This window comes from Coloeus monedula, assembly GCF_965178545.1.
Source record: "Coloeus monedula genome assembly, chromosome: 10".
Taxonomy (NCBI): domain Eukaryota; kingdom Metazoa; phylum Chordata; class Aves; order Passeriformes; family Corvidae; genus Coloeus; species Coloeus monedula.
In genome coordinates this window covers 15,675,465-15,817,767 of record NC_138790.1, presented here as the reverse complement: position 1 = coordinate 15,817,767, position 142,303 = coordinate 15,675,465, and the positions used below count along the sequence as shown (strand labels likewise).

Sequence of the window (142,303 nt, the reverse complement as noted above, 5' to 3'; positions counted from 1 at the left end):
TCATTTGGTCTCCCACTGCAATGACAGTAGGAGCTTTCACATGCAGAAACCCAGGAGAGAATTAGGGAACTTGTGTTTAAGCTTTCCATACCATCTGCCAGCCCTGACCAGTGAACTATAATGTGTGTACTTTATTATAATGGACATTTAAGCATTTATAGGGAAGGGAATTACTTCCAAGAGGAGAACTCCAGGAGCTCAGAGGTCTGCTAAAGGCTAAGGATTGGAGTAACCCAAGCGCTGCCTCTGTCTGTACCCATTTATGGCTCGGAATAAGTCTGAAAACAGGACACGTTGTGGTGCTTGCAACCAGGTGCTTTCCCAGACCATCCTGATACTTTCATGACACTTAATAGCTGCAGATTCCATGAATGTGTTTGGTCACCTCTTCCACTCGTTTAAGCCTTTAGTGACCTAACTGCCCTTTCCTTGAGCTGATGACCCCGGTCCTCAGTGTCCAACGCTGCACATCTCACTGCCGCTGTGTGGCAGAACCTTGATTGTTTTTTTCCTTATGTTCTGCCTCCTGGATGTGATCCTGGAATATGGCTCTTACCTGGCAGACCACGGCCTTTCCCATCCCAACAGCTGTCAGAACATTGCTCAGGTTGAGGTATATCAGGTCAGGACCTGGCAGAGGAAAAGGGAGTCCTCAAATAAAAAATTGACTCTTACAAAATGTCTCCTTTTGTCTCCAAAATCCAGTGCAACCATCACTTCTCACCTCAACAGTCAAAATTTATTACTGAATTTTGTCCTGCAGTCTGGGCTCATGTTGTGCAAACAGACAGATTTACAAATTTGTTTGTGTGGAATTGTTCACCCCATGTTTGCTGGCTGTGTATCCACCCTGCTGGTTATTCAGATGTTCTTCAGTGCAGGGATTGTTCTGACTGTGCACCAGTCAGCAGCTGCTCCCAGGGGTGTCTCATCAGTCACCTGCCTCACGAGCACAGCTCTCACTCCCCAGTGAGCTGAAGCCCACAACACTTTCACGATGCCTGCACAAGCACTTTCGGGGTAAATGTGCCTCGGTGAAGTGTTTGTGAACCTTCCTTGCCTTTCTCCAAGGACGTTGCCAAAGGAAAAGACCCTACTATGTTTTTTTTTTTTAAGGAAAAAATGCTCTCCATTGTACATGAAGTGAATGCACTTGGAGCAAAATTGTTCCATGAAATCTAGTATTTATTCAAAATCACAGATGCAGGTATTTAAGCACCTAAGGCTTCACAGAAGCACCCAGAGGCACCAACTTTCAAACATTCCTTGTTCTGCAATGCCAGGTCTTCTTCAGACACTCTCAGGAGAGGTATGATGGAGTTTGGAAGACTGCCCAATCCTGAGACACTGCTTAGTCCATATTGTTCTCTGTAGGGAGAGTATCTTACAAGCAAAAAGCTAAGAATTTGGGAGTTTAATGACTCTGGGGAATTGCAACTCAACTTCTATTTTGCTTTATGCATCTGGTTTTCTTGCCTATGATTTGCAGGATTGCATTTCTTTGATCAAAATCATGAAGGATTGGCTCAGGTGAGATTAAGAAGGACCTGTGATGCTGGCTCCTGTTGTTGAGTTTTAGGCACACAACTCCTTGATGGAGTTGCAGAGACAGAGGTGCCTTACTCAAAAAGAATCTCAATACACAAGCAGTTGACAGGAGATCCCTCTTTGATTGTTGTCCAGATTTTCAGGACTTTTCCTTCCCTATCTTTTTTTGCCCAAATTAATCCTGTTTTACAAGCCACACCATTTTACAGAGTTTTCATTCAAGAGGTTGAGTTCTGCCTACTGTGTCAAATGCAGCTCCCTAGAAAAGGACACAGGCACTGTTCCCTTTACAGCAGCTCAACAATACCCATTGTCATATGGTAACAGTGCACACACACAGACACCTACATTGCACCAAATTACATTTAACGTGAGGAAAGAGAGCCAAGCTTCATTTGCTGCAGGCAAAGCCCAGGACATAATCTCTTGCACCATGTCAGAGGATGTGCAATAGCTCATTAGGCAATAGCAACTTCATCACACACCAGATCCTCGCATCCTGACCAGTGTGGGAGGAAGATGTGAAGCAGCCCATCCAATTTCCTGACATCCTTGTGTGGTTGTGTCATCACAGTAGCTGCAAATCTATCTTGAAGGTACTTTTCCTCAGAATTTCACTCCAGCCCAAAACCAGTGTACACGCTCTGGTTTGAAAAGAAGCATGTCTCCAAGCAGGCAGCTGAGCTGCCAGAATGGCAATAAATGCTCTCCAAGGAGAAGGACCCCTTTTCAGAAAGACAAATACTGTTGAAGGGTCCTTGGCATCATCAGCCTTGACTTTGGTTTCCACTTAGCATCCTCCTGAGGCAAGATCTCCCTCCACCTGTGCTCTTGTGTGCCCTTTGTGCTGAGATCACAGCATGGGATATTTTTGTAGATTATCTAATGGCCAAACTGAAAAGATAGTCTTTCTAAGGTTACCACTGAAGGCAGGACATGGCTCCAGAGCACAGTATGCAAGCATCTTTGCTTACTCTGGAAGGGTGGTTGGCTGCAGTGTCTGCCCCATGCACCCAATGAGAAGGGCTGCAGGGCTCAGGTTAGCAGTATCTCTGTGACATGAGCCCCCATAGGGTTTATGTCATACCTATATTTCAGAAGTTACAGAATGTGGAAGATATTATTACCAAAGAAGCATGTTGCAGAGCCAGCTCCTCTGGCCTAACGACACCTTCTTTTTAAAGGTGTCTGTGTAATGCAAATTTAAAATAAGGGCTGTGAAGTGGATCTTTATTAGAAGTAATATGAATTTCTCTTGTGCCATTATACAGAGAATGGAATGGTTGTGCAGCAGTAAATGGACCTCGGGAGGAGCCCAATGTATAAAGCTGAGATCTGGTTTGGGAGAGCACAATATTAGCAAGGGCAGGTCCTGTGTTCACAGTGACACTCACAGTGTCTCTTCTATAACCGATGTGAAACTGAAATTATTCCAGGACATGAATACTGTCATGTTGATCCTACTGACACATCTGTTAGTTAAACATAAGGTTCAAATACTGCAGTGTTGGAATTCAGATTTTTTTTTTAATGGTTGTGAGGTCAGGCAAAATGTTTGTCCCTGTTTTTAATGGAAAATTATACGTTCTTTGGTTTGTGATTTTCAAACCTACTGAATTATTTTGTTTACTTGTAATCCTGTGACATTGATAAGCTTAAAGTAGATCTAAAAAAGGGAGTCTAAAGTTGGCGGGGTTGGTTAAAAGGACTCTTTATCTAACAAATTTCTTCTCACTTTAGTTTATGCTGTAGTGTTTGAACTTTTATATTCTTTTAAGCAATCTCTCCTGGTTAGACAAAACATTTCAATCAGAAGCAAAGACTTCACTTCCCACATGTGCTGTGCAATGAAGTCACCATGCTTCTGTCTGCATTCCAGGACAGCAGAATTCTCTCATTCTGATTATCAAAACTGCCTGTGATAGGAAAGCAGTGATTTTAGTAGTTCTGGGCCTTTGGTTGAGTGAGGACTCCTGCCCTCTCCTGGAAGGAATGCCAGATCTCTGGTCATGCCTAAGAGCATCCATTCCTAAATTTGGGACCAAGCCCTTGATCATGGCTGGAGCATTTTTAGGACTAGGGCATGTAGCAGGACAAAGGTGGTCCCAGAAGCGACTTTTCAACCAGTAAATTGCAACCAAGTATGGTTCTGTGTACCAAAAACCAACAGAAGGAAATTCTGTGGCCAGCTCTAATGGAACAGCAACTTTATTCCTATTTTTTCTATTACTAAATATGCCCAAGTGTCTGTATCCTCTCTTTTGGGGAGTGGACAACTCTGGAGGTGTATCTCATCCCCCAAATGCAATGCCAAGAAATTGTTGTAGAATGATTCAGAAAGCCTATTATTGCCTGTGCATGGGTAGTCCCCATTGTTCCCCCGGAACTGGGAAGTCTTAGAATGATTAACTGTACCACCTCTTTATACAAACTGGGCTGCTGTAAAGGAGGAACCCCCAAAAAAGTACAGCAGAGAATGAAATTAGGGCAAAGTTCTCAGTCATGGCTCTGAATTAGCAGAAATTTTCACTGCGTAAAGGAACCAAGGCACACAAGCCTAAAGGCTCATAGGCATGTGTGAACACTTGCCCCTAAAGCAACAATGAATTGTTCTGCTTTAAAGGTAGGATACCAGGGAGATCAGGTTATAAGTTAAGAGACAAAGCTGGGGCATTATGAAGGGCTCTCCTGGAGTTCATCTGGAAAACTGCTCTGCTTTTTGAGATAGAGGGTCATACACAGGTGTCTGTCCTTTGCAGGGATAGGGCTGTCCTCCTGCAGGAGATATAAAACCTCTCTGGATGCTTGAGGTCTTCACCTGGCTTTGGAAAAGGAAAGCTGCTAAAACTTTTTTCAAAGGACATAAAATGGGGCAATATTGGACTTAGTCCATTTCCAGTCCTACTTCTCTCTGCAGGTTTTTGCCTTTCGACATTTTTCCTAGCCCTTTTCCTTTCCCCTCACCATCTGTAAAATTGGTTGGACAGTATCTCATCTCTGTGTCTGACTTTCTGTGCCTGACAGGCAGTTCTACTTCCCCATCCTCCCAGGAGTCATCAGGCCCAAGGGGATGGCGGGCAGGAGTGACTGTTTGCAGGATGGCATCAACTGGAAGATCCTGAAAGGGTCACCAGATGTGATCTAAGGCTTGTGAAGTTTTGTAGGTTTTGAGGAACGAAACAGTGGAAGCCCAAAGTGTGTTTTTTGCTTTCTCTCTCCCAGCTTCATTTACTTGCTCATTAAACTCAGAAGCATGTAGCTACACCCAGAGAAAATTACTGCATTTCGTAACCTTTAATTGATTTGCCTATTTATGGGGAAACTGGTATTTCGGGACTATCCAACTGTGCCATCACTATCACCCTTTCATGGGTCTCTGTCTGTTTGGTTGCTGCAGAGAAGCCCTGATGTGTGTCTGCCTGGCACAGACCTGGCAGATCTGTAGGCTGAATTCCTCACTGCAGGTTACTGAAATCGGGAGAGCTCCTCTTTGTAGATGGGGCAGATATTCGTTGCAGCATGCTCAGCACTGTTTGTTTGCCTGGGTGTTGGTATTCCAGCAAAGATTTTGAAACACATCAGTGTGCTGTTTGCTGCTAGTTATATTCCTTTTCTGTACTCTTAGAAAAGGTAAGGACATGGCTGGCATGGAAGGTACTTCAGCCCACAGTTACTGACAGGGGTGTAATTGCTCCCCACATTACCTCTCTCAGTCTCCTAGGATTTTCAGCCATTCTAAATTCAGGGATGCAGTAGGATGTTCATGGGAGCTGGGAAGGGGGTAAGGGTCCTTCCAACTCCTCTTCTGTCTCAAGAGCACATTTGCTGAAAATCCAGTTCAGTGGCCCCAGCTTTTGTTTTGATGGTCACAACTGTAAGGGGACAGTGCAGGACAAGAAAATGCTGCTTAAACCATTTTGTTGACCTCAGTTTTAACTTCTGCTTCTGCCTTCTGAGTCTGGAAAGCCTTGCAGATAATACGCTGGCCACGAAGATTGGTCACTGGGTGTCATTTCTGTAGCTAATGCTGGGTTTGGAGCTGGTTATATTGCTAACCCTGCTCGTGTGAAAGGTACTGCTTCAGTCTTGGATGTTACAAGAGTCTTGCTGAGCATAAATAATGATTGAGCTGCCCAAAATAGCCCAGGACAAGACCATCCAACCCACAGCTGATGTGTAAGTCAGAACTCAGGGTCAGCTCCAGCCTCAGCTGAGGGGTTTGCAGCTGCTTAAAGGTAGTGCTGGGTACTTGTCCAGTAAATCCCTCCTCAACAAACCCGGTGGCCTCTGGGAGAGCACAGTCCCAGTGTGCTCTGCTCTGCCTCCAGCACGTATTTGGAATATATGAGCAGAGTGGGGCCTTGCTGTTGGGATGTCCAGACCTTCTTGGTGAAGCTGCAGCCAGCTTGAGCAAGCCCAGGGTGTGCTGGGGGACAGCAGTGCAGCGGTGGCAGTGACACCCCAGCTGCTGCTGCCAGCTTTAGGAACTGATGTCCAGCCAAGCTGCAGCATTGGCAGGAGGACAACCAGGGCAGGCAGGAGGCTCTGCAGGGAGCTGAGACTGCACAACACAGCAGTGAGGAGAAGCACCTGCAGCCCAGAGGCACCTGAGGTCACTCTGTGGCGGCTGAGATTCACTGAGGCTTTCAAGCCCGGCTGGCTCACGGCAAGCTGAGGGCACTGCATGACCGTAACGTGACCTGCCCTTCTTTGTAACCCAAGAGCATGAACACTTATTAAATTTTCTGTGCCTGGTGGGAAACACCACTCTTCAGGAGCTAGAGCTGATGCAAGGATGCTTTGTGGAAGGCAAAAAGAACATTCATCTGTAAAACACCCTGCCCATGCAGTGGGACCTTGCAAAACTGTTAGCCCAGGGTTGCTTTGCAGCAGAAACTGGAGCTGTCAGACAGGGCTGTATACACAAATGCAAACCCAACAAAAGAAACCAGAGAGGAGCAAGAGTCTGCATTTTCTTGAAAGCATTTCCAACACTCCAGTCTTCATGGGTTTTCTCTTTCTTTTTTTCCCCCTCATTGTGCCTCTTATCTGTCCTCTCTTCCATTTTCTCATCTTTTTCTCTGCTTTTTAGATGCAGAGTTATGCCCATTTGTCCAAGCATCTCTGCAAACCCCAGTCTGAAACCAGGCACATTGTGTAAGAGCCTCATTTCACTCCATCCAAACTGTGGTCCTCAGAGGGGTCAAACTGACTGAGGCCAGAGGAGCTGGAGGCTCCTTTGCTGCACCTGGCCCAATGTCTGGAGCTTATTGCTACACCAGAAGCCATCACACACCTTCTCCCTCGAGAAAAATCCCTCAGGCCATGCCACCATCTCCAGGTTATCGCCTGCTAATTGCAGGACATCCTGGGGAAGATGGTGGCGTTTACACCTTTGATCCCAGTGCTGCAAGCTTGGGTTCTCTCTTCTGCAGGCTCGGAGAGTGTAGGTGTTTGCTTTAGGCTACGATGACATGAGAAATACCTTAGTGAGGCGAGGCGTGGGTGTATTGGGGCGTGACTCAGAGGAAGTCAATGTACAGGGATTTGTTTTGTGTGCAAGAGATCTATTCACTTTAGTTACCAGCATGGGTGTAATTACCTTTTTTTTTTTCATTTTATTATTTTGATTATTAATCATGGCTTAAGAATGGCTGAGCCAATGAAGATTATGTATGCAATTTCAAAAAATCCAAGATCTATATTACCAAGTACTGTCTTGAGAGACCTAGGGAATTTGATGACAGTTCTCTAGATTCTGATGAGGGACCAGTGCAAATTAAAGAGGCTGGTAGCCTGGGGCAGGGTATCTTTGTTTAGAAAGAGAATAGTGAAGGATATACTTTAAATTTGCCTTGGAGAAGTCTTGTCAAGACAACTGTGGAGAGGATCAGTATGGAAACAGCAAGAGTCAAAGAAAAGGAAGCTGCTTGTTTAATTACTCCAGATTTCCTTGGGTTTGGAGTTGGACCTCTTTTTCTCTTATTTGTTTTAATTGACAATAGACAAGATTAACTACAGTTCTTACACAGAAAAAGGATCACTTTTAAAGTTATTCAAGTTTGCGGAGCCTTTAGTCTTGTCTTAATACATGCAGAGTCGATCTTTCTGCAGCAGACAAGGCTCTACAGGTCAAAAGCTTGCCACAGTTTGGGGCCCTATTCTTATTCTGGACCCCTCAATTCAGGAAGGACATCGAGGTGCTGGAGCAACTCCAGAGAAGGGAAATGAAGCTGGGGAAGGGTTTGGAGCACAAGTCTTATAAGGAGTGGCTGAGGGAGCTCAGCCTGGAAAAGAGGAGGCTCGGGAGAGACCTTATCCCTCTCTACAACTCCCTGAAAACTGTGACCTGATTCTGTGATTCCGTGACTCTGTGATGTGCCAGAAGAGTTGCTGTGGTGTGTATAAAAGAAATCTGAGACAGATGCACAAGGACCACACGGCCCTGCTGCAGGAAAGCTCCTCTTGACATCACCCTGCTGCCTTCAGCAGCGAGATCACCATAGTAATACAACAATTTATGCCAAACCAAGTCAGCAAGCAGGTTGCAAATCCTATAAAAGTTAACTTGAGAGAAATATTACTTCAAAGCAAATAGTTATTCATTTTCCAAGAAGAAGAGGGTAGATTGAAGTGAGAGGCACATGAATCATGCTGCCTGTAATTTGACTTCTGCCCCAGTTTGAGACTAAAATCACCATGTTAGGAGGTGAGTCAAGAGAAGCAGCTGGTGCGTCTTGTGCTGATCAAAACCAAAAAATGTTCCTACAAACCGTGCAAGCCTGGAATGTTCTAATAGGCAGGTTCAGAGGATGTGATAATATATTTCTGTCCCTTGGGAAACTCTGTTTGCATTCATCCTAAGAGGGAGAAACAGTGTCAAGATATTCAGGAAATAATGAGGGGATTTTTTACAATTAAGTACAGTATGTTGACCTGGATATCTTTTATAGAACCTCTGTAATATTTTTGATTAAAATGAAACTTTTATTGAATCTGCAAGTATTAAGGATTCTGAAGCAGTTCTCAAAAGTTAGTTTAAAATGAAGGGTTTTGGTTTGCTTAGGAATTTCAATTCAAATTATACTTGAGCCAAGACAGGCAAGAGGAAGAGTGAGGACCAGATGGTTTTGTCATGGGAGGAACTGGGTGGTTTTTCCATGGTAGAGCGTAAAATGGTCAACCGGACACATGAGATAGCATGTGCAGACTGGAAAAGTGCCATTTCAGCATGTTAATCCTGTTCAGAAACAAAGTGACTGAGTTTGCACAGCAGTGCCTGGAACTGTGACCAGGCCATCTCCAGACTAAAGCTGGTAGTGTGCCATCAGAACAGGAGTAAGTGCACTGCCTTCACGGGTCATGTCAACCCAAGGCTGCCACGTGCAGAGCCTGCTTTGGCATCTCTGCACCTACTGCACCGACACATCTGTGTCCATCGTGTTTTGGGAGGAGTGACAGTCGCACTGCACCCTGGATGGTTGTGGGTCTCCTAGAGAATCAACCTATCTTCTTCCTTTTTTCATTTCCAATGCTTTCTCAAATGAGTGCCAGAATCTTCCTCTTTTTATTGCTGGATGAGTTCGTGTCACTGCTGATGTTGAAGTGCTCTCAGCCTGTAGTACAGACTGGATGAAATGACAAAACTCTCTTATCACGGGCAGAAAAGGGAAAGAGGCAGAAAGAGGCCGGTGCTGCTGAGTGTCAAGCACAGTGAGGACTAGAAAAAGTTCCAAGGTCTTTCTTGCAGTTTGTCAAATCCCTGGTTGACTTTTCCACAACTCATTCCTTGTACCTTATAAATAATAGTTAAGTGAATGCAGACAATTGTGGCTACTGGTAAAAAGCACAGAGAGCAGCTAAACACAATGGAAATGATTTATTCCACCATTTGGTTTTACTTTGGAGCAAGCAAAAAACTTATGAAAAGAAATGAGTCATTTTTTTTTTCATCCATCTTGGCTTTTGTCTGCTCAACAACGTCCTTTTTTGCTTGTTGTTGTGGTCTTAATGTTTTTTGTTGTTTTTTATTTATTTACTTTTTTCCTGCTTTGCTTTCTTGGTTTATGATTGTCTCCCAGTGACAACTGCTAGCACCACAGGACTAGAACATGGTAAAAGACAAAGCAAAACCACCATGCCTTTGGGGAAATGACTCTGCTACCTTGCCAAGAAACATGTTTGGCAGGTTTATAAGCCAAGGTGGAGTTGGAGTTCTCTGAGCCCTTCTGCCTTCCTTGAAAGATGTCAGGTGGGAACCTCAGCAGAGCTAGTATCTTGAGTAGCATCTCCAGGGCTGGGCAAACTGGTTCAGGAAGAAGAAACTGCAGCTCAGACTGAACCTTTGCCCATTTCTTGATGGGCTGAGCCTAAATTTTGTCTTCCTCCAACTCAGAAACCTAAGCTTAGAATACGTCTATCCTCAGAGCTGAACCTTCATAGACATTGAGAAATGTATGGCTGGTACCTTAAAACCTTTCTCCTGCATGTCTGCCCCTCTGCCCTACCTTGAGGTTGATTATTTGAACATCAGCCAGCGTTTATTCCATGCACACCTATCCCAGACTGGTGTGAGCTTCAGGCTTCTGGTAGAGATTTACTCCCCACAGGACCACAAACCAATGTGTCCCTTTGGCTTTGCCAAGAGGGTGTTAGAAAGTAGGGGCTGTGGGGATGCATGTGGTTAGCCCAAGCAGCCATTTGTCATTGTTGGAGAGTCTATGTGGTTTTCATGAGGAAAGGGATTGAATAGTCTTCCTCTGAGTTGACTCAGAAAAAATAGAGCAAGGGGGTCTATGGAGAGGTTTCTTCCTGCCCTTAGGGCAATCCTGGAGATTACACCTCCATAAAGAATTGGTCTCTGCACAACAAAGTTATTTTTCAGTTGTATTAGCCCTAACTCATTGCTGAAAGGGTTACAAGCTGCTCACCCAGCCCTTGTCCCAACTGCTCTAGGAGGAAGAACAATTAGCCTGATTTTGTAAAAGGACACTTGCCCATTTAGGGAAAGATCTTCTGCCAGTTACTTCCACAGAAGTAACCTGTTAAAGAATTGGTCCCTCCCAGATCATGTAGAATGTGAATAGGATGGCCCAGTGATAAAGAGATGCCTAAGGAAAGGACCTGAAAGAGGACATCTAGTATACAGGTGGAAAGAAGGACTACAGGACACGGAGCAATGGGAGAAGGCACAGAAAAGGGAACAGGTTCTGACAGGGTAATCAGAAGCATTTGCTGGCTAAACATCTTCTGACATTTACCAGCCATGGGAGAAAATGGTGAGTGATGAAGAGCAGGGCTACGTACTGTATCCCTGAAATCTGGGATGGGCTCTAGATTGAGGATGTCTGTGTCCATTTTGCCAGTAAGCCATAATGAGCAGGACAACACCAAGATTGGTTTAAAATTAAATTAGGAATTTTGGTTTAAAATGGCTCAAAATCCAGACTGCTCCAGTTCTGTTGTATTATTCTGCAACTGCAGCTGAATCTGTAAACTCCTGATGCCTCTGCCAAAGGGATGGAGGCACTGCTTCCCAGTTGCTCAAGCCTATAACATCAGCAGCTCTTCTGAGCAGAAATCAAGTCCTTGAGTTAGCAAAATAATGCTCCTCTGGCCTAAAACTCAGCTCAGAAGATGCTTCCTCAGCTCCTTATGTAGCTGCTGCCCTGTTGCAAATCTTCATAAAGCAGAGAGCCTTCTGTTTATATTTTTGCTTGCAATTGGCAGGGGTTGGCAGGTTATCTGAATACTCTATCTCTGTCTATATTTGCCTACTTCTGATCTGTTGACAGTATAAGAGTGTCAATATTTTTTTCCTTGTAAGGTGATATAAGCAACTGCCTAACTGTTGACTCAACTGAGGATTACTAATTTCAATAGCTAGTTAACAAATCAGCCTACACTCCAGGGAGAAGGTAAGTGACTGCCACTTCTGAAAGAGCCCTGGGAAGCTAACAGTGATCAGTTGCTTTGAGCCCAGGGCTAAGCCAGGGTGGAGAACAATGATGCTCCCTTTGGGAGGTGGCTCGCCTGGCCAGGAGATAACCTGGGTGGGGCGGGGGCGGGAATGGTGCTCCATGGGATGCATTATTTCTTCTTCCAGCTCTTTGGATGGTAGTTTCCAGTTACTTTGCATTTAAATTGTGGCAGGTAACTGCTGGATTTCCTTTCCTTCTCTTAGCATGATTTTGTAAAACTTATCCATCTAACTTGGACCTCTCTTCAGAGAGAGAATGGAGGAGCAGGCTGTAGTGAAGGTTTGTGAAAATGTTTGCAGGGAGATTGCCAGCCCAAATCCCACCTGGCTGGGTCATAGTGAGGTTTCCTTGCCATGTGGCAGCTGTGGAGTGCTTTTAAGAAATAGACTGGTTCCACCTTGTGCTGAGCTATGTCTTCCTCCAAGCATATAGGCATTGACTCTAAACATGCACAGTGTGCGCAACACCTGTGCCTACTCAGTAGTGCTTCTACTCTAATTTTTATTTTTAGTAATGTTTGAGATACCAGAAGATGTGTCAGTGGAAAAATTCCTGTTCCATTTCTCTTTGTCTTAAAATGCTGTTGAGATGGCCATGAGAACATGGCACGGGCTGGCTGTGTTTATCTGGCTCTGCTTTCTATTTGATCTGCAATTATCTTGTGAAACACTGTGTATGCTTTTAGGCATGGGGTTTTTTTCCCAGCTCTGCTCATCCCTTTCTTTTGCACATGTGCACTTACAGTTAATCTTTTCTAATGGAAATAATGTCCTGTAAAGGACTCTGGTTGAGGGAAAGGGAGCTGTGTCAGAGCTCTTTTCATTGCATTAGAAATGAGTGTTGATCAAGTTCCACTGGAGTATTTTCATGTAACAATAGCCTAGAAAAGACTTTTTTTTGTCTTTTTTTACAGTTCTGCCATGTGTATGAGCAAAATGAGCTCAAAATCTAAGTAAAAAATGTGGTGGTGGGAGATGTCTCTCTTGGCAGTTTGGGCACATGTCCACATTGCTCTGTTAATATTCAGTCTGGGAAATGGTGTCCCTAGTTTTGACGAATGTTTTTGTCAGCTTCTGTGGAAAATATCCCAAAATTATCAAATCTATTCTTATTTTCTGTCAATGCTGAGGGACATCCATTGTGCCTACAAAGCTTTCATTTCAGCATCCAATTACCCACCTGAATGCACAGTGGCACATGAAAAGCAGCTGGCAGCTCTGTAGGACCAAAGCCACAGTTCAGTTACAGGTACTTGTTCATTGCACAAATTCTGGCTGTTTTGCTGTTTCACAGCACCTTTTACATGTAAAAGGACTTATCACATAGATGGACAAGACAAAGAGTGGGAGAAAGGGAGTATTGTCCCTGTTTCTCTGGGGAGGGAAACTTGCCTGGACAATTTCATCAGTGCATCTGAGGTTGTGTGAGGAGTCTGTAGTGAGCTCTGAACTGCAGTGGAGTGAGTGTGAGAACATCACCCCTCTCCTTTCTCCACGACTGTCCCAGCTGTGGTGTTGATGTGACAGGGAGAGCTGTGCAGCAACTCTGTGGTCAGTCCTTGAACAGAGAAGCTTCTCAAGGCCCTCTAGGTCTGTGCAGAGACATCAACCTGCACCTCCTGGTGACTCAGCCTGTGGCTATTTTGAGCACTGGAGACCTTAAGTTTACAGACTCAGTTGCAGTTTCAAAATAATCCGATAGAACTGGATTTTGAGCCACTTTAAATCAAATCCCTAATTTGGATTAAAATAAATCTTGATAGTTTGGATCCATTATTTTTCCTTCAGTGATTAAAAAGTTCCTATCTAGACTGGTTGGGAAAACTGTTTGCTCCTTACCTTCTTGACAAGAGCAAGTATTTCCCTGCTTATCTCACTCAAAATCATCTATTTCACATTCATCATCTGAATTCAATTAAAAATAACCTCCAGCTGTAATTGTTAAGCGCTGTTTTTAACTGAACTCCCTTCATCCCAGAGCATGTGGGATTTCCCCCTACAGTTTCAAGAGCAGGTGGTCAGTGGGAAATTCCTACAAGCTCCTCAGTGTAGGGTTGCTCTTGGGGGCTGTTCTCAGCATATCAGATGTGATTTAGCATTCATCCCTCCAAAGCAGAAGGCTGAATACTTCCCCCCTCTCCTTTCTATCAATACTTGACACAAGCTATGTGAAAAGTGGGGCTATGGGGTACAGAGCCATCCTTGAGTTTTCTGGAGCATGTGTAGGCTGTTTGCAATAGCCAGCCAGAGCACCCTCCTGCAAATCATTTTGTGCAGCCTGCAGTACAGTGCCGGGGCAAGATGTGCCACAGAACCATTCTGGTTCACTTTGAGCATGCAGAATAGAAGTTGTCTGAAAAACTTGTGTGACTAGCATGGTTTATATCATAAAACAATTAGAAGTGAAGGGGTTTGGAGAGTATGTCAGCGTTCATTCGTCATCCATCTCTTATTGTTAATGGGAAGCTTCCTGTTAAGAACTGGGTGAGGCACTGCCTTGCAGAAATGTGCACAAGCAGCATGAGAGACTTTGGCTTTTGTTTCTACTTTGTGGGAACTCTATGGAGTCTGCAGCTCAGACCAAACTTCTGCAAAATCCACACCTCAGCTGTGGAGACAGAACTTATTGTGGGAGAAGAGAAGACCCTGATTTGGCTTGAGTGGTCTTAGCTTTTCTATCCCCTGTTCCTTTTCCAGGAATCTTGGTAAAATGTCCTATGCACTTTTTCTGTTTAATTAGAGATTTTTTTTTTTTTGTGGAAACTCAAGGCTCAGCGGTTTAACTCTTCTCTCTGACTAATAGCAGAGAAAAATGTTAAAACTTGTTACTCTTTTTTTTTAATTCAACTTGGCACATGAGGAGAAATAGTTTACTCAGAGAAAATTTGGCAAGGGAATTATCTTGATTTCATTCAAAGTCTTTGAGTGTTGTAGGGAAAATGGGTTTTGATTAGACAAAGTCAAAAGCCCTTGAAATTCTAATATGTACAATGTAAGAAGTGGAATCCTTCTCTTGCAACTTATCATCGCTGTGTAAATTTGAGTTCTTGGTACCTTTTTCACTGGCTTTGAAAAGGCTTTGAATCCAAGAGCTGCTCTTAGGGAAAAAAGCTTCTGCTGTCTGCTGGTTTACTTGGCAACATGGTCTTTCACTCGTGGTCCAAGACAGAAATACACTGTGCATCTCCCACCCCACTCAAATAGGAACATTCAGAGTGGAGCAGTGCTCCCCCCAGCCTGCTCTGAATTTGGGATCTGCTTGCACACTCTGTCATTTTTCAGCTTGAGAAGCTCTATTTCTGCTCCAGCCAGGAAACTTGGTCTCCCCCTTCACCTGCTTCCTCTTCCCTTAATGCAACACTAAAAATGACACTTAACTTAGAAACACACCCATACTGGAGCTTGTCCAAATATACATCTCCAAAGCAACTGGTCCCATGCCCACTGATGACCTTTTGGAGTGACAGGGTGGGTGTCGCTCAGGTGCAGGGATACATCTTTGTGGCCATTCCCTGGAGCACAGTGCAATGTTTTGCTCCAATTCCCACGTGTGTCCCTCCCAAAGCCCAGATCAGGTAGGTAGTTTCATTGCAGTGATGCACAAGTGGTTGCAATCAGAGCTGCAATCACAAAACCCTTGTGTCTCTCGTGTTTTGCAGGGCTTTCCTTGCTTGTGCACATCTGCTTTGTGCATCCCCAGGCCAGCTCTGTCCCTGCAGCGCTGGCTCTGGGACACGAGCCCAGAGCTGCCTCCTTCTGCAGCAAAACCACCACCAGTTTCCTCCCATGCAAATGGGAAAGCAAAACTTGGAAAATGAGTGCTTTTCCAGGCTCTCTTCCTTCCATGCTGAGACTGACCATGATATTTTTCAATTTTAACAACGGGCAAGTGGGTTCTGTGATGGGCAGACAATGAAGTCAGATTTATTAGGTCTTTGTCTGGTGGATAATGAAGGGCTTGTTCATTGGGTTTGTTTGGTTTTGTTTGGCTTTTTTTCCAGAACTTTCTTTCTCCTATTTCATTATACTGAGACTGCAATGAAATAATAAGCATTATATATGCACAGCAGAGAGATCCCCTGATGGACAAAGGGATTCTCTGCTATTTAATAAAATAGCCTCCCCCACGGCTACTTCTCCTACATCCTTATAGATCCTACATCCTTTATAGATGTTCTCATTAAGATTAATTTAAATCTGATCAAGGCTGAACCACTTCTTGCATGCTTCCCTTTAAGGAACACAGGGCATTCATGTTTTCTACCTACCTGATCACCAGGCAGCATAAAATTTGTAAGAATTGAGAATTTTCCTGAGCATCTGTCAGCAGCAGTGGGAACTAGCCAGTTCCAAAAAGAAAGTAGGGAAGTTGTAAAGGCAGAGGGAGAAAAAACATGTTGTTACAATCTTCTTAAAAGCTTTCTTGTAAAGACAGTACCACCTTCTGCTGAAACCTTTGTAAGGAGAAATTGGAACAAAGCATTCAGACACAGTCACAGTGCACCAGACCCTGAAGAAAGACGCCTTAACTGTTCTCTGGAGGTTTCTGTAGGGATACAAATGGGAACACATACTTCTTTTTACTTTAGCTTGTGAAAATGGCTCAGTTCCTGCAGGTCTGTCTCTCTAGCGGCTTATATTTCCTGTCCCATTCCCCAGCACCACCACATATCTCTCCTACACAGAATGGGTTTCATTCACTGATTCCTAGAAGGTCTTATCAGGTAAGAAGAGCAGCAGCATCCGGATGTGGTTGGCACACAGACCTTATCTGACTCGTGGCCCCACTACAACTATTCTTTGCCCCTTTCCATCTCTGTTTGATACCTCTTAAGGGATGTATGCACATCTCCTAGTGCTGCTTGAATCCCAGGCCACGAGGCTTTACAGAACCATCCAAAGCAGTCCAGTAATGTCCCTTTACTCTGTGCTGATCACATGGCAATTTCAAATGACTTGAGCATTTCACATTTTTGTGTAATCTCCTTAATGTGGGGGCACTTTGGGAGCTCTCGGATTGCAGGGAGTTCAGGGTAATTTGAACATGTTGGAACACTACAAGTTTCCACTGATCTGAGCATGGATGTTTGGTGGGGTTAGGAGCTGCAATACTTGCCTGGAAAATGAGAAGGGGAATCAGCAGGTCCATTTGCCTTTCTGCTGGAGCAGGCATTTACTGAATGAGTAAGGACACTGGCTGATACCTAATAGGCACCTTGGAGTGATATCTCCACAAGGAGATCTGCATGTGGTCTTTTGCAGAGGTGACATTTCAGAGTGAAGTGGATAGTGATGCTGCCTGAGAAAGTTAATGTAGTTTTTTGCTGAAGAGTTGGACTTCATTTTACAAGGTTACTATTCAGTCATGTTTTATTGACAGCTCACTGACACACAGATTATTATGCAAATTCTCAGAAATGCTTATCTGCGGTTTGTCACTGTTGAGCTATTCACAGTTATAATCTTCTTGCCTTTATAAATTTTCCTGCTCTTGGGAGATGTAAAATGTTACAGGATTAAAAGCTATTTTGGTGTGGGAGTTACCCTGAGTTCCTTGCTCACTATATTTCCCAGTGATTTTTTGGGAAGCATTTAGGTTTCTGGAAATTTAGTCAATATTCAAAAGAACCAATTGATGAGTAAAGAAGTGAAGCAGTTTCCACAGAAGAGACAGCTAAGGAAGTGATAACTCCAGCCTCAAAAAAGCGAGGAAAAGGGGAGGAGGAGTCAACTAACTAGTGAGTGACATATAGAAGGTTATCTATATGCTTCCTGCTCAGTTATTCTCAGGAGCTGGAGCATAAAAGTAGATGGATGGCTGTGAAGTGCAGAACAATCCAAAGGAGAGTTCCTGCAACTCACAGTCATGCATTTCTTTCCTCTGATCAGAGTTGCTCCTGTCATACTGAGACATTACGTGGTGTAACTTCTTACTAGAGGAAGCTGTGAGTAAAAAAGCTCCTTACAGTTTAAAATTAGGTAACTAATGAAAGACATATGACTGGGTTACTAAATGCAACATTAACATCTCTGACTTGGGGTCTCTCAAAGCTGGAAAACATTAAAGAATGATGAAGTGCTGCAGGTAGGGAACTGGTGAGTCTGATGTGCTGTAACCCACCCCCTTAACTCAAGCGTGGGCATGGTCCCTCTCCCTTAAGCTCCTCTTCAGGGTCCGACACAACAGCAGAAAATGTGGGAGGTGAATTGGCCCATATCAGCTGCAGGATAATGAGACTTGCAAGGCAGCAGCTCAGCAAGAAAGATATTGCTGTGCTGAGATCCCACCATCCTTGAGTGGTGCAGAAGGAAGCCTGTGTTGAACTCTGGGCTCAGCACTCACAAGGCAGATTTTCTGTGTCAGCATCAGTGGTGATATGGTGATGTAATAAACTTCAGCCCCCTCTTCTTTTTTGAAGAAGCTGTATCTCCTCCTTGTCCTTCATCCTCTAGCTGAAGCCCAGGGCATGAGTCTTTGCCTTGTGTTTGTTCTTGGGAAATCGTGAAGAGAACAAATGTTGAGCCAGGCTGAGTCTCCTCCAGCAGTCAGAGAGAGTTTGCAGGGGTATGTGGAACATCTGGGGCTGAACACAGCAGTGACAAAAAGCAGAACATGCTGAAATACAATGCTGAATGCGTGTTGTCTGGCTGCAGAGGAGTTGGTTCTCCCTGAGGCATTAGTTCTTGAAAGAGAAGACCTGAAGTCCAAGAGGTTTCCTTTGTGCCGAGGCCCGTGGGCATCCTGGTCATGCTCCATGCTTGGTGGCAGGGTCGGGGTTGCAGGACGCTGCCAGCATCCCTGCCCTTGCTGACACCTGGGAGAGATGCAAGGAAAAGGGGCTTGCTACCTTCAATAGCTAGACTGCAGCTGATTGTCAAAGGCAGCCTAATTTAATTAGAGTTGAACTGGATCTTTAGTTAATGAGATCTGAGACTAATTAATTTTTGGAGTCACAGTACGAAAGACGCTTTGTTCCTTTTGAATAGGTAATTAAGTGAGGCATATGCAGACAGTCAATGCTCTGCTGCATTTGCAAAGGGTTTGTTCTCTTTCTTATCTTCATCTTCTTTATATAAGCACTTTGGAATTAGGAATTAATTGTTTTGTTGCTAATGATGTTGGGTATAATTATCTTGCTTTAGAATGGCAGACTTTGTCCAAGTCGTGGGTCATGGGTACAGAGCAGAAGAGAAGCTGCCCAGGATGATGAGTTGTCTTTGAACTGCCCAGAGCTAAAGCTACTTTTGCTCAGGAACAGAGTGGCCAACTGGGATCCACTGCAGAGTGGCAGGTGACAGCATTTCACAACATCAGCTCCAGCTGGCTTTCCCATGTGGACAAGCTGTCTTTCATGTGGTTTATCCTCACCTGGTTCTACCAGAGTAGCAGGGTCATACCACAATATTTAGCTGCCTGGTTCTGGGTGAACGAGATTTTTTTTGTCCTTTTTTGTTCATTTGTAGTGGTCCTGTGTGTACCACTGCACTGGATCAGAACAGCTTGGCTGTTTTGATCCTCACACCCATAAAAGCCTCAGGGGCTCCGATGTTCGCAAACACAAGGCAGTATCTCATTAATTGAAGTGACATTCATTTGCAAGCCAAGAATTAATATTTTGAGTTCTGATGTTTATGAAGTAGTCTTGTGTGACTCGTTCCGCATTGGCACCAGCAAATAACCCACAATGTTCAATATCTAGCAGGTTGTTTCCATTAGAAAGCAAACCTGGTGTTTGAGCTCAGCTTTTCTTAGGATGTCCTTGATGAATCTTTTTCATTTGTGATGCTCAAGACAGAGCTTTATGGTTGCTGGCAGCTGAGTTAGCACATAGATGAGAACAACTTTGATTCTTCTGAGGACCATCCTTGTCCTGACTGTTTTGTGGGCTCTCTTTTCTACCTCACTGCACATTTATGTACATTATCTATACCTGGAGTGTGCATCTGTATGAGTCTGCACGTAAACCAGGCGACATTCACAAGACTTTTCATCCGTGTGCATGTGCTCTCTGTTGCAAAAGTTCAGCCTTTGAAGGCTGTGGGTTGGTACAAGTTCTTGGCTGTGTGATCAGTTCAAGCCATTGACATAGTGTATGTACTAAAATTTCCGACCCAGCTTGGCCCATTAACCCAAAAAAATGAAAACAGTGGTGTGACCCAGCCTCATAGGAAAGAAAAGGAATAGTTCATACTGGCAATAGATAGAAGCTGGGGCAATAAGAGTATGTCCCTGTCAGGATACCCCCCTCCCACATCCCTAGATTGATTTCTTATTTTTTCCTCCCATGCATATCTTTGGAGATCCATTCTCATGTTCCAATGCCTTTCCAGGATCATAGCAAAACCTCTCCCAGCAGGCTGCTCCAGAATGGCACATATTTGGGACCTTTAGCACAAACAGGGCATGCACTGGTGATCCATTTCTGCCAAGCCCAGTTGCAGACATATTCACATATTCATATTCAACTACATATTCAACTATGGAGGAGACTTGTGCTGAAACACATCTTCAGAGAATCTCTACAGCCTTAATTTTGGGACCCCAGCCTATCCTCTCTGCTGGGGTCTGTCTGTGCTGAATGCAATCTGCTATAATCGTGATTTCTTATCTTTCATTGCTTAAGGGCTGCTTTTCTGTTCCCTGACAAAGTCATTAATTTTTTCCTACTCTTATGAATCTCTTTCTACACTTTCAGATGGTCCAAACCTCTTGGATTTTCTTCAGAAATTCCCCACAAGAGGCATCTGGTGCTCTTGCCTGTAGGGCGCTCTGTAACCACAGGCAGTTGCCCGTGTTAGCTGGCTGCCAAAATGGCAAGGCAGTCCTGGCAAGGTCTGCTCTCCATTTCATTGAGACTGGAGCCCGAGAAAGCCATGCTGGTGGCCACACCAGCTGTGTGCCTGCTGCAGGAAACCTTGGCCCATATGGCTCTTGCTGGGCAGGGGAAGCTTTCAGAAAGGGGCTGCTGTTCTTTGATCCTTTCCATCTGGCAAACAAGCAGGGACCGCAGGGCTCTTCGCCCTTTCTCTTACCATTTCCAGCTCCCTACCCCAGCTCTGTCCCTCTCCCTGCTCCTGTTCCTGCACTTCTAGGAACTCCTGAGCTGCCTCAGGCACGGAGATGTGCACTGGGTTTGCACTGATGTGGCAGTGCGGGAAGGCGAGGTGAGGGTGCCGAGGGCTGGAGCAGGAGAGCCTCAGAGCAGGTGCACTGCGGTGAGGGCATATGACTCTATCCACTTAATCACCTCTGAGCAGGTCTCCACCTATTCCTCCCTCTCCTTTTCTGGAAAGTTACTGTAACTTGTATATTTGTGATGTTTGCTGCTGCTGCAGGCAGGATGACTTCTTTACTACTGTCCAGTCACCTGTGAATAACTTGCTTTTGGTCAGCTGCATCACCTAAGGACAGCCTGAATCTGCTGAATGGCTTCCCCAGCCTGGCTTGCACAGCTCTTGACCATTGTGAAATGCAGGAGTTTCTCCGACCCCTTAACAGTTGGTCTGACCTGAGATGATGGGGAGTGCATCGTGAGGCACAAGGCACACTCTGAGCACAGAGCAGGATCAGACCTGGCTGGATGGAGAGGATGGCAGTGCAGTGTTTGCAGACAGATGTGACCCCTGTCTGGCCTGGACAAAAGCCAGCACTGGACGGAGCCATGGCTATGTTGGTGCTGGGTATATTGGTCTGGGGTCTCAGCCAGACTCAAATAACTGCACAGCTTTGGGTCCTGAGCTGAATCTTACCTGGTTGGAGCTGAGCTTACTATGGATCTGCTCAGAGACCTGCAGGACAACTCAACATACATATCCCACAGATACGGCAAATTTGCCTACAGAATCTAGTAGTTGATCCATTCAGATTCCTCACCATTAATCTTCATCTGGCATCACACATCTTGAGGTCAACAGTGTTGAGATCAGCCAAAATCAATATAATTCTACATTGTGAGCCTATCCTCAGTGCAGTGCAGCTGTCCTTGCTATGCAGGCAGCATAACTTAATCTCCCAGAGCGACGTGTTGAATTTATTGCTTGGGATGTTCAGTGAATATAGGGTGGTGGGTGGGGAAAATCCTGGGGTTTGATTCAGAATTTGTGCTATATCTTGTAAGTAAGAACATACATCTGACTCAAAGCACACAGCTCCTCTTTGGGCTGCAGTCTTTCACTGTGCTGCTTTCCTCCTTTCTCAGGGCTTAACAGTACAGAATTGGCTGGCTCAGGGATGCAAAAACAGGAAGATCAGGAACAGAAATCATACTGAATAAAATTGATTGTGTGTGGGAAGAAGAGTAAGCAGGTCTTTATCCTTTTATGTAAGGGGGAGGGGGGATCATTCAAATGAAGGGATGGTTTCCCTTTTAACTTAGTTCTTGAAAAATGCCACAGTGAATTATTTAATCTCCTTAAGCAGATCCCCTAATCTGGCTTCCCTGCAGGCATTTGCTCAGTGTCTGTGTCAGCCTCAGCACAGGCAAAGTTGCTCGCAGTTCTGATTCCTGTGCTAAGAGTGATTTCTGCATAGCTGTTCCCTAGGCTGCTTGCTTCGTGAGCACTCCCCAGGGCATGAAAACTGGGAAAATACCAAAAAGGGAAAGAGACAGCTGGAGCCTGTTAATTAAACTGAAAACAATATCCCAGTGGAAAAAACCTTGCTTAAGTCAGTGAGAATTCTTTTGTGACGTGAATAAGGACAGTTTCAGCCCAGACCTGGATCCATGTGTCCCATTTATATTGCTTTTAGGCCATTTAAACCTCTGCTGCTTTTATTTAGGTTTTGAACTTCACGTTGAACTCTCATCCATGGCCTGCTCTTGGCTCTGGTCACTTCTCAAATGATTCCTGAATGCAACATCAAAGCCCAACCCAAACACTCCTCTGTGGCAGAAAGGGAAGACACCAGTTTTCAGGACCTTTGCAGAGGTAAATAAAACTGCTTTGCTTGAGGGCATAACTCCACATATGGCTCTGGAAAGCTTTAGGAGGTCTTTGGAGAATGCTAGACTTTGTTCTGCTTCTTCCTTGAGGCTGAAGCAACTGATATTGTTCTGCTCTTGCTTTCCTTATGGCCTGAAGTTGAACTAGAATGACAGAGCAGGATTTTCTGGCTCTGGGACCAACTTCAAGGAAATCATCATGGAGAGTGGCTTCTTTTCATGCACAGTGTCTCCTGCAGGGTTATTCTCAGTGTGCATGTTATCACCTTGTGTGATATATAATCACCCAGAGGCTAGGACATGCAAGCACATGGTTATGAATACCCACAGAAACACTGTGATCCCTTGCCCTGATGCAAGAGATAAATACTTTGACTCTGGACTCTATTATATTCTCAGAACCAAACCACTCAGCAAACCTGCCTCGTGATTCCACTCAGCCCTGTCATAATGATTTTAGAAGGAAACCACAAGAAACGTGGTGGTTTTGGGTCCTTGTCAAAGCACAGCAGAAGAGTGTTGGTTGATTACTTTTCAAAAATTCATTTTAACATTACATTTGGAATGAAAGTCTGGGCGTATACCTAAATGTTAGAAATGTAAAGAGGGCCTTACATATGATTGTGGTGAAAAACCACTGGATATCATTTGAAAACTTACTGTGGATGGAGGAGATGAGATAATTTAAATATAACTGTGTGAAATCCCACCATGGAAACTGTGCTTCTGGATTACTCTACCCTTTCTTAGCTTTCTCTTTTGTCTAAAAAGCTCTATTTTTTTCTGGTACACTAACAAATATAAACATTCACACTTCAGCTCTGTGAATTTAACATTTTGTTCTCCTATTCCCTTTGTCTGTGCTTTCCCCAGATGCTCACACAAACAAAAAGTAGCCCATGGCTTGTACCTGGAGAGGACATGCCCTTCTCTCCACAACCGGGCATGGACGCAGTCACAGGCAGCTGCTGTGAAACCAAATCTTTTTGTAATGAATAACAGCTCTGGAGCTCACCAGGCATCTGACTATGACTGGTGAAGGGATTGCTGAGGTCAGTGGCGGCGTGTGCAATTACAAAACACTGGGCAGTTGTCCAGGTGGTTGGTGGAGGCACAAGCACAACCCCACAGCTACGAGTGCACTTGAGGCTCTGGACAGAGAAGGGTTGAGGACAGGGGAGTGTGGTGGTGGCAGCTCAGGCAACTGCAGCTGTGTCTCATGACAGTGAGCAGAGCTGTTGGGACGGTGACTGAGAGGCTCCAGAGTCTGCAGCAAATTTCTCCTCCTGGGCTATCCAACATCCTATGGGCAAGGACAGCCAGCCCCAGCCGTGCAGGGACAGTTGGTAACAATGCCCCCAGCTAAGCCAGAAGTGCTGCTGTGGATGGTTGGGGCACTGTCACGCCTTCATCCAACCCTTTTCTCTGCTGAGATAATTATTGTTGGTGAAGGCATGGAACACAGTGGGGTCTTTGCCTTCAGAGGCTGCTGACCCCACAGTATGATGTCTAAAGTCCCATCTTCCTTCATGTTGGTGAGAAACTGGCCCATGAAGTGGTAAAGCTGAAACAGTCGCAGGGACCTACCCTAGTAGGATGTGTGCAGTGTGATAACAAACACAGCAAGAGGAGCCAGGTGGGCAGCTGGGGTTGAAACACCTTTAGCATCCACACCAAAAAAGTCCAGAATTAATCTGTCAGAGTCCTTTCCCAGTGCTGTAACTGCTGATGCATCAGGTGTTCTGAACTGCTCATCCTTCTCTCAAGTTCTTGTGGGACAGGAACATCTGGGTTAGAGGCCACGAGCAGGTAGCACTGCTGTGGCCCTCTGTGCCCTGGCACAGGGAAGTTTACAGTCCCTCCAAGAGGTGTGAAAGCTGACACAGCAAAGGCCTCCTGAAATTAATAACAGGATCTGCTTCATGTGCAGAGGATCCTTTCCTCTTCCCCCGTGCTTTAAAAAGGAGTACAAAGGGCCCCAGCGAAGACAGCCTTGCACACCATAGATGGAGCTTCCTTAGATCTCTTTAACGGTTGGAATTGTGAAATATTTGTTGCATCTGTAATTAGGGAGTAGAACAGATGGCTAAAGCTTAGTTATAATTAAAGTCTAATGCACAGGAAAAAAACCCAATGCAGCCGGTGATTCAGCAGCAATCAAAGAATGTTAATTCTTTCTTTGCTGGGCTTAAGCTTCAATTGTAGGAATTGGGACTTCAGGGAAAGTCTGTTGCATCACTTATTACATGGGGACATGGCTCTGTATTAAAGGATGGTGTGGAAATTTTTGATTGCTATGTATTAAGTTATATTGTGTGGTCTTGCTTACCTCAGTAACTTGAAATCATGTGTGAAAAAGGCATGTTAATTGTTTTAACAATACAGAATCTGCATGTTACAATCCGTTTTAGAAGAGACTTTCTTAAAACCTGTCTGCCTAGTAATTGATTGCTAATGCTTCAGGTTAAGGTATTTGGAAAGAGGCATTAATTAGGTGCTCTTAGACAGGAACATATTTTATTTATAAATATGTTTTAAAAGGAGTTTTCAGAAATATAATTTAAATCACATTTAACACCACTTTCAAGTAGAGACCTCATGACATGAGAACTGGAAGCAATTGAATAAGCTTCTCATTTCCTGAGAGGCAGGAGTTAGCATCAGGCAAAGAAACATGGAGTGGTGTTACTGTGAGCTTTGCAGACTCTGGAAATGGTTTTTATATTTTATGGGTTTTTTCACCCTACTCTTACTAGAGTGGGGGGGTGGGGGGGTCTATGATACATCCTACCAAAGGTATGTGAAGCCAGCTATCCCAGAAAGAGAACATGAACAGTTCTGGATCATTCCTGGAGACTGAGAAAACATCAGAGGAAAACTTATGAGCATTTCCCTTCCTCACCTTCTGAGATGATTTACTGGAAAGGTTCACCTGTATCTACTTGGGATATTGGGACATCTGTTATTACACTAATGATGCACTTGCTGGGGCTACAGCTGCCTGAGAGGTTTTAGAGGTGTCCCCTCCTTGCTTTGCAGCAGGCTGGCAAGAGCTGTGTTAAGTGACAGGTTTTTCTCAAAGCTTTTCAGGACCTGTCCCTGGAGGACTTAGGTAGCATCTCTTTTGTAGTGAGCATGAAGGGAACAGGGAATGCCAGTTACTTGGTATTTATTGTGGATTATAGGCACGCAGACAGCCCATAACTGCTCAGTGGCTAATCATCATCCCTTGCATTTTGGTTTTCCCTCAGTGCTGCTTAAGCTGCAGCAGATTTTGGTACAGGAGCTGGGTGTATCCTCTGTGGGCTCCACAGGACTTGTACAAGATGCTACATTTAGTGCAGTTAATGCTGGGAATCCTTGAGCAGGAGGCAGGTGGTGGTAAGGTTTCTGAACTGATGTTGTTTGGGCAACTTGTGCCATGCTTTGGAGCCCTACTCTTAAGAAGGGTGACTTGGGAAAAAAACCAAACAAAAAAGCAGGAATATTTCCCATCTCTGCACTTGTCTCAAATGTGGACCTAGGGGCTAAAATACCCTTGCTGTTCAGGGCTAGTGCACTCCTGCAAGACAGAGCTGACCTCTGCTTTCACACCCACACAGACCATGGTCTCTAAGTGAATCTGGAACAGCCCCCGGGAAAAAGTTATGGAAAGTTAGTGGCCACCAAGCAGGGCAGGATTTGGTTCACAGCCTTTTGATGGATGGCAATAGGATGGGGAATAGAGTGACCTAGCTCAGTTTTGCCAAAACTCATGCCTGCAGGACTTTTCAGGAAAGCTAGTATGCAGTGAGAAAGAAAAGCACCCTCCGCCACCCTTATCCCTGCTCGGAAATTGCGTATTTCTGACCTGTCTCCCCGTGAGACAACAGCAGTGAGACTTGGCAGTAAAGGGTCCGCAGAGCACCCCGGAGCCACTACCACTGGTACCAGGAGGTTTGGGTGGCTGCTGCCACTGCCCAGCTGCCAGTAATGCCGCGGCAGGGATCAGCAGAGGGCAGGGATCAGCAGAGGGCAGGGATTAGCAGAGGGCAGGGATCCCTGGTGACAGGGATCAGCAGAGGGCAGGGATCAGCAGAGGGCAGGGATCCCGGGTGACAGGGATCAGCAGAGGGCAGGGATCAGCAGAGGGCAGGGATCCCTGGTAACAGGGATCAGCAGAGGGCAGGGATCCCGGGTGACAGGGATCAGCAGAGGGCAGGGATCAGCAGAGGGCAGGGATCAGCAGAGGGCAGGGATCCCTGGTGACAGGGATCAGCAGAGGACAGGGATCAGCAGAGGGCAGGGATCCCGGGTGACAGGGATCAGCAGAGGGCAGGGATCAGCAGAGGGCAGGGATCCCGTGTGACAGGGATCACCAGATGGCACTGTTACGCGCACTCGCAGTAACTCACTTTCCTGCACGGCGCTGCCTCGGAACAGGCAGCGTTGCCGAGGTTTTTAAGAGGCTTATTGTTAAAAATCAACTATTGGTTCTCAGTCTGCCCGCTGTGTTGCTGGCTGGGGGAGGTTTGATCCCCTCAGAACGAGGGACTGGGCTTCTAAAAATGCAGGGTCACCTGTGTGTTCGGTACCTCTTGTTTTAGCTGTGTTACCCGATGGTGTCACTTCTGGCAGCTTCACTTCCCCAGGATGAGCAATACTGGCTTCTGCCATCCCGTGGCCGTGGGAAAATTACCCTGGTTTGAAAAGCTGAAGGCTGAGTTGGGAGTTTGGGACAGGGAGTTATCTTTTGCCTTCCTCAAGGGTGCAGGGTACGGCGTGCTTAGGCTGAGTCACAGCAGAAATTGTTTCACTTTGGAAAAAGTGAGGTGCGAAGATTTGATCATATCGCATGTGAGGCTTTGTTTTTTTTTCAGGGATGCATGTATGGTTATTAACATCAAAGCACAAGGATGGGGGCAATGCAAGAGACTCTCTTTTAGTCGTTATCATCTCCACAAAGACATGAAACACTGGCTCTTCAGCTTTCCTCAGCTTCGCCCTGAGATGGGAAAGAAGGTTTTATTAAATTAAGTGACACTAAACTCTTATTTTATGCCCATGTACTGTACTGTCAGTGATTAAGTGGATTCTGTGCTCCATCCTGAGGAGGATGGACCAATTAGCAGAGTTAAGCATGTCCCATCCCTACTGTTTTTCACACCGTATGCCTGGAAAAGGACCTGTGCCCCTAAATGCAGGCATTCTTGGGCTCTATCTCCAGCACAGACTGGAGGGAAATTACTACCTATGTGAACACACCCACCTTAATGGTGAGCTGGGTACTGCCGGCTGGGGAGGTGTGGAAGTGCAGGCTTTAGCAGAGGATGTGCAGGTTTGCAAACAGGGCTTCCATCGCTAGTGGTTAATGCTTTAGGGATTTCTGTTTTAATTGCTACTGTTCTTGAACTGGCTTTAATCCCATTAGTTCAGGTATGCCTGCAGGAGCTGTGCTTGCACCTTGGATTGTAGAAGAGGCATAGCCTTAATGCTGGGAACTAGAGCTCTCCCAGCCAAGCAGTGAGTTTTTGTTGTATCCTGTTTGGAAATGAGAAATTCTTTTGAGACCGATGCTTTTGCATTGAGGATTTATTTTCTGAAGCTGCCAAAAGGCCAGACAGGCTTCTACTTTTGCAGAGCATGCAGGAGATGGGAAAGTGCAGGAACAGCAGGGTTGATAGCAGCAACATGACGTTGCTACAATTCAGCTCAGCTCTGAGTCACAAGGAAGAGTTAAAGGCTGTGAAAGATGAGTGATGCAGCAATAAACTCAGTTTACTGCATTTGTGTGTCTTCCATCGAGGCTGACAGTAAATGCTCTCCTTGTTAGGAACTTTCTCTCTGAGTCAATCTCTCCACACAGACAACTTGATTCAGCAAATCTTTTGCTTTGCTTCATGTAGAGGAAACCTCTTCTTTCATTTGCTGCTGGGCTGGTGCTGCTGCCTGTCACCAGCACTTCAGAAGCTGATATCCTGGAATTCCACGAACCAGCCTCTGCAGCTTCTGATGTGAACACCTGGAAGATACGAGCAGAGTGTGAGAAAACTCTGGGATGGGTCTGTGGTGAGAGGATGAGTGTGAGCCTGTGCTAGAAAACCGATGGGAAATTGCAGGGAGCTCCTGGTCCTGCCCCCCTCCGCCACCCACCCCATTGCACAGCAGGGCTGGGGCAGACCTTCACCCACAAGGGATGTGGTCACCGAGGTTCCTGTCCCCAACCTGGGCTTGACCCTACAGGGTGTGATGGCACTGTGTGTATTTGTGGCACGGTTCTTGCCAGAATGCCAGACATGTTGTGTGGCAGCTGAATGGGGAGACCAAGCCTTCCACCTACACAGCTCCTGCCACCCCTTTGATATGCAATCCTGACCCCACAGCAGGGTGCTGCCACCTGTCCTGGGGTCCTCTGGCCTCCAGACCCACTTTAGCCCAGGCTGTGGCCCCGCTATGTCTCGGGAACGTCTGGAGATGTGGCGCAGCTGCACTGACGTCAGGGAGGGAAATTCCCTCCCTCCCCGCTTCGGGTGGCAGGAGTTTCCTGTGGGAGTTGTGCAGTGTCCTGCCAGCTCTTGAGGACAGGGCAGGCTCTCCTGGGGCCAGAGCTGGGAGACAGCTTGTTTCTGATTTATGACTATAGTCGCTGCTCTGTGTTTTACCTTCTTCACATGTGCTTGAATAACCATAAGTCTTGGCAAGGGAGATGGAGCAATATTCCAAATTCAGTCTCTCTGACCTGGTTCCAAATTTTGCTCCCTCTTAATAGAGAGAAGAGGCCTGTTTTTTAGTAACAGTGGAAAGAAACTTCTCCAGTGCTCATATCTGCTCTTTGCTGATGGTATTACCCTTATAGTTAGTTTTGTTTGATGACTCCTCAAGGTGAGGAAATGGAGACTGCAGCTTCCAAAACACATGTTCAGCTTCAAGTCTGGTCCTATGACATCTCCTTCCAGCTACTTGAAAACAAGGGTCAAAACTTCTTTCTGCCCCCATTTCTGGAGAAAAAAGACACAGTGTGGTCCTCAGTGGTGGGAATATCTCCAGGAGAGGGGATATTCACAGCTGTACTGAGACTTAACCAACAGACTGTGACACAGGAAACTACGACTCTGATGGGGGGGTCAGTGAGATAAAGAAGTTGATGGATTAGAAGGGAGGATTAGAAGTGAGGCCGGCCTCAGGCAAGCTTTTTGGCGTGGTGTGATCCCACAGAAACTCAAGGAGCTGGTGCTTGCAGGAGGCCCAGAGCACAACTCAATTAACCTGCTGAGATGGGTGCTCTGGGCTTTCTCCTAGAACCAGTCTCTGCCCTGGGATCTGGAAGATGGGAAAGCCTAGAGCAAACAAAGGATGCCACTAAGTGTCCCGTGGGAGCTGGAAGTCTCCATAAGCATGTGGGAGAACAGGAAAACAGTAAAAAGTGCTTTGCTGGAAGCTGTGGGGTTGAAATAGGAAGGGAGACAGTGAGAAACTCCTGTTGTAGCTGTTCTGTGTGACTTGAAAGTATTAATAGTTTCAGGGTTGCTCAAGCAGAGAACTACGGCATGTCCTGAAGAAACTACAAAGTAGGTGATGGTGAGGGATGAGAACATGGGGACTTCAGCTTTTCTCTTGTGAGGCAGTCAGTCTTCCAGTCCCTCTCATGTGAGTTCCTGCTGAGACAAGATCCTGGGGACAAACACTCAAGAAGTGGTTTGTGCCTCATGAAAACATCTGTTATCCCTGCAAAGGAAAACACCACACTATACTGACCTTTGCTGTGAGTGGATGATGCTCTGACACTACAGATGTGACAGAGGAGACACCAAAGGCAACCAGACATCTCTGAAAGCAGTTCCCATTGTCCTGTTGAGCAGGGCTGGAACAGTGCCCTGTTCTTTGTTTCCTCTTAACTCTGCCTAAATAGTTGATAGCCAACATGAGGATTGTGCAGAGCTCCAGGCGTGTGGTATTCACACGCAGATGGCAGCTTGAAGCTGGTGTGTATTTTAAAATCCACAGCTGTTGGGCACTGAGATGTTCAGGTTTAGCTGGAGGAGAAGGATGTGGGGAGAGGTACATTAAGACACCTTTGTCATCTCTCTAGATGTGCCTGTTGTGCTGGACTGCTTGCTCACTGGATTGTCACCAGCCCTGGGCCCACACTTGGCCGTCGGTGACTAAGCATGACCTGCACAGATGTTGGGAGCTGCTGCCTGGGCTCAGTCCCTCAGGCCCCACCAGCAGCTCTGTGCTCCCCAGGCAGGGCAGTGCCAGCATGGGGTGCCTGAGGTATGAGTGCTCATCTTTGCTGCTTTGTATTGGTACTAGGGACAAAAGGTGCTGGGGGGACCTTGTCTCTCAATATGGAAGGTGTGTGGGGGCGAAGGCTTGTATGAGACAAAAGCCAGAAATTTGACACTTCTGGAGCAGTGGGATCAGAGATTGGCTGGAGGCAAAAATCTGAATTCTTGAGGAAGCTTTTACCCCCATCGCAGCATTGGGGTAGATCCTGCAAATCCTGTGAGGGTCATACTTCTGTTTCCTCTTTCCCTTCACTGGAGTTACTAAAGAGTTGTCTTTGCTTACTTCTGTTCATAAAGCTCCTAAAACCTTCATTCCCTTGAAAACTTCAGGCATCTCTAATATTTAGCTAAAATTGAAAAATGTGCTCGAAAGGCACACTGACATGGGTTTCTGTTCCCTTGGATAGCCAAGTTAAAATATTTTATTGCTGGTAGGAGGGAATTATTTCCCTCTCTTCAACCTTTTCTAACAAAAATCCCCAAATATCCCACAGACTTCTTGCTCTTAAATTAATGTTAACTGTAAAAAAAAAGAAAACAACAAACGACCACAACCACTCCCCTGGAAACCCCAGGCTGTGAATGAAACGTTTCATCCCCTGCTGTAAAGGGCGGGTCTGATTTCAGGCAAATCCTGAAGCCAGCAGTTGCAAAGGTGGCTCAGAGCAAAGCTGGCATCTTCCCATCTTCTTCAGCTCCAAGTGGTTCAGAGGTCCCTGGAGCCACAGAACAGGACAGGAGGCAGAGAGGTGTCAGGAAACTGCCTCTCCCTTGTGCCCTTTTCAGGATGGGGCTGCACACAGGCATCCTGGCCCTGACCTTGGGTGGCGGTGGGGAGACCATCATAAATCCCCAGCAGTCTCCTCCCGGGGATATAAATGTTTGCCTCTGCTAGAAGATAATCTCCTGGTCATTTCAGTGACAGCTCAAGCCGAGAGAGGGTGCACGGAGGGGTAACGGGAGAGTATTCCACAGCTGTTTCCTGGCTGTTTGTCTCTCCCAGACGTGGAAGCAGCAGCGGCGGCGGAGCGAAGCGAAGCACCGCATTCCTGCCCACCTACACACATGCCTCCTGTGCTGCCTGCCCGCCGCGAGCACTGCGGGCTCGGCCGTAAATCCGCTGTCCAGACAGATCCCTGACACCCCGGCTTCCGCCCCGCTCCTGCGGGACACGTGCCTGGAGCCGGGAGATCAGCCTCACGCCCACCAGCAGCAGGGAAGCCTCCTAGGAGGGACAGTGAACACTGAGGATGCCACAAGTTCCTTTTCCTCTTGAGGTTTGCCACTGCAAGAAGCTCCTCCTTGCCTGTGCTCCCAGGATCATAGAATCACGGACTGGTTTGGGTTGGAAGGGACCTTAAAGATCATCCAGTTCCAAGCCCCTTACTCTGGGGCAGGGACACCTTCCACTAGAAGAGATTGCTCAGAGCTCCATCCAGCCTGTCCTTGAACACTTGCAGGGATGGTCTGTCCACAACTTCTCTGGGCAACCTGTTCCACTGCCTCACCACCCTCACAGAAAAGAATCTCTTCTTAAAGCGAAGAATTTCTCCCTAAATAACGACTTTCTTCCTAAATGAAGTTTACTAGTCCTCATGTACCCACTCAGGCCCCCCTCTGAAATCCCCAACTCTAAAACGTCTCGGGCTCCATCTCCCAGCAGATTTCCTTTAAGGCAGTGCAAATGAACTTGGCCAAATACCACTGAGCCCCGGGAGCCTCCCAGCTATGCACGGGGCACTGGCAATTCACACAGGCACACACCCTGTGCTTGTGTTTCCACTGCCGACTGTGCTATGCAAAGTGCCTTGCAGCTGAGAGGAGCTGGATGCAACCTCACTGCACTGGTGAAGATCTCTACCCAAATTCATGGCCGATCAACCCACGGCTAAGTGTTGCCCGTGAGCAGGAGGGAGGAAGGGAGTTTGAGTTGCAGGAGAGAAATCAGGACACTTGCTGGCTTTTGCAGGGGGCTTTTGTATACTACTGCCAGTGGGTTTCCATGGTGCTGTTTTGCAGGTGGGAAAAGCAAAAGATAAACCTTCTGAGCTACCCCAGAACATGTCCAGATCTCTGTGGGAGGCTGAAAATGTCCATTTCTCTGGGAAAAGCAGGCAGGTGCTGTGTGCACTGCCACAGCAAACCAAACCATGAGCAATTTGCATTTGCCCAGCCTCAGGTACGAGGGTTGGTACAGGTCTTGGGCAGTTTTGAAGTTTTTGAAGTTTTGTAGAAATATCCTTGCTGGAAACTCCTCTCATCAGTGCCTTGTGAGTGAGAAGACAGCCCTGCCACTATTTCTCATCAGAATTATGTACTGCTGCTTTTTTAATTTTTTTTTTTTTCAGAAGAAATTATTCTTTTGGTGTGGATTGCTAGCTGGAGACTACCACGTCTCGACTGTGGCACTGTGAGACATGTTCAGCATTGCAAACAGGAATCACAGGACTGGGGATTTGGGCTGTAACAGACTTGTATTTACTGTGCCTGGCGTACCAAGGCTGTGCAGAGCTAAGGCAGTGTAAAACCAGAGGCCACGTTCACCCTCAGAGACGGGGGCCAGCCCAGCAGCATCAGTGTCAGGAGCTGCCAGTTTTACTTCACAAAACCCTTGGGATGTGTGATCCAGGCACATGCACTGGTAGCAGGGAATAATTCCCACCAGGAGACAGACCCAAAACCAAGCTGGCAGTGTGGACCACAAGTTTGTCTGGTCCTCCTTGCCCATTCCCTGGAGGTATTTGCCCACAGCCCCAATTTCAGCAGCAGAAGGGGATTGCAGCCACTCTGAAGCTCACCCTGGGCTGCTTTGTGTGTGTGCAAGCCCTGGTGTGATTCTTCCTCTCTCCTCCCCAGCAGATTTGGAGATTCCCATACTTCCTCCCCAATGACACAAGCTAGAAGGTTTGATCTTTACTCCAGGGTTCAGCCTGAGAGAAAAGGTGTTTGATATTACTGTTCTTCCACAGGCCAGGCAGGGGAAGCAGTGTCCAGCAGGAGGGAGCCCTTAACTCCAGTTAATAAACACATCCTTCACTTCCAGCCTCTTTTCCTTGGTGAGTGCCACTTAGTGAAAGCTGTTTGGACTTGGCCGAGGATCAGCCCTGCGAGTTTACAGGATTCACAATTCACAGATGTTAGGAACTATCAGGCTGAGTGTGGGTGGAGAATGTCAAGTCTGAAATAGCTCTCTTGCCACCCTGGCACAGGCAGCAAAGAAAATGTTTCCACGTGACATTCTTCGAACAAACATTTCCTACAAGGAAAACACAGAGGGGAGAAATAAGAGGCAATTGCTGCTGTCTTAGAGGGTTCCTGGCTTTTGGTCAGGGGTGGCTGGAATTTGTGCTGACATCAGCACAAAATATGCCCTATAGGTGAGCTATACATATATATAGGTCCCTTACACTCCTTGTCTGCACAGACATATAGGTCTGCTTGAAGATGCAATCCCTCTGGTCCACAGATATGTGGGTGCTATTTTTTTCCTGCTGGAATCCATTTTAATTTAGCTCCTGATTCATATTTCATTCATTCTCCAAACCCACAAAACCAGGATAGGTTTACAGCCTGTACTATTTGGATAAATCATGGAGGGGGAAAACACAGGGCAACAAAACAGGTTGCTTTCCTGAATGATTTTCTGTGTGACTCAAAAGAGAGAAAAAAGAAAAGGAGGTGGTGGGGAGAGAATTAAAGCTGTTCTTTCTTGCTTTCATGTTCCTTTCAGAAAATCAGGTCTGCTTTTCATCTCTGGACATTTTTGTTTTGGTGGACTTCACTCTTGTTTCTCTAGGCTTTAGTGTCTGACAAAGATGTGATCTCTATTTTCTTACTCTTATTTTCTCCTCAAGATAATTGAAAATATTGGGGGTTTTCTAATGTGGAAAATGGATATGTTATTTACAGAACACTAGAACAATGCAAGATTTCTGTGTCATCTCAATTGTTTTGGAAAAAATGGTGAAAAGCTATAAAGGGAAACATTAACAAACATATCTGATAGTTTTCTTGCAGGGAGAAGGGCAGGAAGGGGAGGCAGACGAGCAAAAGTTCAGAGTTAATTTTAATTGAGGAATTTCCCATATTTTGTCATTCAGCTTTTGAAACTGTGACCACAACAGACTGTTTGAACTGTGGTGTGAGAAAGACTGAAAAATTCCCCAGGCAACTAGAAGCAGGTATTAACCCCAGAGTTGACAAGAAAACCTTTTTAAGTACGTTGAAATTCAGCACGGGCGCTGCACCCAGCAGAGGAAACTCCGGCCATCTGGAGACGAGGATGACCAGCGGCCACAGCAGTTTGTAAAATTGCAAGAGCTGCCAAAATTAAACTGTGAAGTCAGGCGGGAAGGCAACCAATGGCTGGCGAGATCAGAAGTTCAGAGAAGCCCCAGATGAGCTCCCAACAAGTGTGGCCAGCGTACACCAAAGTTTATTAAGGATGTTGAGAGGAGGGGAAAATATCTGTGCAGAAGATGCCCAGCTGGTGAGGAGGGAGTGGTGGTGATGCTCGGGTAACTGGATGAATCCCATTGGCCAAGTCCCCGGGAGATCCCACCCATCCACAAGTGTAAAATAAATCTCTAAAGTTGTACCTCGTGTACCACTTGACCTTATTGCTTTTAGCCTGCTGGCTTTATATCTATTTATTTATTTTATTTCGGTTTGTCCCCAAGGAGGGGCTGGAAGGAAATGAATTTTGAAGCAGCACCTTTCACCACCCTGCCGTACTACCCTGATCCCTGCATCCAGCGGTGAGTCTGAGCGTGACGTAACTCTGCTAATCGCAGATTTGATCGGAGTCTCTTGTGTAATTTTTAACTTTCCTGCTATCAGCCGGTGGCAGCTGGGCTGCACGAGGAAAAAATGTGCCGCTCTCTTCATGCTCAGTGGAGCTTATTATTATTTTTGGCTTTCTAACAGGTTACTGTTTAATTATAGGCATCCGTTTAAGATATCCCCTTTTCCTCTTTGGCATTAGAGGAGAAAAATATATGATAAATAACATGAAAGCTGATACTATCTTTCCCTTTTGTTTTGGAGCAGAAGGTTGCACTGTGCTTTGGGTAGGACAGCTATGTCCAATGGCTTTAGCTGTCTGTGGTGTGTTTGTTTGTTTAAATGAAAAAAAACTCCCGGGAATAATATGAGCTGAACTATTAAGCCCTGAGATTTTTGAATTTAAAGGAAAAATAACTAATTTAAAAGATTCAGAGAAGAAAAAACTGCACTTCTAAGAGAGAGCAATTTTCCAGGAATATTTTTTCCTTCTGTCTAACAGCCAGCGTCAGAGCCTGACAACCACTCTTATTTTAGCTTTGTTGTTACGCTGAGTTTTATAACTTTCCAGCAGATAAAAGAGCATGTCCACACGAGGTGTCACAGTATCACATTGTCTGTTTGTTTGTTTCTCCCAATAGAAGATACTATATTTAAGCATGCAAATGACATGTAGATGGTATTTTTCCAGTCGTAAAGTTTGGAGAGGTGAAATTCTCTGGGCACAGCCACTTGTTGAGCTCCTTTAAGACTGGTTTCTGTCTGTGCTTTGTAAAAACCCTGGCTGGTGTCTCACGGAGGCATTTGATTCCTAGAAGAGTTAACAGTTAACTCTGCATCCTCCGCAGGGTGTTGGAGAAAGGGCTTGGCCACCATCACCCAGCCCGTGGCATTGCAGGCAGCTTTGTGATCTCTGCGTTTTTTCCCTACTGTTGTGATTTGTTACAACGTTTGTGGGGGCTTTTATCCCCCCTTTAATCCCGGGTGTTTGGTGCCACTGCTGTGTGAAGGTCCTGGGGAGGAGAGTGGAGACCTGGCAGCAAGGAAGGGCCGCATTTGGGGCCAGCAGAGGGTAAGGAGAGAGGCTGGGAAATAGCGCACGGTCCTTGGCCGTGCTGCCGGGGCAGAGGAAGATGGAATGGAGCCGGGGGTATTGGATTCCCCAGTGAGACCTTCCACAGCACGAGCCCCAGGGCTGGCCAGGCACATGCAGCCACACTCTGATCTCTCGCAGATCCACCCAGCCCCGCTGACCCTGGCGGGGATGTGTGGCCAGGAGAAGAGCAGTGCAAGAACAGTGCCCATGCAGCAAGATGGATTTGGGCTGGCAGCAGTGGAGTCTTCAGCAGATTAATGTTTCCATGGCTGGAAGCCCCAGCCAGGCAAATTCCAAAACTGAAAATGAAGAAAAAGGAAAAAAGGGAAAAAACCTGACATTGGAAAGTGTGAAGATGCACTGGGAAGTGTACCTGAGTTCTGGGACAGCTTCCCAGCCTGTGAACTCCAGCCAGTTTGTATCCCATCTCATGTCAAAGAACAGGTTCAGAAAATTGGTGCTGGGGCTCAGGCAAAAGTTCAGCTGGAGCATGAATTAAAGAGAAAAAGAATCCATTGGCTGTATTTGGTAGAACTTTTTAAATAAGCCTTTCACCCCTTCAAATCTGCCTCATCCAGCAAGTCAGGCCTTTCAGTAGAAATGCTGCTCCTCACCACATGCCTTAGCAGCATGATGAGTTTTTAAGTGACCATTGCAGTGTGGGAAGCCTCAGGACAGATAGAATTTGTGACACCCCTCAGTCATAAAACCTGTTTGAGATGTAGCTTAGAGTAACAACATGTCTCAGCTGTTATGCACGTCTGTTTACATGAGCCAAGAGTGGCATTTGTTCAATTATTAGTGACTGCTCTGCCACAGGTCAAAATCAGCTCAAACCTAGTCCCAAAAATACTTTTCTCAGCTTGAGACATAGATGGTCTTCATCTTTAAGCTCCATTGATTGCATACTCAGGATGTGTTATGTGACATTTCTCTGACTGCTTTAACAAAATTCAATAGTTTCAGAATTGCATTTATTTTACACAGTTTGAAACACTTCTGCTTTGATGTGGTCAAAATACTTTATTTAGCTAATACCAGTGGGCTTCTTTGCAACCTTAAAATTACATCTAGTAATTATCTAACCAGCAAACTGATAACGTTGAGCTGATGTATGCTGGCAAAAAACCGGTAGTAAAAGCTGCTTTAAACACTGTTAGACTGGTGGGAGGGTATGTGTGTCACACAGCTTTCCCTGTAGTTCAGTGTGGAGGGGGAAGCAGTTATAAATCCCAGTTAACTCTAAGATTTGTGGCTTTGATTTACCCTCTGCTGTTGCTTCATGTATTTTTATCTCTTCAGTTTGGGGGTGTCCAGTAGGCAGGACATGTGGGAGGCAGCTAAAACATTTCCTCTGCCAAGAGGTGAACACAGATCACACCGAGGAGCATTAGCTAATGTGCCGTTATGATGCTCATATGCTTCATGCCTGTCATTTTACAGGCCACTGTGAAATGATATGTCCAAACAACACAGTATTCAGTGCCACAGATGAGGAAAAATAGCTGAGTGCCCAGACTCTGTGCCATGTGTGATTGTTTAGGCCGCTCCAGCCTCTGTTTCAACAGCCCAGCTCCCTCATTTAGGCTATTAAATTCTTTGTAAATGTGGGTATCAAAGCAAAGCAGCACAAAAAGTCCTAGAGAACTCAGCTGGGGCACATGGCAGCAGCCTCCTCCTTCACAACCCCACTTGTTGCTGTGTGCTGGAGTGCATTGCTGGAGCTGCAGCCCAGCTGAGAGAGGGGCACTGGGTGCTGATGGGGATGTACATCCTTATGCAGAAGTGAAGGATGCAAATGTAGCTTGTGACTGAAGTGGGGTTGTTTGGACAGGTGTATCCTGAGTCTGCTCATCTTTCTTCTTAAACAGAAAGCACTAAGAGATGCTAAAGTTCAGCAGACCTCAAAATCTTTCTCCTTCTACTTCCCTTGTAAAGGGAAATCCTCAAAATTCGGAATACAGACACTCAGCGCTCTGGCTCCTGGTGCTCGGGAAGTGCGGCTGTAACGAAAGAAGCACCTGCACTGAAGTGCCAGGCCACTGACCCCCGTGAATTACTGGCTGGGATGATACCGTGGGAGCTCATCCTGTGCTGCAGAAAACCCAGGTCAGCTCTGAGTCATAAAAAGAGCTGATTATCTGAAACAGGCGGGATTTCCACCTTCCAAGAAGTGCCCACCTAGCTGCAGCTGAAAGCCACTAATGTAAGATGAAGAAGGCACTGTAATTATGATCAAAGTCCAGCTGTTGAGAGCTATGTAATTAGTATCTCTCCCCAAAGCTGCTTTTTTTTCAGCTAATGCCTGGTTGGGGGAGTGATGTTTACAGATAAGTTACTTGTGTTCTTGGAAATAATGGTCATTAGGCTGTGTTTTACCCAGGAGCTCTCTTCTTTGGGGGCTGTTGGGAATGCACCTGCTGGTGCACTGGACTGTAGTCCTGCCTGCCCTGCTCCTCCCTCTCCCCATGCCCAGGCTAATTGGTGGCCTCAGGATTTCACATCGTTGCTGTGTTGAAGGTGTTCACTGTGGCTCACTCCTCCCTTTTGAATGAAAGGGCTCTCACACAAGCTGCTCTTTCTCCTTTCATTTCTTGCTTTGTATTCTCAGCACAATGTGATACAGTCCAGCCTCCCAATTCTCACTAATAACAGAGGAACAACCCTGAAATCCTCTGGTCTCTGCAGCATCTGTGCTGGAAACCTGGTTTTTCAGACGTGGTCCTGGATTTTGAGGAGGTTGCCAAAACCAAAAAATCAAACAAAATCCCCCATCCAGGTATGTAGAAAAAAAATTTAGTTTTAGAAAACAATGAGGAAAACTGTCAGAAATTAGTTGAGGAGGGTATTAGAAATCAGTTGGAAAGGGTGGGAGTGTATGAGCCATGGAAGCATCATCTATTGGGTACTGTATCTGGATGGATTTTGGTGAGCAGGGCCTGGCTCCAGCCAGCCAGAGCTCCTGGGTTCAAAGAGATCTTTCATCAGGAGCATTGCATGCGTCACTTCACCTTCCCTCATTGGTTCCCACATGTATCAAACAGGGCTGGTGAATGGACTGCAATTATCAGAGAGGAGTCTGGCCAAGGTTAGAGCTGCAATGCAGCACAAAGGTGGAAACTCACTGTACCCTGTGCTCATCACTGCCAGTAGGCACTAATGAGACTGCAGGCTTCTCTCCCTTGGTTTGGAAGGGGGCACAACCAGATAAAATGGGCTGGCTACAGGCAGCAGAGTGCTGCGTCCCCTCATGGTCATGAATCAATGCTGGGGTCATCGGCTCTCCTTTCACTTGCGTAGCAGCTGGGTGACATTGTGACAGAGATTTGCTTAAGTTGTCATAGGGTTATGTCCCACAGGACCATCTCATCCCATGTGCAGGCTCTTCAGAATCCTTGCATTTAGACAAATGCACATTTTTTCTCTTTCCTCATACTATGCTTTGCTGAGGAATAACTGAACTCCTGCTATGACAGCATGGACAAATTTCAGTTGCCTTCACCTATGCAATGGGAGCCTAAATTTGCTGTGTTGGCAGAAAGACCTGAACTCAAGTAAAGAAAGACACATGACTTGGTATAGATCTATTTGCAGAAACAGCCAGTGATAGTGCAGGTACTTTCCAGAGACACACAGAGGGCCCAGAAATTGTTCTGAGCAGCTTGTGGTGTGCTCAGAGCAGCTGGTGACTTCTGAAGGAGCAGAATTGGCTCCATGCAGGAAGGAAAAGTGGAGGGGAGGTGCTCTTGCTTCTGGCCTTTGTGAGCTCTCCCGTGGGGCGGTGGTCACCTTCACGGCTGTGCTGCTGCCCCTGGTAAAAAATCCATGGGAGAAGGACAATAGCTGGAGCCAGATGCACATGAAGGGACAGCATTCCATGAGCCAAAACAACTCCTGCAGAGTGGCCTCCTTGGCAGGAGGGCTTTGCAGTGCAGATGCTGCCAGCATGGGACCTCTTAGCTGCCTCCAGCACCTTGCCAGGGATGCGTGCTGCTGGTGGTGAGGAGGGGAGGGTATGTATCTCGTCCTTGAGGTCTGTTCTTTGGTCACTGTCCTGTTCTTGTACTGCAATCTCCCCAGAGATGGGTTTAGAAGATAGAATTTTTGCAAAACAGTGCTCAAGAGCTGCACATTAAACCCTCTTTCCTCCTGGCAGAGCCCCTGCACTCTGCTTATCCCTGTTGCCCCCCTCTGTTCTGTCCCTGCTGGACCTCTTTGCTCCACAGTCACTGACAAGGACAGCACCTTTTCCTCTTCAAAACAGTATAGGCTTCTCAAGAAAATATTTGTCTGCTTGGAGGTCCTTTTAGTGCTGCTTAAAGGATTAAAGTGGAACCAAACCAACTGTTTTCTGTTTTTTCTCAGATCCCAAAGGACTGTAAAGAGAATATGTGAAATCATTCATGGGGTCCCTTGTACTGTGAGGAGAGGAGAGCTAATTCATAGTGCCTTTCTCAACTTTCAAAAACCCTGAAGAAATTAAAGAAGCAAGTTCTTAACAGTTCATCTGTTCAGAGGTGTTTAGGGTGTTCATGGTACATGTTACAAGTTACAGTTCCATGCTGGTTTACATTGTACCTTCTGCTACCAGCTAATTTGCAACAGCTCCTTTCAATTATCACAAGGATTTCTGGCCTGATACAAAGCAAAAGGGCTCAGCTTTTATTTGGAGAAAGATAAAACCCTCTGCTGTTCAATATGTGTCCAAAGAATATTGAACCCTTATAAAATAATTTTAATAGGGGTCATAAAGTATGGGGGAGGAAGGAGGAACTTGCATGGGGAAGAAATCAAGGAAACTTGGCTTTCAATTTGGTGCCTGGCTCTAAGCTAGTTTTGCACTTATGTGAAAACTTCCTGGGAACATGGACATTGTGGTGGGAGCCAGTGGTTATTCTGCCACACAAATTTTCACTTCTGTTTACCTTAAAATTTTGTAGTCCATGATCAACACTGAAATAATCAGAAGGAAAATGTTTTGTTGTAATAGATTTCTGAGGTTTGTTTGACTAGCTCTGCTGATAATAGATAACATCTGCTTAGATAGCTTCATGAAAACGTCTGTATCTGTTCTTAAGCTTACTTGGGAGTTTTTGGTGCCTGTTTACAATCACTCCTGTGTAGCAGATCATCTCCCCACAGGATTTTGCTGCTGAGTCATTTCCAATCAGGTGTTTAAATGCTGGTGGTCTGATGTGATAAATACCAATACACATAAGCAAGGGGAATTCAGTTAGTGCATGGAGCTATAAAGAGAACAGCTACCTCCCCGAGTGAGAAGGGGGAAACCCTGAAGTAAGTGATCAGGGCTTCTGTAGGTTCTTTGCAACACAAAAATAAGCCTGCTTACAAAAACTTGCCCTGGGAGGTTCAGTGCCTGTGTGGTTTAGTAATGTTGATAGGCACAAAAGTCACTGCAGACTGGAGAAATGCATGGAAAGGAGCTTGAATTGTGCTGGTGAGCTGGATGCTGTGAACAGCAGTGGGTCAGCTGTGTATTGCCAGCAGTGTCTGGGGGGCAGGAGCTGGGGGGGCACAACAGTGGGATGGCTGGAACTGTTCTCAGTGGGGTATATGAGGTGGCTGTGACAGGTGTGAAACTAGTTCAGCTGGCTCTGAGAGTTAATATGGGCATTAGGTGGTCAAATATTACAGGGTTAAAAATCTCCATGTTAAAAAAAAAAAATTACTTTACACAATTTTCCAAGTTTGGTTGCTCATATTTGTGAATATTCCTCTTAAAATATACAGGTTGGGAATGTCATTCCTGTTTTTGATGGAAAGGGAGATGCTATGTATTCGTAGCACTATAGTAGCTACAGCTTTAAAATAATCACAAGCAAAAATCATAAATCACATTAGGTGTGGCAATGTATTGATAAAATTATAGGGAGCCAACCCTGTAATTTCTTAGCACCCAGCATAGTTACAAAAGCAAAGATCCTGTGAGAGCTCCAGGTAGCATTCCCTTACACACCAGCAGTGCTCCTGACAAACAGTTCATTTGTTCCTGTCTTCCAGGACTATAATCTGCTCTTAATTCTTTGTCCTTCACCTGCCCTGTCTTGGAGCTATTTTGTGACACACAGAAAGGTTTTTGCAAGTGCTCTTATTTTTGAGAGAAGGATTCTCTGCCCTTGGGCTTAGGAATAGCCTGCCACAGAGTTGCTACACGCTGAAAAATGCAGCCCGCATGGTATTTAGAAGAAGACCTCCTTTTTCTGTTGGAGTATCACTGGTGGCAAGGATGAGGAATGGGAGTTAATGTTCAGTATCCAAACCACACCAGATTTCACAGGTTGACTGGGGTGGGTAACAAGTTTGGAGAGCTTCAACCAAATTCATATTACAGGAATCTGCACCTAACATCTGCTTCGCTGGTGCTTCTGTTTTGCATTTTAATTATTTACTGAAACTCCGGATGTTGCTGTTTACAGTTTCCTGCTTCTAAAGAGTTCTGGGGACTTTCTGTATTATCATGATGATTTATTTGATATTTTTTTAGAATTCAACCTTTGAGAGAAAGCTTGAGAGAGGGACTTTATAAGTCCCCTGAGCAGTTCATAAGGAGTTTGTGTAACTAAAGACAGAAGCAGCTTTTGTAAGAGTAGGTACCTTAGGGAGCCAAGTGTCTTACCTGGCTCAACACAAAATGTCACAAGCCTTTTGCAGCAGGCAGAGAACCCTCCTGTTATAAAAAAGAACCATGTATTTCATGCTCCCTGTCTGTCCCCCTCTTCTCTCACTATATTTATGTGACTAAATGCCCTGCTATGCATAGTTTCCCAGGGCTGGAAACCAGTGTGGGCTGCATGATTTCTCTTGCTTTGCTTCCTCTTGGTGTGAGGGGCCATGCTGAGATGACCCATGTGGGATGTCCTCTCACCAGTTTCTCCCCGCCACCTCCTCAGGGTGGCCAAATTTGGGAAATGCCTGTCCTGTATGGGCTGGGACAACAGCAGCTCAGCACCTGCCCTCGCTGGAGGTTAGAGCTGCAGCACACCAAGCACTTGGGCAAAAAAATTTTTATTGAGTAAATGCTGTGATAGCAGGAAAAATACTGATGACAAAATCTCAAAAGAGGGGAATTTGGTTTAGCAAGCCTGAGGAAGGTCAGATTTCTGGCCAGTGCTTCTCCAGAACTTTTCCATTTTCCTTATTAAATATCTAAAATCACTAGAGAAGAGTAGTGATGAAGACCTGTAATAGCTGTATTTTTCTCATGACTGACACCTCTTGAAAATGACCTTGCCCACTTTTATTTCTGGGGCTGATGCTTTATTTCTTTTAATATTCCCTGATGCTGCAGAGATTTGCATATCTGGAAAAGGATATGGTTAACCAGTCTAGGCTGCTTCGGGCATTTAACACAGCTCCTCCAGGAAAGATGAGGGGCCTCCCCATACTGTGCAGCAGAATGCAAGAGCAGAGGTGTCTGAATTCCTACTTCCCCACGTGCCCTCAGGCACCTGCTGCAGATTATTGATGGTGGACGAGTGGGCCATGGAGTGATTTTGAGTTAGGCACTGAGCCAAAAGATGGTCTCTGTTGCTCTGCTGTCTTCAGTTGAAGCTGAAGAGTTTGGATGTGGCAGAAGAGCTGGAGGCAGCACTGACCCAGCAGGAGATGGCTCAGCAGAGAGCTGTGCTTGTCCTCTCCTCCCCTGAGAGGAGGCAGCATCACTCATTTTGTCCTGCTGTGAAACTATCAGGGCTGTCTGGCTACAGAAACTCTTGCATAAACTTCGAAAGTTAGACCCAAATACATGTTTTCAGATGGGTATTTGAAATAGAGCAAATGATATCTATTACTTAGACCAAAGAGATTAATTGTTTTTTAAAGGGACTTGCAAATGTTTTGTGGCTTCTGAACAGTTTGCCTGTAAAGTTTTTCTTACAACACTTATTTTTGGACTTGGACCAAAAATACCTCAGAATTTTGAGGGTTGGGCCTGAATTTTCCACTTGTGCTGCTTTTGAGAAGACTTTCTCACCTACTGCAGTAAAAGATCTCATCTCTGTCCAGCAGCTCTGACTCTTCCCTCTCCAGATGGGCACTGCTTTTCACCACTACTACAATAGGTTTGGGAAAGGGATTGACTGGAAAAGTGAGTTACAAAATAATGCAACTGCTTTTAAATTTGTTTTGGGTTCAAGGCTTTGTTAAAATTGATTATTTACATTTTCTTTTATTATCTAAATTTGTAAAGTCTTGAGACCATGTTTCCCTAGAGATGCACCGATTATTAACAGGTCTTGGTGGATTTTGCAAATTTGGGGATACTGTTATACCTTAGGAATGGAAGAACAAAGCTGGACAGGTCACCCAGGGGCTGGGGATTGAGCTGGGTGTCCTGAGCTCCAGGTTTGCATTCTAACTCTGGGCTTCTCGACACAGGTTGCTCAGGTCCCTGTGTGGTCTTCTGTGGGTTATGAGGAGTTTGTACCCCAGAGTAGAAAGCACCTATTGCAGTGGGCAGGTGGAGGAATTGCTGAGGCAGTGCTTCACCTTGGTCAGGGCTGAGAAAGGGAGTGGGTGTCAGGGCTGAGCCGAAGGGGAGGGAATGTCCATGGCTGAGCTTCTGAGGATGGCTAAGAAGGGAGTGTCAAAAGCTGAGTGGGAGATAAGAGACATCTGAGAAAGTTCACAAGATGCTGAAGGAAACCTTGAAGGCAAAAAAAAAAAAATCAGGGGTTACAATTAGGGGAGAGTCTCTCTAGTGGTGGTGGAGTGCTGAGCTGCCTGAAACCCTGAGGATGAAGACATACTTCTGTGATGTAAAAGTGGTCACTGTTGTCAGGCTGACAATGATGATATGTAGATGGCTGATTAGATGAGATGTTGATATGAGATGCAGTGGGTTCCAGGGCTGTGGAGGTACTGAAATGGTTCAGCTTCAAGAAGCCATTCCCAGCAGTTTGCAGGGAGCAGGCCATGCAGGGCTCATGCTCGTGCCCAGTGAGAATACAGAGGGAGTCTTTTTCTCCCAGAGGAGCTCTGCAGCCAGCACTGGGGCAGGGCACTGATGTGGGGCACAGGGCTGCAGTGATATAACGTGCTTTGAGGGCCGCCACAAAGCTGCAAATGTTGCATTCACTGCAGGCATAGTCTTACTCAAGATGACTCTAACTGAAAGGAGATGATGAAAGGAGAAAAATCCCCCATGTGTTTTGCAGCATGGTGAATTAGGAGGATTACTCTGTACAGCCAGTTTCACTTTCTTTGATATAGGTCAGTGTTGCCTGTGCACTGAAGATTTGAGTAAAGAGCAACCAGGAAGCTGAACCATCCCTTCCTACCCCTTTCCATTCATCTCACACACATACGCTTCCAAAAGACAAATCTAAGTTACAGGGAGATCAGAATGCACGGTTAAAGTAGACCCTAGCAGAACGCTCAGCATTCCTGTGAGACAGAATTGCTTTATTTCCTCTAAATACCATATAGCTCACAGTGAAACAGGGTGTGTGCAGTACAAGCACCCTTTGCCTAACGAACAGGAGAAGCTAACAGCCCTCCCTGGTCTGTCCTTGACAGATGCTGTAGGACACCAGCAGTGTCACAGAGCCCTTTGCTGCTACCACTCCCTGTTCCTTCATGTGTTCCCTCATCTCCTTGGCTGTTGGCCACTTCTGAGATCAGGGTTCACCCTTCTGCAGTCAGCTTCTTTCATTTCCTAATGCATATCCCTTGTGCCACTCGACCACTTTTGTCACAGCTGCCCCTCCCCATAACCCGTGCTGCTGTCTTCGTTTTTTTGTGAGACACCAGATCTGTGAAACATTTGACAAATGTGGGAACTGGGAAAAAAACCTGAACCATAGGTGGAAGTTATAGTCTATCTCAAAAGAATGCTCTGTTGGTGTTTGTTACTCCTTACATTATTGTCCTTTCTAACCCATGCATCTGTCAGCGTTCTTTCGGAGTTATTTTCTAGGACTGACACATAGGAGCAGCGTTATGTGCAAAGACAATCTGAAGGGTTTAAAGAAGTTGCTGGAAAACTAAATTTTAAAATGCTAAACCTGAAAGTTCGGCTCAAAATCGAAAGGAGAATAAACACTCGTGAGCTCAGTTCAGCACAACCTGCCTTGGTCAGGATGGGAGTCAGTCTCTTTTGGGCTCATGTGAGCTAAGGCTTTGGAATATGGCATCAGGCAGAGAAAGAAGCAGGAAAATGCATTCTACAGTGTAATTCATGCTGGGAAGAGAGGCTGCTTGTTGATCAAGTAGACATAAAAAGAGGCGCAGTAGAGGTTGATGAAATTCAACTGCAATCTTCTCTGAGGGGGTGGAGAGCCTGCCTGTCTCCCATCTGGCTTTCATTTTGGCCCCCCTGTTTAGGGGGTAGCAATGAACCTGCCTGATTTCCAAAGGTCTCTAACCTTTGGAAAAGGGTTACAATGAGGTGCTTCCAGGGTGTGCTCTGCTGGCTGAGGGTGGCTGCTCCAGGCATGGGGGACAAGAGTGCTCTGCACGTTGGGGAATTCCAGATGACATTGCCTGCCAGGCGCACGCTTGTCCCGTACTGCCAGACCCCGCATCCTTCTCCTCTTGCACAGCTGTGAGCTTCATTAGGTACCGATGTCTACAAATCACTGCAGTGTTACAATGCAGAGCAGGGGGAATTCCAGCAGGATGAGGGCTGCCAAGTTCCTCCAGTTTTAACGGTGTGATCTGAAAAGGAGCCCCCTCCCCACTCAAAAACTAAAAATACAACTGACACCGAGATTCAGGCATTTAGGCGTAATGCTCATGAACTTTAAATCATTTGTTTACCATTGCTTTTGATGCGCTTCAAGGTGTAACTGGAGAAGGCAGGGACGAGCATGTGGATTGGGATTGCTGGAGCTGAAGCTGCCGACTTCTCTGTGACTTAAATCTCTACCCAGCTCACAGCCTGTGATGGTTGAGAGCTAATATATTAATCTGCACATGATTTTAAGGGGTTAAATGCTGTGTCAATCAGGAATAAAGATTGTCTTTTAGTCTGGGTTAGAATTCTACTTCCATCCTGAACTCTGTGTGCGTCTAAAAGCTGGTCACGGCATTTCTGCAGCTCCTTGATTTTCATTCCTGGGCATCAGCATTTTGGTGCCTGAAGATAAATGAAGTTTGGGAGTTTCTTAGTGCAGGAGGTACAGTGTATATTCTACCTGAAGAAATTAAGGCCTTTCTGATTTCTCTATCTAAACAGCCAAAATCACTAGTTCCTTTTAGAGCAAGCACCAGACTGGGACTCGGGTGACCAAGGTTGTATTTATGGCTTGCTGACTAATGGTGAGTAATTCGATGACCTCCTGGTGTCTTAGTTTTCTCCCAGGTAATATGGGAGTAATCACACTATCTTCCTTTGTAGAGCACTTTGAGAACTATGAATAAAATGAGCCACATTAGATATCATTATTAGACGTTATTAATCATTTGTTGGGTACATTTGTATAATGTGGAAGTGCTTTCTTCATAAGAACAGATGTTCTTCTCTCTGCATCAAGGTTTCCTGAGTACTTCACTAGCTTATTCTTTAGGGGACTACATCTTGTGAAAAAAGAGCAAAATTTTTAGCTTACAGAGAAAGACTTCTCTGGCCCATCTGCATGTCCACTGACTGAGAATACAGGCTCAGTGATAGAAAATTGTACACCATTGATAGACATCTCGTGGGGAGAAGCAGAAACCAACATCCTGTAGTTTTGGCAACAAGCAGAAAAAAAGCTCCAAATCATTTCGCTCATCCCTGCTGTGAAAGATTTCATGTTACAAAATTTTACAGTCTGGCTTTACACCAACATCAAGCCATGAAGTTCTGCACCTATAAACCATACTGATAGTTTCTGAGAACTTGCACACTGTGCAGGAGAAACACAAACCAACCCAGAGCTCCAGCTTTCGAGGGAAGCTAAGGAGAGCAGGAGGTGCTTGGACCTCTTCAAACCCAACACAGCAGCTTCACTGAAATACCTTAATCATTTCTGGTTTCCTCATAAGCCATGCTATTAACCCAGGAGTAGTTCAGAACGTTGAAGAACCAAGCCTGTTTTGGATAAAAAAACAAAGGAAACCAGCAACTTCTTGGTTGCGACAGTCTTTATTTTTGGAAGGAGGTTGCTGGACTCACACATGCGCCCCAGTGGTGCTTGGGCTGCACCCTGTGTCAGATTTGACCCTCTATCAGCACAAGCAGGTGGCATCTGCCTTTAAGGTTCAAAGCTACAGAGGAGGGGCTGGGCTGTGCATGCTCAGTGTCAAGCCTGGCTCTTGCTGTCCTCGGGAGCTCGTGGCTTTTCCCCAGTGGTAAGTCAAACCTGGGTGTTTGGGGTTTAGCCCTTTCTAAGAAAGACTGTTGGCAGTGAGAGGTGGCATTTTGGGTGAGAAGTGTTGCTGTATTGCAGTAGTTGAGTTTAACAGTTTTCTGTCATTGTTTCCTGGGGTGGAGAGTGGTTTGTTTGCTTTATCTTTAATCTCTTTGATATGAAGGTAGGAAAGGGGGAAGTGTGGTGAAGAATGGAAGGATGGGCTCAGAGTGAGCAGTGGGAGCAGAAATGGTCTTGTTGTCTCTCCCCTTCACCACCGCGTTTATGTCACGCTGGGCCCAGCAGTCAGGGCTTCATCTCCTCCTGTGGTGGGATCCTCAGCTCCAGGGAGAGGCAACAGCAGTGTGGCTACAACATATGAGAAGCAAATGCTGTGCTTTGCTTGTTGGTTTTTGGAAGGGTGAGTTGGTTTTTGGTTTGGTTGGTTGGTTTTTTGTTGGCTTTGGGGTTTTTTTGTAAAGTTTAACATTCCCAGCCTTCCAGAAGACTCTGAAATGGAGGAGTGCTGTGTGGGCACAGCTGCAGGGACATGTTGCTATCACCGCTGTGTTTTGCAGAGATGTCACTCATCAGTGGGATGGCAAAGGGGATCAGCTGGGACACAGACACAGCCCCACTCAGGGGGGCTGCAACACAGCTCTGCTGGGGGAGTGCTCAGGAGACCGCACAACAATCAGCGTGCCTGAGGCTCCAGCCCACCTAGTGAATTTGGAGAAGTGCTTTCACCTGGACTCGGGGCTGCTCTTGTTTCAGCCAGATAAATAGGATAAAGCTGACCCAGACCTCAGTGGAAGGGTATTGCTGTTTGAAACCTGTCTTGGGATTCAGTGGCTCAGGAGCAGTGTCTCATCACTGCACAAAGGAACACTGCTCTTGGTAAGGTGCCGCTTCTCTAAGACTTAACTTGCTATGAATAATCCCCTGGTGGTTTTTAAAGGAGGGGCTTGTGGATGCAATGTCCTATTCAACTTGCAGTTTGAAGGGGGCTGTAAATCCCCCTGTAGTTCCTGGTGTAGTTAGTGCTCTCTGTGAAAAGCATCTTGCCAGATAGTTCAGCAGTCAATGCAGGGACTTACCTCGTAGACTTAAAACAGAGGTAACCCAGACAAGACTTACTGCTGTGCCTTGTTCTATTGTAGCCAGTTTTTTGGTGTAAGAGGCTGCGTTCAGTAGTGCTGTGTCCTGTGATGGCCTTTGGGATGAGCAGTTGTTGGTAGAAGGATATTGTTTAAGTGTCTGTTAATAAAAAAAGCATCTGGTTTGTAGAAGCAATTGAAGCAATGCAATCTTGTAATTAACTTTAGGCACTCAGAGATTATTTTACTGCAAGTAGAACATTTGCTGATGTGGGAGAAGACCATTAACTAAAACAGTGAAATTTACACACAGATTTGCTTAGGCTTTAGCTGTTACTTTCCAGTGAAAATTCAGACACTGAAGTATGTGTTTAGTAGTCAAAGGCTTCTCCTCTATGTTGAAGGCTGTTAGTTAAGGAAAATAGCACTAAGTTTAGATTCTGTTAAGACCACAGGGAAGGAGACAGTTTATCTTGTGTGCAGCTTTGTGCTGAGCTGAAGTTGGTTTTCTTGCATTTTGACAGCCCTTTCCCACCTGAGAGCAGGGTGCACCAAACTGAGTAAAAAGCAATGTTTACTACCTCTGTAATGCTATGGCCCTCTCACTTGTCTTGCCAAGGCTGACTGCCTAATCTTGCTGCCTCCTTTGGAAACAGAGCTGTACAGGTAGTAAAGGTGTTGCAGAGAGTGTTGAAGGAGTCTCTGAGAAAACATTAACCAGGAGACTCCTTGTGCTTGGTATAGGGAAATGTGCCTTTCTGGCCATCAGGTAAAATTTGGTAATGCTTTACCTAGAAACAGTAAGCTAGGAACTTGGCTGGCTACAGGGATAAAGGTGATGCACCTGGAAAACATCCTTCTTTGGAGAAATTTAGAGTTGTGTTTAGTAGAGTGATATGCACCAGCTGTGTCCTTAACTGGTCCAGTGCTTTCCACCAGCCCTGTTAGCTGCAAAGGTGTAGTGTCAAACCTGGCTTTATCAGTCTGAGCAGCTGATATCTCCTGCACTGCTTGATTGGGGTGGGTTTATGGAATTCCTGCTGAACAGGACCACCAGGACCAGAGCAGACAGGGTAAACTGGGTCACTTTGCCTTTTCAAGACTGAGAACTTTGTCCAGAAGTGAACCAAAGCTGGGGCATGCCATGGCATGCAGGAACCTTGTTGCACCGAGACTTTTTGAAGCAAGGGTCTCCAGGGAAGGTCTGTTCTGTTATAAAAAACCAGACCTTCCCCAGAGAAGGAAAGTGAAAAATTAAAACTTCTTTTTTCATTGAAGTTAGTTCCTACTTATGTAGTAATGAAAAGTGATTTTTAGTGTACAAGTCAAGAAGAGTTGTGATAAAATTCAAGAGCAGTTGTGGTAAGTGGCAAACAATTGTTAACAATGAGCACTTTGGTGGCTTGGGAGAACCCACTGTGGGATTTCTCTGCCCATTCCTGGCGGTCAGGACTGGGTGGAGGGTATTGAGCAATGCCTGTGGTCTGTCTGGGTTTAGCAGCAGAGCAGGTTGCAGAGCTTCCCACTGTGCTGCTCCAAGGCTTGTGGTGGCATTGACCCGCAGTTTATATGACAGGCTTTAGGCCAGAGCTGTTCTTCTGTGTTTCAATGTGGCATTCTTGAAAGTGTCTTAACAGACTGAAAGCCTGAAAGGAGTAGTTTTGGGTACTTTGTGGGATAACTGCTGTTCTCAGAGGATTTGTGATTATTTTTTCACATGTAGTATGGGCACGTGCTCACATCTGTGAGGCAGAGCAATTAGCTGTGCACGTCTGCATTTCATTTGTGTCTCTGGCTGTTCACAAACTTTTACATTAAGCTGGAGGTTTTTTTTCTTAATTACAAAAAAGGATGAGAAACTGAAGTGATACTTTCACCTCTTTCAAGGCATGCCCTGCTTTGGCTCCAGGGGGCTTAAGCCACTTTGATTTCCCTTAGCTTAGGGTAACAGTCTGCTCTTTTTTTAAGAGCATGCAGTTCTGTGGACAGCAGAGGTGAGGAAAGCCGTGCTTTTTGCAGACCAGAGTCGTCCTCAAAACTTAAGAGGCTTTAAAAATCCAGTAAAGAGGTCTAGATACCTTGCTAACAGCAGCCAGAAGTAAATACTTCAGGAAAAGTGGAGTAAAAGCACTATAGTGTGATCCTCCCTCTGAAGCACTCTTAATTTTGGCAGTTTAATAAATTAGGGTCTTCCATGCAATTTGTTTAGACCATTGTGTTAAACAGGACCAATATGTGCCAAACCAAATATTAGTCCAATTCTCTCTGGAATCCATTTATAACCTTGGCTCCTGCCACAGCCGTTCCCCTGGCAGGGAATGTGGTCATTCACTTGCATTGTGCTGGAATAACTCTTTTATATGGGAATTTTGCAGGATGGCCCCAACCCTGCAGCAGGAGAGGTGGTCACCTGCCTCATACTCTGAAGCTAAACTGAGAGGTTTTGTCAACTGCAAATATACTGGAGAAATTCCTCCCGCCCCCTTTACATCCCTACAGCCGTCAAGTATTTTGACATGGGTGTAAAAGCTGCTGTGTTTGAATTTAGAAATTGGCCAGTGGGATGAGAATGTGCAGCTGTGGAAGGCACGAGTGCTCCAGCTCTGTCACTGCTCCTCTTGGGCCCACCTATTTCTGTGAGGCTTGTGGAAGCTTAAAGGGATAAAAATGGCCAGGCTAATTAGCAGATCTGGTAGAAATCAGTTGGTCTGGCTCAGAAATTGCTGGAGGTGAGAAGGCAGTTGACAAGCAGATAAAATCTCATGTGATTGAACCTATTTCTGTAGAAAATAAAATAAATTATTTTTTGATTATTATTATTATTCAAATTTTAAAAAGAAAACAAAACAAAAAAAAAAAACCAAACCCAAAAACAAACAAACAAAAAACCAACTTAATACTTAGTTCAAAACCTCAGCTGCAGTGGCTGGGTGTAGGAGAATCATCCAAGGGCATGCCATTTAGACAGGCAAACAGCCTGGGACATTGGAATCACACACTGCTTAGCTGCTTCACCTGCTGCAAAGGCTACCTGCTTCATATGGGAAATTGATTATTTGGGGGTAAAATGGAAATGGGATTCCCCCCCACCCCCTCCCGGGATTCTTATGACACAGCATCCCAGTGGACTCTGAGGAGTATTTAACTTACTGGGAAGGGTGGCCAAATTCTCTCCCATCTAAATACAGCATCTGCAGCAGTGTGGAATGTGTGTTGTACAGCTGTGAATGTCTCAGGCATTCAGCGTGTCTCCTTTTTCACACAATAGCTTCTATTTATGGGTTTTCATTGAGCTGGACTCATGCATTCAACATGTCTTTGTGTGTGTTTTTCTTTTGTTTTTTTGTTCTTTCCTTTTTTTTTTTTTTTTTTTTTTTGCTTTTGTTTTTTAAGATTTGTAGAAACTCCGAGCCCCTTCTCCTGGAAGGAGAGTTGCTACCGATCAGCCATGTCCCAGAGCTCTCAGCCCAGGGAATTCCTCAGCCCAGAGGTAATCCAGCATATCTGGGACTTCCTGGAACAGTAAGTAGCCCTTATGTGGAACATATGGAAGATGTTTTAGGGCAGGCTGCCTCTATAATCAGGCTGCTCAGGGGATTGATGCTGGGGAGCTTGGAGTCTTCTGTACTTGTTAATTAGATATGGATGTGATGATTGGATGTGTCAGTCTGTGGTGACTGACAGCTCTTGAGCTGTCCAGAGGTTCTACACACAGGCTGTGGGGACCAAATGCAGCGGTCAGCAGTGACACTGACTCTGCCAGGCCTCTGGTGGCTGAGCTGGCTGCTTCCTAAGGCACATGGTTGGCATTTTCCCTCAGGAAATGGGCCCATCACTCTGTGTCCAGGCTGCATGTTTTCCCCTTGCTGATACCAGGGAGGGAGGGGAGGTGAAGATGGTGCAGAGTTCACCCTGTCAAGTCCATTGAATGAAAGAAAACTGACTCTGTTCCCATTCCTGGCTTGCCATGACTGATGCTGAAACAGTTACTGCCACAAATCCTCCATGAGTTCTGTCTTTCAGTGATTTGACTCCTGTGCTCTTGCCTCAGAGCAAGTGAAATGTCCCTCCAGGCCCTGTCCTGTTCAGGGGCTGCTGTAGTACAGTGGTGAGGAGGTAGTTGTTCCGTAGTAATTCCTTACTTTGCCATGAGACTGGCTCATGGCAATGCCGAAGTCCTGGGCACGGGGGAAGGGAAGGAGAGCGGGGCGGTGGGAAATAGAACTTGGCCAATTTTAACTTCATCACTGTGTTCTTTCCAGGCCAATATGCTCAGTTCAGCCAATCGATTTAAACTTCATCGATGGCCCATCTGAAGATGGCTCCACAAACAAAATTGAGATCAGCATGGATTGTGTCCGGGTGCAGGACACGGAGCTGAATGACCCAATGTGGGTGAGTAAAGAGACACTTCCTTCACCTTTGGGGCAGATGGGGAGTTTTTGCAGGAGCTATTCCAGCTGCGTTGCCCCAGGGCCATCTTCCTACCTTGGCTGGCTCCTCAGCTGCTCCTCCTTTCCTGCAGCAGCAGTGGCAGGAGAAGGGGATGAGGCAGCTGAACTGGCAGGAGAGCTGAGGAGTCTGTTGCACTGGGTACTCAACCATCCCTGCACTCTCCCTGCTTAGAGATAGTTTGTGTGACCTCAGGGTTAAAATAGTTTGGATTCTGGGCACAGTTGCAATTTTGCTGACCAAGGCCAGAGGTTCTTCACTGGTTTTTCTTCTCTTGAGGGTCACACACGAATGAAAACTTGTTTTCAGACCATGGTTGGGTTCTTTTCCCCTCCTATTTCTTCAGACTAGAGAGTGTTTGTAATGACTGTTGGCCATGGGGGTCTCAGGGATATGGCTCAAGACTGGAATGTAGATGAGGCACTGGTGGTTGCTGGTTCATTGCCTTTTGCACAGACTGGCCCTTTCTTAGCAATAGCTCTTCTGAAGAAGTGCTGTTCTTGCAGGCTGGAGCAGGAGGTATTTCAGGAGTCTGAGTTGTTCATGTCCTGTTTCTGTTCTTCTTGGGTTTTGTTTACTTTGGGGTACAAATAAAGTATAGTTTGAAATTTGTGTTGGTATCTGTAAATATTCTTGTTGCACTGTTTCCATCCTGAGAAACTGTTGTCGTTTAACTCCCTGGCTAATCAACCACAGCTTTTAACGTGCCCAGTGATGGTGTGTTGGCAACCTGTATCCTGATAGTGTTTGTGATCTGGAGGATTGTGTCTGCAAAGAAAGAGCTCCTGGTCATTCTGGTTGCAGTCTCTGGTGACAGGAGGTTTGACCTGTTAGTGCTGCTCTGGTGTGGCTGTTGGGGAGGCTGTAGTCCTCTTTCCAGGAAGGTTGCAAAGGGTTAAAAGGCCAATTTGAGGTTGGGTATGTGCCTGGCTAATGTGGTGAAGCTAATCCAAGTGCACAAGGAGAGGTGACTGATGTCAAGTCTGGTTATCTTTTGATTCACTATTTGACGGGGCACAGAGGGGTGAGGTACAAGCCTTCCATCTGGATCTTGGCTTTTTCCACCATTACAGCACAGCTCTAGTAAAATGGTGTCTCTTCAATAGTCCAAAAGATTCTACACGTTTATAGGAGCTTCTGATTTTCGAAATGGATAGTAATGGTCTATTTGAACTATGTCCTCGTAAAAAATGATCCCCAATGGTTTAAAGATCATCAGCAGTAACTTTTCTCCTTCCATGCTCAACTCTGGATTTGTGGCATCGAGCACGAGCTCACCTCCCCATCTCCCGTTCCTCCAAGCTGTCTGCAGAGCACTGTGGTGGCTCTCGGGCTCACTGCAGGCCTGTTCAGAGTCTCCCTCTCCCGTCAGTGGTGCAGTGAAGCATGAAAATCCTTTTCCCTTGTTCTCTCTGAGCACAAGGTGAGGTGAGTGCTGTTGCCTGGGAAGGGGACAAGAAGCTTTCTCTATGCAGTTACTTCTTGCTGATGATGGGGTTGATCCTAGCCTTGCAGGAGGCATTTCTGGAGAGGCCAGGCTGCAGGGTGACTTCTTCTTAAGAAGTCTTTTTCACTGATGTGACAAGCTGAAGGGGGAGTGGGGAAATTCCATCCCATCCTCACCCTTACTGTAAAGGCAGCAGCTTGGAGTACATTAATGTATGTACATTAATAAATGTTCCATTTTGTCTTCAGTGGAAGACAGCACCTTCTCTCAGTTGAATGCTGGACAAAAGCCTTCACAAAGCAAAATATGCATTGCAAACCTGTGCAAACAGCCCGTCTTTTAAAATGAGGAAAGCTCTTTTTACTCCCCTTACCACCACCACCACCTCCCTATAAATTTGCAAACATCCCTGACAGGTGACAACTCCCCTTGCAGAGAAGTCTGTGTTTGCTTTGCTGTTTCTGGGGCTCACCGGCGGCTGCAGCTTTCATTGGCAGAGAATGTGTAGCCTGGGGCAAGGTGTTTGCTTTAATCTGAAATACCTTACAACTCTCTTCCCCTCCAGCTTCTCTTTTCCTTTGGATAGCTTCGGGGCACGAGCTTCCCTTGCACCTGTCTCTCCTGTAACCTCAGCCATGTCACTTCTAGACAAGAGGTGCTGCACGCAGCTGATTGCAGCAAAGGGTTGAAGAGGGCAGATAAACACAAAGGAATGCAGCAGAAACAGAGGGGCCCTGGGAGATGAGCACTGAGATCAAGGCAGAGTGCTTTATGGTATCACATTTGTCTTAGGAAAAGACCAAGGCCGGTTTTTCTCCAAAATGCATCACCATGTGAGATTTAAATGGGTGCAGAGCAATTAGGAGTGGTTTATTTGAAACAATTGTCCTTGTGTGGACTTTAAAGCAATTCCCGTCAGCTTTTAAAATAAGCTTTGCACCTTCTTGCAATTTATGGCTGAAAAATGAAACTAGCGGTTTTAAAAGACGTCATTCCTTGATCCTGAGAGTTGTATTGGTGAGACCTGTGATTTTTTTTTATTTTTTTTTTTAATTTTTATTTGACTTTTGGGGGTACAGGTGCTTGTTCACAACAGAGATAGCAGTAGAGAAGGAGCTGCAGTGCCTGAAGAAACTGTCCCATCAGTGGGCTGGAAAATGAGCATGAGTCCTGCCCTGCTGAACACCCATCAGTTGTGTTCATTGCCTTGAAAGTGCAACTGTTTGGGGAGAGACCTTGGGAGGAAGGTTGGGTGATGCAGAAACCCCTCTCAGCTGGGCTATAGCCCTGTCTCTTGCTGAGACCTTGCAGTTCTCACGTACTTGTTTTAAGGAAGAAATAATATCCTGTGCCTGTATAAGAAAGGGGTAAGAGAAACTGGTGATCTGCACTGCCTTGGAATGAAAATATCTGGGGGGATCAGGAAGAGGTTTCTGGGTCTGGTATAACATTAAACAGTCAGCAGTCTTCCCCAGCCATGTGCCTTGTGACTGGCTCTTTCACAATGGGTGGCCCATCCTGGCTGTCAGCTGTGGCCCTTCCTTTCCCCTGGTGTGAACCACAGGCAGACTGGGAAACCCCAGCAAAGATCTGCCTTTTTTGCATAACTGGAGTGAAGGGCTGGTGGGCCCTGTGGGTGTGGAGAACAGTCAGTTTCTGACATGGCCCTGGTGTGGGAAGGAGCTGCGGATGGCCAGGAAGGTGAGTTGAATATGTGTCTTTGGGGGTCTCCTGCCATTCATTAAGTGTCCAGAGAAGGTGGTCCCAAACTTCTACTCTGATCAAGGATGTAGCCAGCAACTGTGGGGTGTGGTGGGGTGATGTCTAGCTCCCTGTGTTCAGGATGAACACTGATTGCAAAGCCTGTATCCTGCAGTGCTAGAAATCAGGTAATGTTATAGCAATTTTATATTTGTGTCTGACTGGTTAAATGCCCTGGAGCAACGGGGAGGAGGGGTCTGGAGATGTCTCTGTAGAAGCAGGCGTGTGGCAATGCAATAACCCCTGCATTGTCCCGGAGCCCTCTTAGGGCTGTCAGCCTGCCCTACCAGGTGCAAAATTGCTTTCTTTTACCATCCCTCAAAAGTCCTGTAAACTGCTCATTGATGCTGAGAGATGCTGGTCTGGACCCAAACAAAGCTGCTTTGGGCTAAGGACTTCAGCAAGAGCATCCTGGTAAAAGTGTTATTTGAGGGGTTTGCAGAGTCTCTAAGTTGTCTGCCACCGCCATCCCACCAGTGTGGCCAGGGCTGCGGGGACCCTGTTTGCAGGAGCTGGAGTGCTGTCCCCAGGGATGGAGCAGCTCATCCCCCTCCCCCTGTGCATACCTTCCTGTCATGCCCCTGAGCGAGCCGTCCTCCCGCAGCCCCTTGCCTAACCAGTTCAGCGGAATGCCTGCTCCCCAGACAGTGCCGTGGTCAGAGTTTTCTTAACCTGGATCCATCCCTCCCCATAAAAGGCAGAGAGAATTCCTTGCCTGTTTTTTTGCCTTTTTTAAAAAATTCATTTGTGCTCCCTCATCTTCTGCAAATAATCGTGGGGATTTGCTGTGTGTGGCTTGATTAGGCAATGCTGAGCAGCCTGTGGGCTGGGTTTCTGCCCTGGGGATGGTGGTGTGTATAGGGCTGGGTTTGGGTGTACAGCTTTTTGGGTGTCCCAAGCAAGGTAGCTACAGAACTTCCAGCATGTTTCATAGTTTGAAAATTGAGAGCTTCAGCTCTGTGACTCTGCTGTTCTCCTTTATGCACAGAGGTGGAGATGGCTGTAGGATAGACTGGATGCATCCTGTGTAGGAAATGGAAGAATCAAGACTCTCAGCCTCAGTCCTTTTACCAATGACACATCTCAGAGTTGGTATTTGATGCTTCCCAATGGAAACAAGAAACCTTTCCCATATTTAATCTGCTGTAGGCTCATGAAGGAGCCGCCCAAGCCACCTTGCACAGGATACCTTCCCATGCTGCAGCCCAGCAAGCTGTAGAGGAGCTGCTCTGGCCCAAGGTGGATGCTGGCTCTCTTGTGCATGCCCTCAGCCTTAGCACCATGTAAATCAGTAATTCATATCTGATGGCCATGCACTGAATTCCTGGTCCCCATCAGCTGGGAGCTGTGGTCGGGATCAGCTGTGCATCTGTTGGACAGACCCAAAAAGCCCCCACCCCACTGTCCTGCATGACTCTGTTGCATCCTACCCAGCACTTCAATATTAAAGCACAGGCTCTAAACTCTGTTAATTTTAGTTGCTTCCTTAGAAGTGTTTTTCTGGGTCAGGAGAGGAGAACTCCACTTGTTGTAAGGTAATGGCTGAAGAAGCAGATGAAAGCTGGTTATGGGGTGGTGGAACTGTGGGATGGGAACGATGTCCCTGTGCACCCACAGCAGGGTGGGGAGCTGATGTGGTGAGCAGTGCAGGACTAACTAATACATGGTGTGTGCTGCTACAGGCTCTGGCAGCTGCCACAGCTCTGCATTTTGTTGGGAAATGGTTTTGCACCTGGAGGATGAGGCCAGTTTGATAAGGAGATGCAGCAAAGTGGCTTGTGTGGCCATCCGTTTCCATTCCCAGACTGACTATAGAAAGGAAGGAAGGACTTTGTACAGCACAGGGATGTGATCAAAGCTTTTATTACTGTCTGGTTTTTGTTTGAGAGAGTTTGAGGCTTGCCAAGTTTCTCTTCTTTGTGGTTATTTATTCGTTCCATAGCTGTGCAAAGAAAGTTGAGATTATGCAAAGGCATTTCCATAATGAGCAAAGGCATTTTTCTATTGGAAGCTTCCCTCCAGCACCTCTTCTGTTTGCAGTTGAACTCAGAAGCTCTCCTAATTTAGGTTTGGCTTTGTAATCCCGCTGGATGTTTAATCTTCTGCTGTGTAGGTCCCTCCAGATGATTTAATCATCACATTTAGGGCTGCAGATCCAGATCTAGAAATGGTCAGTTCTTTCAGATAAGAATGAATGTAAAGAATTTATCTGTACATTCAGTTTGACCAAAACCTGAAGACTGTCCTCATCTTGTGTGTAGCAGAGCTCTAAAGACATATTTATGTTTCTTTAGAATAATTCTTCCCTAGCTCCCTTTCCTGTGCTCTTTGGCCCTAGTTCTGGCTGCAGACCATGGATGGCTGCATTTCTTCTTGTAGGAATGCTGCCAGTTGATGAGTAGTATCCTTACACCAAGTGTTTTGTTCCTAATGTCAATTCCCAGGATTCTCAATGGTATTGAAGAAAACTAATGGGTGATCTGTCTGCTGTGTGATCATTTTGGAAACATATTTAAAACTTCTTTAAATTTTCTTCCCTTTCAGCACCTTGCTATACATTCATCTTGGGAAGGAATAAACTAATTCTGAGCTGAAAAGCACAAACCTGCTGGGAGAGAGTCACATATGAGATGGGGTGTTTCAGGAGGGGTGGCTTTAACTCCCTAGCTCTGTTTCTACGAGCACCTGAAGTGGAAGAGTGTGGTAATTGGAGTCCTGTCCTCTGCCTGTATGTAAATGCCTCCAAACAAAAGGTGCAGTCACTTTAGAAAACATCTTCCTCAAGCAGCTAGGCCTGCCTCCAAAGGTTTCTGTGGTGCTGCACATGCTCCTTGAGCAAGTATGGAGCAATAATGTGTTAGTGCTTATTTTACATCTTTAAAAGGTCTGCACAAACACTTAATTAAAAGGCATCTTGATCTTGAAGCACTAGATTGTAGGCACCTTTGCATCTGGAGCAAGTTTAAGGTTTATGGTGTCTTGATGGGAACTTCACTCATTGTTTCTATCTAGTTGATAGGATCCTCTTTTTCCGGAGAATTCACCTTCCTCTGGACATTTTGGTTTTGTGTTGTTATTTTTTGTTGGTTTTTTTACTTTTTTTATTCTAAACCAAATTGAAGAAAGAAAATAAGGTCCTTTTCTCTTGTTAGCTGGAAGTAGGGTGATGAATTGAGCTGTCCATATCCAGCCAAATGAAAACTTAGTGGAGCTTTGTGGCACCCCTCTTTATGAGGTGACATGAGTGGAGGATGGGAAGTACCTCATAGTGCTGTTTCAAGCTGCAGAGCTGACCATGCCAGGGAGGGGGTTCTCTTTCCAGGCTAAGGCAAACCTGGAGCACAGCCCTGGGAATGTCCTGCTCCCCTTCCTTGTCCAGCACAGCCAAAGTGTCTGTGCTGCAGCCAGCTGTGGGGTGTAGCTTTTGTTTTAAAAGTTCTCTCTTGCATTAATTGGGATTCTTGCTTTGAAGAGAGTCATAGGCATCCAAAGTCTCACTGTATATGTTGCTTTGTGGTTCTGCAGATCCTGCCCACAGTCCTCTTAATGACTATTATTTTTTTCTTCCAATATTTCAAGAGGAGACTTTTGGACTAGGTAATGTTTTCTACTGAATGTCACTACCATCTGCTTTCCACCTCACTGTCACTGATTTGATAGCAGTGAAATTAATGAGGGAGTGAATTGTCAGGCAGTCACAAAAAATTAAATCAGTCTCTGTGAAGCGTAGATTAAGGAGTGGTTTGTGGCCTGGGTTCGTTTGCTCACTGCTGACTGAACTCTTCTCTAATCAGCAGCTGAATTTGCAGAGATTAATGAAAGATCAAAGGAGTTTTCAGTAACAAGTATAACTTTCACTCTAAAAGCATGGACTTCTATCTCCAGCCTGCTTAAATAGGAGGAAAAGGTACCCTGAAGCACTCTTATTTCTTCTTGAGAGCATGGATGGGTATGGTAGACCTCATGGTGATGTCCAGACTGGATTAAAATTAAACAAGTCTGCACCAAAAGAGATCAATCTTCTGGGAAGGACCAGCACTGCAAAGTGCAACATTTCTTCATAGGAAAAAAGGCATAAACAGGTTTCCTGGCTTCTTGCCTCAGGAAGTGTGTTGCACTTGAAGGCACCTGGGCTATACTGGATAACAGCAATATGTTAATGAGAAAAGTGTGAATGGCCATGGATTGCAGGGTCAGTGTGTAACCAGAGGTTTGGAAGACTTTTCTTGAATTATTGCAAACTGGTAACTTCCTTTTAAATACTGGATTATTGTAAAAGGGCTTGTGTGGGAGGGAGTTGGGAGCAGAGACTGGTTGGAGAGAGCTGCTGTGATTGTGCATTTATAAACAGGTGTGCATTTCATGAGACCAATCTGTAGTTTATATAAGATAAGGGAAGAACAACACTTTCCCCTCAGCTGCTTGTGCAAGAACAGCCCTGGTCTGTCAACAGTTGCTTCTTTTTCTAATTGAAAGCAAAAGCTCTGTAATCTGTCACTATCTCCTCCTTCCTTTCCCTGGCTAGAGTGCTTGGTCTCTCGGGTGAAGGTTTGTGCCATGACCCTGCCCTACCTCCAGCTGGTGGGACGGACTGTTTATGCCAATCAGGAGCAATTTTCATGAATTTTCTTGTGTAACTTCCCCCTTCTTAACTTTTGAAAAATATTTTATAAATATGAGGAGTTGAGGGGGTGGTCATTCATGCTGTGCTGAGCATCCAAAGATCCTCATGAGGCAAAAATGCAGTAATGTTGAGGGTCGTTACCCCAAACAAAGAGCTGCCCTGGCTTGAACCCCCAGAGTCTCCTGGTCACATCTCCATGCTTGAGTGTTTATTGACCCATGGGTTTGTGTTCATCAATGTAAAAGTGTCTGCTGGCCAGAGGTTTTGAGGGCTTATGTGCTACCTTGCCAAGAAACCTGTGTCCCGATGGTTTTACCTCTAAGCTTTCACAGTGAAAGCAGCTGTTCTTTAGAAAGAATCACTAGGGTACATTAAAAGTGGGAAAATTAGATAAAAGGAGCATCAGGGATAAACCGAAACACTTTTTGATAAATGATCTGTATGCTTTGTCTGCCTCCTGTGTCATACACCAATTGTGGGAGGTGAGTCAGTGGGAATGTCCCTTGATGGGCTTGCAGCGTTTTTGGTTGTGCAGATGGTGGGGAAGGTGTGGGGACCTTGCATCACCTTGGCTGGAGAGCTGAATCTCTCCAGAGGTCTTGCTCTCTCTCATTAAATGGAGCTCGGCAGCTGGAGGGCAGAGGCCCCAGGGGCTGCATGTGCCCTTCCTAAACCAATATTGCACAGTGGTTGTGAAGGGAACTGGTTTTGTTTCACAATTCCTTTCCACCTTCCCTCTCCCTGCTCCCCCACCATGTAGCGTTATCTCTTGACATGATGCCATTAACTCTCTAATTAGCCCTAGGGGTGTTCTGGGGGAGATAACGAGACTGTAGGAGCTCAAATAAGCAGCGTGCGCAGATGTTTACCCAGGGTCGGAGGGCAGGGCTGTTGTGACAGGCGATTGCCTTGGGGAGGGCATGTTCTTTGGGAAGGAGGAGCTGATCTGTACCATGGGCAGAGCTTGGAGCTGGGCTCTCCTCCTGCCTTTGGCAAGTCCAGCTATTTACCCTGCACTTTTAAAATGCAGGGAAAAAAATGAAGTTAGGAGTCCTTAAAAGAAAGGTTTGATCCTTGGTACTAAGCATTTCCATATGGGACATGTCCCTAACTTGAAGGCTCGTATATTTGAGTGCGATTCAGAGGAATTTCTGGGCTTCAGACCTGTCCCTGGGTGAGTGGTGAGGAAACAAGGAGGGTTGAACTTGTGCTCCTGGGTGCAGCAGAGAGGTTACTCTCAGAGCTAGGGGTGCCTGGTCCCTCTCTTGCGTATGGATCAGCTGCCATTCCATGCAGTGGTGTGGAGCAGCCTGCCTGGGATGCACACAAGGCTGTAGCCAGTCAGCAGCAAGTAGGATGTTGCCTTGTATACCTCATCTCTTTTTTTATTTGTTCTGTCTTACCATAAATGGTTGGATTAAAAATAAAAAAGAGGAAAGTCCCTGTTTCAGGGACCATGTTGTTTTTCCCGCTCTTCTTTAGGGTTTGAGCAGTGAAGATCACCTCTGCATGAGTTTTCAAGAAGGCAAGCTGATTTTTGCATTTTTTTGAAAGTATTTTATTTTTGCTCTTTAACCTGGCTTCCTGCTATTGCAGAGTACACATCTGTCCCTGGAAGATCTTCACTGGAAAGATCTGTCAGAGCCAATTGGCAGAGGCTTGTTTTTTGACCATTCAGCAGTTATTCAGAGGTAACAGAAAAAAAAATCCACCAAAAACTGTTCTATTTTTCCCCCTCATCCTCCTGTTATCTCAGTCCTAATTTGTAAACATTTCTGAGTTAAGTGAATGTCACAGTCCGTGGTGACACGGTCGAACCAGATGCTATTTTTATACGAATGGGAGGTCTGAGCAGAATTCTTTTTATTTGATCTGCAGGAAATTGTGCATGAACTGCCTAACATGCAGGCAGGTGTGCATGCACGCTCCTCCCTTCTGCAAGAAATTACACAATCGCCAATTAACACTGCAGTTGTGGTAATGACTTTTTTTAATCGTCACAATTTTGCGCACTTACCTTGTGACCAGGGAGGGTTATTGAGAACTCGCATGTGGTACTGGTGAGAGGAGCTGGGATGAGCCATGAAAGAGCATGGGGAAAGAGCATTCAAACAAAGAATCTGAATCAGCAGTTTGACTTGGCTGACAGCTCATTTTGGAAACTTAGGGGTCTTGTTTGCATTTTATTTTGTTCTTCGGCATACCAGCAGGAGCCACAAAGCATTGCCAGAAGCTTTTTAGAATATCTGAGTCAGACCTGGGAGGGTTGCAGCTGAAACTTTCAAATCTAACTAGCAATTATTATTTTTAGTTTCCTACAGTATTGGAGGTAAATTACTTTGAGGAGACTTCCTTTCCTGAGGCTGAACTACTTTTTTTTTTTAATTTCAATCCAACTAAGCATCCAGAACATAAGTGCCAGGCTTTTCTCTTGATGCTTTGAGTTGCTTTCTTTGTTTCCTACTTTATTCTTTTCCTGTTTGGGGTGGGGGAGAGCTTGTTGGACTACAAAAATAGAGTTAAACCTTGTTCATCTGGCCTCAGCAAGAAGTAATTCGTACTAATGTCTGAAAGGAGAGCCTTTGCCTGAATCTGTTTGCTTTTTCTGATTAGGCTAATTGGTATGATAAGGCATAATCTCTGTTTACAAAGATTGTCTTGCCATGACTTTAGACCATTACAGTTGATGATTCCCTTGGAGACCTGTCCAGAAGGCTCAGACAAATTATAACTATCACTGTCCCATGGCTGAAAAGTGAGTGTGGAGTGAGAGGAGGTGGGGGTGTTCTTCTGCTTTTATGACTCAGCCATTTAAGCATAGGGTATTTCAGGAAATCAAGTTTTCCTCTGAAAACTCCAAAGAGATGCTGCCTGGCTGCTGTTAGGTTGTTGGTGGCTCATCTATATGAAAATTTTGTATCTGCAAAAGGAGAGAATCAAATGAGGATCTGGGAACTTTTCTTCCTCATGATAAGGTGGAAGGGCCTTTACTTTTCCCTTGTGCCATTGGTGCCAGTATGAAATCCAAGGCATGGCACCAGCCTGTGAGACAGGGAAGCATCTTAAGAGGAGAGTGCATTTAGGTCTGAAGCCAGTGAAACACAGTTTGGGTCCCTGGGGTGATGAGAGGGGCGTACTTGTGCCTGGGCTGCAGCAGCATTGGTGGGTGCAGCGTCAGGCGTCTGCTCTGTTACCTCCTGCCACCCCTGCTGGGGTGGTGGTGTCCTCCTTTGTGCCCCTTATGGATGATGGATTTGCAAAAAGCCACTTGTCCAGCATCTGCTTCAAGGTGACCGCACAGGGTAATGCATCTGAAACACTGAGCCAGGTCGGGGCTGTGTGTACAGAGGGCAGGGATTTGTGCTGACATGTCAATTTATTCATGCTATATACACCTCTCCTCGTGTTTGACATGCAGATCTCTTTGGATAAACTTCCATGTATCTCTCTTTATCTGGGTGTTGCTTCACCCACAGCCACCTCCAGCCACCTGTGGGGCAGAAGATGGCAGATACCTCACACAACAATGCTGCATTAATGACCTGGAAAAGGAGGATCTTCTGAGTTTCATAGCATAGCTGTGAAAGAGATTTTTGCAATGACCTGCTGAGGTTGGGAGATTTATGTACGTGCCTTCCCCTCCTCTTTCCTTACCCTCCATAGTTTTTGAACTCATGAGCCAGTATTGAAAACTTGACAGTATTTAGGGATCAAAATGGTCATCTGAGCACAGCATAACTATTCCTCACTGTTGGACAACAGAAAATTCACGGTGACTTCTTGCTTTGTGTCCAGCTCCGTGTAAGCTTTCCAGTGATGCTGCAAAGTGCCCTGTTTGGCTAACGGTGCTGTGGCTGCTCCCTGCAAACTTTGCCTGGATCTCCAGATTAGCACTGGTGTGGCTTTTTGGCTTGTGCCCATATCAGGTGAGATCAGATAAGTACATCGAGCCCAGCCCCTGGTCTAACTTGGTGCTGGCGAAGATGGAGAGGAGGGCAAGGGGCTGTGGCAGTGGTCTGTGGAGTTGTTCCTGTGATGTAGGAAATCTGCTGTGTGCTCAGCAGGCTCTTGCTGGTAGCTCAGGAGCACTGAAGGTGTGTGTGGCCCCAGCGTGAGCTGGGATATTGCTGGTGGTGGTAGGTGGGGAGGCTCAGTGCGCCTCTCCGCAGCCTGTTCTTGGAAGTGCCTCTTTGCACTGTGAGTTGGGAAGGTGCACAGGAAATGCTTCCAACCTTTTGCTTGCACCCAGCAGCTCCAGTGAGCTGTGCTTGCAGGGTGAGAGCTAAATCAGGCCCATGCCCTGCTTCTTGTGGCAAGGGGCTGCTGCGGGGGAAGGGGGACACTAATCCTCTGCTCTGTGTTTGTTCTTGTTTTGCTTCCTGCCTGAAGATGGTTTTGCTCCGTTTTATTATTGGGCAGCCTTATGAACGTGCTGCCTGTCTTCGGCCTGGAATAGGCTGGTGAGCTTGCAGTGTGCTTTAATTTGCAGAGCTGCCGTGTGCAAAGAAGGCAGCCCAGGAGCCGCCAGCCCCCTGAGCAGCACAGCCCGCTCGCCCCGCTCGCCCGAGTCCTCCCTGCGTGCCTAGCCAAGCCGGGGTTAAATGATGCCCGGGGCCGAGGCGTGGCAGGAGCAGCGGCAGCTCCTGGGGCAGGAGCGGGGCTGCGGGGAGGTGCTGAGGCCATGTGTGGGTGTCAGCCCTGCCCAGGACCCTTGTCCCTCCCTGCAAAGCCCCTGTGGATCGGTCTCTCGCCCCCCGCAAGTGGGAGGGTGGCTCGGTGTTCCCCGGCAGCGCTCGCAGTCCGTGCTCTGCGTTTCCGCAGAGCCCTGCTTGACGACAGGTCCTCAAATAAAGTTCGGAGCGCTGTCATTAGGCTGGGAGGGCGGCCGCGCTCTGATCTGGATGTTTGGTTTCCTCTCTCCCCCCTGCCCAGCCCTTCGGAAAGGTGTTCTGTTTCTCCTGGCGCGGTGGCGCTTCGGGAGCAGCCGCCTTTTGTTCTGCCGTGCATCGCGCTCGCCCGGCGGGCGGCGGATCCCCGGGCTGTCCGGAGGGGCTCGGGGTGCCGCCAGCACAGCGCTGACCTCGCTGCCCCGGCACGCTCCGGGGGCTCCCTGGGGGACACCAGGGCAGGATAAGGGGTTTTGTCTGCTTGTCCAGAGTAAAATCACAGTGGGATCTCTCCCGCAGATCTCAGCTAAGTGCTCTTTCTCTATCTTTCTTTTGAAAAGTTTGCCGTGGGCATTGTGTCCAGGTGGTTTTTTAGTGAGTGGTACCCAAAAACTTTTCCTGTATATTAATTCAACACTGTGAGTCCCTTTGGACGAGTTGTTGTTTTTTACTTATTTTTTAACCATGGTGCAAGTTCGAAGCAATTGCAGAGAAAAAGGGAAAAAAAATGTAGCCAGAGTGATGCCCTGCAAACACAGGACCTGTTTTCTGTGAGTGTGGATGGGAGCACACAGATGATGGAGAATGTAGCTGGATTACGGTGCATGAAACCAGAGATTGACTCTCAGAAAGCTCCTTGGGGGTTTTGTCCCAAATCTGCACACAGCAGCAGCCAGATACTTGGCTACTTTACGGCACCATCAGTGTTGAGCATTGCATCTCAATCCCTTCCTGAATTTTTGGTTCTTGGTAGCAGCAAAGCCTGTGCCTGGGAAAAAACAGCCCTGGAATCCTTGCAGAAAATAAATAAATAGGAGAAGTTCCTTGGAGCAGCTCCTTTAGAGCAACTTCATGGCTCTCTTTTGAGTTCCTAAACTTGTCAGAAAGTGACAGGGGAAAGTTATTGTTTCCTTTCTTTTCCCTGTCTGTCTCTTTCTTTTTTTCTTTTCTCTTTTTTTGGCCATTTCCCCCCCCTTCCCTTCCCTTTGCTTTTTAGAGATTGGTGATAAGGAATTCTAACTACTTAATGAGCTGGGAGAGGCCTCTCTCCATTGGAGTGGAGGACTCCAGGTGGCACTTTGACAGATTGGACAGGTAAGGCAGGAGAGCCCCACCTCCTCCTCCTTGCCTATAGTTAGGTATATAAGGGAAACTTCAATTATGCAGAGAGGCACACTCCGAGTCCTGTTATCTTCACAGTAGCATCACATATTTTTAGGGGTCTTCTAGGGGGTGGGAGGTGTTTGTCAAAATCCTGGAGCCAGAAGAAAGAACAGCAGCGTTGATCAATTTGACTGCTAACATGTTGTACCTGGAAAACAATGCCCAGTCCCAGTATAGTGAGGTAAGGACTCTAGGTTTGAGCTGTGATATCGCTAATGTATTTTTATTTTTAGTGAATACGTGCAATTTCTTCACCCCTGAAGTTAGGTGTGGAATAGACACTTGTTTTTGTGAGAGTTTCGCATTTTACAATGGGAAGCAGAGTTTGCTGGGCTACGTATCTGAATGAGAGTGAACTTCTACTCTTTACGTGGGGGACAGCGAATTTGTTTTGGGAGCCCTGATCAGCCAAACATAATTTTCTTTCATAGGAGAAGCAAGGCAGTTGTTTATGGTGGGCAATGCACACAGATTGCATTCCTGTAGCAGTCTGAACACTGTCTGTGTTGACTGCGTTGTAACTCTTTTATGAGTCTTTTATTGCCAAAATTGCTGCTTGTGATTTAAAGTAGATGGTATCTAGGAAATAACTAAAAATGTGTTATAAATCCCTTCTTAGGTTACTTTTTTAAAGTAAAAGAATACGCAAGCAAAGATTCTCAGCTGCAAATGCTGCGTTAGCATCCACACCAATACCTCTTTTACTCAGTGCTGTTAATACCTTGCCTCATAATTTCCAGCAGTGAGGTATTTTACACAGGGTGTTTGTGTAAGCATATTATATGAGGGTAAACGTGTGTACAGTGGATGCATTTTGCTTTCTACAGCGCTTTGCACCTCATGGGCGTGAGTGGGACGCAAACTTCAGGTGCAGCTTTGATTTCATTTTTAAAAATTATTTATTTAATTGCTTTTAACCAGCTGGGTCGATGCTTTGTAAGGTGGCAGTGGAGAGGATTGCCACACGCTGTGCAAATCTTGGAGGAAGTTACCAGGGGTTGAGGGAGATCTAACGACAATATTGGTTTACATTCCAGCGGAGACAGCAGCTGTGTTGACACTTGCCAGAATGGCAAAGCAGCCAAAGCTCTGTGTGTGTGTGTGTGTGTGTGTGTGTGTGTGTGTTCCTGGAGAAAAGGCTTCAAGTGGAGGGCACGGGGTGCGAGCCCCAAAGCAGACAGAAGCTCAGCCACTTGCAAGAGAAAACAAAATAGAAATTGAAAGGCCGAGAGCATAGCTAGGAGATGAGAGATCTGGTGAGGAAAAGTGTGTTGAAGGTATACTCGAGGCTTGCACGCCTGGGATGGCGGGCTTGTGGCTCGGGGAGAGCGAGGGGTAAACTGAAACCAGCGTGCTCTCCGCGGGGAGCCCAAACCCCCGTGTGCGCGTGGTTCCTCTGCTCCATGCAGGAGACCCAAACGGGTGACTTTTTTTTTCTCCTAGGTTAATTATAAACTCTTAAATGTGGAGAGAGCACTTCTTGGAGTGTTTGCTTGGTGCTATTTGTCTGCTGCTATCTGATCAACTTTCGCTGAATAGCAGCGGTGGGGCTGTGGAGTCCCTATGGTTGACTGGCTGGGCTCATCTGTCAGAAGCGATGCGCTCAGGAGCGTTCTCGCTCCGCTTAAATGCCACTCGTCACTGTTGCTGTCAGGGGAGGTTTTTAAAAGGCTTTAGCTCTGATTTTGGTTTTTTTCCCACCCCCCCACCCCCCCCCCCACTCTCCCTCTTACCTCCTTGGATTTGAACAAGGTGCGCTGACTTTGTTCATCCAGCAAAGTGGTGTACTCTGGGGAAGGAAAACCTGATTAGCATTGACTTGGCTTTGTTTCTGAGGAAGAGCAGCCTTGCTAATGACTTGTCTCAAAACAGAGGGAGACTTATTAATGCTCAATTAAAATATATTGGTGATGATGAACCTCGCCCATCTTAAGCTTGTAAACAAGAAGTAGGGTTTGGCATGGTTTCCTTAAAAAAGAAGGAAAAATAAAAAGCTCTGTGTGCAAATAGAAGTAGCACTTCGTTGTCACTGGTGATTGCAGTTCAGATTTTAGTGCTGTTGCTGGGTTGGTCACAAGGCAGGCATACCAACTCATGGAAAAACTTAGTATAGACTAGCTTTTGGGTTTAAAAATTGACCTTATTTAAGGGTGGGAAGTAATTTCCCCATTTTAAAATCAAGTTTTAAAATGAAGAGCAGGGAGTACTCTCTCATTCCAAGCCCATTTCCTTGTGCTTTTCCCAGCCACCCCAGGATGCTGGCAGATGCCAAGCTCTGCTGTCTTCACACACTGGCTGTGTGGTGCATTCCGCCCTGGGAATGCATTCCCAGCCTGGGAATGGGCTGTTGCACAAGCCCCAGTGCAGGCTGTGTGGTCAGGGCAGCGAGCTCGCACCATCACCCACGGCCCTGGGGCACCCGTGCCTTCGAGCGTGGTGCCAAACACCACGGTCAGATGGGTTCCTCCCAAATGGGTCAGATCTGCTTGAGAAAAGCTGAGAGAGGGGAGAAGGGTGTTAAAGTGAATCACGGCCCTGAAAGGCTGGAGGTGGAACCTGTTTCAACCACTTTTTCAGCTTAATCTATCCCAGCATTTGATCTGGGTCAGCTGTAAGAACAATTAAACTCTTGGTTGGCAGAGCACTGGACTTGATGACCCTAGAGATCTGTTCCTGTGCTCCTTTATGAGCAGGAGATGTGAAAAGGAGAGAGACTTTGGGTGGTTATTAATAGGATGATGAGGTGCTGATGAACAGGAACCCTTTGAATGTCATTGTGTCTTCCTGCCTCACCTCCACATGCGTTGTGTACAAACGTCTGCAGGGAAGCACGCACAAAATTGGGTGTGAAGGAGAGTATCTGCAAGTTTGTCTGGTTTTGTCCAAGTTTCCTGTGTCTTGGTGGGGGAGATGAGAGCAATAGTGATTCCCTTTAGGGACTCTGGGTTCTTCTGCAGTTTGGCTGAGTGATGATGCAGAGTTTGGAGTGCTTGCTAAAATCAAATTAAATCATTGCCAAAAGAATAAACACATCTTGTTCAAACACTGATAAGAAATATGCGCCATGACTTTTGATTATATCCGTCATCCTTCCCAAAGATCTTCCTGCTCTTTGTGGGAGACAAATTAAAGAATCTCTTTCCGTTAAGATTTTTATCATAGTTTTGGGAGGGGTGGGGGGGAAACTAGTTTTGTACTAAAAGAACTTGTGCACTGCTTTACGGGTTTTTGGCAGGATTCCTTTGCACTGAAAATTAAGCTATATACACATAGCTACAAATATCTTTGAGGGTTAGGGTAGTCTCTTCAGAAGGGTGCATTTTTGGTTTTGTTTTTCTTTTCCCTCTTAGCTTTTAAATAATAATTCATATGTGTGTGTTTGAGCTATAGTGCCCTGGGTATGAGTCCTTTCTTTGCAGGAGCAGGCATGTGGGGCTCTGGGGTGGCCTGGAACGATGTCCTGAGGGAGCTGGACCTTCTCAGTGAGAGAAACATTTCTTGCACCTATCTGGGATATTGGTTCAGCAAGCCTTAGTTTAAGGTTAAAGAATCTGGGGGTTGAGATGTAACTGATATTTTGAGCATCAGCTTCATTGGTGTGCAGCAAAAGTGTGTCCAGGGCTTATCATCCTTACTGTCAGCCTGGATTTGGCTGAGAACTACCAGAGGACAAAGCCATGGCTTTCTTTGGCTGATTTTGCCACATGGCATAGTCAGCATGACTGCATTTGACAAAGGCTCTTTCCCTCTTGCTGCCCCTTCTCTGTGGCCCTCAGCCAAACCTGGGGTAAAGGAAGTGATCTCTGAAGGTCTGGTCTGGTCTCTGAAGCTGCCTGGTCACTGCCCAGGAGAGCAGCCCACCTACTCCCTTCCTTCCATCTGGAGGTACCAAGAAGAAAGGATTATCTGTGCAGTACCCACTGAACCCCACATCTTGACCTACCCCAAGATGAAAGCACTTGGATAGATGCTGTATAAAGCCTAATTTATTTCTCAAGGAAGAAGGTTTTGGCTAAACCTGACCCTCTCTCCTGGTTTCCTGTTTGTGATGATATCTTGGAGTTCTGCTGGCTTTGAGCAGGCAAACAATTCTCAATCCTTGGGGAAAGAAACCTCTCCCTGAGCTGTGCAGGATTCAGATGTGAGTTCCATGCCTTCCAGTGGCCTCTCTTTATTTAAATGATATCAACACCCCACATGTTTGGGCACAGTCTGTCATTAGGAGTGAAAAATAGGGAGAGGCATTGGTGGTTGTGTTCCTTGATGGTATCCCTGCAATTCCAGCTACGCTTCTTGTGCATTCATCCTTCGATTTTGCTGTAATTGGACTTAGGAGATTAAAGTTTTTGTGATATGATGTCGTGTGCAGGCTTGAGAGGCATGCGTCTTATCTTTGGGCTGCAGAGGTCTTCTGCAAAGTTGTAGACGCCCTATATAACCAGGTTCCTTTTTCTCCAAGATGTTTTCAAACCGCTTTCCAGTTGCGAAGGTTTAATCTGAGGTAGAAAGGCCTCAGGTCAGATGGGCGTTTATCTTTTGTTTGGAGAGAATAAGTGGATGCTACTGCTCTGATTGGGTTTGCTGGTGAAGAGGGTGAAGTAGACCAGAGAGATGGGTAGTGGGAAGCTGAAACCTTCCTCTTGCCCTGCGCTTCCATCTCCCTCCTGGCTGAAACGAGGACTGCACTGCAGGAGAAGCACAGGGAAGGGCAAGAGTTGAGCATGCTTCCAGTAAAGATCCAGCTCCTCACTGGAGCAGGTTTGTCACGCCATGGATGGCCTTTTGTTCTGTTGTAGAGTACCAAAAGCTTTTTGTGGTAGTACAGGTAGTGTGACCCCCGTGTTGAGCAGTGAATTGGGAATTTCACCTGGAGAAATCCTCTCCTTGTTTAGGTGGAGGTATGAGACCTCAGCAGTCGAAGGCTGAGTGTAGCCCAGAAACAAGTGATTGTAACCTGCATGTGGGTGGAAAGAATGAAATGTGTGCTTTACTACACAAAAATGAAACCTGATGACCCTCAACCATCTGCTCTGCTTTAACTGTGCAGTACTTGTGCAGAAATCAGGGCAGTTTGGCTGTGTTGGTGATGCTCAGTTACGTACTGGGGTTTGTGCAGTCATGTAATTGCACTTGACATCAGATTGGAAATTGCAGCTCTGTTTTACAGTTTTCCATGGTCAAAAGGAAGTTAGTAAGCAGTATGAAATCAGGGACAGATGATCTTCTCAGTTTCTTGTTTCATTTGAAAAAAAAAATACATTTTCTAGTATGAAAATGTAGTTTTACAGTGTGAGAGATGGAAAAAGAGCTGCCATTGCAGTGGGTCAGGACGTTTTACATCTTGAAGTGGTTGTAACTGGTGATCCATTTTGTTTGCTGTAAGTTGGCCTTGGTTGAGACAGGATGAAATTATCTATCTATCTCCATAGTGTGGTAATGATTTTTCCTTGGGGACTAGAACTGCTGTTTTGCCCAGTTATTTTTATTGGTCTGATGGTTTGAATCTTCGACAGTGTCTCCAACACCTGATTTCTCTGATTTCTTCTAAGATGAGCCCAGTTATGCTGTTGCCTAGCTCCCTCAGGAGCTATTTTCCTTTCTTTTTACTTTTTCTTTTTTTTTTTTAAATAATGGTCTAATGGCTTTAAGTCAAATGAAATTGCTTTCTTTTTTCTCCCTGGGCATAGAGAAACGACAGAAAGGAACTTTTTCTACCTTGTGTTTCAGCCCATCTGGTGGCAACCTTCTGGTTTGCATTTGCCAAGTTATGCCTGGTGGAAGGGTTTATTTCCAGTTGCAGCTCTGTTTACTGTGAGACAAAAGCTTCAGTAGTTCTGAAGTAGAAGACATGGCATCTGCAACAGGAAAGCTGTGGATGTGGGATGTGAGAGGGTGTAAACCATTTGCTTTGCACCTTTTCCTCTGGAAGGCATTAGTTATAACTAGTGGAGAAACTACTTATTTCATTATCGTGAAGGGCTGAATAAAAGCGGGTGTTGCCTGGCTCAAGGCAAATTTTAAATTCTATTTACAAAATGTTCCCACTGAAAAAAAAAAAATCTGGAAACGCTTCAGAAAGGAGCTCTTGCACCGATGGATTTGTGCTAGACATTGTTAAACCCTGTTATTTTTCTGGCACTGCCTCCAACGCCTCTTGAGAATGTGCAGAGTAGGCAATAAAATGAATGCAACCCTTTTAAAGCAAGGTTGCATAAATCATCAGAAAGGAGAGGAGCTTCTTGTACTCTTAACAGCAACACTCACTCCATCCTCTCCAGCAGAGAAGTGAGCTCAAGCTCTTTATGCCACTTGGCCTGGATTAGTGTTAAGTCACTTTTGGTATCAAGTAGAATTAAGAGGAAAATAATTTCTCTCCAAGGGTGTTAAGGTTCAACTTTTTTTTTCCTCTTGCATGCGTTTTCTAGATTCTCTGCTGTCTCAGTGCCATGATCCTTGCAGTCCTTTGTCAGCTATCCAAGGCCATGATCTTTAGAGTGACACACGTGCTCAGCCATGGTCAGGCATGTGGGTGGGTCTCTCCAAGTGAATAAACTTGCTGTTCTTAAAAATTTCTCTGTTTTGTTTTGGCTTCTTCAGTTACAGTAGTAAATGATTTCTGAGAAATCTTCCAGTCTTTAGTCTCCCAGAGCTTCCCATCAGAACTTCTCTGTGCTGGGAGAAGAGGCTGTAATTGTTGGATAGGTTAAAGAGCTGCTTTTCAGTAGGAGCAGACCATGGCATAAAGCTTTTTGTATAGCAGCCCAAAACATACAAGGCTTTGCAAGCAATGATTTGGCTGTGAGCTACTGACAAGAAAGGTTCATCCCTATGTTTCTCTGCACTATTTCTTATAAACACACTGGGTCCTGGGGGAGAATCTCAGCTCTCTTCTAAAGGAAGAGCCTATGAGAGGCTTTCCAGGGTTAGCTTAGCTGCTTCAGCAAGGAACAAATAGAGCAGGATGATGTTTAAGGTGATAGGGGTTTTACTTCTGTGATGCTACTAATATAAGGAGCAAAGAGTAAGTAACAAAAACAGTAAGAAACAACTGTTCAGGAAGTCTCAGATAAGATGCACGAAAGCTACAGTTCCGTGGCATTGGTGGAGTAAACTTGGATACTCTTGGTGAACTTGAATCTAAATTTGATGATTTTATTTGAAGTTACTGACCACTGTTATCAGCTCCAAGCAACAAAAACATGGGAGATGAGTGGGGGGAGCTTTTTGGTGGGTGCCTTTTTGGTTTTGTTTGGTTCTGATTGGGTTTTGTTTTTTAATTTGTGCTAGGTTTGAGTCAACTGGGAGTTGATCCAAGAATGCTCAATGATATCTTGTATTTTTGCAAATCCCCTGCCGCTGCTGTTTCACCTGGGGTCTTAGTGGAACAACTAAAGGAGCAGTGTTTTAACCAGGATGTGCGTGTTGGTATCTTGAATGGATGGCTCGAGGTGTGATGTATTTCTGGGCTTGTGCTCAGTCATCCGCTCTCTTTGGAAGTGGACCCAGGTGGCAAGGCTGAGCATGCTTGAAAATTAGTGCATTGATTTGAGCCCAGCAGCCTCTTGGGATTGATTCCAGGGTTTGGATCCGGATTAAACCTCCCCCCAAGGACTTTGGGAAGTGGTATACAAGGGGACTCGGTGAAATTTGAGATGAGTCCAACTTCCTCAAGATGGCAAGAAGATGAATGTTTTTACCAAGGGCAAGAGAGTGGGAGGAAACGCCCAGTTCAGGGAGGGAAGGGGAAATATTTTATGGTGGAGTAGTGTCTGGGAATGAAAGGGATGGATTGTGTCTCAGCAGATATGAATCTTTCAGTTTTAATCCACATCTAGGAAGTAAATACAAAGAATCTTGCCGACTTTGGGGAGAGGGGAGGAGGTGCCGGGCTTTTCGGCTGTGCTGCTGAGGCAGAAATCCCTGCGCTGCAGAGCCATGGTCCAGCTGTGTAAGGGGATGATGCACTGGAGTGTGCCACCTCAGGAACGGAGGGGAACAGAACAATAGGAATTGGTGGATTCCAGCAGAAGTGTTGAGTCAGCAACTGGATCTCTCTGCTGTATGGGAAATGACTGAAAAGTGTATTTAATCAGTTTGTGTCTTTGTTCTGGCATTTTTACTTAATGTCATAGTGGTTTTGGGTTTCAGAGAAGTCTTTTTTGGAAGAGTGATGGCTCAAAACAAAAAAAAAAATTCTGCTTTGTAAAATTTGGATTCTGCAGGTTTAAGTTATGTCTCTGAGATTCTCAGTAGTCTCTGCCAAGACTCTACTGTGATTTCTCACTGCTGCAGTTTTACTCTGCGTTTCATCCATGGTCTAAGAACTGGCTCCCTCAGGAGTGTTGGTGGTGACTGACTGGAACTAAATAGTTGAGTAAATCTCCCTCCACCTTCTTTTCAGCAGCAGCAAAGTGTGCAAGAAGTTTTTTAAAAGGAAACCAGAACATACACTGGCTATGTGTCACCAGTACTTTGGAAATGGGAAACTGCTGCTTGATACGAAGGTGGGAAAGCTGTTGAGATGAGCCATAATCAGTCCACTGTGTTTTGTGTCTGAAAGGAATTGTGAATGTTCAAGCTGGAGGGGTAGGGAGTTTAATGTGGTATCAGATGGAAATTAGTAGGTATATTGTTAGTCAAAAATCTGGAAGAACACCTTTCTGTCTTCACAGGGAAAGGTCTGTGCAGCTGAATACCTCAAATGTAAATCTCTGAAGCTGTGCCTTGCATAAGTGACCATGGCACCATGTGTCCTGGTGTTTGCTGAAGTCAGTAGTTTTGGACAGGGAGGGAGGTACTGAAAACTGGGTTTAGGTTTGCTGTTAGACATTGGAGGCCCCATGCCAGAGAGCCTGTTGGAAATCCTGCATGTGCAGAATATGTGTCAAGGTGATTTAAATAGTTGGGGAGAATATTCTTGGTGTTTGTAAAGCTGATGAAGTCGCTGTGGAAGAAGCAGTGCCTTTGCATGCATGTTGTGCCTGTGTACACTCACGCCCCCTCTCTCAAAGACCAGCTTTTGGGTCTGCTGTATGCACAGCCTGGCACCTTTGGAAAACACCATAAAAAGTTCCTGCTCACCTCTGAGTAAGCTGCAGTAGTGATGTGAAGCTGTTTCTGATGTGACCTACAGAGGCAGGGTGGGTGGGGGGGTTCTCCTGGGTGTGTGTATCCTGTGGTACTGAACCCCAGCAGATCCTTGGGTGCAGGCAATGCCAGCTTAGTGCAGGCCAGGAGCTGCTTTCATGTAAAAAATAGTGTTGGAAGGCAAAGCCCTGCCTCCTTTTGTTCTCTGCAGCTGGGATCTAGCCAGAATTTGGCATCCAGTCATCTTGACTCCCCCCTCAATCTTGAAAGCTTTTCAGTCTGCTATTTGGTGTTCAGGCTTTTGGGAGCACCATCCAGGAGTTTTCCTGCTTGATTTGGACAGAAGAAATGGCCAAATACATCAGAAAATCCAGTAGATCTTCCTTTTAATCTATAAGAAATCTGATGCTGCTCTGTAACCCTTTTCCGCTGCTTGCTCTAACTTGTTTTAATTTGCCCTTTGCCCTCCTATAACTCTTCTTTATGAATTCTTATATTCCATAGTTGCACCATGCTTCAAAGAGTGGGCGTGGGGGGTTTATGTGTGTGGCTTTTTTTTCCTTTTTCTTTTTTTTTTTTTTTGTGTGTGTGTGTTTAACTGCTTGACTTACTTAACTTGCAGATGATCTGAATTTCTTGTTCTGACTAAAATGCTACCTAGCTGGAGTATTTTACTTTCGTGTCTAAAAGATGATGCATTCAGATTTTATTGAGCATAATGATGAATTTGGGAGTTAACTTCAGTTCCTGGTCCTATTCTGACCCTGATTATTCACTGTCCTTGTGCCCTTTGGCCATACTTTGGTGGTTGCTGTGCCTGCAGCCTTTCACTGTGGATGACACACAGATATCCTGTCCAGCCTAAGCTGCCCTCTCAACACAATAAAATGCTGCATGTCTGAAATGACTGGTGACATCAATGGTCACCGTCCAGTAAAGAGCTCAAGAAACGAGGCAGCTTTAATCAGCTACTGGAGTTTTTCTCTCCAGCGCCTGCTTCTTCTCCCCACCTCCCCATTTTTTAGTTGGTTCCTCTTAACGTTTAAAATTCTATTTTTATTTTTTTTATCCACCTTTTCAACATAGTTGTACAAACGCAGCACACAGGATTTCTGGGCAGCTGACTGAGCTGGGATCTTACAGTTGTTTTCAGCTGCTGAAACCAGGCAAAAAAAGCCTCACGGAGATCTTGCAGTTTTTTTCTGTTTTGTCTGATGCAGGTCTTTGTCTTCAGTTATGTTTGCATCTCCTGGGAGTGTGAGGGGGTGCTTTTCCTATTTGTCTGTACTTCATGGCTCTTCAGATCTTTGTAGATGTTGTGTTGTCCAGCTGGTAATAGGAGAACGTAGGAAACTCTTGGCCTCTTTCAGTTTTAGGAAGCTGAGTGCTTGGGTTATTAGTCAATTTCTTTTAAGATCATGGAGTTCTAATGTTTTGTGATTTCATGCATTTCATAGAGATGATATTGTATGATTTCCTTTTTTTTTTTTTTTTTTTTACTGTCTCCCTCTCTTTTTTGTTTATATGTTTTCAAATTTCATGTCAAATTGTTGAGCACAAGCTCAGGGTCAAGAAATGACTGTGGAGGTGGATCTTGGACTTTCCTGTTCTAAACTGTCTGTATTTTCAAAATAACTAAGCATGGCTGAGATACTCTAAGGAAAATGTTTTATGTTTATGAAAGCTTTATAGTCTAAAAACCCTTAAATGGTCTGACTTTCAGAAACACTGTTGTTTTTTATGCAAGTAGAACTTTTTTCAAGAGCCCAATTTAGAATTTTTTTTTCAAGAGCCTAAAATGCTGCTCTAGGGAAGTCCAGGGATATTATTTTTATATGCACTGGAAAATATTTAGAAGCACTTACACAGTGTAGGGTGTCCAGCCTTAATATTTGTGTGAAGTGGGATGCACTGTCATTCTGATAATCCTCGAATTAGACAAGGTCTTTTACATGAACCTGTGGCAGGTGGTAGGAGTCAGGAATTACAGGCATTCCTGCTTTGGGCTGTGCTTGTTTTAAAAGACACCCTGCTTCTGGCTGAAAAACACTTCTTGCTGAGTTAAATGAATTAACCAAGGGGCAAAACTCGAAGTTCAGCTAAAAAAGAAAACTATTATAGCTGGGGGGAACAAGACAACTCCAAAGCTTACAGCCCTTGTGGGTAGACAGAAACTCACCCTCACGTTGCTTTTCCTTAATTGTCTCATTCTCTGAGCCCACAAATACCTGCATATGTGGACTTTAACTTGAACATGAAGTTCTGCTGTGTTCAACAGTACTGTTTCTCAGTGAAATGTGATCTGCAGCCTTAAAGGGTATAGCTGTTAAAACTGTGCTGCTTCCCTGAACCTAAAGGGTGTAGATGTGGCACGGTGTGTGTGCTGGAATAGCTCATCCCAGTGAAAGTGGCACAGACTCTTCTCCCTCCCTCCCCCCAGTATACAAGCCAGATTGTTTTTCAAGTGTGATTCTGTGTGTGTTTGCAAATTACTGATGTGCACCGATTTCTCCCGTTCTGCTTCTGTGGTGTGTTGTTCACCAAAGGGGGCCATAGGGCTGTTTGGGATGGCTGGGATGGAAGGGATGCTCTGTTAAAGTGGGCAGAGCAGTCAAGTTTTTAAGCTTGAAATGTAGTGGTATGATTTGAGTTGGTCATTTAATGGTGGGTTTTTTTGAGAGGGAGAGAGTAGTTATGGGGGTTGGTTTTGTTTTGTTTTTTCTCCTCCCCAGCTGGTTGAAATGGAGTGTTTTCCTTGGGCTTTCCTTATGTACTTAGGTGATGTTGGAAGCTGTCCAGGCAACTGCTGGGGTTATCTAACTACTTAACATGAAATACCTGTGCAGGACAATTGTGTGTGTCACTCATGGGGTTTTGGTTTTTATTCTTCTTGGAAGAAGAATGTTTTTTTTTTCTTTATTAGTCTTGAATATAGTTCCTTAAAATTACTGTGGTTGTACATATTGCACAGCCCTGTAGATCTCAAACAGATTCCCTTCTCAATAATACAGGAGAAAATATGCAGGAATGTTTGTGCTCCCTGCTTACAGGTGGGATTGAGCTGAGCAGAGGCTGTTTGGTTGTGCAGCAGGGCTAATATCCAGGACAGGAGTTAACTGATTCCAGGGCTTCTTTTAGTCCTATGCCTTCCATTGCGCTGGGAACCTATTATACCACTGGGATGGGAAATAGCCTCCTCTCTTCCTGGAAAAAGCAATGACCCAACAGTAGGATTGCTCAAATCAGATAGGTTTCCAGGCACTATACTAGAACAAATCAATCTTGGTAACTGTTGATATCTTTGGTTCAGCCGAAGTTATTTGTTCCCTCACTTTTCACGTTGAGTATACGGTGCACATTATCATTTTATCTGAGGGTTTCCAAGTGCTTGGTGTATTCAGCTGCACAGTAGCTCTGGGGAAAAACCTCTGTGAAATAGAGCCACAGGATTTGTTTCCATTTTAGAACTGGAGGGAGTGTGGCCAAGCTGGTGTTGAAATTACTGTGCACATCTTCCCCTCACGGCTTGGAGGGGACCAGAGGAGTGTCCAAACTGAGTTTGTTCCTCATGAAGAAATTTTTCAGTCTCTTTCTCCTTTTTTTTTTTGTTTGGTTTGTTTTTTTTGTTTGTTTTTTTGTTTGTTTGTTTGAGGCTTTTTATGTGAGAAAACAGACTAGAGAGGCAAACCAAATCACAGCTTTCATTGAGATGAGTGAGCTGAGATATGTCTGCTTCAGCCCTGATCTTAGCTGAGGGCCATGGGTGGAGCCTTTTATTTCTTGGCACTGCTCTGTCATGGCACAAGCAGAGCGCTGACTTGGGGTATTGTATCAGCTGCCTTCTGAGCAGCTGGCAGTCAGCAATATCTTGGTTAATAATTGTGATAGAAGCACTTCTGTTGAGCTTAAGGGACTTACTTCCACCTACTAAAATCCTTTGTTAGGAAGGTTTGAAAACTTAGGTGGATTTAAATCATTCTGGATACATTCAAGGTGTCTGTCATCTGATTTGGACAAGCATCAAGCACTCTGGGAAACATTTATCTTGTTGCTTTTATGATAGCTGTTCCCTAACAGGAATCTGAATATTTTTATGGGCCAGCACTGAAATATTGCTTTAAATTGCTTACTAGTCCTCCAAGTGTTAGCCCTGGTGCGTCACTGTGGTGCAGCTAAGGACAAAGCACAGAATTTCCAAAGTGCTGTGCAAATCTTCTTGTTGCTAATAACCATTATAGTTTATTGGTTTCATCATTTCATATCTCTGGAGAATTAGTACCAGGTGTTTTGCAAGGCTTTTGAGTAGCTGGACACTGCTCTTGGGCTGTGTAGATCCAGTGGTGAAAATTAAAATGCAGTCAGTAGGTGTGCATGGTAAAGACGCTCGTTCTTTTGGAGTTAGGGAGAAGGGTTTCGATGGGGGTGGAGGCATCTAGGTGTTCTACACCTGAAGTTGGTAACTACTTGTCTATTTTCTCAAGTGGAGAAACTCTCAAAACGCTCCGAAATGTTGGTAACTGGGTAGTTAATAGCTGGAGCTGTGTATTTTAGGGGATTTTTGGTGTGGAAGTCCCCTTGAGAGCTTTTCACGACTTGCATTAGTTACTTCCTTTCAAACGGAGGGTCTTTTTGCAGATCTTTCTCATAACCTTATTAATTAACGCAATGGGCTTAAATCCGGAGAGCTAGGGGTGGGTTTTTGCTGCAAGGCAGGGTGAGAAGGGCCCAAGTTTGGGTGGGCTGGGGCGTCTTCCCCGCGCTCCAGCTCTGCCGTGCTGGAGCATTTGCATTGCCCTCTGGTGGCAAGTGCCCCGGAGCCGCTGGCTACAGGCTCTGCTGTACCTTGTTCCCCGTGTTCCCGGGGGAGATGGCACCCTCCCGGCGGCAAACCGTGCTTAAACCATCTTCCGTTTTCAGTCTGGTTTTAATTCAGCAACCCCTCCAGTAAAACCGTGTTTCTCCTAATCCAGAAGCATGAGTTAGCATGAAAACCTGAAAGTGAAGCTGATGGGATGTAGGAAGTGAAACTGATAGTTCAAGATGCATTATTGAAATGATGCTCTGAAATACATAGTCTAAGATCTAATTGTAGCTCTCTAATTATTTGCAGTTAAACTCGCCTGAAGGTTTTTGTAATGCTTCAGTGATACTAATAGTTTTAGAAGCTTGGTGGAGGGAACAAAATAGCAAACAAAGGCTCTGAAAATTAGATTATCTGTTCTTTCAGCTTTGCATGCAATTAATTTCTTTCCACCAAACAGCTTTCTCTTTATATGAGGAATCGGTGGTCGGGCTACATTCTGCAGTCATTTAAAATGACCCCACAGCAAAATATGAGCGTGTATTAAATTTTGGGTTCCCAACCTGCCAAGAATTAATTTCTGGATTAAATGCTGTTGTGTTCCTTTCTGTGAATGGTGAAAGGAAGCAGTGTGTGTGCAAACACACGCCCTGCAGCCCCCTCCTGAGGGGCAGTACCTTGCAGACAGTCTGCAGCCTCTTTGTTCTCGCCATCCCCAGCGCTGCTGGGGCCAAGGGGGTGAATTCCTGCGTGTGCCTTCCCCGGGCCTGCTGCCCCTCTAATTGTCCTGTTGTCAAAAGGCGTGTGCCTCCCGAAGTCTTATCTGATTCCTCCAAAACCGTGCAAGCAGCTCAGATGTTGACCCCTTGAGCGCAAACAACTCCGCGCCTGCCTTGGGGCATAGCTTCGAGACGGGGCTTAGTGCTCGTGTGTGCAAACCCGGTGGCTTTGTCACCCGATGGAGCACCTGCCTGGGGAGGGGACCCAGGGGCCGGGGAAGGTGAAAGGCTGGTGGGACTCGAAGCGGCAGAAGGGGAGTCCAACAGCTGCTTGTGTCAGCATGAGGATAAGTGCAAGGAGATTAATAGTTATTTAAAGAGCAAATGGGGACACGGCATTCGGCTGTGGCATGTGAGTGTATAAATGCAGTGGAATGGCTGCTCCGCTGATAACATTTAGACAGATGGCCCCTGGACTGAAAGGAATGAGAAGGATCTTGGAATATCTTAAGGATATCTTACATTTTAATGGGACACTTATTTTATTATTTTTGGTTAATTGGCTCCCAGGCAGCACCTTCAGCATTTCCAGGCTGTGCTGTCTTGTTAACACTGGCTGCTTGTTTGGCCATCTTCCCCATTAGCTTGAGTGGCCTGGGATTAGAGGAGAAGTTTTTAAGTGAAAGCTGAAACACTATTGTTTTGCTGTCTGTATGTCTGAGCTGGTGTAGGAGACTGTTTTCATCACAGCTGTCTTATCATCATTTACTGGTTAGGGAGTGTGTCTGATGTTAATCTCCATGAGGAATGAAACAATTGAGTGATATTCTACATTTTTGAGAAGTCTTCAGGTCTTACTAGGTTAATCTGGGGCGGGAGGGTTGTTTTTTGATGAAATGCAAAATTATTGAGCAGGTAAGAGACTCTTCCTGGTACAGTATGTCAGAATTCTGGCTCTTTCCATATGGAATTAGCCTCAAGGGAAGACATGTACCAAAAGTCCGTTAAATAGGTCTTGATTGAGTGAATAGCCTGCAGGAGATGAGACATAACTGTCATCTGTGTTGCCAAAGCTGCAATCTCCTTTTGGAAGAGAAGAACCAGTCTGGATCGCTCTCTCCCCCATCGACTATTGAGCTTTGAGTCCAATCACAGATACAAGCTCTCCCATCTAACAGGGGTGCTGGGCACTTAAACATCCCCACTGCTCTGGAGGGGGAAACTGAGGCAGGGAGGGCAAATGACTAACCTGAGTCACTGGTTCACCCAGGATTAGGACTCAATATGTAATTGCTTTTATTACTCTGCTGCCTGCAGGCCTCAGACAAAGGAGGCCCATTAAGTGCAGGGCTTTTTACGTGGTGAGGAGCAATCCCTGCCCTGCAGACCTTGCTGCCTGCAGTAGGGTGAGGGTGGAGGGGGAGGAGAGGTGCCTTGCCCAAGGACACAGCAAATCGCTGACAGCGCAAGGGAGGGAACCAGCTCTCCCTTCTCTCTGCAGCCTATCCCAGCTTCCAAAATGAAGTTCTCTGTGCTGTTCCCCCCTGCCCAGACCTTCACAGCACAGCTCCTAGTGGCAAGTTGATGCATCTCTGGAAGGGCCCACTCGCCTCACTGAAGATCCCAGAGCTCCAGACTCACCTTGAGTGTTTAATGAAAACCCCAGAAAATACTAACCTCTTCTAGTGAAACAGAAACCTAAGGAAGAACTGCGGTGGCTGGTTTTAACTTCTCTACTTCCATTCTGGAAGTACAGCTGAGAGTGTGAGGTCTTTCAGTATATGGAAGTCACTTCATCCTTGCAAAGGGACCATCTTGTTTCCCTCTGTGTCTGAAATGATTGGTAAAGCTGGGTGTTAAATGGCTTGTCCAAAGTTCCCAGGTGAGCTCAGCAGCTAGGTTGTGCCCTTCCCTTTCAGGCCTTTGGAGGAGTGCTGCTCAAAGGGCTGCTGGAATTCCCACTATTGAGAAAGCTTTTTTTTTTATGGATCTTGTGGTTGGTGTTCTGACTCGGGGAGCCTTTGCTCAGTGGCTGATAAGAAGAAGAATAACTGTTGGAAAAATGAGGGCAGCTGTGAGCAGACTGGCTGAGATACTGACAGATAGGTGAGCTTGGTGGCTCTGGGTGGGATTGGGGATATAGGATGTTGAGGGACATGAGCTGCTTGGAGCCTTGGATGAGAGGAAGAGCTTGAGTCTCTTCTGCTGTGTCAGCAGCTAACAGCAGAACCAGGTGCCTTTATTGCCTCATGTTCCTGGCTGAGCCCAGAGCTGTTGGGAATGGGTAGCACAAACCTTTGGATGCTGCTTGCCCTGAGCTGGGCACAGTTTAGTGCCCTTTGGACAAACACAAGGATGGGGCTTTGCACCCAGTGTACCTGACTGAATCCCACTTGCCTGCTGCTCTGTCACTCTGGCCAGTGCCACATCTTTTGGAGGATTAAAAACGTGTGGCAGTTGTGTAACTCTTTCTCCAGAATACTTTCTCAGCTTCCAAGTGATAGTAGTAGAGAATTTTAAAATCAGATAGACTTGTCTTGGTGGATTTTCCTCAAGCAGAACTTGTCCCCTGCTTTTTTGAACTTAGGCTTTTAGCATTGTGACATTTTGTGGCAAAAAAAAAATCCATGTTTATTTGTGGGTTTTGTGAAGAATCACTCTTCGTGTGTTTAAGCCAAAATTCTGCTCAAGCTGTTTGCTTGTTCCCAAACACCTCTTTTAAGAGAACATGAAAATTAATTTTGTATTTGCTCTTTTTCCATGTAATCTAGGAATTCATCCCCTTTTATCATACTGAGTTCCACCTTTTCAGTTTTTTTCCAGGCTAAAAAGTTGTCACCTACTGCTATGTTACAGGATGGCATTAAAAGGATTTGCTTACTCTTGTCACCTTCCTCTAAACTGTGCTCCCCTCTCATCTCTTTGAGGTGGGAGACCATGGCTACGCATTGAATTTAGGCTATTAGATGTGTTTTTTCTGTTAACCTCTCCTTAATCTAACTTTTGCCTTTTCTTTTTTCTCAGAGGTTTTCGGTTTTGATGTCTTCACTTGTTTCATATAATGTTTGTACTTGAAGGCTACTTATGTGCTAAGTAGCTACTACTAGTTAAGTGCAGTTAACTACACGTAACTGTACAATTGATACTTCTTAAGCATGAGAAGAAGCCTTCCATGCTGTCACTTTCCAGTCTACTTGATGAGAACTTTAATTCTCTACCACCGTGTGTGACTGGTCACTGGGAGTTGAATGTATGGTGCAGATAGGCTTGTGGCTCCTAACCATTTTGCCAGTGAGTCACATTTCAGCACAGTTACTACCTGGGTTAGAGGAGCTAATGTCACCCTGTGTAGCGGGGTCAGATCCATCGCCTTTGTGTAGAGCATGAGACTGTTGAAGACTGTGTAGCCTTGTACAGGTTAGAGCCAGTTGCACTGTAGTGAACCTGCTGATTTTTATCAGCTTACAGCAGTACCTCTGAAATGTCTGACTGGGTGTTGCTAGGCATAGCGAGCCTGTCTCCTTGGGACGGCTTTCTGCCCTGCAAATCACCTCCTGGTGATGCACAGGCTCTTCTCCCAGCTCTGCTGTTGATGCACCGTGTGTCTGTGAGAAGCTGTACTCCTTTCTGTTTCAGTCACCAATGTAAAGAGGGGGATATCCTTTGCATATCTCCCTCCTGGTGTGACACGTACGGTGGTGCTGAGATGATGCTGTGCATCCTCTGTGGTGGAGGCCATGCTGTGTCTGGCCAGCCTGTGCTGGTGCTTCTCCTCTAACATTCCTGTGCATCTCTCTTTGCCTGCAGCCGCAGTACACGAACCTGGGGCTCCTGAACAGCATGGACCAGCAGATCCAGAATGGCTCTTCCTCCACCAGCCCTTACAACACGGAGCACGCGCAGAACAGCGTCACGGCCCCCTCGCCCTACGCCCAGCCCAGCTCCACTTTTGATGCCCTCTCTCCCTCCCCAGCCATCCCTTCCAACACAGACTACCCAGGACCTCACAGCTTCGATGTATCATTTCAACAGTCCAGCACAGCAAAGTCAGCAACATGGACGGTAAGGACATGGCTCCTTTTGCTCCTTCACTGGCTTTGGTCCCCCTGCCCCTAGTGACATTATTCATGTGATACATACCCAGGCTTGTGCAAGAATAAAGTGACCTGAGTCCTCTGCAGAGTGTGATGTGTCACACAGAAGGGAGAGATTTATCTTCGTTGCTCTGAGAGGGTGTGGTGGGAATTTAACCCTCAGTAATATCACTAAATCCCAGGGGACTAAAAATGCCTTGCAAAAAATCAATCACCTAAAGACTGTGCATGATGAAAGAGTGGCTCTCCTTTTGGGCCTAACAGGAGCTCTGGAGTAAAACCTGAGGTGGGCATTAGCATTGCCTCAGTGCTTGCCTTGGCTTTCTTCAACATCCGTGGGTTTGTATGAGGTTTGGCATGCCGGGCTGTGCCAGCAGGATGGAGGTGGTGCTCCCTGCTCAGACCCATGGAGTGTGAGGCTGTCATTTTCTCTGTGTCCTTCTCCTCTTGCAGCTGGTATGGGAACCCCAGTGTGTCACCAGCTCGGGTCAGCCCTGTGTGTTGTTTGGGGTTTTGTTGAAGGGGGTGGGGTTGTTCTGTTATGGGGCTTTGTTGTTGGTTTGTTGTTTTGGTTTTTTTTATTTAACACTTCGCTGACAGAACACTACTTTTCTTACCAAAAAAATGCAGAAGCTTGAAACCTGAAGCCCAGCTCTTGATTTTTGGTGGTGCTGGCTTGATTGTTCTCAGGACACAGCACTGCTGGAGCTGTAAGCCCTGCTGTTGTGGTTTAGGGCTCTAGAGTAGAGATGTTTACAATGGAGAATATTGCTATTTTAAAGATGTTCAGTATTTGCCTTCCTCTCCTGCAGGCACTTGGAGTAGGTGCAGTGAATAATATCCTGCCCCACACTACCTGAATAAAAGCAAGGACTTAATTTTTAAATTTTTTTTTTTAAGCAAAAAAAGATCGACTTTTTACCAAAAGCTAAGGGCATTAAAATAGTGTGGGATTTTTTATTTTTCTTCTTAATCTGAGGAACTACTTTGATCTCAGATACAATCTAGCTGCAGATGCAACTAAAAAACAAACTCCAAGCTACTGCTGCCAGCAAAGCAGCAGAGCCCTTGTGCTCTCTTCTGGAAAAAGATGCCGTATAACAACAGATCACTATAAGGTTACATCCCTTGTATTTTAAAAGTCTTTTCTGCTAAAATTTGTCTAGAACTGACATTAATAACTTCTTTCAGAAAATGGTGTTTAAATGAGGTTAAAATGTGATAGGTTCAGTCACAACCAAATTTTCATTTCTTTATGCATAAAAGGGTGAGGTATTTTTAAGTGAGGTTGAAATCGCATTTTTTACTCATCAGCCTGGGGAGTGATGGTCTGCTGTAGTTCACACATGTTTTCATGTCCTTGTTTCTCCAATTACACTACACACTATATTTATTTTCAATTCCCTTTAGGTAAGGAAACTGTTGGTCAGTTCTGCTTTGCATTTCTCAGGGCAAGAAAATGCTGGCTTGGATTTTTGCAAGCTGTTCTGGAGAGGGTCCTTTGAAGGAGATATGAAAAGATGTTCTCTTTTGATACGTATGGTACAAAGAATTATCTAACGCAGCTGCAAGGAGCCAGAGTGTTTGATGCTGTCCTTTCAACTACGAAAAGCAGTCTTTTGAAATGAGGTTTGAATGTATGTAGTAGGCTGTTCCAGCAGAGATGAAGGCAGGAAAGCTCCTAGCAAGCTTAAATGAGATGTTTCACCTCATTGATAGTGGCTTTTTGGGGTAGAAGTAAGGGCTGAATTTTAATGTGGATCTAGGTAGTGGTCAAAGCTCAGATTACATGCTGACTTTGAAAAAAGAAATAAAATTACTATTTGGTGACTACAGTCATCAGGTGTGTGCAGCCTGGGGAAAGGCATGTTTAGCCTTCCCTTCTTTTCCTTTGCCCTGATGTGGACCTGCAGATGAAGGTGTATTCCCCGTGTATGTTGCAGTCTGTTCAGGTCTAAGTCCATGTATTTTACTGAAGGAATGGGCTCTTAAACAGCTCTCTGATCAGGGAGGAGGGAGCATGGTCCAGGTGTCCCTGCGCTGAGCCAAGTGACCCATATTTAGCTGCTTGTGCAGGAGCTGGCAGTGTGCTATGTGTTCACAGTGGATTATGACAGTCCTGTGGTGCTGGCTGGGGACCTTCAATCAATACGCCTTGCAAAGTAGAGCATCTATCCATCTTCAGAGCTCTGCCCTTCTGCTAATTAATCCACCAACTCGTTTCACATGAGCTCTTGAGCAGTTGGTAATCTGTGTTCGACAGCTTTATCAGTGGGGTGGGTGGGGAAGGACGTGAAGGCTCTCCTTCCCACTGTCATCCTGAGAAGTGTGGAAACACGCATGAAATGTTGATGAAAGGAGGAGTGATTGCCCCATCCTCTCAGCAAGAGCAAGTTCTTGGAGTTGCCCCCCCCATCATGTGACTTCATACACTTTGATTAATGCCTGTCGTCTTTTTTAATGATGGATTAGGAACTTACCCAACTGGAAGAGTTTCTTCCACTGTAGTGACCTATTAAAAGTTTAATTACTTGATGGCCCCACCCTTATTAAGAGTCCAAAACTTGAAAGCCTTGTTTCTTAGTTTGTTTGGTTTAGTGTTCTATATTTTTTTCCTGTTTTCCCTCTTGCAGTTCCCCAGGTAACAGTATTAAGTAAGGAAATCCAATGTGTTGCACTTTCCCCCTTTTTGGAGGGGATGAGCCAGTCTGACCTACCTTGTGCTGGGAAGGGTTGGTGGTGCCTGGCAGGGGATCTGCTGTCCTGGCTGACAGCGTGCTTCACTAGAGCTCCTCTGAGCTTCTGGGCTGAGTCATGTCAGATTAGGTCATGGGAGCAAAGCCGGTGAGCTGGGTAAGAGGAATGGGTAATTTCTCCAAAGAGCAAGAGCTGCTTTCATGGAGTGATTGGAGACCTGTGAAGGTGCTTCAGATTTCCAACACACTTTGTGCATTTAGATCCCAAGGTGACTTCTGTTGGAGGTGGGGGAAGGCAGAGAGCGTCCTTGCTGGTTACATAAATTCTATGTCTCTGAAAACAGCCCTGGGATCATTTTTCCTCTTAAAATGATTTTTTGTTTTACTCCTCCAAATTTTGCAGTGAAGGAGGTTTATTGTCCTAGGACAGTGGACACCCTTTGCAAAATCAGCAGTATTTGTGTAGTATAGGCTGGGAGGGAGATGAGTGTGACAGCTTCTCTGCTCAGGTTTGTGATGGGCCCCTAATTAAAGGGGGGGAAAAAAAAATAAAAAGGCCAAAATTACAAAGAGAAACATTAGCTGATGCTAGGTGACAGGGTGATTCCATATGTATGAGCAGTTTACTTTGAAAATACTGCAAATTTTCTCTCTGAAGTCCTCCATGACCTTAAGTAGGAATTCCAGTAAAACATGCTGTCTAATCAGGTTAGGTCTCATTTGTATGCAATGTTGATCTAATTAATGATGACAAATTGAGATTGGATTGCAGAGGACTTTATAAGCATCCTTGATTATTTTTTTAATTAATTACCTCAGAATGCAAGTAAGAATATAAGCAGGTTAATCAGTCTTTTCAGAAGGAAAGTCTTTAACAATTGAAACTCTATTGAAGTGTTTAAAAACAAAAGCCTTTATAGTCTAAATTGAACAAAGTTTCTCACATGCACACTCAAACAATAAAACCTTCTTGAAAACCGTGCTGCAAAGGAACAAGCACTTATTGTCTGTGATGCTGAGATAGAGAGTAGGTTGTTGAGGTTGAGGGAGAAGCCCTCTGAGTTGGATGAAGTCAGAACTTACGCAGAATAGCATCTCGTTTATTGTGGGAGAATTCCTGTATACCCATGCATTGCAGTATCTCCTTCTGTTTCTGCAGCAGAAGCAAACAAGGCATTTCAAAAGTGTACCACCTCAGATTTTTTTTTTTGTTTGTGGAAGTTGCATGCCGACCTTCCCCACCCACTCGGAGCACAAATAAATAAAGAAACAACTGCACTCCCTTTTCCCCCTGAAATATATTTGGCAATCACCTGCCACTAGCAAAACCTGTTACATGGGGGAAAACATGATTGCAGTAGGAAAGTAAAAATTAAAATTGTATGTCAAGGTGAGTAAAAGTTAACATTACCGCCAAATGCAAGCTATCAAAAAATTAATCTCATCCACCCATCCCCAAAAGCAAGATACCACCTTATAAGTCATGAGACTCTTTTTTAAAAGACAAACAGGTTCTTCTTACTCTCTCCCAGGTTTTTGAGCCTTTAGGGTGCATCTACTAAATATTTTAAAGCTTTTCTTGATAGTCACAAGAAGGCAGAAATTGCTTTAACTTTTTAAATGAAAACTGAAATTTATTTGCAAATTTTTGATTCTGCTGAAGAAAGACACCCAGCCCTGCAAGACTTGCATAATTCAGGTGTTGGCAATACCTGAGTTTAGCAGTTTTTTCTCATGCCCTGCAGTAGGTTGGAGCTGAGCTGGGTTGGTCCTTGCAGGATTTGTTACGAAACCTGGAGCTCTTCAAAGCTGCAATCCATGTTCCAGGCAGGCTCACTGATTTTCCTGTTCTCAGTAAACTCAGCTGTGCCTACAACCATCAGAAAATGCTCAGATTTCAGACTCTCTTTGCTAGAAAAGCTGGATAATAGTGTGTGCAACATGCATGAAAGCAACTAAATGGATTGTGCTGTCTGGGATTAGTGAATTTGGAAAAGCTGCATCTTAAGGAAGCTGAAAAGAATGCACTTAAATTAGTCCACACAAGCAATAACGGGTTTTTGTGGTTGAGAGAACAGATTCCTTGGCTGGGATATCTCAGTATTTCTATTTCAGATTGATTAACTCCATTTTTATTTTAAGTACATTCTGTGTTCTGATCCATGTAGTAAATTTGGGACATTTTAGTCTCTATGAAATGACTGTGCATAAGCATAGTGAAGCAGTGAGAGGGCAATTAGATGTGTACATTGCCTTGACTCAACAGTTCCTAATTATATATTCGGTGTTCTCTTAATCTGTTCAAATAGTGCATCATTTCAGTAACTCTGGTCATGTCCAGTATGTTCCAACTGCTGATTATCTCTCAGTATCGTAAGTGAAAACTTTAAGGCCTGGTGGCTCTCTCAGTGAATATACATGTAAGACTGTGCTGAGTGCTCCTGTGAAGTCTTAGCTTTGTGATTCCTTGGTGGTGTGTTGGTCAGTATAATTTGAGCTTTCCAGTTCCACCCTTTAACGTTGTATTTAAAGCTGTCAGGAGAGAGGGATTGGATGTGGCCTTGTTACAGGATTAGGGGTTTTCTTATCCTCAGAGGCTCCTAGTCAGTAATGGTGTAGGCTTTTCCTGTTTGCACAGGGCAGTTGAGAAGGGTCCCTGTAAGAGATTCATTTGTGCAGAGCATCTGCAGCCCTCCATGGGGAGACAAATTGGTCACCTGTGGGCCACTCTGGTAGTGAATGTCTTCAGCCCAGCTGGTTCTCCAGTGAAGTTTATTTCACTGGTGATAGCCCCCACTTCTTAAGGCAGAGGGGAGAAGCAACCTGGAAGGAGAAGGCAGTGGGGGAGGAGATGGGGTTGCAGTGTGGGATGCAGGCGCTGCAGGCTGATGCAGTGCTGTGAGCTGATCCTTCATGAGGCAGATCAGCAGCGCTGTGGTGCTTGGCCATTTGTCTCAGGTGAAAAGTGGCTCAGATTTGGCTTCCTTAAGCCCTCAGCAGCTGTGCCTGCCTCAAGAGGCTGCTTCCAGCATGCATGTGCTCTTGGCACTGGGCAGGTGGGGAGGCAGGGCAGATGTCAATTGCCACCATTGCCCTTGTGCAGGGAGAGGTGGTGATTGTGTTTTCTTGCTTGGGGAGCTTCTGAGGTGTGTTTCCCTCTGTGTGACATTATAGGGCCTAACACCACGGCTGTTGGGGCATAAGTAACTTGTCCTAGGTCATCTACCTGGAAAGAGAGAAGCCAGGCTTACTGTCTTTGAAGGAGGTGCCTTTCTCACGGCAGGGAGGTGTTTTCAAGCTCACAAAGCTGGGAAGAACCAGTTCACCTGTGAGAACCAGCCAGGAGGGGACTGCTGGCTTCTGTTTGGGTTTTTATGCTTGAGTAAAATGAGATTTGAGTGCATTAGGTTCCCATTAGAATGTAATTGTGCTTTTTCCCCATAATATCTTTGTCATGTATATTTTGTTTTTATTACCAGTTACCATCTTCTGTTACTCCTTACAAGCAGCTGTACAGACCTGTGGAGCAGTTTCTAGAAAATGTCTTGTGATGTGAGCTGTCTTTCTTTCTTTCCCCCCTGTTTTTATGTCCCTGATTGTTTTGTAAATCCTACCAAGGCAGTATGGCCTCTCTGTATGAGCAGGAGTTTTGCTCCATGCTCTGTTAGACCAGTGCTCTCTGTGGTGACAGGACTGAACTTTGGTGCAGGACCGCGCTGCAAGGGACAGTCTGTACCCTGTGCAACTAGTGATACCCAGGAAGGATGAGAAGGGAAGTTATTTACTTACAGTATGAACTGGTGTTTGTCAGCACTGTGAGCTGAAAATTTGGGTCTCCTGCTTTGAGTGTGTATTCTGATCTTCAAACAGCACAGTCAGTGTAGGGCACCCAGGATGCTGGGAGAAAGCAGGCATCAGATGGTGTGGATGACCCTCTCTCTCCACTGGGATTTAGCCTCTTGGCTGCAATGTTTGTGGCTGATTCCCTCCCACTGTCACTGGAGATGAGTTAGACCTCACTACAGGTCTTCCAGGATCTGCAAGTGAAAAGTCATGAGGCATTAGAACATAGGATGGGGGAAGGGGGTGTGTCCCCCACTGGGGCAGCAGATCCCTCTGCTGATTTTTACAAGCAATTTCTACTTTTACTGGCATCACAATTTTTTTTTTTTTCTTCAGAAAATTTGTTTTAAGGTTTTAGCTGTTTTTGAAGGAAAACTCAGAGGGGAAAAATTTGAGTGCAAGAAACTTTTTTTTGTTTTTAAGGAGACCTTTTTTTTGTCTATGTGGAGAGGAAAAAGTGTTCATTAAACATAATTTCCATCACTGCAACTTGCACAAGAAAAGTCCCACCTACTTTCATGAGAAAGGAATAAAGAGAATCATAATCCTGGATTAGGTATCTTTCACTACACATATATAAAAACAACACCGTGTGAAAAGGGGGAAAATATATATGTGTACATACACACACCAAACATACCAAGGTGCCTCCAGCAGTATTACCAAAGGAATTAACTTTACAAGAAACAGCCACAGCCTGGAAAGAAGCCATTTTTCAAATAAAAGCTGAATGAGACTTGTGGTTTCTGAGAACTGTGAGAAGGAAGGGTTAAAAAAACATTTACAGATAAGAATAGCTGATGTTGGGAGATGAGTGAACATCTTGAAGTGGGGGAGGGTCACTATTTAAATCAGCTTTTTTTTTCCCTTCTCTTAGTTAAAAATTGGCTTCTAGTAAGAACAACATGTAGGATTAATGTAGTACTTTAAATCTTCAAAGTGCTGCACAAACATTACTTCCCTAATCAGCAAACACCTTTGCTTGGTAGGCAAATCAGGTGTGGAGTCGCCATTTTAGAGAAGGGAAACCAAGGCGCCAGAAGTGCCCAAGTTTCCGAACCAGCAGTTTTTTGGAGTGGAATTTTTTTATTTTTTATTTTTTATGCTTCGGTTTGTTGGGTTTTTTTGTTGTTGCGTTCAGCACGGGGACTGCCTCTGGACTGGCATGTAAAAGCTGCTGAGCTCTTCTGGATTTCACAAGTGCTAGGCATGCAAAGCAGCCTGGCAGAGCTGAGAGGCATCGGCACAGTTGCCTCCTTACCTTTCCAAAGGTTACGGCTGCTGGCCCAGAAGGGAGGCAGCAGCTCCAGGGCAAGGAGGGTTTCCTAATACGTTGCCAGTTTCCCCCATACCATTGATCTTTATAACTTTAACCGCATCTACTGAGCACTGTTAGAAGATATTTCAACCCTACAAAAAAAACTATTTGAGTGGCTGCTGAATAAGTTGCTTTTGGGTAAATTTTTTCAGGAAGGCTGGTGCAATAGGTATTGCTCACCATGTAGACAAAGACCGCCCTTGGAGATGATCATTCCTTTCTTTAGGTCAGCTGAAATACCACGTTTGTCATAGATATTATGTCCCTGCCAACTCAGTACAGAGCAGTTAGGAGGTGTGCTGAAGCAAGAATAATTCTGTGTGTTGCATTGGTGGTGCTCTGTATGCTAAGGGTTTAGCTGCAGTGCTTGGCAGACCATGTACTGTGAAGAAATTCCTACTTTGTTTTAAAAAGAAATGTCCTGGGTAGGAATGGCTTCTATATAGAAAGAGCATGAACTTTATTATGCAATGGAAGTCTTTTCATGAGGTTTTGCTATGTGCAGGTGTGTCAGATTTGTTATTGTAAACGCAGCAGGATAGCTATCCAGGTAAGAGCTTAGATCCTCTCGCAAATAGACCTGAGTGTTGATATAAATGGTACCGTTTCCAGTTGTTCAAGATAACATTTAAACATTGCTGGAGCCACAGGAGAAGAGTGCTACTTCTCCCTCATTTGTTTTATTTATTTTTTAGATACATTCTGTGAGAATGTTTTCTTAACAGAGGAGAATATTACTTGTCTGATAAGGAGTTTATGATCTGCTGATACATGTTAGCTGCTGAAGTCCATCTAAATTCAGCTTTGTGGAAAGGTGAAAAGTGGGCTAGAGGAAACAGCACCTGAAGGCTGACCTGGCTTTCCTAAACAAATGAGATGGGACTTGGGTCTACATTTTGTGGCCCTGTTGTTTTCCCCATTAGCCATGATGGCTATGCTGCCTTGGGGCTCTCCTCCCCGCATGTTTTGTGCCCTGGGGTGCACCATGCTCTCCTCCTGGAGAGAGCAGCCACGCTGCCGAGAGATGCCCTGCTGAGGAGCAGCATTGCCTGCTTTTGGCTCCCAGCCCATCCTTGGAGCTGCTCCTGCCCTGTGATTTAGATGTGATCTGGGTAACATTGTGCAAGTTATTCCCTCTGCCTCCTTTCCACGGAGCCACCCTCAAATATGGGACTGTGTTGTGGCAATCCCATGCTGTAAAACACTTAGACCCCTGATGTGAAATGCCTGAGGGGGGCAACTGGATACTGCTGCTTGCTGTGGGTGCCCTATCACTTGCCTTAGCTTTCAGGCCTCTTATTTTGATTTGTTTACAGGACATCAGAATCTTTCTACAAACTAACTGGTGAGGCAACCAAAATGTGTCTTCAGGCTAAAACTTGAAGCCTGAATGCTGCTTGGGTTATTGCTTCCCCTGCTTGATATATTGAGCTTTACCAGCATTGGGCCTACCAGGTGTGAACATTACTGACACACAAGCCATTTAGGGGCTATGGCTAGAGGAAAAGCCTGCTCCTGTTCTGTAGGCAGAGCACAGTGCTGTACCAATGCTATGTTAGTTGTGGTGCTGAGCCTCAACAAACTCACCCTGCTGCTTGTCGGGGCACATTAGCTCAACTGTGTGAGCTGTGGCTGGGAGCTGCCTCCCTCCTGACTTACAGTGGGAGAAAAATGAGCCCAGGTTTGCTATCAGACCTTCACCCAGAGCTCTTTGGACCCCCCCCCCGTTAAAGGGCAGGGCTGGAAGGGATTCCCATGGGGAAGGGATGGGAGCAGTGCCACTGGGCTTGGTGCCCTGCCTGAAGGGTGTTTGCAGAGCCAGCAGCGGGGCAGGCAGTGCCTCCGCTCTGTCTGCGTTGGAGCATCAGCATCGCCATAGGTGAAAGAGTCTTCCCATGAGATGTTTGTCCAGTGTCTGAGCACTGAATGATCCCTCTTCATTAATCAGCAGGGTGGTGGCCGGTTTTGCAATGAGTTCCTTGTCTCCCATCTCTTCTCCTGCAAACCTCTCATACAACTCATTCTTAGTCATTTTTTCTTGACCCATCCTTGGTGAGTACTTGTAGGTGTATGAGTAAACGGGGCTTAAACAGAAAAATGTCTGTGCACTTCTAGATATCCCACTAAAACCTCTTATGGTACTGGTGCTCACAAAGAAAGTGGTGAGGCCCTAGGAAAATCTTCAGAAGTGTTATCATTAGTTCTGTAAGGTTAGACAAGAGACAAAGCATGCGGAGTGATTGCTTTGCAATCAGTTTCTATAAGGAATTCATAAATTTAACCTTTGTTTGGCATTCCCTTTGTGTGCTGACTTCTCTGATGAGTCATTTTTGCCCATTTCCTTTGCCATGCCTCTCAGAAGGGCTGCAGAGGTTGGAGTCTGTCTTTCTGGGCTTGTTTTTCAGCAGACTGATCTGTGCAAGATAAAGATGGGGAGAGCTGGGTTGTGCTGATGCTGCTGGTGTTCCTGTGCTGCTGGAGGGAGCACTGCAGCACAGGAAGAGCTGCTACATGGGCGAGACAAGTTTCCAGGATGAATTTGCAGGGACACGTGCTGGAAGAAAACCGTTTCCATGCTGCATGTCTGGTGTCAAGAGAACAAAAATGCTCTGATGCCGTTAGTCACCCTGCTGATCTCAATCTGTTTAATGGCGCTGTTTTGTTTCAATACACTGATACTTTGATGTGTGGTTTGCAGCTTATTTCAGGGAAGCTTCCAAAACACAAAATTCATGGGGCTTTTCTGTTAAGTGAGGCAGCTTGGTAGCATTTAAACGTTGATAAATCACCTAGCCAAGACTGATTCTGTTAGTGATTGGGAGTGACTCAGTCATGACTTCTTACCTCTCCACCGCGCAGGTCAGAGCTGTTGGCAACCCCCTTGCCTCTGAAAGTGGAGCTCATGGGGTGCCTGCCCCTTACACCGGACACCTGGGATGGCACTGTGTCTGCAGTGTGACCCCAGTGTGACCTGCTTGCTGGGGAAGTCAGCGTTTCTCTGCTCCCTGGAGGAGCAGAACTGAGCACACAGGCAGGTGCTGACTGCCAGGGAGTGGTGCATGATGGCCAGGTATTCCTGCATGCTGGGGGCTCAGGGCAGTGCTGCCTTCAGCCTGCCCAGCATGGCTCAGCAAGGGTGTAGCAGTTCAGTCAGCTTTTTAAAATGTTTTTCTTTTTTTTTTTTTTCTTTTTTTTTTTTTCTCCTTTTTCCACTTGGCCATACCAATCTGATTACACCTTCGAGGGATCATCTGCCCATAAAGCTTAATTAAGGAGCTCATCTGACTCGTCACTGACTCACCTGCCACTGTATGAGCTCATGTCTGACTTGTCCTAGGAAGATAGTGAAATATGTCAGGCTTCTCTGAAATATAGCAGGTTTTTGTTTTATTGCACCCCTGACTTTGCTGTTGGCTCCTGCAGAGGTGAGCAGAAAGATACTGCCCCAACTTGGTTATTTTTATCTAAACTTAGTTGCTTGCCTCTTTGTGCCTTGAAAAACCAGATGGGGTTTTGCTTGCACAGCTGTAGGTATGTTAGAGTTAATAAAAAAAATATTAAAAATTAAATAACCTTTGAGTTTTTGCTTCAGGCAAACTAAGTGAAATGATGTGTTTTGGAGATGAATGCTCTTGCAGGAGGCAAGATGTAGCTTGCAGGAGAACATCTGCAACCAATCCATTCTGTATGAGATGGGGCCAAGACTTGTTTGTATCTCAGTACCTGTTCAAACATGTTATAGCATAGCAAAAAGAGGTTTTGAATGCATTGAGGAAGGGTGGGTAAGAAGGAAAAGAGACATCAAGCTGAATGTTTGCTTAATAGCTTTGATTTCTTCATTAAACTTTTAAGCACTTTAATAATCTGATTAGCTGCTTTCAGAGCACTGTAGAATATATATTTTTTTCTTTCTTAAAAGAGAAAGAACTCTACTCATCTTGGTGCTGTGAGATGAGCTTGCTTTGTGACCTAGAGCAAATCTACTTACTATTTGCTACTTTTCTGTACTCACCCTGAGGACTGTCAGTGGAAGGATGTTCTGTAATACACTGATCAAAGACAGTGCAGAGATTCAGTTACCAGGCTGGCTGCCTGGATCCCAGAATGCAGCTTCCCTGTCCAAAGCTTCTTGTGAGCTACTCCTGTCCTCTTTGCCCTGTAGGAACTGAACGTAGCATGAATATCTTGCAACTGCAGCTTGCAGAGTCATTTGCCTGCCTTTAATCGTGCACTTGAAATGCCTCTTTCGGAAGGCCCGTGGCAGTGGAGAACAGTTACATGACTCAGGAGTGGCTGGAGTGCTGAGGTTGGCATTAGACCGGCAGTAGTTCTCATGCTGAGGTTCTCCTATCATTGCACTGATGGTTCTCATCATCACGTTGAGCTCTGCATTGTTTTGGGTTTTGGTTTTTTTTTTTTTTGTGGTTTTTTTTTTTTTTTTTTTTTTTTGTTGTTTTTTTTTTTTTTTTTTTTTGTAAGACAACCCCGGAGATATACATGCAGCCACATTTCTGGTTTGCATGTGTAACTACTGTGGGTATTGAAGGTACAGCCTGTGTGTGACTGGGTTTGTTGTCAGTGGAGCGTAGCAACTGTTACTCAGATCCTTTTGCTTGTCTAATGGGCTGAATTCCTTGCTGAGGAGATGAGGGGGACTGATTTGGGCTGAGTAAGGTGGGCAGTGTGAACACAGTACCTCTAAAATCCTTTCAGAGGAAAAGGGCATGCATTCCAAGTGCTCTATTCTAGGTAGAGATGGGGTTGTAATACTACCTGGGTAGTATTTTGCTAGTGCTTAAAAGCAGTAGTCTGTTGAGGCTTTTTCTCCCCTTTTCTCAAACCAAATCCTGCTGTGACTTCATCAAAAGTGCTTGTGTAAGCGGGGCAGCCCTGGTCATGTGCTGATCTTTGTCAAGACCTCAACACAGAAGTAAATTAAGGAACTGCAAGATCCACAAATGCCTGTCCTCTGCCTTTGATGTCGACAGGGCTCTTCCACTGTGCATTTGTTCTTCAGAGGGAGGTTATTCTTACTCCCATGTCTTCATGCCTTTGTCAAATCCCTGATGACTTGGTGCTGCTGTTCGCGTATGTTCCCTGACCAGCTACCAGGAACGCCTCTGACAGCTTGTCCACACTTGGCAGTTAAACACGCACGTGAGGCACAGCCTTGGGCTCCATGCAGCATTGCGTGGACATGCAGGCTGTGCCTAGAAAGAGATGTGCTGTCTGTGTAGTGCTGCAGCAATGGGCAGGGTCGTTGGCTCTGGCATATTGCAGCTGGAATGGGATGTTTGGGGGCTGTGCAGAGATGGCTTGGCTTGTTACACATGGGGTCAGCATGTGGCCAGCCAGCAGTCCCTGTAGGTGCACCATGACCATGCCTTGAGCAGGAGCACTGTTTGCTTTTGCCTTGCCCTGCAAGATTCATCCTGACCTGGAGAGACAGTCAGGCTTCTGTTCAGGTGCAGATTATACCTCACTCCAGCGTGCTTAGGGCTTCAGACAAAGAAGAATTTTGGTGGCCCTCTTGTCCTTCGTTGAGTTTGCTCTTGCTGGGACTGCATGAAGAACCTGATAAGTATTTCAGGCTGCCCAAATGGGTCTCTGTCCTGATGCTCTGGTGGCTCATGAAATCTTCCATTTCTTCATTGAGAGCTGGGTTGCTGTGACACTTTTGAGAAATAGCAGGGCTCATCTCCTTTGGAGAGAGTTTTCAAAGTGATTGACTTACTGGGGTTCTGTTTGCTTGCTTAGGAGCTCCCATCCCAAAATCACTGAGAAAGATGGCCAAAGCCACTAATGGCACTCTCTTAGCCAAGCATTGGCTTAACACTCCAGTTTTATCCCTGTCCTATGCAAACATTGTCTTATTTGCAGAAACCTCTGTTGGCTCTTCCTCTGAATTGGGTGATGTAGTTATGCCTCCCAGCCCACTACTGCAATGGGAAAAGGGGTCCCTCTTGCTTCTGCAAGGACTTTTCAAGAAGCTTGCTCCTTGGAGAAGCACACATCAGCCTCTGTGGGAATGTTGTGTTTTGTATTTTTCCCCTTGGCTACACAAGCAGCTAAAACCTGTAACCTACAGGAGATGGAAGCTTCATGCAGAAAATTAGCTTAGGTTGGTGGAAGAGTTGAGATTGCATTTTTCTTGGCTAATTAAAGGATTAAAGGTGCAGAGATTTAGAGCGAACTGTCAGTGTGCTACAGAAGAGAGCCTTTGATGGTTGAATCCAATTTGAGATTAAACAAATTGCATTTAAAGAAGAAATACATGGCAACAGTTACAGTCTGGCTGGGCCTCTATTTGTTGCTGTCCTTTAGGGTCAGATAGATGGTGTGCTGTGGCTAGGGCTTCTCCTCCCTCAACAGCTTTCTTCTTCCCAAGTATCTCCCTCTGGAGTGTTTCAATCTGTTGCCTCCACACTTTGTAAAAATGGGGGTTTTTCCCTTCGAACCCAGTGCTTTGTGCGAAGGAGCTTTGCACTCTACCTTACACAATAATGAGCTGCTGTCTGTCATAGCAGTAGTATGGTCACATCCCTGTGGTGTTTTGTAGTATCTCTGATCCTGTTTAGGGTTTTTCTGCATATCTGGTGTTTTGCTGTCTGCAGCTGGAGAGCTAAATATTTACTCCCCTGTAAACTCTTTTCTGTTGTTCAGTTGAGAAGCTGGTGGATAGAAAGAGTAAATTGTTTATTGGTGTCTTCTCTACATAGTGGCTGATAAAATTCTAGAGAGGCAGTGAACTTCTGCAGGGTCCAAATCCTTGATTTCTTTGGTACCAATTGATTGTCTTCAATGGGCTACACTTGCAAATGGCTTGCTAGTGTTAGTCCCAGCCCTTCTCCTGCCTTTTCATTTGGATAGCATTACATTCAGAGCTGCTGAGGAAATGCTTTTAAGTGTTACCCTTGATAGCATTTGCAGGGGTGCAGGTGCATGAGATTCATGGTAGCTATCTCAGAACAAATCTTGCTTTCTGCTAGGGAAGGAATTCATTGCACAGCATCATGCAGGGCAACAGCCTGTTCTGCCCATGGAGACTTTGCACCTTTCTCTGATGCACCACATATGAGCTGTAAGGAAAATGGGAGTGCCAGACAGTGTGAGCGAGTAACTTCTGATGTTGCAACTTTCTCTTGTTTTGTTCCATTTTGTTTTACTACTTTTTAGTGAGGTAGGGGCTTGCCTTTAGTTACCAGCCACCTATATAAAATCATGAGGGGGTTTTGTTTCCTTTTTTGTTGTTGTTGTGAAGATAGAGAAAATCATAAAATTGAAACTATTAAAAAATCTGCTGGGATTCCATAATCACTCAAAAGCATGGCATTACTTACTAATTGGGTGTGGTTAGTTGGGAAATCTGACTTCAAAATTATGTTTCCCAGGGAACTATTCCTGTTCTCATTGTTAGCCAGTAACAAAGACTGCTTTTTGGTTGGGAAAGCAGTCTTGCTTTGAATGGGCTAGGTCTTCTCACAAAGCATCTGTTGCTTGGGGTCTTCAGAGCTTGCAGTTTGCAAATGAAGCAGTGCAGAGCAGTGAGGTCTGCAGGGACAAAGGGCTGTTCGGTGTTTTCCTTGGAAAGCCATCTTCAGGTTGTGGTTGCAAGGATTTGCATCTAAATCCATATTCATTCCTGTTATGTTTCCAGTTAGATCATGCAGATGACATTATTATCTTTGCTACCAATGCTACCAAGTGAAATAAATAAATTTCTAGGTATTGAGAGACTTGATGTAATCTATTTCTAATAATTTATAGATCTGTTACTATGTCATGGAGTATTTGGGCAGTCATTCCTTTTGAGTTTACCTAGCAGGCTTTTGTAGATCTGCCTGTGAAGTGCATCCAGGTCCATGCAAGCTTGCTTTATGTACTTGTGCTTTCTTGCTGAAATTTCAAAGCAGCCTAAAAACCAGAGATTTAGACTATACTGTGTTCAAGCCTTCCATTTCTTCCATTTCTTCTGTGACATGTTACTGCACAATTCCCTTTGGTTTGTATGTCCACTGGGACGTGGTTTTGCAGTCTGCTCTTAGGGGACAGAAGATGCAAAACCAAAGATTTGTTATTTCTCTGAGGGGTAGGAAGGACTGCTGCTAACATTTTCTGAACTCATTGCAAGCCTTCCTCCCTTTCTAAATGCTGTTCTGTGGAACAGCTTTCTTCCCTTTTCTGAAGTTGTACAGCTGCAGAGAGTGTGAGAAAAAATGGAGGAGTACCCCAAACCTGTATGGGATTGTTGATCTTCCTAGCAGAGGAGATGCCACAGCATTGACCTCACTGGCTGGCTGGGGGCGAGGCCCTGTGTTTTTGAGCAGGGAATGTCCTGATGGCTGCAGCAGCTGCTCTGCTGTGTTCCTCAGCATGGAACTTGATGAATTGTTTCCCACGGTACGTAGGAAAATCAAGGTCTCGGTTCAGTAAGGCACTTGAGTGAGTGCATAACCTCTAGCACGTGAATATTCCCAGTGAAATCTCTTGGGTTCTGTTGGAGTCAGCAAGGCTGCTCCCAAGCTTAAAGGTAGGCATCTGCTTAAACACCTTGCTGAATCATGTCTTGACTTTGAAAGTAGGCTCGGGAGAAACCACATGAGTTGACTCAAGGACTGTGCTTAGCTAGGTCATTGAGGATGGAAGGAGAGGGCTGAGAAGGAGGAGGATCTGGGTAAAATACAGGTCCCAGAACCCTGCAAATGCTGGTGATTGTGTTCTTGTCTGACTTTCTCACCATTCATCCCCAAAGCTTAATTGTATGAATAAAAGGTTTAAAGGTTTGATTTAGTCACCATTCATCCTAAGTATTCTGGAGCTGCTGTCAGGCTTGATTGATCTAACTTAGATCTGAGTTTCTGCATCTCTGTGGTCTCAGTTAAACTATGACTTGCTCAGTTAGGTGTAATTTCTGTTTTTCCTAATCCTTATGTTTTCACTGTGACTCAGAACTAGAGTGTGACCTCGTTGGGTCAGTAATTCCAAAAAACAGAGGGATGTTTGCAGAAATTGTTTGGTTCAGTCTGGATTCTCTGACCTCTAGGAGGAGGAGAGGGCTCTTTTTTGGTGGTCTTCATACAGAGGAAGAGCGTTTGTCCCTGCTTGGTGTCTGTGTATGAGTTTGTTGCCTCGCTCACCATCCTGGCCAGAAAAGCTTTGCTGGCTTTTCACTTTAATTATCAATGAAATGCTTGGCAAGCAGGAGAACAATATTTGCATAGATGTAGTTCTGGAAATTGAGTGTAATGTGATCAGGAAATGGGACAGGCCCTGGCTGTTATCATGGAAGAGACTTGCTGGTACTTGCACTTTGTTTCAAATGTAATAAGATCTGACTCAGGATAGTTTCCTGGACGTTAACAGGGAAGACTCAATGCCATTTTGGCAAGGGTCTGGCACTAACCTTTCTGCACAGGAACAAAAGAGATTTCTGGCAAATTCATCAATCTGTTCTGAAAGGGCTTCTAACAGTACACTGGAGATTTAGAGGGAAATGGTCTCCCTTGGAGCAGAAAAGCAGGGGCGTGTGTGTGTGTTTTCAGGACTATCTTTTTCTGAGATAGAAGCCAAGGAACAAGGCGCTTGCGTGCTCTGCTAGTGAAGTCTCCCTGGGAAGACATGATGCTACTTGCAAGGTATGCACAAGACAAGACCAGAGGCGCCGCAGTGCTTGATTACTGTCAAGGACTCAGTTGGAACTTGCCTTTGCTCTTTGGCCTGCAGCGTTTATGTAGAAATTGGGGACGCTGCTGCTTGCTTCCAAAGCTTTGCCTTGATGGGTCCTGCCCACATCTAGGCAGGGAGGAGGGAGCGGGGGGGCTCAGAGGCTATATGAAGTAAACAGGAAAATTACTCACCTTAATGATGCATTTCACTGGCACTGCCACTTTGAGAGCCTGTCAGATTTAATACTTTGTCTTTCCTTCCATTGCCTCCCATAGGTGTGATTAATAGTCTATTAGAAGGATGAAGTGGAGAGGTATCCGCACCTTCCCTCAGGTGGAATAAATGGGAGGAGAAGCAAAGTGAGTAGGAGAAAAGGGATCACCTTTTTCCATCTGAGCCATTTGGTCTTTGTCAAGAGTGCATATCCTGAGGAGCACTCATTGACTTGATTGGTGGCCCCTTGTTTTATTCAAGTTCACGGCTGAGCCCCTTGGCCTCCCAGTTATCTACCAGCCCTGCTCCTTGGGTGCACTGGCCAGTTTTCCACTCCAGAAACAGTCAGGGAGCAGTCCTGCACTTGGTCACAGCACAACAGCAGTAGCACTGCAGGAAGGCAAGAAAAAAAACCTAATTATTTGCATGTGAAGTTCTTCAGGGATTATTTGACCTTTTTGTAGAGTCCATTGAATCTGAACGCTAAGTCAAGAAAGAACAAACAGGATAGAAAATGTATCTGGGCAAAGGCGTTTAGTATGATAGATCACAAGACATTAAACCTGGTTTTAGCTTTGAGTTGCTTGAACTTTCTTTTCTGTATCAGAATGAATGTGCAAAAACTGGTTTGCATCTCCTGTGAGCCTGTCTTGTGCCCCAGCCAGTAAGATGGGCCAGTATTTGATGTAAATACTCTTACCCTTGCAATGTGCTGTGGTATTTTACAAGTAGGCCAGTCCTTTGGCATGAGCCAGAATTTGGGTGGAAATCTGTCACCATCTTGCAGTGTCTTGCTTTCTATGGTGTTGAGTGGCCGGTGCAGTCTGTGGCAGAGTGCTTGATAGTTCTGGGACTGATGCTGCCCCTAATGTGCAGGCTTAGGATGTTGCTGATTGTAAAGACTACATTGCCAGACCAACTTTGTTGTGTTGTTTTTTAATGTATTCTCTCGTCCAGATTGGCTTCCCTCTGCTGTAACAGATACTGTACTAGTGACTCATTCACTTTCCTCTGAGTTATTAATGAAATCCCCTTATTTGCAGATGAAGGAACTAAAATGAGTTTTGTACTTAGGTCTTACATTGGGCCTTTCCTTGTACCCTGCTTCTTCCCCTTGATCTTTAGCTCCTGTGGAACTACCTGAACCTGTGGCTGTATCCCAAATTGCAGAGGATCCAAACCTTCTATCTACTCTCTGTAGGGCTGCAAGGTTTGACCTGCTTGTCTGGGACTTTTACTGCTGACTCACGTTTTTGAAACCAGGTTGGAATTGGTAGGAGCGGAAATATTTTACAGAGCTTTGGGATTTTTGCTTTGCCATTTACTTTGTCTTAATTGAGCAACCTTTATGTACTGCTGTGCTTCTTCCCTTATCGTTGAGTTCATCACCCTTTGACTTTCAGCAGGGGACAAAAGTGATGGGGAGATGCACTAAAAATTGGTGTCTGGTTACTCCAGACAATGTTTCCTCTAGCTGATGAGAGTTTTTGGAGTTTGGCTGGTAATGATGCCTGAGATGGCCACCTAAAAACAGAGACTAGGCAAGAATAAGGGAATAAAGGTAGGTATTTATTTGAAGGGCATTCAAAGGTACACCCTGGGCAGGCCAAAAGCTACACCCAAGATGGACCCTGAGTCACGGGTTCTTCACACTTTTATAAGTTTTTTTCATTTCCATATCAGGGTTAATTCTCCAATTATAACTTCAGTTAATGATGTAATTTCCCCAATTTTACCCCTGTTCTTAAGATGTTAGTTTACACATTTTGGGCCTAGGACAATCTGGGTGTCCTTGGAGAGGCTTGTTATGTCTAACCAGCATGAGAGAACAGTAGTTAACAGGCCACACGAAACTTCAGAGTTACACACTAGGCAATACAGGATTTGAAAAATGTAAAAGTTAAAACCTAAGGCATCAGTAGGATGGAGCATGCTACAACATGCAAACGTGAAACAAGTGAAATCTGGGAGGAAACACACAGCAGCTTTCCTCTATGGCTGAGCCTGGGACAGATGACTGTAAGAAAGTTGAATCCCCCACACCAAGCTAGGAGGAGGTTTGAAATTGCCAGCCTGGACTTTACTTAAAGCAGCCCATGAGCAGAACAGGTTCTCGTGCTCAGTATCAGAAGCCAAGGCATGTGAGTCAGGAGCAGTATGTGGTGAGGTGGGTTTGCTGTTTGGAGCCTGAATATGTTCTTTTCAGTTCATTTCTGGAGCCCTTTATAACAGAAATCCGATTTCCTTTAAGATACAGGTTGAATCAGATCTTTAAGCTCAGGTTTGACTTCACAAATTCCCTTACACAGAGGCACACTGACTTGAGCAGGCGGTGGTTAACAGTGCTGCCAAAAGTTAAGCATATGCTGAAGATTTTTTTGCTAAATCAAGTCCTGGAGGTTTTTGCCTGCAGCATTAGAGTATACATTCTGGTGTAGTGAGTAGAATTGCCTGGAAGGACTATTGCTGGTTATGTCACTGTTGCAGTGTTAGCTGCTCTGACGCTTGAGGTCATACAGTCAATTTAGTTTCATGTAGGCAAACGTGGTCATATGTGTACTGTCCACTCACTTGCATTACGTGCAAGCAGGTGTGTGTATTTTATAGAGATGCCAATATTTGTAACTCCAGTGTAGTGCTTTGTTAGGAGGATGTGAAGTAGCCACGTGTCTTTGAGAGTAGCGGGGCTGTGGAAGGAGGGAAGAAATGCAATGGAATTACTCACAAAGCTGCTTTGGCAATCACTGTAATGATTAAAAACTTTGCTGTTGAATTTTGTTGGTTTACTAATTAATGCTTAATAATTGGAGTGGATGTTTTCCAAATCCAATTTTAAGTAATGTTTTAGACTAACTTTGATCGCTCCTCACTATTCTGCTGGAGTTTAGCACATCATAAGCCTTTAGGTGAGTTTGGGTAGAATGAGGGTGAATTTCCTACAGTGTGTGTTTCCTAATGTTATATTTTCTGTGGTAGGCAAACAGGTTGCTTATTTGTTGTGCATTCATAGTAGAGAAGTCACTGGGAGATGTAGATATCAGGGGAAGATGTTCAGAATCAGATCAGCTTTGCCTTTCAGCAGATTTGCTCTTATTTCTTACTTTTACGTCACAGAATTTCTGATGCAAAGCAATCTATCAGAAATGTAAATTATTAGACATTGTTAGCATCTGAAACTTGTTTGCTACTGCTAAAGTTTCAGTTTAGAAACTGTCAGAGAAACTGGACACAATACACATGCAGTGTGTGAGCTGGCTGCACAAGCTAAGGCCATTTGACTGCAGGAGTCTTAACGATTTTGGTTTTTAAATAAATTAATTTCAAAAATATTTAAATAATAGACTGGCAAAGGACGAGAACTCACAAAACCAAATAGTAAAGCTTTCCTTTGCACCCATCACTTTGTATCGAAAAATGCATAAAGCTTGCCTTCAGAGTTTTCCATTGGAGGTTTTTTCCTCTTGAAACAGGATACTTTTCAGTTGATTCTTTGTTCTTGTTGTTGTTTATTTTTAAAATGGTTTTCAAGCTGAACCTCAAGAGGACTTCATTTGTTGGTGAAGTAAGTATGTAGATACGAAATTGCAATGTAAAAGCCCTCATATGTAAAGTTTTCACATTTACTAGAGTTTCACAGTGCAAAAGCAGTATGGGAAATTATTGGTGTTATTTCTGTTATCGTGGCTTTGCTGACAGTGTCAGGTAGAGATGATATATCCTGATCGAGGCAGTTTTGAATTGAAACCCCTGGGGAGCCTCAAGCGAGATGCTGAATATTGTCACATGAAGGAGTTACCTCATTATCCTAAAGATGTGAGAATCTAGCAGATGCTCTCAATTCGGTATTTTGGGGGGATTTCAGGGGATCTCCTATACCATGGCCACGTGTGCATGTCCCCTTCTCATCGCGCCCTCTGAGTCGGGGTGCGTTTGGGGGACGGGGCGGGAGCGCTGCTCACAGGGACCCGCAGGAGCTCCTGCGGGGAGGGGGAACGCGCAGCTGTCAGCCTGCCAAGGCGAGGGGATGGCTGTGCCTCTGCCAGAGGGGAAGAGCGCCTTTTCTCCCCCTCGCTCCCCCGCGATGGCACGGCGCAGGAGCTCAGCGGCTGCGCCCCGCGGTGCCCGCGGGCGGGGAGCGGCTCCGCAGCGGGACCCGGCGCACCGGGCAGCGGCCCCTGAATCCCTGTCCGCAGGCTACGTTTCTCCGCTCTCCTCCCTGACACCCCTCCCCTTCCCCGTTTACCTAAGCAGGTCGACACACACACGCACCCATATATTTATTTTTTTCGCTAAGGTTTCCAAGGCGCAGCAGCAGCAGCTGCCGGCGCTGGGAGTGCCGCCTGCCCCGGGGCAGCCCCGCCGCGCTCCTCCCTCCCTCCCTCCCGGCCCCGTGTCCCGCTGTCCCTGCGGTTTGCAATGCCGGTCCCCACGCACCCCTCGTGGGTCGCGTCCCCCCTCGGCGCGGGCGGCCGGGGGACGCGGGGCCCACCTGCCTGATGTCAACATCCCGGCGGGCGAGGCCGGCAGGAATGTGCCGCTCCCCGCCCGGCGCAGGTAATTAATCCCCGCGACTGACAGGTGGCAACAGGCGGCCTTTGGCTGCGGCTCCTGGCGAAAAGCACTCGGAGGAAGGATTTTAATAGCTCGTCAGCACCGTTCGTGAGCGCCTGGCGAGGCGACGGGGAGGGGGCAGAGGAGCCTGGGGGGGGAAAATGAAGTTTTAAGTCTTTGCAAAGGCGGACGCCCTTGGGTGATTCACTGCCCTTCCTCAAGAGGGAAAGGAGTGTGACATGGTTTTTCCTTTGCCCCGGGGTGGAGAAATTTGATAAATGCCTCCAAAGCACTGGTGGGGCTGCATCAGCATCCCCTCCCGCTCCCATGCTCCCGGGCATCGCACGATGGCTTCCCTTACAGATAGGGGATGCTCACAGGCGTGCCTCTCCGGTGCCCTGGGCTGTGAGGCTGGGGATTGTTGCCACACGTGGTGGATCTGTATCACTGGACCTGTCAGCCGTGCCCAGGGTTTGAATGCCGGATATGCCCACTGGCAGCAAGCTGTCCACTTTTCTCTGGCACCCGGTGGGATAGAGGACTTCAAACTGCAGCTGCAACAAGTCCGCTCACAAGCCATGGGGTTTAGGTTATGCTGAGCTGAAGGTTAAATCTGGAAGGAGGAGGTGTCCTTGTGTGCAGCACTCCTGGTCCAGCTCCTCTTCACTGAATGTCCTCTGGGTACACATTGGTTCCTAAGAGAGTGTGTGTGTGCGTGTGCATACACGTGTTCCTGATTTGCCCCCACATGCTCCCAGCAGCTTTTTGTAAATGGAGAGTTAGATCATGGTCTAGCATATAAAAAATGTTTAAGGTGCTTGGGTAAATTTCAATTTTTATTCTTAGTTGGTAGCTTCCTTTCTTCCCACTGCCTTTTTTTCTCCTAAATAATTAAAATAGATTCAAATTATTTTCTATTTCTTTGTGACTCTCCTTGTTTTCACCTGTGAATACTCTGGTGCAGGTAACTGTTGCATTCCCACTCTTCTAACCTGTTTTTTTTCCCCCCTTCTTAGGGAGTTAGTGTGATAGGGGAGAAATCATAGCTGACTGACAGCTTTGAAAACAAAGTAAAATGAATCTAGTTAACGGAGTTGAATTAAAACATGACTACTTAAAAGAAGTTTGCAGAAGATTTGAAAGACCTGTTGATCTGAGCAGGAGGGGCTCAGGGAGCTGTAATGCCTTAAGCCAACCTCTGGGATCCCCTTCAAGCTGACAGCCATTAGCATTTGTAGAGCTGACTGAACCCCACTGCTTTTAAAGATTTAGAGGCCATAATCCCTCTGCTAGATCAGATGGTAAACCAGATATTAGAGCTAGATTTCAAAAGTAGTGTTTGGGGGATTTCACTGCATCAGAGTTTTGCAGAGGAATTGAACACACAGTGAAAAGCCATTGTGGCTTGTATTGCGTTGCACACTTACTTCCAGGAGACTTCAGTCCCTTCTAACAAAAATTGTCCATTTGAGAGTCAAAAAGTGTTTTGTTTTTGCCTTCCAGCACTTTGTTGACACACCTTCCGTAGAAGGGGCTTACTGAGAAATCAGACAGGTGTTGCCTGATGGTAGCTGGTGTGTGTATTGTGCTACTGAATTACCAGCCAGGGTGCCAAGAGTGGGTAATACAGTATGTCTGCACAGGCAGGTGGGGAGAGCAGAGCTGCAGGCACTGGAATGTTTTCAGCTTTCCTTTTAAAACATATTATTAAGCAAAAAGCTAAATTCATGACAGACAGCAGTCAAACTCCAAAGAAAAGTCCAAGCCAACGCTCTTTCCTCTCCCTCTTGAGCAGATAACATGTTTCCAGGCTCAACTCTTTTGTTTTAAATGGCTTTCAGGTCTCTACTCCGGGGGAAGTGGTGTTTGCGCTCCTCAGGCTGTTGGCACAACCTTTGTTCCTACTGCTGGATAATGGCTATTGTCATCTTGTTAACTGCTAGACTTGTTTGTTGGGTCAAGCTCATTTTTTATATTTGTACTCCTAATTAATTTAGTTTTCCTGCTCAAGTGTGTTTATTAATAGTCATGCTTTGGATTTCTGGGAATTGCTCATGGTCCTAGCCCTCATACAGCAAGTGTCAGTTCACAGCAAGATGGTGGGCAGGGGGACTGTCACCTCCTGCAGGGTGGGGTCGTTTGGGACCACTGAGGAGCAGCACCTGTGCCAAGAGTGTGATCCTTGCTTGCAGGCACTATCTGAATGCACAGACAGCTCCTGCCTTGGGTTCTCTTTCTGAAGTGCCTTTGCTTTGAAATCTATATACAATATCCTGTCTTGCTCTGTGGATATAGCGATTATCACTGATCCAGGACGAAGTCACCATGACCTAGTTGTTGGCATCTATTTATGCCAATAAATGGCTGTGCATCAGGTTACCCCTGGTTGCAGCAAAATTGGCGGGGTGGGAAACTCGAGCCCCTCTCTGTCTGACAGCAGGTACCCTGCAGACAGATTTACACTGGTGTTAAATGTCCATCCCTTCAGTGATTACATGCTCGAAGGCGGCTGTGCCTGGGGTAGATGTGAAATCATGGCTCTACGCCATGTCCCCAAGCCCTGTGCAGTGCCTGTGAGGCTTGAACTCTTCTCACAATCAGGTGACAAAAAGGCTGCTCAGCCTCCTGTTGTCTCTTTTGCTTGTGCTGGGCAATCTTCCCTGTCCTGACTGTGTCCTGAGGCAGAGGTGGGCTCCTGGTTACCCTCCTTTTCTGACATGCCAAGTTCAAGTTGTTGGCCGGAACCTGCAGCTCTTGAGTCTGCCCTGTGTTTCTTTGTTGGATAGGCTTGTTCATCATAACCCATTAGCTCTTGGCTGTTCACTTTCTGTGAATTTCAGCTGTGGGTCCAATGCCTTCCTTGCTGGTTGTAGTCAGCGGGGTCCAGCCGTGCCATTTGGGCGTATGAGGAGTAGATCCCTTTCTCTGCTGGCAGAGGGGCCACACTGTTTGATCAGGAACCTCGGTATTGATGCTGGTGTTGGGTACCTCTCAGTCCTTCTGAAAGCAGTGATTTTTATTTTCCCCCTTTCTTGTAACCCCAGCTTTCTGTCTTTGAAGATATTATACGTAAAATTACAGTCAGCACCGAGAGTCCCGGTCAGTGACAGAGGGGTGTGTATCTCCTTCCGTTTGTTCGATTCTCTGGATGCCTGCAGACACCGGACACGTTGGCTCCTGGCGTGTGCTGTGCCCTCTGTGCACCACTGCTCTTCCGTATTTTCGCTTGCATTTCAGCCCATCACCTTTGGGTGCCCAATTTCTTTATGCTTCAGTGATGTTAAGGCATCCAAGTGATTAGCTGGCTTTTTGAGATTTTTGAGGCTTTCTGTCCTTGAAACCTTCACAATGCTATGAGCAAACTGATGTGTTGAAGGAAACAAAGCTTTACAGGTTTTCTTCCTTTTTAAATATAAGTGATTCTTTTTCTACCTCTTGAGATGAAAAGACAACATGGTGAGCTCATTCTTACCTTCAGTAAGGAATTGCTTTTTAATTAAAAAACAATAAGGAATTTCAGGTTTAAAAGATGTATGATATAAATCACCATCTAGATCTGTTTCGCAACTTTTTTTTTTTGTAATTGTTTGGCATGCTCCCCATTTCCGCAGGCTGGGTAAATCCTTTGTGGGTTTAATCTGTAGCCTGCAGGCACAAAAAATACATTGCACAATTTGGCCTTTGCATTTTAAAGAAATCTTTTTTCGTAGCTTAAATACCTGTAGCATCTTCTCTGCCACATGGCAAGATGGTGTTGAGTGAGGAGGGAAGGGACTGGCTTGGCTTATGTTTAATCCCTCTCTCCTACCCAGTGTCTCTCGCAAGTTTTGTTTTTCCTATGTTAGCAGTGTGTACACTTTGAAATGCAAATAATCCCTGAATATCACTAGCTAATCCTTTTGCTGCTGCATCATCTGCCACCCACCAGTGCACACGCTGGCTCTCCCAGTCCCATGGGGTCCATGGCCACAGGGTGCTCTTGACCAGTATGAACCTGTCACTGCTTTGTTTGAACAGCTGGGAAGAGGGATGTATTGGCCCATGGCTGCTAGAGACCTTTTTTTGTGAGGAAACAACCACCTTGGGGCTGTCACTTTTCTTTTCCTGCAAGAACCGAGGATGTGGAGATGGGGAAATGCCAGCAATTCCTGTGGGTTATGTTGTTACAGGGAGATCTCTGCACTCATGAATGTCTGAATACCAGGAGAAAACTGAATGCCTCTGGAGTGGGGTACTGAAAAACCTGCCATATTTTGGAACAGGCTTGTACAGCAGGGGAGACTGGAGAGTCTCCTTCATGGGAGACATCCAGGAAAATGGATTTAGGTTGTGCAGCATTGAACCACTTGGGACTTTCGTTGCCGTCCTCCCTGCTAAACAGATGCCTTTATTTCAGAGGGGTTTTGAAAAGAAACCACCAACTTCAGCCTTGACGTTTTGCTGAGTAAAGGTTTCCAGATGTGAACACCCTCCAGGAAAATGCTGCATCGGTTTACTGTTTTAGTGAGGAATATCTTAAGAGAAATCTAATAGTCTCCAAATTAGCACAGTGAATAAAAGTATCTTCTTCTGTTCCAGGTGTTCATTGCATGGTCACAGCCTCCCTTTTGGAGCCAGCTGCTGGGTTATTGTCTAGGTCTCAGCATGGAGCTGGTGTTTGGGCTGTTCAACTCTTCTGGCTTTGAAAAAAAAATACTGTTTGGGGTTTTTTTTACCTTATTTTTGACTATAATACTTTGAGTTTAGAAGCGAGAAGATTACTACAGTGGTGCTCAGTAGATGTAGAAGATGGTTTTAAAAGATGATTGAAATGTCAGATTTGGTACAACTCCCAAATTGATCAGGGTCTTGTTTTCAAGTACTGTTCAGTTCTAAGGTTGATGTTTTTATTTAATCCCTCCGCAAGAGTAGGAGGGCTTCGTAGAAAACAGGATGAAACACTTTGTCTGTGGTTTTGAGTGCTTCCAGGATTACAGGATGCTGTGAAAAGAATAGCATCTGTTTTGTTAGGTGGATAATGGGTGTCTCTTGCAAGAGGGAGTGTGTGCCCAAGAGAAATAAAGCCTTTATTTGTTCGAGTAAATGAAGTGCTCTTTATCTGAAGATTTTTGCGTTTGGGAAAGCTAGGATGTAGATTTATCCTCTGCTATTGTACAGCAGGTAAAGGTCTAGGGATTTTTTCACTTTTCTGGAAGCGTGGCTGTTGTGCAAACAAGTGCAGTGCACATGCAGTGGCTGGTGCTTTTAGTTACACATGCAAAGCCATCTCCATGTTCCTGGTGTGCCTTCATCCCTAGCTGAACTCCTGACTCTGTTTTGGTCTGTTCCCCATGCAGTATTCCACTGAACTGAAAAAGCTGTACTGCCAGATCGCCAAGACGTGTCCCATCCAGATCAAAGTGATGACCCCACCACCCCAGGGAGCTGTCATCAGGGCTATGCCTGTCTACAAGAAAGCTGAACACGTCACCGAAGTGGTCAAACGCTGCCCGAACCACGAGCTGAGCCGGGAGTTCAACGAGGGTAAGGAGGGCAGTGCTATCCTGGCAGTCCCTCTCCAGAGCTGCTTGGCTGATGAACAGCCACTGAGGGATGTGACAGCAGCTTCAGAGCAAACCTTCTGGAAGCAGACCTCCTTGCGACACCTTGTGCAGCTTTGTATTTCCCATGCTTGGCAGGAAGTGTCATGCAGTGCTTTAGCTGTCCCTGTGCAAGCACATCCTTGGGAGGAAAGTACTGAAATAAACCTCATGACTGCCTAGGTTGGGTGGATGTCTGTCCCCAGGGCAGGCAGTGCCCCTCTGGCAGCCTTCCTCTGCTCTGCTTTTGCTTCTGCAATGAGAAGCAGCTGTTGTGCTCAGGAATGAGCTTCCATGTTGCTGGGACAGGGATTTAGTAACAGGATGCAATATCATCTCCAGTCCTTAATCCACGCCTCAAAGACAGAGGGGCTGTTTATCTCTGGCAGGGTAAAGCTAAGTGCCAGCATCAACTGTGGGCATCGTTCTTCTACATTTAACACTCTCAGTTCAGTATTAATGTTTTAACATTTTACTTGCTTCTCCTCATGTTAGTGAAGCAGCAGCTGTTTTTAAAATGTCCTTTGCTTTTCTGCAAGCTCATGGGCAGGGTTCCATTTTGTCTTGGCCACTTAAGTTCACCTAAGTTCAAATGAGCATCTGTTTTATTCTACGTACATTATTTATCTCCTACTGTAGAAAGAACCGTGGTTGGTGTCAGTTAGCAGGATGTCTTGGGAGCCTGGATCCTATGGCTGGTTACAGTGTAGCCAGCTAGACAAGTCCCAGAAATAAACAAGGATGTGGGAGTGTAAAATCAGAGTGGAGTGAGACAGTTCTTCAAAACAGTTTTTTATTTTAAAAAGTGCTTTTCTGACAGAACTGGATTTATTGAGGGTTGACGCCATTCAGTAATGGATTTGTAAGGAAGAAAAAAAGTCCTATAAATTCTTATTCTGAAGTAGTTATTTCTCTAGAAATAGGCTTTACTTTGAGTAAGAAATGAATAGTTAATATACAAAACAAATTCTTGAGATGAACCCATAGCAGGGTCCTCTTCTCAGAATGTAGTTGTATGTTGTAGAAACATGGAAGAAAATTTGCAGGAAGGAAGCTTTTAATTATTGGAAGGTGGCCTAGGAACCAAGAAGATCATGTTCCCTTTTGCTGCTGCTATAAGCGAGCATGATTTTTCAAGCTGACCATTAATTAAATGCATATTTCTCTTGCTACTTGAATCTTTTTTTTAGGATTAAGACTGATGTAAGGGAGCAGAAGAGGGCTAGCAATTGATAGGAAGAAGAGTAGAAATTGAGACTTGAAGGAATTTGCTTTGTGTATGCATTAGAGGGCGGAAAATAAAGGCTTTCAGCTGGTGTGAAAATCCGGCAGGAGTTACCTGCTGGAAGAGCTGCTGAGCTGCCACTCAGTTCACATTTGGGCTCAGTGTGGGATCTTGGGAAGCTCTGGTTCAAGTTTAGCCACAGGTATCCAGAGTGAGCTTGAGAAAGCCTTTGTTGCTTTTGGTGTCTGACAGCAGGGATCTTGGGTAGGGATGCTTTAAGGGCTGGGAGGCACCTGTGTGTGCTCTGGTAGACTTCTGAGGCCACGTGCATCTCCCTGGGTGGCAGATCTTGCCACCCTGTGTATGGCCTTGCTTCACTGAACAGTGTCTCTTGTTTATTCCCCTCTTTACCCTTGCAGGGCAGATTGCACCTCCCAGCCACCTGATCAGAGTGGAAGGGAACAGCCATGCCCAGTATGTAGAAGACCCCATCACTGGGAGGCAGAGTGTGCTGGTCCCCTATGAACCTCCCCAGGTATGTTGTGAGCTCGGGCTGGTGGCATCCTGGCACACAGAGGGGTGGGAGTTGTAACCTTAGCCAGAGGAGTTGGGATTTTGGGCTTTCCTCATCACAATTGATCCCTTCTTCCTTTTTGTCAGAAATGAGCTGTGAAACACCCTCTTTATTCCTTGAGAGCAGGGGTTCTTAATTTCTCTTAAGGAAGCTTTGTAGTGGGGGCCTATTTCACGCTGTTCCGATTGCAGTCCAGCTTGGGAAATAGGAGAGGAGAGCTTGGAAAAAGCAGAGCTCTCCATCCTCCCTCTCTTCTGGTCATCGTCTTTGTCTCATCCAGGTTGGTACTGAGTTCACTACAGTCTTGTACAACTTCATGTGCAACAGCAGCTGCGTTGGAGGGATGAACCGCCGCCCGATCCTCATCATTGTGACCCTGGAAACCAGAGAGTAAGTTGTGCATCACAACTGTAACCCTTCTGGCTCCTCTTCCCCTCAGGGCAGCATTCCATATCCTTAGGAACAGCTTCATTCAAGAGGCTATAGGATATTTTTTAGATGTTTGCAGGTGGGAGTTGCCCAGCACTCAGGAAATCTGGATTGGGAAATGGGAGATGCACAGTGTGGTATGAAGTTGAGAGGAGCTGCTGGCCTGTGTCCAGAATGCTAGCTGATGTTTCTCCTTACCTCTCTTCCCAGTGGGCAAGTCTTGGGCCGCCGTTGTTTCGAAGCCCGTATTTGTGCTTGCCCAGGCAGAGACCGCAAGGCAGACGAGGACAGCATCCGCAAGCAGCAAGTGTCTGACAGCACAAAGAATGGTGATGGTACGAAGCGCCGTAAGTAGCTGGCAGAGCTGGGCAGATCGCAGATTGGGCTGTCACTGGGTGCTTGTGCCACGGGGACAGAGTGGTGCTGGGCATGGGCTTGGAGGCAGGAGGGCATTAGACATCTCTTTTCTGAGGGTGAATCAGCCTAGAAAATGAGCTGGTGTTCACAAAGCAGTGTCTGATAATCTGGGTTTGTGGGCTCCCTTGCAGCACTGCTGGTGCTAGATTAGCCCTGCCAGTGGTGGGTAAAGGGGTGCTTATTTGCCACCTTCCAGCTGTATGGCTGGGACTTCAACCTTTTGAACCTTCACTGCCTGTTTGGGGCCATGCTGTTGTTCTCTGCTTCATCTGGCCAGTGTTCTGTGCTGTGGCAGGTGTCTTCCAGCCACAGGGATCTAGACTGAGCAAACAAACCGTGCTGTGCATTGGAGATGCTCTGGCAAGTGGTCTCTCTCTAAAGAGATCTGAGTACTCACTGGACATGCAGGATGTGGAAATCCACCTTTGGTTTTGCCCTGTACTCAGTGAGGGCAGCAGGCTGGACAGCAGGGCACAGGTTATGACAGGAGACAGACTGGAGTGGGGCTTTGTTTTCTTTGTGAGTTCTGCTCCCTGCCAGTGGTCTCACCTTCGTGGATCACTGATTCACCAACAGCTCGTGAGCCCTGTAATACCAAAACTTTCTGTAACTTTCCTGTAAAGAGCCAGTGTTTGTTCTAAGTGTGGCTTGCCAGGGCTTTGTCATATATCCAGCATGCCTTGGCTGATGTGTTTCCCCAGGTGACATGGTCAGGCAGCATCTGCAGTCGTGTCTGCCTTAAAGAGCCAGGAGCTGCAAGGACAGTTCTGGAGTGGCTCAGGCAGAGATCCCTTCAGAGCACTACAGATCTGAGCTGGCCATGCACTTCTTATCTCTTTTGTGTCTCTCTTTTTGCCTTTTTCTTCTTTGTACACTCTTCCTTTCCCTCTCCCCCCTCCCCTTTCTTTTTTTTAATGGGGTGCCTTTGGGGTTTCTCTTCCAGCTTTTCGACAAGGAACTCACGGCATACAGATGACATCTATCAAAAAAAGGCGTTCCCCAGATGATGAGCTCTTATACTTGCCAGTGAGTTCTCTCTGTCTTTGTATTTACCCTATGTTAGCTATCTTTGACGGTGACTTGAGGCTTACCTAGACTTCAAAGAGAACTGAGGATGGGGTTGGGGTGTGAAAGGATAATTTTTATTTTCTTTAATACTATGAGCCACCTATTTTAAATACATACTCCAAAAAAAAAATATTAAAGATCCCACTAGGTGCTAAGAATGGCTTATGCAAGGCATATGGGACTATCCCAAGGGATCTGTCTGTCCTGGTGGAAACATTGTCTGAGGTCTAACTAGGTTTCCTCCTCTGTCATTGCTGGGTCTGTGGCACGACCTTTCTCTAGAAATACTGGGGGTTATCTTACTGATAGGTGGATGCTTCTATGGCTTTTACATGTATTGCCATTGTAATTCAGTGATAGGAGTGAACTATGCTGTATTAAATGCAGGCTCATAAAGAGCAAGAAATACCTCTAACTGGCCATTTAGCTCCTTCCCCATGAGCCATGTTTAGTTGGATAAATCACAAACCATGGTGTGCTTGGAGGAGAAGGGCGAGCCAAACCCAGCTCCCAAATTCAAGCGCTGTCTTTTGGCATGTGAGATTCAGCACCAGATCTGCTTACATCTGAGGCAAGTAAAGACATTTTCTGTCTAAATAGGTTGGATCAGAATGTTGCTTTTGGCTGGCGTAGATTCACGTTGAGCCATATGACAACCCCAAGATGTTCATCAGCCTTCAGTGTGAGATTATCACTCTTCAACATTGTGCTGCACCTCTAGAACAAGACTTAGCAGTTTTATTGTGCGAGCATAGTGTATAAGCAGAGTATTTGTATCCTGCTCTGGTTGTTTACTTGACTTTATCTGAAACTCTCTAAGGTGACTACAGTAAGGGCTATAATGCAGTCCTTTAAAGCTTTTGTTCCCCCCTCCCCCAACCCCCTTTCCTTTTCCCATGATCCAGGTGAGGGGACGGGAGACGTATGAAATGCTGCTGAAGATCAAAGAGTCCCTGGAGCTGATGCAGTACCTTCCCCAGCACACGATTGAGACCTACCGGCAGCAGCAGCAGCAGCAGCACCAGCACTTGCTCCAGAAGCAGTGAGTACCACTATGCTTGCAGTGTCAGTGCAGTGGGGAGAGTGGGAAAGGGGGAGAGAGGAGAGAGACACAGAAGGCTGCTGCACAGTTGTTCACAGGGACAGGGTGCTCAAATGAGGGCCAAGCAATGGGACAAAGCAGTCTTCCTTCCCCAAGTGTGTGTCCTGACTGCTTGCGAGGTCCCTCTCTAGTCTTTCATCCCTCACATTTCACCTTTTGGCCTCAGAGGGTGAATGAGGATGGGCTCAGTGCCTCATTTCTGACCTTCAGCCAGAGCCCAAGGCACAGCACAGCGAGGCAGAGCCATTGAGAGCCTGTGGTCAGAAACCTGCTGCGTGTGCCCGTCCCAGCTGGGGAGCGCAGGCTGGGTGCACTCGTCTCTCATCTCTCCATGGGAATGGCAGCAAACATGGAACCATCTCCATGCCTTCTCCAGCGTATCCATCTGAGCATCTTGCTAAGAGTATGTAGAGTTGGGACTGTGAGCACCAGCTCAGCTGAGTGCTTGGACCCTGCTGCAGAGCATCTCTGGTGCATTGGAGGTGGTACAACAATGTTCAGTGGTACAACAATGGTTCAGGTTTTTCACCTATAAAACAGGCAGCTGAAAGTCGAGAGCAAGGGTGAAACACGCAGCAAGATTTCCTTTGTGGCCCGTGGGCACTTCGAAGAAAGATTCTATACACGCTTTTAAAGTGTTGTCAAAAACTGCACTTTGCCAGCTGACTCTTCACATTGCTCATGAGAAATCCTCCATCCTCCCTGAACTCAGCTGACAGGGCTGCGCTGGGATTGCTTTGGGAGCTCTAAGTGCGAGGTAGATGGAGAAAAGAAGGGCCAAATAGGTGTCTGGGTTCCCAAAGCCTTGCAGTTACAGAGGCTTGGGTAGAGAATGACTTCCCAGACGGGCTGTAAGCGGTGTCATTCATGGGCATTGCTTCACCTGCTGTCTCGGGTGACAGAAAATAGCCCCCTGGGCTGTAGCTGTCTGCCAGCGGTAGTGCTTCGGATCTCGTGCGTTCCTGCTGGGAAGCTCTCGCGTCAGGAGGCTGTGGGTATAACTCATTCCTCTGCAGAGGTTAGCATGGGGCCAAGGCACCACATAAGTCCCACTTGAGCCTGTAGGGATTTATTTCAGTGCCTTGGCCTTGTCTCAGGACTTCTGCAATACCACAGCTTTCTGCCAGATCTCTGCATGTGTTCACATTTCAACCTGTATGTTTTTAGTGTCAGCTGGAGTCTTGTGGAGGTGTGAAAAAAACCTTCTGCCAAAATGTTTGGAGCATCCAAGGGCTCTGTACTCTTTTTTTGGGGCACTTAAAAATCTCATTATTATTATTTACTTATCAGTCATCTGCACTGTTTGTATATACCATAGATTGTATTTACTAGCTCCTAGGCACTGTGGCCTTTGTGTGCTCTGCTGCTTGTCTTCAAAGCTTCACCTGAACCACAGCCATTTCAGCTGAGAAATGGTTTTGTAAGCAGGAATGGACAGCAGCAGACGACAGCTTTCCCTTGGTGCTGATGGTTGGCTTTGCCATAATTACTGTTTTCATTCTTTCTATATCAGTAGGATGGGTTCCTGGCAAATGAGGTTGGTATTTGTGTTACCTTTAAGACCAGCATGTAGAAGTCCAGCCATTTAATTTAATGAAACTTCTTTTGGCACGTCTCCTGGCACTTGTCCAGTTATATACTTGTTTTTTCTCAGTTGCTGAGTGTGCTCAGATACACGGGAGAAAGATTAAGAGCTTTTAAGAGTGCCAGGAGTGTGGAGAAGAATAACTTTTAGTGTTTGTCCAGAGCTGCTGCGGTTGTCTCTGCAGACAGCTTGCCATCAAGAAGGGCCCTCTGTGCTGAAATGCATGTTCAGGCAATAGTTTCTTAGGTGCACTTTGGGTTTTGCTACTTTTTCCTCAATAATCCAGGGTATGACTTAATATCTGAATGAATGTGTTCAGGGCAAAGGGATGTTTAGGCTGAAAATACTCTAAGATGAAATTGCACCCCAAAAAAGGAGCATCAGGTCTGTGTGAGAATGGGTTAGAGCAGCTGCTTTGTAGGGAGTGGTTTGGATAAGAGCAAACTTCCACTGTGAACAGGTTGCTGGGAGGACTTTTGCCACCGCTTCCTTGTCAGGCTGGCCAAACTCAGGAGCACAGGGACTCCTTTTTGAATCTGTTCTGGCCTCTCACTTTGTATGTAGGGATGTACTTTAAAATTTCGGTCTTGATTCACCTTTAGTTCAATGTACACATGAGAAGTGGGAGCTGGGAAAGTGTGTATGCTGTGACCAAGCTGGAAAGTGTTGGAAGCTGTATGCCCCAGCAGGGCTCTGTGGGACTGGAATGGCTGAAAGTTGCTGTTGGCTCTTCCTTCTCAAAATAGAGCAGCATCCACAAATGCTCCAGAGTCAAGCCATGGTGGAGGAATTGCTTGATTTTCCAGGTTACTTTTCTGGGCAGTGATTAACATAGAAAAGCTATCTAGGTGTGTGGAAAGAGTTTTCCCTTTCACTCCTGCAACATGGAAAGCTTCAACTTTTTTTGAAGAGTAGGAAAAGCAAGATTGAGATTATCATGGTGGAAAGGTAGTTTTAAAAATATAAATCTGTCATTTTGGAAAACAGCTGTATAATTGCTCTCGTGCACATACAGACCAGCAATGCATTTGACAGGCCAGCAGATGCAGCTGTCTGACTATTCTGGAATAAAAAGGACAAATCTGGTGACAATAAGAATTCTTGTGTCCCACTAGATGACCAAAATACTGCAAAGCCAGACCACAATATTTCTCTGTCTCATCTCCTCTCTCTGCTTGCTCCTTTGTGCATGGTTTTCTCTTATTTACTGTTATGCCAAAATACCTTCATGATCATAGGTGGGAAGTTTTTGGGTTTTTTCTTCAGTTTGTTCTTCCTTTTTCACTATCAAATCCTGGGGCCCATGCTTGAACTGCAGCACACACATGTTTATTTAGAAGACTTCCTTTTCATAGTCTGCTGCCATTTGTGTAAAATATAGATTTGCCAGATGATTACTGCTGTGAGAGATGTCAGAGGTGGCTCATGCTTTGTTGAGGAGGAAGTGTTTCCTCATAACCCTGCTGTGAAATACATTTACCATTAATATTCCCAGAGAGTTACCTGCACAGTCTTTAAGGGTTTCACTAGAAAACCCTTTTCCATGTGGTGGGTTTCACTCTGCTGAGCACTGTTTTCTGAACTATCTGTATTGCAGTTTCCTTCAGCAGAGAATCACAGAACATTTCAAGGTGGAAGGGACCCATAAAGTTCATAAGGAACACCAAGTCCAACTCCTGTGGTTGAAGGGTTTTCACAAAGTCTTCCAATGGCTACCAAGAAGAGGGCTCTTATGTCCAAGTGGGATCTTGTACCCCAGAAAATATTTCTTTCCTATCAGCAGGGCTTCAGCTACCAGCTCACTGGCTGCCTTTCAGTCTAGTGAGCAGCACAACTCATTATCCAAAGGAGAAGGAATTAACCTCATAAGTGAGCTGTGACAGAACTGAGCTATCCAATGCCTGGAGTGGCCCAGCTGGGCTGTGAACTGCAAGGATCCCAGTGCTTGCTCTTGTGGGAAGGGGGCTGGTGGGGAGGGTATTCCTTGTACCTTCACCTCGTTAATCTGGCTTTTGGTGTGAAAGCTAATAGTGGATTTTTGCATGGTTTGGTTTGGTTTTGTAGTGCTGTGCTTGCATGTGAACTCCAGGCACCTGGATAGCGTTCTCACTACAGAATGGCCAAGGTGAAAGGAACCAAGTAGAAGTGCTTTGTGAGCTGCGAGGATACAATGCCCTTCTGCATCAGCTGGCGGCCCCAGGGACCCCTCAGCTTTTCAAAGGGGAGTAGCTGAGCTGTAATCAGTATGGCCAATAGGCACCATTCTCCCTGTCTAGCACCAGCTTCTGGTTTTGAAGTGATTGTAGTTAGAAACGGACTCAAAGGAAGTTGCTACTTCTTTTCCCCTTTGGCTGAATGCTTTTGTTCCTCTTGTGTTTGTCACTGGAAACATTATCAGGGCCTTATTTGTACCCATGAGACTAGGACAGAATCAGATTTCTCTATTAACTGGTTCTTCTCCCTTCCTTGCCAAGCACTCCTTGTGCCTGGGGCTTTCCAGCTTCCTAAATCTCCCCGTTACATACCCTCACTGTAGGTGCTGAGACATCTCCTTTTTCCCTCTGAAAGCCCATACTGTGATCATGAAGGTGGAAAGTGACTGCTTCTCTCTTGGTGGCTGGCAAAGGGTCCTGTACATTCATCTTTTTCTTTTCTCTGGTTCCTTCTTTACAGTCTCCTTTCGGCCTGCTTCAGGAATGAACTCATGGACTCAAGGAGAGACCCTCCCAAACAGACTGATGCCATCCTAAAACATTCCAGCCCCCCAAACCCGTCAGTATATCCATAAACCGAGCTGGCAGGGTCACTTTGCCCAGCTGGCAGGACTAGAAACAGTGGGGCAAATACACAGCCTGATAGCAGCAGAGTGAATAGTGAGAGCAAACTTCTGAAGGGACTCAAACTTTGCAAAAGCAACAGACACTTCTACAGACCTCTTAGCTGTAGCCCTTAGCGTTGCCAGGTCGGGAACCACGATGTCATCTGTCTTGGTGTAACTTTTTTTCCCGTTTTTGTAATGCATTGTTACTCTTTCTTCTTACTTCTGTATTTGTGAAACTCGGCAGGGTTTCTCTGAGCAGGTCTCAATTTTAAAATGCCTTTTGTCTTGTTTAAGTTAAAAAATGTGTCCATGGACTGGGGGGATGGAAGCAGAGGATGTGTGTTTAAATGGTCTGTGATAGTCAATTTGGCCTGTTTTAATGCTGGTCATGCACTAATAGTGCACGTAGCTGATGTATTTGTACTGCTGGACAGGGAGAGGTAATAATTATATGAACTGGCACTGCTAAGAAATCAATTTTTTTTCCTGTAGAAATGCCCTCTGCTTTGGCATCAGGAATTGTTTCCACTTACTTCCAACCTTAAAGGGTCTGATATAAAGTACATCAAAATTGTAAGGAAGACTGGGTGACTTTGACTTAGCACCAGCACTGCTGGCATTGATCCAGCTTTACTGAACTTACAAAGTTCCTCCTGACTCTATAGGCTCAATCCAAGTGGTGGGCTGAACTTCACCAGTTGAATGTGTGGTTGAATTGTAGCGACATCCATGTGTGCCCAGTGTCCTGTCCCTTTGCAACTCAGGGTATAAAGGGTGGAGTGTCCAAAACTTCCTAGTACCCTACCTGTGAAAAGGGGTTGGAGCTTGCCTCTTTCCTTACATATGTTCAGAAGTTGCTAGATGCTGCCTTAACATTTTCATCAGCCCTGGTATGTTCTGCCCCTTCTCTCCAAGCCTCAAAGGAGAGCAGTGCCAGCATATGTTGTAGTTGACTCAGCCAAGTGGCCTCAGGCCATGTCCACCTTGCCCATTAATCCTGCAGCCAGAGGGTCTTGCTGATTGTGTCCATAAAGTGCATCTGGGTTTAGCAATTCCTTCACAGAAGACCTTTTCTGAGCAAGGACTTGTAAATTCTCACACTGCTTCTATCAAACTCTGTCTCTGAAAGCCATTCATACAGGGTTTGGCTAGGCAGGGAGGAGGGGTCTGCATCAAGCCCCGACTGTCACAAGAGAGGGGCAGTCAATAGGCAGGTGACATGCCATGCAGTTAACCTGGCCATGTTGAGCATGGCACTGGATGTGGATACTTGCAGTGAGGCAGGAGGGATTTGAGGGTAGACATTTTGCCCACTGAGAGGTGCTTAGACATCTTTACATGAAGAGCAGCCCTTGATGCTGGGAGGGAAGGGTCCTTCAACACACACTCTCAGGCATTGCTTCTAAGGAACCCTCCAGTGTTCACAGGAGCAAGAAATACAAATGTGAGGAAGTTACTGAAGGTATACCAGGAACAGTGGCTGGGGAGCAGAGCTCAGTTGGAAATGCCACTGATCAGCAGCTTCTGAGAAACTTGGGAGGCTCTATCAATCCTGCTGGGGACCTGTGTGCCCTGCAGTGCAGTCTGTGCTGGATTTATTTGGGGTAGATGCAGCTCTGACAAACTCGTGGTTAGGCAGTGTGAAGAGAGGGTGCCTCCCAAATGTGTAGTGGGCCTCCTGGCCACCCACCAAGGGAAAAAAGCTTGATGCAGTTGGAGAAGATGCTTAATTCTGATCGTCACATCATCTGCTTCCAGGCAGCAGAGCGGGGATCTGAGCAGGTGGTGACTCGTACTAACATCTCCTTTGAGAGCTGTATCCTGTCTCTGGGTATCTCCAATGTCTTACCAAGACTTGCTCTACTGTAGCACTGTGGAGGAGGGCTGATGGAAAAGAGCCCCCAAAATTGGGATTAAGTATATAAATAATAGCTAATTAAACACTAGCAGTGCCTCTTTCATACAGTTGCACCTCTACCATCATTCTTCATGTAAAGCTAATCAAAACCAAGTGCCTCTTTACCTTCCCTGGAAATTCCAGGAAGTTATTTAAGATAACAAAGCAGGTCACTATGATTCTCTGCCTTTTTATTTGGGTAAAGAAAGGCAGTGTGATTCCTTTCCCTGTCAGAGGTGGGAATCTGAACTGTGAATGCAGCCCAGACATAGGATTATGCTTGGCACTGTTGTCTGTTCTTCCAGTGAAGGTTTATTCCTGGATTTTTGCCTTGTCTGCTTCTGGATGGCAATATGGAAATACTTTGACAGGGGAATACTGATCTGTATCTAGAGCTCTGCTCCTGGGCCTGTCCACCAGCAAGGTTGAGGAGGCAGCCCACCAGAAGATAGAAGGCATCCACAGCCTGCACTGGAAGATTCCAGTTCATCATTTGGTGTGGCCTCTAGGAAATCTGTTGTACTGTAATGGGCAATACAACATCTGAGAATTCCACTAAACAAGAATGTAAATTATTTGAATCCTGTTGTTTCCTGGAAAGCCTTTCTGATTTGTCCTACTTGGCTATAAGAGGATGATGATTGTGAAGCTGATCTTAGTGGTGACTTGATTTGCTTTCCATCTACCAGGTGGTTATATTAGAAGGTGCTATTCTTTTTTTCTTTTATCAAATACCTGGAGCCGAAAGCAATTTGAGTTGCTTTGTAGTCTGTCCTGTGCAGATAAAATGAGAACTTTTCCCAGCTGTCTTTTCATTGCTTCTTTGCCATCTCTGTGTCTTCAGGAAAGTAAACCTTTTCCTTTCAAGGAATAATAACCAAGTGGACTAATTGGGCCTTATCAGTCAGTCAGGTCGCATCAGTCTGTGTCAACTACTCGATATATATCCACTCCCTGTATTACAGCTCCATTCCCTGGAGAGCAGGTTGCATCCACGGCCTGCCTTGAGAAATTCCTATACCTAGAATCTAAGGGGAGTCATTATTGCCCCCCTGTCCCTGTGCTGTAGTTCCTGTCTGCCCAGTAACTGTTGGAGCTCCTCCTTTCCATGCTCCCAGTGAGGTACCAAGCCTACAAACCACTGGTGGGATTTCCAGGTGCACTGTTGTTAGCTTTAGAATAGCAGCAGTTGGGGTGTGGGGAGCAAGGGCATCTCTCTGCTTTTTAGTGTCCTGCTCCTTCATGGGCCTTTAGAGCAGCTGAGTGCAACTGAGCATCATCTGTGTCACTTGTGTGCCATTATTAGACTACGTCAATGACACCCCAGTGTCAGTGATGGGAAACCTTGCTTTGAAAACCATTGTCAGTGAGCATGTTGGCCTCATATGAACTCGGGATGTGATCCTTGGAGTGGCTACTGAAAGGGAGTGCAGACACAGAACTGGAAGCTCTGATTCTACTCGTGTGTCTCTGCACTGACTGGCTCTGGGTCTTCAGGGACAGCAAACTGTAGGCACAGGGGCTTGGGTGAAATCTTAAACTCTGAGCCTGAGCTGTCCAGTTGCATTAAATGAACCTTTGATGTCATTTTCATTAAGGCTGCTTACATGGCTGTGTGCTCCTCTGGTGAACGAGGACTCTGGTCTGCTCAATCAGGTAATTGGTCTATCCCAGCAGTTTTCTACCTCTGGTGAAGAGCTGGTATCCAGTGAGCTGGGAAAACGTAGTTATACGAGGTAGCCTGTGAACTGAACTTTGTTCATATATGGGAGAAGAAGGAAGTTCCTTCCTGACCTCTTGAGATGATCGGTATATGCCTTGAAGCATGAGAAACTGATTGCCCTCATATGAGCTTGCATAACTACAAATGTTATTTGCTAAATAATTACATAGCCTCTTGAAGAGAGAAAACTCAGTTGCAGATTGTGACTCAGTGCCTTTTGTATCAGACTGTTCCAAGAAGTATAATAATCTCTTAATTGAAGTCTGTATACCTTGATATTAAAATGCATTTCATTGGCATTGATATCAAAGAAATGTTAGTGCTCTGACTTCTAATCTTTCTTGAGACATAGTAAGTACAATTTTAATGAAAATCACTGTGCATGACATTCTTATATCTGTTTTTAAAAATGGAGGAAAAAAGCAATACATTTTATATGGATCCTCAAACACCATGTAGTCCTTGTGCTTAATACCAAAAACATTTTCTTGTGTTTCTAAGGCTCTTGCTATATTGATGTGTGACATTAATTTTCAATAAAATTTTGTATCTTGGTTTATCTTGTGACTTTTCTTCGGGTAGATGGCTTTCTGTAGGCCTTTTAAACATCTGCTCATGTGATGGAATAGCTTGGTTGAAACTGGTATGGGCACAAAGAAAAATGCTTGTTTTCTGTTTTATTCCCTTGAACTTGATTGTGTTAATCTAGACTCTTACGAGTTAGAGTGGAGTCCCTAAGCTATACGTTCAAGTATGCATTTGTTTTCTAAAGCTTTGGGTTGGCTTGTGTTTGATTGGTTTTTGTTTTTCTTTTATCCCCAAAGTATTTTGTAGTCTCCTAATTAGCTTTGCTGAGATCACTGTTGGTGGCAGAGGGCAGAGATAGGCCCACTACTCCCCTCAAACAGTGCAACTCAGTCTCTTTTGGGAAGCCTTTGTTGATTTGATTTGGAATTTCGCTGTGTTCACTGACATCCTCACTTGCAGATCATGCAGATTTTGCCATAAGAGACGCTTCAGGTGTGTATTAACTTCAGCTGAAGCTCAGTTAAGATAAGTGTCTGAACCTGTGAAGTAGAAATACTCATTGGTCCTAAATCCAGAAGCCTCTTAGGCTAAGGGTGGTGTCAACCTGACTTGAATTTCATGGCTGGCCTCAACTTTCATAATTGGGGAATTGAAACCTCAGATCTGAATCATTCCCTTCACTCTGAAAAGTTGGGTCTGACCTTCATGGCTCAGTTTCACTTCCCCTTGGGAGTTGCTGCCATTGTTAATATTAATTTGTGAAGCTTCTTGTGCTTTCCACTTCCTTGAGTCTGTGAAGTTTGCTGGATCTTGTCCTGCATCTTCACTGCCAAAGGACAGTTCACACCCTTCTGTACCTCCTGTAATTGTGTAATTAGGTAACATTTCTTCAGGGCCTTAGATACTCTAGCCTGTTAGCATAGATGTTTTCTCCACCCAACACTGCAAGTCTTGAAAGTGCAGGAAGCTGGAGACAATGTAATTGTGTGGAACTTGACCTTGAGTGCTGAAGGTTTTAATAAATTACCTAGGAATAAGACTTTTCTTTCCTTTTACACTTTGCTTATTTGGAGTAATAATTATTGTATTTGCATAGAAGAAAAGCCAGTTCCCAGGAATTGATGTAACCAGTTACACCCAGATGGAAACAAGTTTCCCAATGGGAAATAAGATGGGAATGTGCCCTTGGACATTCACCGTGGGGGTCAGTGTGATACGAGTGCTGGGCGACCGCTGCTCTGCAGGGTGACCAGGGCTTGAGGGTACTTGTGCCTGGGAAGCGTGGGGATGCAGGCACATTTCCCAAACCTTTGCCCAGGCCTACAAATGCCCCTGGTGTCAGAGAGAGAAAAACCTGCTCCCTTGTGGCAGTGCTGTGCCAATTGTGCTGTTGGACCAGCTTTAATGATAATTTCCTGCATATCCCACATAAGACCCCACTCCAGGTGGGATGCTGCAGCCGTAACTCGATCTGGGAGCTGGGCTGCCCTTCAGAAGCAGCCCAGTCTTGGCAGTCCGGATCTCTTACATGGTGGGACTGCAGCTGGGACCCTTGGGGCTGGGCAGCAGGGAGCTCTGGCAAACATCTCTGGCCCACTCCATGAATATACTGGATGGAGTTTGGGGCTGGAGGGACCTGAGGGAGGCTAGTGCTGTTGTCAGGTGGTAGCAGGAACCTGATCCTCTTTGCAAGCAGCCTGCAGGGTTTGGATACCAGCTTTGCCTTGACACTGACAAAAGCTGCCTGTTGGCATCCCAGGCAGTTCTGAACATCTCAGCAGTGGTCCCTGAACTGCATGGAATCTGTCTTGAGCAAAGAGCCTCTGGCTGTTAGAAACACACCTGAGAACAGCCTGATTATATGAATAACTAGAAATTTTGGGAAAAACAAGGTGATAAGTATGACCCGATCTGAAAAATTGTTTCTGCAGTCAGGTTTCAGGGGTATTTAGGATGGTTTGAGGTGTTCTTGTTCTTATGAAGAAGTCTTTGACCACAAGGAGAGTTTAACTTAAAAATACTCTTCAAATCTTTGCAGATGTTTGCTGGCTCTCTGTATATTCTTTTCAACTGAAAAAGTTGCATAGACACTTCTGCTTGAATAAAAAGTTTCAACCAATAGTTAAGCTTTCCTTTTTTTGGTATTTCACTTTTTTAAAGTGAAATAAGTGCCAAGAATATCTGGGAAACTTCTTATTTCCTGTTGACTCATTCTCCAGTGATCTTTATCTGTGATGCTCCTGTGGTGTCAGTGATTTCACTGGCCATGTGGCCCCTTGGGTGCACACTCTGAACAAGCAGCTGCTGTGATCCCTGTGCTAACATCTCCTTGGTTTGCAGGACCTCCATGCAGTCGCAGACCTCCTACGGCTCCAACTCTCCACCACTCAGCAAAATGAACAGCATGAACAAGCTGCCCTCGGTCAGCCAGCTCATCAACCCCCAGCAGCGCAATGCCCTGACCCCAACCACCATCCCCGACAGCATGGGAACCAACAGTAAGAAACCCTTACTCCTTCTTCTCCAGTTCCCTGCGTGCTCCCTGCTAGTCTGAACAAGGAGACTTGGCATCTCCAAGTGGCTACTGTTAAGCTGGAGAGCCTGGAGTCCTTCGCCACAAACCTGCAGAGCCAAATAAATACTGCTCGCTGGTGTGCCATGGGGCAAGGCTTCAGCATCCTGCTCAGAGCCTCACAGGGTGAACAGAGCTGCTTCTTGCTGCAGATCTAGCTGGCTGCACTGTCCCCTGGCTTTCAAGACTTTTTTTCTTCTTCCTTTCCCAGCAGAGGAGATGCAAATGTTGACATTTTTTTCCTTCAGTTCAATTCAGACAGTTCTTAATTTCAAAGGAAACATCTCGCAGCTCTGTTCCTCCTGGCTGCTGCTGTGTGCTCAGCAGCCCTGTAAATCCAGGATGACAGACATGGTTCTGTGGGCAGAGTTTTGTTGGGGCTTTTTTGGTTGGTGTTTTGTTTTTTAATTTATTTCAGAACAGCTGGACTCTTGCCCACACCTGTTGCTGATCCCCTTCTGGTGCTCTTTCTGTCTCTGAAAACAAAGCTGTTTGGCTGCTGTATTAGGTTACTCTGCTGGCTCTGTCCTGCTCCTCTCCTGTGGCAGGGCAAGCCAGGGTTTCTATCCAGCCTGTCTGGGAGGGAAGGTGATGCGATGGTGGCACTTTCTCCCGTGAGGGGAGAGCTCCAGAAGGACTGTCTGTCATCTGGTCCTTGGCCCTGCCTGAAACTTCTCATGAGCTTGCCCTGTGTAGGGCTTTACAGGGGATTTCAGGCTGCTTCAGCTGTGGGTGCTGTCCTTGGGTGCCGTGCTGGGGGCAAAGCAGGGGTCTGGGCGTGCCTGGGTAACAATGTCCTCCTCCTTCTTCTCTCCTCCAGTTCCCATGATGGGCACCCACATGGCCATGACCGGTGACATGAATGGCCTCAGCCCCACGCAGGCGCTGCCTCCTCCCCTCTCCATGCCTTCAACGTCCCACTGCACCCCCCCTCCTCCATACCCCTCAGACTGCAGCATCGTCAGGTGAGCGGGAGCAGGCTGCCCAGCACGTTTCCCACACAAAGGGAGCAGAGCCCTTGGGTCAGGAGCCTGAATGATCCTGGAGCACTGGATCCCACTGGGCCCTTGGCAGTCCCGAGGCTGGCACCCTCTGGGCACCGAGCCTCAAATCCCCACCTCTGAGCAGCTGAGAGAAACAGGGAGATTAGGACTGCAAGACAGCCGAGGGATGCAGCATCTGTTGGACTGGTGGAGTTTGAGGGCACCAGGCAGTCTTGCAAACATCTCTTGTTTTTCTTTTTTCCCCTTTGGACACTTGACAAGCCATGGCTGGAGTCAGAAGCCCCTCTGGCCTTTGTGAGGTCAAACCAGTTGAAAGATGCTGCCCATAAACGAGGAATCCTTTACACTTAGGGAGGAATGTGCTGATTGGAAGGGCATGATGTGTCTGAGCCCCAGACCCCATGCCTTGCTGAAGCCCTCTGTGCATGCACCAGGCTGCCATGGGCTCAGCCATCTTCTGGATGACGTGACCTGGCAGGAGGGTCTGTTTTAGCCCTCCTGCCTCAAGACCCAGGCTGTGCAGCACTGGCTCTTGACTAAGGCAAGATGCTGCCGTGAGGGCTGTCTGCTGGGTGCTGAGCTGAAGGACTCCCTCGTTTGTTTGATGTGGCAGCAAAGTGGCTTGTTGGCCTGAGATGTCTTGGAGGAGGTCAAGCCAAGGGTGAAAGCTTTGTTTCCTGTTGCTGCAGATTGGCTGAGTGTTTGGTTTTTCTGTGGTTTGGGCTGTTGCAGCCAGGGTGATCCTATTTTCTCTCTCCTTCCTTCCTTCCTCCTCTGCAGCTTCTTAGCGAGGTTGGGCTGCTCATCCTGTGTGGATTATTTCACGACCCAGGGGCTGACCACCATCTATCAGATTGAGCATTACTCCATGGATGTAAGTAACTCCTCACCATTTCCTTTGTTTGCACTCTTGGCCCTGCTTTAGGAACAGGTCAGAAATCCAGACTCAGTATACTTTTATTTTACATGGTTAGTTTGATTTAAGGCTGTTGCACGTAGAGAAGAGATGTTGTGAGGTGAAGAGAGGCTGGACTTGGGGCCAGCACTGTAACTGCCTTGCCTGGCAGAGAGAAAGAGTGTTTCCCCTTCCCCAGCTCTCTCTGTCTGAGCCCCCGAAGTGGCCCCAGCCCACGCGCCTGTTAATTCTGCAAGGCTCAGTTTCAGTTTACACCTCACTTGCCTGCAGACAAGTAGGCTGTCCAGAAGTGGTCTGCATTTTTCCTCCCTGCTTCTGTTTTCTGGCCTTGCCTTAATCATCTTCCCTTGCCACTGGCATCTCACCCCTGTTTGTTGTTTTCCCTTTTTTACTCTTGCATGGCTTTTGCTGTAGGGTTGCTGCTTCGTCTCCAGAGCCATTGCTCTCTTCTGAGCTGGCTGTCTCATTTTTTTTCCTCAAGGCGTTGGGAGACTGTGGTGCTCTTGCTCCCTAGAGTGGGCTGCCTTCCTTTTGCTGCTGCTCTAATTAGAAAAGCTGGCCCAAATTAACCAAAGTTGGTTGCTAATTTTTTCAGAAGCTGATACCATGTATCCCAGAGTTTAGGTAATGCAACCCTCAGGTTTTGCACCAGAAATGATGGGGCCTCAAAGTACAAGTTTTCTAAGGTTATGTCTGTTATTAAATTTGGTTATGTTCAGGTAATTAAGACAGTTCCTACAGAGTCACACCCAGAGCTTTGAATAGTGGAGCTCAGGCTTGGATTCTATAATCATTTTGCAGGCTTAGAATTAAACATGGACATTTTCAAAGCCATTGACCTTCAGCAGCCCAGCATCCCCCACCACTGACAGCCAGCAGATCTCCCTGAGGTTGCCTTGGAGGCCTTGCAGTCTAGTTAGGCTTCTAGCTTTTGGTCACACGTCTTACGCATGAATGAGTGTTTCGTGCACCTTAAAAATAGACTTTGTGCCTTCAAAATGGTCCATTGCTGCCTCATGGCCATACACACCTGTTGCAGAATTAGTGGCTTGTCTTCTGCAGCGTGTGGCCACCTGGATTTTAGCAGCTGTGGTGGTTCTTGGTGGCCCAGAGGCTGTGTTCACTCCTGTGTCCAGCTTTCCGTGGGATTGCCCCGCTAAGCCCTGCACCTTGCCTTGCAGGATCTGGTGAGCCTCAAGATCCCGGAGCAGTTCCGCCATGCCATCTGGAAGGGCATCCTGGACCACCGGCAGCTCCATGACTTCTCCTCCCCTCCCCACCTGCTGCGCACCCCCAGCGGCGCCTCCACGGTGAGCGTGGGCTCGAGCGAGACGCGCGGGGAGCGGGTCATCGACGCCGTGCGCTTCACGCTGCGGCAAACCATCTCCTTCCCCCCCCGCGACGAGTGGAACGACTTCAACTTCGACATGGATGCCCGGCGCAACAAACAGCAACGCATCAAAGAGGAAGGGGAGTGAGACCCTCGGGCCCCGCTCCACCCTGCCTCGGCCACGAACTGCTCAGCCCTTCGTTTGTCTTCCTTCTGCTTGGTACTGCACCCCCGGACGAAGGGCGGAGGGAACCTTCTTGCTCACTCCTGCTAGGTCATGCCCTGGGTGCTGTCTGGGTCGTACTCCTGGACTGCAACCTCCACCCCAGCTCTTGCGAGAGAAGAGCTGAGCGAAGGGGGAAGGCGGGTGGTATTTCCTTGAAAACCATTGACCTTCTTGAGAAGGCCAACTTGTTTTGTGTTTTCCTTTGGGGAGAGGGCTTCTTTTCTTGACTTTTGAATCTTCACACCTTGTGGGTGCCCTGACCTGCACACTTGTTTCTCTCACCCAGTGATCCCACTTTGAAAAGCAGGAAGGTTAAAATAAAATTCTAAAAAGCCAAAAATAACCCCCCCCAAAAAAAAACCCCAAGCAACCAAACCTACCCCAACAACAAAACCAAATGCAAAAAACTCAAATCAACCCAACCCTGAACTGACAGTTTATCTGAAAAATAAATGGGAATTGATCTGCTGAACGCTGCACTTCAACAGCCTCTTCCTGTGGAGCTGAGTGCTCTGTTCATGTGTAATATTCTCCAGCGGAGACAGCACATGCACTTTGCTGGGCAGGCCAGCGCTTACAGCACCTGCATCCTACTTTTTCCTTCTCCCTCGCCTTCTCTGGAAAAACCAAGCCTGCTGTCTCTTCTTGTTTTGGATATACATCCATATGTATGTCCTGGTTTGCTCCTTTCAGGCTCAGAAGCGTAAATAAAGCTACTGGTCACTCTTGAACTCTGCTCCCACCCAACCTTTAACCATGCTGTAATACTACTGACATTTAAGCTATAGAATTAGGCTTTGCCACACATGCAGCCTGGCTAGTTTAGCATAAGGATTTGCCCACCTAGCCTCCAGTTAAATGGAGGAGCAAGAGCTGCACACTGGTTTGTAGGGCTTCAGCTATCCTAAACTCAGACGATCTTTTGTTTAGACCAGGCTAGATTGGTTTCCTCCCAAGTAAAGTAGACCTGTCTTTAGATGTATCTGTAATAGGCTGGAACCTGTTGTGTTTGTTGCTATAGGTTAAGTGACAAGCAACTAGAAGTGGAGACTTCAAAAATAACTGCCGACTGCCTTAAAACAAGGACCAGTTCCTGGTACTATGAGTGTTGTTACTGCAATAAGCCATGTTTACATGAGAAATTGATTTTTCTCTGTTTTTTCCTTTACTGGTTCTACCACAGTTGTGCTCTGAGGCATTTCCTCTGACTGCCAGTGGTCCTGTGGACAAATAACTGAACAATGTGTGTTTTCACATTTTTATTGGCCAAGGTAGTAAGACTCTAAGGTATACAAAACAAACCTAAGCTGAGGAGCAAGGCTCAGCACAGCTGCTTTCAAGTTGGCTTGCTCTTTTTAACAGTAAGCCTGGCTTTTTTTTTTTATTTTTTTTGCTGGGGAAAGATTAAAAAAGCAGCTTAAATAACTTGTTATCCTACCTTGCTATGGCTGAATATTCTCGTTTCAATGCAGTGGCTGTTTTGTGGGCCCTGCTCTGTGCCACGTATTTCATTTAAGTCCAATATGGTTAGCATCCTCCATCTGTCTGTTGTGCCAGGTCTGTGTTGCATTCAAAGACTGCCTTTTGGTAGCTGTGCAAGCCTGTTTTGGTTAGCTATAAACGGTAATGCCAGATGGTTACACTGTAAAGTCTGTATATAAATATTTTTTTGTATGTGTAATTTTTTGTTTTCCTACAGCATAACATGACAATTTTTATTTCTTCTTGGGCTACTGGGTCTGACAGAACCACAATAAAATGTTGTTGTTTGTTTTTCTGTTTTTTAATTATTATTTTTATGCAGGATGCTTACAGTTACAAATCGTGTAACAAACAACTAGTCACTGGATGAATATATTTGTATTTTTCATACTGAGATTACTGTGTTACTTTGCAGTTGAGTGGGGAGGGGGCAGGTATTGAAAGCCTGTTTTATCATTTTATTTTGTAACACTTCAAAGAGCAGTGTCCTAGATTTCAAAGTATTTAACGTGCTCAGTGTGAGAACTTACTATATCTCTTTATTTTTTTTCTATATGGTACAAAAGAAGCAAGTCCTCCTGCTCTTGACTTGATGCAATGATTAATTCAGCAGGGCAATGTTAGTGCGGGGAAAGTGTTAGTGCAGATACTTTACAAATCCCTGGAGGTGAATTAGGCTGTTCCCTTCTCACCTCCAAGGTTTTGCATCTCCATTGTATAGTCCTTCTGAGCTGCTTCAGTACTGTACATACATTGATGCAAAAGACACCGTCATTTTTAGGACCTAAGAAGCTTCTGACTATAAAGGTTAATGCAGTTAATGCTGTTCCCAGAGTCTGGGTGCAAGCACTTCAGTATCTGCTTTTCAACTCAGCAGCAAGATGGAGCTTTTCTGCTGCATCACTACTGATTAAAATATATGCTGTGAAAACCTTTTTTCTACTGTATGGCACTATGGAGCACACTTCTGTTTAACTGGAATCGTCATGAGAGTTTGAACTGCTGTAGCTTTTACCCTCCCCTGTAGAGCTGTGATTTTGTTTTGTTTTGATGCATCAAAGTGTTATGGCTTAATCGAGCTGAGAATCTACCAATGCTTGTAGCAATGACAGTGTTGCCTGCACCAAGACCTCGGTGTGTCGTGGAACACCTTGTTGTTGAAGTGAGTGAAAATAAAAGCCAAAGCTGAAAATGACACTGAATTCCCAAACAACTTCTTTTACTCCTTGTGCGCCACCTTGGAAGTGAGCAGGAGTGCTGCAGTGTCGTCTGAGCAGCTGGGGCTGTGTCACCTTTGCCCATGGGTGCAGTTTTCTGTCCCCACAGGATTTGTGTCATGAGGGTGTGTTCCAGGGTACTGTCACACATCCATCTGCTGCCTTTCTGGCAGATACTACAGGTCAGTTTCATGAGCCTCTTGCTGAACTGTGAAGTGTTCAGCCTTTAGCATAGCTCTTTTTTGCCCTTTCATCAGATTTCCTTATTTTATTTCTGAGCAGGGCACCAGGTAGTGCCCCACGTTCCATGTCCTGCTGGAGGGAGGGAGTGTGTGCTTGGAGCAGGCAGGGTCAGTGCTGCCCTTTGACACCCACACTTGGGAAATAGCCTCACACCCAAGACTTTGTGCATCACCCTGTGCATCCTCTCCCCTAGCAAAGCCCTTTCCTTCTCCTTTGCATCTCAATTCTTCTTCCAAGGATTTGTGGTAAGAACAGCTCAGAGCCAGTGGGGTGGCTGTCCTGAAGACAAATGGGAGTGGCCTCCATCAGATGGGGACTTCATTCTGTCCGTGGACCACCTATTAACAGCCCAGCTTAATCAGTGGTTTCTGTCAGGGGTCCCATGGCTGTGTCTTGCAGTTTTTATGGGTTATGGTTGGGGGGGGGGGGAGGATGCTTGGGAATGGGGAGAGTCAAAAGAAAACCCCACAAAGGTCTTAGAAGAAGAGGCTGCCCTAACTTCCCTTGGGAGCTGGTTTAATTTGGGTAGGGAGTGCCCACCTAGTTTCTTTGGTTCTGATTGCTATTGCTTTTCTTTTTTGTCAAACAATGAGAGAAGCAGTTGACTCCAGATACCAATATCCAGAGGTATCAGTACCCTGGTTGCCCTTTGGCAGTTGGGGATTGCCTGAATGTGGTGTTAAAAACCAGTAATGCTGTTCTCAAAAGAGAGAAGTGCTACTAGAACAGCTGTGAGAACTTGCGGTTTCAGCTGATGGGCTCTGCCTCTAGATGAGCAAACTGGATCAGATAAGATTTCAGTTTCCATTAAACAGGTAGGCTTGAGATATGGTTGCAATTTCTGACTGCTGTGATCCACTGCTGAAGAGGGGAACCTCTACACTGCTTAGGTTACAGCAAGGGTATCAGTGTTGAGGAATCCCAAGCTGGTGCTCTCCCTTTTGCTCTCCACCCATACCCACTGGAATTTTGTCTTTGGATATTGGGATGCTTCGTATGCAGGCACGAAGTTTTCAGGGCAGGGATCCATTACAAGCTTCCAGCTGTGTTTTGCAAGCCTGGGTGGACCTCTGAGGACGTGCATGCCCTTCTCTGCTGTTAGTCCTAAGTGTGCTGAAGCTAGCAGTCCCCTGGAATGAAACTTATCCAGACATAACAAAACTTGGCACGTGTCCGTGTGGAGGCTGTGGAGTGTGTCTTGCTCATCACGTTCTTCCTGTCCCTTGTGCCTCAGCAAAACCCCTTCCTGACAGCAAAGCCACTGCCTGTGCCGTGGGGGGATTGCAGGACCTGGCCTCCCACTCTGCCTCTTCCCAAGTTGTTTCTCCGTGGGAAAACCATGTGGGCAGCCCAGCCCTAGCACCGAGTCAGAGCTTGGGCTGTTTGCCCTTCTGATTTACTGAGCTATAGAACGTGTCAGTGTTGTCATGTGCTGTGTGGGGGTTAGTGAGGAGCCATGGCAGGCCCTGCAGGGCTGCCCTGCCTGGTCCCCTGTGGGCTGTGCCTGTGCTGAGCCTGTGCCAGGGAGGTTTGGCTCTGTCTGCCTGCCAGGCCACAGCCCGTGGTTTCTGGGTCCTGAGTTGTTTTGCCTCTCTGTGACCCATGGCAGAATTGTCTTCCTGAGCACACAACAAAATCTGGAGGCTGGAGTTTTGGAGCCTTATTGCTGGTATTTGGATACCCTGGCCATGAAGGTCAAATAAACAGGAAGGAAGATTATCTTGATGCTCTGTTGGCAAGGACTGGCTGTGGCTTTCTCCCAGCTTCCTTCCCTAAGATGAAGGAGCCAAAATTTTATTCAGAGGTGTATGGTAGTTGTCCTTTGCTACAGCTTTGCTATCCTGGTCTGGGCCCCATCAACTGATATATGCCCAGCCTCTCTAACTGTATGGATTCCTTCCCACAAGGTCTTAACATCAGTGCTGTGAAACCAGGTGGTTTTAGATTCGTATGCATTGCTGTTAGTAGGTGCCCTTAATTCCCTGAGGAGTCAGAACCCCTCTGCACCCCATTTGTGTGCCTGTGGATGTTGCTGGGCTGCCCATCACAGCCGTGCCTGCTGCTGGGTGAGTGTGGCTGTGGGCTTCCTTGGCTCAAACTGGTCAAAGCCCTTTTTTTGGGGTGTTGGGGGAATTAACTGGTTTTGTTAAAATGTTTTGACTTCCTTGCAAACACTCCTAGTGTTTTATGTTTTATTCTTAGGAACATCAGCTCTGCCTTCATGAAATGAGCCAAGTGCCTGGGGCCACAGGTGAGTGAAGGAAAGACTTTGTGGGATTAAGGAGCAGGAGATGCAGGATTTGGGGCAGGACAAGGGGCCTGCAGCTACAGGTCCAGGGCATGGATGAGCGCCAAGGGGCATCACTGGGGGGTGGTATACAGTGACTGTGTGCCTGTAGCATTGAAGCCAAGGCCTGAAGGGTCCCTGCTACACCTGAGGACATTGATGGTGCCCAGTGTGCTTCTGCCTTGGTGACTGCAGTCACAGCAGTGCCATGTGTCACCCTGCTGGACAACCGGATTGCAGTTTGAGTGCTCTCAGATTGCTTGGAGGGGGTTGCCATACACCATTCAGCTGATTTTCTAGCTGCTGTTGCAGGGCACTGCCCTTTGCCTTTGTGGTAATGTGGGCACAGCAGCCAGTGGCTTTCTGGCTGTGCCACTTCCCTGGATGATGGGGATACATGCTCCAACAGGAGGTGTGTGCCTGCTGGCACGCTCAGCAATTACTCACCAGCAGCTGGGCTGATACCAACCATTACAGCATGCAAGGGAGATGCTTACATTGTCTCTCCCAACGGCCTAGGGTAGGAGATTAGGCTCCCTGCACAATCAGTGGCAAGAAAGTCCTTGGGGAGCCGTTCAGAGCATATTAGACTCCCACTCTGAATCATGCCTGGAAGATGTGGTCTCATTATTGCCTGCATCAAGGCCAAGGGAAGACTAAGCTTGTTTGTTAATATTTAGCAGGGTGGCTCTGACTGTACAATCAGCTTTGCTGAGTTCCTAAAGCTTGTGGCTGCACTGAGAGAGATGCTGTCATGGCACAGCCATGTGCAGCAAAGAAACTGGTGCAGGGGCTGAAGAGAAAAAGGGGGAAAATGAAACAAATCAGCAGGTCTGGGGAAGAGATGGTGCTTTTCTTCTTCTGTTCAACTGTCAGCAGTCTCAAAATGAGTGTCTTGGAGCAGTCTGAAAAAAAATGGAGAGAGGAGAGGAGAGGAGAGGAGAGGAGAGGAGAGGAGAGGAGAGGAGAGGAGAGGAGAGGAGAGGAGAGGAGAGGAGAGGAGAGGAGAGGAGAGGAGAGGAGAGGAGAGGAGAGGAGAGGAGAGGAGAGGAGAGGAGAGGAGAGGAGAGGAGAGGAGAGGAGAGGAGAGAGGAGAGGGGAGAGGAGAGGAGAGGAGAGGAGAGGAGAGGAGAGGAGAGGAGAGGAGAGGAGAGGAGAGGAGAGGAGAGGAGAGGAGAGGAGAGGAGAGGAGAGGAGAGGAGAGGAGAGGAGAGGAGAGGAGAGGAGAGGAGAGGAGAGGAGAGGAGAGGAAGAGAAAGAGAAGATCCAAACTTGCATTAAAAAAAAAAAAAAAGAAAAAAAAAAGAAAGAAAACCCAACAATTGAGGTGAGGGGAGATCGGGCTGCACAGGAGGCAGGACTCTCTCTCCCGCGCCCATCGCCCCCCGCGCGGCCGGGATTCGCGGAGCCGGCATCCCAAGAGGAGGGCAGAGCCCCGAGCGCGGCCGGGATTCGCGGAGCCGGCATCCCAAAAGGAGGGCAGATCCCCGAGCGCGGCCGGGATTCGCGGAGCCGGCATCCCAAGAGGAGGGCAGAGCCCCGAGCGCGGCCGGGCAGCCACTGCCCCCTGGCGGTCCCGCTCGGCACCGCAGCTCGGGGTGCGGGGCTCCGCTCCAGCCCCGGGGAGCTGCGCGTCCCCCCCGGCCACCTCCTGTGCTCACAGCGTGGGCACGAGTTCAGAAAGCCGCCTCTTCTCACCCCCTGCACCCCACGTGCAAGGGCGGCAGCAGCAGCTCCTGTTTGTTTATTTTGCATGGGTGGAATAAGCGAGTGACTTGTTGGTGTTCCAGAACGAATCTTCTTCCTGCAGCTGCCTTTTGGGAAAGCTGCTGCCGTGCTGCCCTTTGCCGTGTACACAGGGGATCCCCAGTGTTGTGTCCATTCCAACCCACACCAGCACAAATGAGAAATTCAGAAGATGAAGACCAAAACCCATCAGCTGCCAAACCAGGAGAGATGTCTACTCTCACCCCAGGCAGCTCTTGGGTGCGAGAAGCCCGAAGCTGTGCCTTTCGCTGGCGAACCTCTGCCCAGAGATGCTTTCAGAGCCAGAGCCTGCCCACTCCAGGAGGCACATTGGAGGCAGCAGCCCTGCATGAGTGCCCCGTGCTGCAACACCCCACAGCCAAAGCCAGTGTGCCCCAGCGCTCCGGGCTCCCAGCACCAGCGCCCCGGGCTCCGAGCATCGTGCGTGCCCTGCCCGAGGGCCAGGAGGGGTGCTGCACCTTCCCTTCCCGCACACACCCAGAGCCCTGGCTGCAGAAGTCTTCCCTGCCAGAGCGATACACATCGCTTCTTCCAGCTGAGAAAATAGCGCCGGGTATTTTGCAGAGCGCACACGCCGCAGCCAGGAACTCCCACAGCAGCACCTGGCTGCAGGAGCAGCGGCGGCCGGCACAGCTCCCACGGCAGCCAGCCCAGCCAGTCTGGGTGGGGACCCCGGCACCCCGCCAGAGCCTGCGGCTGCCGGCACCCCCCGTGCACCTGTGCGGCTCCGGGGCGCTGCTGCCCGGGGGCTGCTGGCCCGGGGGCTGAGAGCTGCTGCGGCTCAGTTTGATGGTTCATCTTTCAAAGCTCACCCTGGCACACGTGGATCCTGCTCCGGGGAGGCCAAATGTGAGAAACCCCCCAGCGCTGGGCAGGCACCCGCTGCAGCTCGGGGCTGTGCCATGGAGACGCTGTGCAGCTCCCAAGGGGAAGCTGGGGAGCTGGAGAGGAGGGCACCCACCTTGGCTGGCAGGTGGAGAACGG

At 46.1% G+C, this 142,303-nt stretch overlaps 1 protein-coding gene across 4 annotated transcripts; it reads left to right on the top strand.

The window, feature by feature from the left end:
- The first annotated feature begins 35,106 nt into the window (after positions 1 to 35,106).
- TP63 (tumor protein p63) lies at positions 35,107 to 136,393 on the top strand. Of its 4 annotated transcripts, none has more exons than XM_082288384.1 (15): positions 35,107 to 35,226; positions 35,417 to 35,494; positions 53,399 to 53,527; positions 54,268 to 54,400; positions 86,754 to 87,008; positions 114,664 to 114,850; positions 116,551 to 116,666; positions 116,986 to 117,095; positions 117,345 to 117,469; positions 118,495 to 118,577; positions 119,525 to 119,661; positions 130,616 to 130,773; positions 131,668 to 131,812; positions 132,632 to 132,725; positions 133,949 to 136,393. In XM_082288384.1, the coding sequence occupies exons 1-15, from the start codon at positions 35,216 to 35,218 to the stop codon at positions 134,243 to 134,245; spliced, it is 2,058 nt and encodes a 685-aa protein (XP_082144510.1). In that variant the 5' UTR covers positions 35,107 to 35,215; the 3' UTR covers positions 134,246 to 136,393. The 4 variants fall into 4 exon arrangements, with proteins under 4 accessions (XP_082144510.1, XP_082144509.1, XP_082144512.1 ...); XM_082288383.1 differs by having other exon boundaries at positions 117,345 to 117,481; XM_082288385.1 differs by lacking the exon at positions 35,107 to 35,226 and having other exon boundaries at positions 35,449 to 35,494; positions 53,407 to 53,527; positions 117,345 to 117,481.
- The last annotated feature ends 5,910 nt before the right edge of the window (positions 136,394 to 142,303 follow it).

Coding starts and splice junctions, on each gene's coding strand:
- TP63 (XM_082288383.1), top strand. Junction 35,495..53,398: donor CCTGATCCCTGCATCCAGCG/GTGAGTCTGAGC, acceptor TTGTTTTTTAAG/ATTTGTAGAAACTCCGAGCC. Junction 87,009..114,663: donor CAAAGTCAGCAACATGGACG/GTAAGGACATGG, acceptor TTCCCCATGCAG/TATTCCACTGAACTGAAAAA.